This window comes from Heterodontus francisci, chromosome 5 (assembly GCF_036365525.1).
Source record: "Heterodontus francisci isolate sHetFra1 chromosome 5, sHetFra1.hap1, whole genome shotgun sequence".
Lineage (NCBI taxonomy): Eukaryota > Metazoa > Chordata > Chondrichthyes > Heterodontiformes > Heterodontidae > Heterodontus > Heterodontus francisci.
This window is the reverse complement of record NC_090375.1, coordinates 105,166,776-105,310,954: the sequence shown is the minus strand read 5'-3', so window position 1 is coordinate 105,310,954 and position 144,179 is coordinate 105,166,776. Positions and strand designations below refer to the sequence as shown.

The following is a 144,179-nucleotide window of genomic DNA, read 5'->3' as shown; positions in this document are numbered from 1 at the left end:
GGGAAGGGTGCAACTCTGCACAGATTTAGGGTATAGGCGGGGGAAGGGTGCAACTCTGCAAAGAATTAGGGTACAGGAGGGGAAGGGTGCAACTCTGCAAAGATGTAGGGTTTTGGAGGGGGAAGGGTCAACTCTGCAAAGATTTAGGGGACAGGAGGTGGAAGGGGGCAACTCTGCAACGATTTAGGGTACAGGAGGGGGAAGGGTGCAGCTCTGCAAAGATTTAGGTTACAGGAGGGGGAAGGGTGCAAATCTGCAAAGATGTCGAGTACAGGAGGGGGAAGGGTACAACTCTGCAAAGATTTAGGGTACAGGAGGGGGAAGGGTGCAACTCTGGAAAGATTTAGAGTATAGGAGGGGAAAATGGGCAACTCTGCAATGATTTAGTGTATCGGATGGGAAAGGGGGCAACTCTGCAATGATTTAGTGTATAGGGGGGGGAAGGAGGCAACTCTGTCAAGATTTAGGGTATAGGAGGGGGTAGGGGCAACTCTGCAAAGCTTTAGAGTATGGGAGGGGGAAGGGGCAACTCTGCAAAGGTTTAGAGTATAGGAGGGGGAAGGGGGCAACTATGCAAAGATTTAGGGAATGGGGGAAGGGGGCAACTCTGCAAAGAATTAGGATATAGGAGGGGGAAGGGGGCAACTCTGCAAAGATTTAGGGTGTGGGGGAAGGGGGCAACTGCAAAGATTTAGGGTATAGGAGGGGGAAGGGCCAACTCTGCAATGTTTTAAGGTATCGGAGGGGGAAGGGGGCAACTTTGCAAGGATTTAGGAAATAGGAGGGGGAAGGGGGCAAATTTGCAAGGATTTAGGGTATAGGAGGGGGAAGGGGGCAACTCTGCAAAGATTTAGGGTATAGGAGGGGGAAGGGGGCAATTCTGCAAAGATTTAGTGTGTCGGAGGTGGAAGGGGGCAACTCTGCAAAGATTTAGGGAAGAGTAGGGGGAACGGGGCAACTCTGCAAAGATTTATTGTACAGGAGGGGGAAGGGTACAACTCTGCAAAGACGTAGGGTCCAGGAGGTCCAAGGGTGCAACTCTGCAAAGATTTAGGGTATAGGAGGGGGATGGGTGCAACTCTGCAAAGATTTAAGGTATAGGAGGGGGAAGGGTGCACCTCTGGAAAGATTTAGGGTATGGGAGGGGGAAGGGTGCAACTCTGCAAAGATTTAGTGTATAGGAGGATGGAAGGGGGCAACTCTGCAAAGATTTAGGGTATGGGGGAAGGGGATAACTCGGCAAAGATTTAGTGTATAGGAGGGGGAAGGGGGCAACTCTGCAATGATTTAAGGTATAGGAGGGAGGAAGGGGGCAACTTTGCAAAGATTTAGGGAGTGGGGGATGGGGGAAACTCTGCAAAGATTTAGTGTACAGGAGGGGGAAGGGGGCAACTCTGCATTGATTTAGTGTATAGGAGGGGGGAAGGGGGCAACTCTGCAATGATTTAGGGTATAGGAGGGGGAAGGGGGCAACTCTGCAAAGATTTAGTGTACAGGAGGGGGAAGGGGGCAACTCTGCAATGATTTAGGGTAGAGGAGGGGGAAGGGGGCAACTCTGCAAAGATTTAGGGTATAGGACGGGGAAGGGGGCAATTCTGCAAAGATTTAGTGTGTCGGAGGTGGAAGGGGGCAACTCTGCAAAGATTTAGGGTATAGTAGGGGGAACGGGGCAACTCTGCAAAGATTTATTGTACAGGAGGGGGAAGGGTACAACTCTGCAAAGACGTAGGGTCCAGGAGGTCCAAGGGTGCAACTCTGCAAAGATTTAGGGTATAGGAGGGGGATGGGTGCAACTCTGCAAAGATTTAAGGTATAGGAGGGGGAAGGGTGCAACTCTGGAAAGATTTAGAGTATAGGAGGGGGAAGGGAGCAACTCTGCAATGATTTAGTGCACAGGAGGGGGCAACTCTGCAAGGATAGGTGCTTAGGAGGGGGGAAGGGGGCAACTCTGCAAAGATTTAGGGAATAGGAGGGGGAAGGGGGCAACTCTGCCATGATTTAGTGCATAGGAGGGAGTAGGGGGCAACTCTGCAAAGATTTAGGGTGTGGGGAAGGGGGAAACTCTGCAATGATTTAGTGTATAGGAGGGGGAAGGGGGCAACTCCAAAGATTTAGGGTACAGGAGGGGGAAGGGTGCAACTCTGCACAGATTTAGGGTATAGGAGGGGGAAGGGTGCAACTCTGCAAAGATTTAGGGTACAGGAGGGGAAGGGTGCAACTCTGCAAAGATGTAGGGTTTTGGAGGGGGAAGGGTCAACTCTGCAAAGATTTAGGGGACAGGAGGTGGAAGGGGGCAACTCTGCAACGATTTAGGGTACAGGAGGGCGAAGGGTGCAGTTCTGCAATGATTTAGGTTACAGGAGGGGGAAGGGTGCAAATCTGCAAAGATGTAGGGTACAGGAGGGGGAAGGGTACAACTCTGCAAAGATTTAGGGTACAGGAGGGGGAAGGGTGCAACTCTGGAAAGATTTAGAGTATCGGAGGGGAAAGGGGGCAACTCTGCAATGATTTAGTGTATCGGATGGGAAAGGGGGCAACTCTGCAATGATTTAGTGTATAGGAGGGGGGAAGGAGGCAACTCTGTCAAGATTTAGGGTATAGGAGGGGGTAGGGGCAACTCTGCAAAGCTTTAGAGTATGGGAGGGGGAAGGGGCAACACTGCAAAGGTTTAGAGTATAGGAGGGGGAAGGGGGCAACTATGCAAAGATTTAGGAAATAGGAGGGGGAAGGGGGCAACTCTGCAAAGATTTAGGGTGTGGGGGAAGGGGGCAACTGCAAAGATTTAGGGTATAGGAGGGGGAAGGGCCAACTCTGCAATGTTTTAAGGTATCGGAGGCGGAAGGGGGCAACTTTGCAAGGATTTAGGAAATAGGAGGGGGAAGGGGGCAAATTTGCAAGGATTTAGGGGATAGGAGGGGGAAGGGGGCAACTCTGCGAAGATTTAGGGTATAGGAGGGGGAAGGGGGCAATTCTGCAAAGATTTAGTGTGTAGGAGGTGGAAGGGGGCAACTCTGCAAAGATTTAGTGTATAGTAGGGGGAACGGGGCAACTCTGCAAAGATTTATTGTACAGGAGGGGGAAGGGTACAACTCTGCAAAGACGTAGGGTCCAGGAGGTCCAAGGGTGCAACTCTGCAAAGATTTAGGGTATAGGAGGGGGATGGGTGCACCTCTGCAAAGATTTAGGGTATAGGAGGGGGAAGGGTGCACCTCTGGAAAGATTTAGGGTATGGGAGGGGGAAGGGTGCAACTCTGCAAAGATTTAGTGTATAGGAGGAGGGAAGGGGGCAACTCTGCAAAGATTTAGGGTATGGGGGAAGGGGATAACTCGGCAAAGATTTAGTGTATAGGAGGGGGAAGGGGGCAACTGTGCAGTGATTTAAGGTATAGGAGGGAGGACGGGGGCAACTTTGCAAAGATTTAGGGAGTGGGGGAAGGGGGAAACTCTGCAAAGAATTAGTGTACAGGAGGGGGAAGGGGGCAACTCTGCATTGATTTAAGGTATAGGAGGGGGGAAGGGGGCAACTCTGCAATGATTTAGTGTATAGGAGGGGGAAGGGGGCAACTCTGCATTGATTTAAGGTATAGGAGGGGGGAAGGGGGCAACTCTGCAATGATTTAGGGTATAGGAGGGGGAAGGGGGCAACTCTGCAAAGATTTAGTGTACAGGAGGGGGAAGGGGGCAACTCTGCAATGATTTAGGGTATAGGAGGGGGAAGGGGGCAACTCTGGAAAGATTTAGAGTATAGGAGGAGGAAGGGGGCAACTCTGCAATGATTTAGTGCACAGGAGGGGGCAACTCTGCAAGGATTTAGTGCTTAGGAGGGAGGAAGGGGGCAACTCTGCAAAGATTTAGGGAATAGGAGGGGGAAGGGGGCAACTCTGCAATGATTTAGTGCATAGGAGGGAGTAGGGGGCAACTCTGCAAAGATTTAGGGTGTGGGGAAGGGGGAAACTCTGCAATGATTTAGTGTCTAGGAGGGGGAAGGGGGCAACTCCAAAGATTTAGGGTACAGGAGGGGGAAGGGTGCAGCTCTGCACAGATTTAGGGTATAGGAGGGGGAAGGGTGCAACTCTGCAAAGATTTAGGGTACAGGAGGGGAAGGGTGCAACTCTGCAAAGATGTAGGGTTTTGGAGGGGGAAGGGTCAACTCTGCAAAGATTTAGGGGACAGGAGGTGGAAGGGGGCAACTCTGCAACGATTTAGGGTACAGGAGGGGGAAGGGTGCAGCTCTGCAAAGATTTAGGTTACAGGAGGGGGAATGGTGCAAATCTGCAAAGATGTAGAGTACAGGAGGGGGAAGGGTACAACTCTGCAAAGATTTAGGGTACAGGAGGGGGAAGGGTGCAACTCTGGAAAGATTTAGAGTATAGGAGGGGAAAGGGGGCAACTCTGCAATGATTTAGTGTATCGGATGGGAAAGGGGGCAACTCTGCAATGATTTAGTGTATAGGAGGGGGGAAGGAGGCAACTCTGTCAAGATTTAGGGTATAGGAGGGGGTAGGGGCAACTCTGCAAAGCTTTAGAGTATGGGAGGGGGAAGGGGCAACTCTGCAAAGGTTTAGAGTATAGGAGGGGGAAGGGGGCAACTATGCAAAGATTTAGGGAATGGGGGAAGGGGGCAACTCTGCAAAGAATTAGGATATAGGAGGGGGAAGGGGGCAACTCTGCAAAGATTTAGGGTGTGGGGGAAGGGGGCAACTGCAAAGATTTAGGGTATAGGAGGGGGAAGGGCCAACTCTGCAATGTTTTAAGGTATCGGAGGGGGAAGGGGGCAACTTTGCAAGGATTTAGGAAATAGGAGGGGGAAGGGGGCAAATTTGCAAGGATTTAGGGTACAGGAGGGGGAAGGGGGCAATTCTGCAAAGATTTAGCGTGTAGGAGGGGGAAGGGGGCAACTCTGCAATGATTTAAGGTATAGGAGGGAGGAAGGGGGCAACTTTGCAAAGATTTAGGGAGTGGGGGAAGGGGGAAACTCTGCAAAGATTTAGTGTACAGGAGGGGGAAGGGGGCAACTCTGCATTGATTTAGTGTATAGGAGGGGGGAAGGGGGCAACTCTGCAATGATTTAGTGTATCGGATGGGAAAGGGGGCAACTCTGCAATGATTTAGTGTATAGGAGGGGGAAGGGGGCAACTATGCAAAGATTTAGAGTATCGGAGGTGGAAGGGGCAACTCTGCAAAGGTTTAGAGTATAGGAGGGGTAAGGGGGCAACTATGCAAAGATTTAGGGAATGGGGGAAGGGGGCAACTCTGCAAAGAATTAGGATATAGGAGGGGGAAGGGGGCAACTCTGCAAAGATTTAGGGTGTGGGGGAAGGGGGCAACTGCAAAGATTTAGGGTATAGGAGGGGGAAGGGCCAACTCTGCAATGTTTAAGGTATCGGAGGGGGAAGGGGGCAACTTTGCAAGGATTTAGGGTATAGGAGGGGGAAGGGGGCAACTCTGCAAAGATTTAGGGTATAGGAGGGAGAAGGGGGCAACTCTGCAAAGATTTACTGTATAGGAGGGGGAAAGGGGCAACTCCGCAATGATTTAGTGTAAAGGAGGGGAAAGGGGGCAACTTTGCAAGGATTTAGGGTATAGGAGGGGGAAGGGGGCAAATTTGCAAGGATTTAGGGTATAGGAGGGGGAAGGGGGCAACTCTGCATATATTTAGTGTATAGGAGGTGGAAGGGGGCAACTCTGCAAATATTTAGGGTACAGGAGGGGGAAGGGGGCAACTCTGCAAAGATTTAGTGTATAGGAGGTGGAAGGGGGCAACTCTGCAAAGATTTAGGGTATAGTAGGGGGAACGGGGCAACTCTGCAAAGATTTATTGGACAGGAGGGGGAAGGGTGCAACTCTGCGATGATTTAGGGTACAGGAGGAGGATGGGTGCAACTCTGCAAAGATTTAGTGTATAGGAGGGGGAAGGGGGCAACTCTGCAACGATCTACTGTATAGGAGGGGGAAGGGTGCAACTCTGCAAAGATTTAGAGTATAGGAGGGGGAAGGGGGCAATTCTGCAAAGATTTAGTGTGTAGGAGGTGGAAGGGGGCAACTCTGCAAAGATTTAGGGTATAGTAGGGGGAACGGGACAACTCTGCAAAGATTTATTGTACAGGAGGGGGAAGGGTACAACTCTGCAAAGACGTCGGGTCCAGGAGGGCCAAGGGTGCAACTCTGCAAAGATTTAGGGTATGGGAGGGGGAAGGGTGCAACTCTGCAAAGATTTAGTGTATAGGAGGGGGAAGGGGGCAACTCTGCAAAGATTTAGGGTATAGGAGGGGGAAGGGGGCAATTCTGCAAAGATTTAGGGTATAGGAGGGGGAAGGGGGCAACTCTGCAAAGATTTTGGGTATAGGAGGGGGAATGGGGCAACTCTGCAAAGATTTAGGGTATAGGAGGGGGTTGGGGGCAACTCTGCAAAGATTTGGGGTATAGGAGGGGGAAGGGTGCAACACTGCAAAGATTTAGGTTATCGGAGGGGGAAGGGTGCAATTCTGCAAAGACTTAGTGTACAGGAGGGGGAAGGGGGCAACTCTGCACAGATTTAGGGTATAGGAGGGGGAAGGGTGCAACTCTGCAATGATTTAGGGTACAGGAGGGGGATGGGTGCAACTCTGCAAAGATTTAGTGTACAGGAGGGGGAAGGGTGCAACTCTGCAACGATTTATTGTACAGGAGGGGGAAGGGTGCAACTCTGCAAAGACTTAGGGTTTTGGAGGGGCAATGGTGCAACTCTGCAAAGATTTATTGTACAGGAGGGGGATGGGTGCAACTCTGCAAAGATTTAGTGTATCGGAGGGGGAAGGGGGCAACTCTGCAACGATTTATTGTACAGGAGGGGGAAGGGTGCAACTCTGCAAAGACTTAGGGTCTAGGAGGGGCAATGGTGCAACTCTGCAAAGATTTATTGTACAGGAGAGGGAAGGGTGCAACTCTGCAACGATTTACTGTATAGGAGGGGGAAGGGTGCAACTCTGCAATGATTTAGGGTACAGGAGGGGGATGGGTGCAACTCTGCAAAGATTTAGTGTATAGGAGGGGGAAGGGGGCAACTCTGCAACGATTTACTGTATAGGAGGGGGAAGGGTGCAACTCTGCAAAGATTTAGGGTATAGGAGGGGGAAGGGGGCAACTCTGCAAAGATTTAGGGTATAGTAGGGGGAACGGGGCAACTCTGCAAAGATTTATTGTACAGGAGGGGGAAGGGTGCAACTCTGCAATGATTTAGGGGACAGGAGGGGGAAGGGTGCAGCTCTGCATTGATTTAGGGCATAGGAGGTGGAAGGGGGCAACTCTGCAATGATTTAGGGTATAGGAGGGCGAAGGGGGCAACTCTACAAAGATTTAGGGTGTAGCGGGGGAAGGGGGCAACTCTGCAAAGATTTATTGTATAGGAGGGGGAAGGGGGCAACTCTGCAAAGATTTAGTGTATAGGAGGGGGAAAGGGGCAACTCTGCAAAGATTTAGAGTATATGAGGGGGAAGTGGGCAACTCTGCAAAGATTTAGGGTGTAGGAGGGGGAAGGGGGCAACTCTGCAAAGATTTAGGGTATAGGAGGTGGAAGGGGGCAACTCTGCAAAGATTTAGGGTATAGGAGGGGGAAGGGGGCAACTCTGCAAAGATTTAGGGTATAGTAGGGGGAACGGGGCAACTCTGCAAAGATTTATTGGACAGGAGGGGGAAGGGTGCAACTCTGCGATGATTTAGGGTACAGGAGGGGGATGGGTGCAACTCTGCAAAGATTTAGTGTATAGGAGGGGGAAGGGGGCAACTCTGCAACGATCTACTGTATAGGAGGGGGAAGGGTGCAACTCTGCAAAGATTTAGAGTATAGGAGGGGGAAGGGGGCAATTCTGCAAAGATTTAGTGTGTAGGAGGTGGAAGGGGGCAACTCTGCAAAGATTTAGGGTATAGTAGGGGGAACGGGACAACTCTGCAAAGATTTATTGTACAGGAGGGGGAAGGGTACAACTCTGCAAAGACGTCGGGTCCAGGAGGGCCAAGGGTGCAACTCTGCAAAGATTTAGGGTATGGGAGGGGGAAGGGTGCAACTCTGCAAAGATTTAGTGTATAGGAGGGGGAAGGGGGCAACTCTGCAAAGATTTAGGGTATAGGAGGGGGAAGGGGGCAATTCTGCAAAGATTTAGGGTATAGGAGGGGGAAGGGGGCAACTCTGCAAAGATTTTGGGTATAGGAGGGGGAATGGGGCAACTCTGCAAAGATTTAGGGTATAGGAGGGGGTTGGGGGCAACTCTGCAAAGATTTGGGGTATAGGAGGGGGAAGGGTGCAACACTGCAAAGATTTAGGGTATCGGAGGGGGAAGGGTGCAATTCTGCAAAGACTTAGTGTACAGGAGGGGGAAGGGGGCAACTCTGCACAGATTTAGGGTATAGGAGGGGGAAGGGTGCAACTCTGCAATGATTTAGGGTACAGGAGGGGGATGGGTGCAACTCTGCAAAGATTTAGTGTACAGGAGGGGGAAGGGTGCAACTCTGCAACGATTTATTGTACAGGAGGGGGAAGGGTGCAACTCTGCAAAGACTTAGGGTTTTGGAGGGGCAATGGTGCAACTCTGCAAAGATTTATTGTACAGGAGGGGGATGGGTGCAACTCTGCAAAGATTTAGTGTATCGGAGGGGGAAGGGGGCAACTCTGCAACGATTTATTGTACAGGAGGGGGAAGGGTGCAACTCTGCAAAGACTTAGGGTCTAGGAGGGGCAATGGTGCAACTCTGCAAAGATTTATTGTACAGGAGAGGGAAGGGTGCAACTCTGCAACGATTTACTGTATAGGAGGGGGAAGGGTGCAACTCTGCAATGATTTAGGGTACAGGAGGGGGATGGGTGCAACTCTGCAAAGATTTAGTGTATAGGAGGGGGAAGGGGGCAACTCTGCAACGATTTACTGTATAGGAGGGGGAAGAGTGCAACTCTGCAAAGATTTAGGGTATAGGAGGGGGAAGGGGGCAACTCTGCAAAGATTTAGGGTATAGTAGGGGGAACGGGGCAACTCTGCAAAGATTTATTGTACAGGAGGGGGAAGGGTGCAACTCTGCAATGATTTAGGGGACAGGAGGGGGAAGGGTGCAGCTCTGCATTGATTTAGGGCATAGGAGGTGGAAGGGGGCAACTCTGCAATGATTTAGGGTATAGGAGGGCGAAGGGGGCAACTCTACAAAGATTTAGGGTGTAGCGGGGGAAGGGGGCAACTCTGCAAAGATTTATTGTATAGGAGGGGGAAGGGGGCAACTCTGCAAAGATTTAGTGTATAGGAGGGGGAAAGGGGCAACTCTGCAAAGATTTAGAGTATATGAGGGGGAAGTGGGCAACTCTGCAAAGATTTAGGGTGTAGGAGGGGGAAGGGGGCAACTCTGCAAAGATTTAGGGTATAGGAGGTGGAAGGGGGCAACTCTGCAAAGATTTAGGGTATAGGAGGGGGAAGGGGGCAACTCTGCAAAGATTTAGGGTATGGGAGGGGGAAGGGGGCAACTCTGCAAAGATTTAGGGTACAGGAGGGGAAGGGGGCAACTCTGCAAAGATTTAGGGTTTAGGAGGGGGAAGGGGGCAACTCTGCAAACATTTAGGGTATAGCAGGGGGAAGGGGGCAACTCTGCCAAGATTTAGTGTATAGGAGGGGAGAAAGGGGGCAACTCTGCAAAGATTTAGGGTGTAGGAGGGGGAAGGGGGTAACTCTGGAATGTTTTAGGGTATGGGAGTAAGGGGGCAACTCTGCAAAGATTTAGTGTATAGGAGGGGGGAAGGGGGCAACTCTGCAACGATTTACTGTATAGGAGGGGGAAGGGTGCAACTCTGCAAAGATTTAGGGTATCGGAGGGGGAAGGGGGCAACTCTGCAAAGATTTAGGGTATAGTAGGGGGAACGGGGCAACTCTGCAAAGATTTATTGAACAGGAGGGGGAAGGGTGCAACTCTGCAATGATTTAGGGGACAGGAGGGGGAAGGGGGCAACTCTACAAAGATTTAGGGTGTAGCGGGGGAAGGGGGCAACTCTGCAAAGATTTATTGTATAGGAGGGGGAAGGGGGCAACTCTGCAAAGATTTAGTGTATAGGAGGGGGAAAGGGGCAACTCTGCAAAGATTTAGAGTATATGAGGGGGAAGTGGGCAACTCTGCAAAGATTTAGGGTGTAGGAGGGGGAAGGGGGCAACTCTGCAAAGATTTAGGGTATGGGAGGGGGAAGGGGGCAACTCTGCAAAGATTTAGGGTATAGGAGGGGAAGGGGGCAACTCTGCAAAGATTTAGGGTTTAGGAGGGGGCAGGGGGCAACTCTGCAAAGATTTAGGGTATAGCAGGGGGAAGGGGGCAACTCTGCAAAGATTTAGGTTATAGGAGGGGGTACGGGGGCAACTCTGCCAAGATTTAGGGTATAGGAGGGGGAAGGGGGCAACTCTGCAAAGATTTAGGGTATAGGAGGGGAAGGGGGCAACTCTGCAAAGATTTAGGGTATAGGAGGGGGAAGGGGGCAACTCTGCAAAGATTTAGGGTATGGGAGGGGGAAGGGGGCAACTCTGCAAAGATTTAGGGTATAGGAGGGGAAGGGGGCAACTCTGCAAAGATTTAGGGTATAGGAGGGGGAAGGGGGCAACTCTGCAAAGATTTAGGGTATGGGAGGGGGAAGGGGGCAACTCTGCAAAGATTTAGGGTATAGGAGGGGGAAGGGGGCAACTCTGCAAAGATTTAGGGTATGGGAGGGGGAAGGGGGCAACTCTGCAAAGATTTAGGGTATAGGAGGGGAAGGGGGCAACTCTGCAAAGATTTAGGGTATAGGAGGGGGAAGGGGGCAACTCTGCAAAGATTTAGGGTATGGGAGGGGGAAGGGGGCAACTCTGCAAAGATTTAGGGTATAGGAGGGGAAGGGGGCAACTCTGCAAAGATTTAGGGTATAGGAGGGGGAAGGGGGCAACTCTGCAAAGATTTAGGGTATGGGAGGGGGAAGGGGGCAACTCTGCAAAGATTTAGGGTATAGGAGGGGAAGGGGGCAACTCTGCAAAGATTTAGGGTATAGGAGGGGGAAGGGAGCAACTCTGCAAAGATTTATGGTATAGGAGGGGGAAGGGGGCAACTCTGCAAAATGTAGTGTATCGGGGGGGAAGGGGGCTACTCTGCAAAGATCTCGTGTCTAGGAGTGGGACGGGGGCAACTCTGCAACGAATTCGGGTATAGGAGGTGGGAGGGGGCAACGCTGCAAAGATTTAGGGTATAGGAGGGGGAAGGGGGCATCTCTGCAAAGATTTAGGGTTTAGGAGGGGGAAGGGGGCAACTCTGCAAAGATTTAGGGTATAGGAGGGGGAAGGGAGCAACTCTGCAAAGATTTAGGGTATGGGAGGGGGAAGGGGGCAACTCTGCAAAGATCTCGTGTCTAGGAGTGGGACGGGGGCAACTCTGCAAAGAATTCGGGTATAGGAGGTGGAAGGGGGCAACGCTGCAAAGATTTAGGGTATAGGAGGGGGAAGGGGGCATCTCTGCAAAGATTTAGGGTTTAGGAGGGGGAAGGGGGCAACTCTGCAAAGATTTAGTGTATAGGAGGGGGAAGGGGGCAACTCTGCAATGATTTATTGTACAGGAGGGGGAAGGGTGCAACTCTGCAAAGACTTAGGGTCTAGGAGGGGCAATGGTGCAACTCTGCAAAGATTTATTGTACAGGAGAGGGAAGGGTGCAACTCTGCAATGATTTAGGGTACAGGAGGGGGATGGGTGCAACTCTGCAAAGATTTAGTGTATAGGAGGGGGAAGGGGGCAACTCTGCAACGATTTACTGTATAGGAGGGGGAAGGGTGCAACTCTGCAAAGATTTAGGGTATAGGAGGGGGAAGGGGGCAACTCTGCAAAGATTTAGGGTATAGTAGGGGGAACGGGGCAACTCTGCAAAGATTTATTGTACAGGAGAGGGAAGGGTGCAACTCTGCAATGATTTAGGGTACAGGAGGGGGATGGGTGCAACTCTGCAAAGATTTAGTGCATAGGAGGGGGAAGGGGGCAACTCTGCAACGATTTAGGTTATACGAGGGGGCAGGGGGCAACTCTGCAATGATTTAGGGTATAGGAGGGGGAAGGGGGCAACTCTGCAAAGATTTAGGGTACAGGAGGGGGAAGGGTGCAACTCTGCATTGATTTAGGGCATAGGAGGTGGAAGGGTGCAACTCTGCAAAGATTTAGGTTGTAGGAGGGGGCAGGGGGCAACTCTGCAATGATTTAGGGTATAGGAGGGCGAAGGGGGCAACTCGACAAAGATTTAGGGTGTAGTAGGGGGAAGGGGAAAACTCTGCAAAGATTTATGGTATAGGAGGGGGAAGGGGGCAACTCTGCAACAATTTAGTATATAGGAGGGGGAAGGGGGCAACTCTGCAAAGATTTATTGTATAGGAGGGGGAAGGGGGCAACTCTGCAAAGATTTAGTGTATAGGAGGGGGAAAGGGGCAACTCTGCAAAGATTTAGAGTATAGGAGGGGGAAGTGGGCAACTCTGCAAGGATTTAGGGTGTAGGAGGGGGAAGGGGGCAACTCTGCAAAGATTTAGGGTATAGGAGGTGGAAGGGGGCAACTCTGCAAAGATTTAGGGTATAGGAGGGGGAAGGGGGCAACTCTGCAAAGATTTAGGGTATGGGAGGGGGAAGGGGGCAACTCTGCAAAGATTTAGGGTATAGGAGGGGAAGGGGGCAACTCTGCAAAGATTTAGGGTTTAGGAGGGGGAAGGGGGCAACTCTGCAAAGATTTAGGGTATAGGAGGGGGTACGGGGGCAACTCTGCCAAGATTTAGTGTATAGGAGGGGAGAAAGGGGGCAACTCTGCAAAGATTTAGGGTGTAGGAGGGGGAAGGGGGTAACTCTGGAATTTTTTAGGGTATGGGAGTAAGGGGGCAACTCTGCAAAGATTTAGTGTATAGGAGGGGGGAAGGGGGCAACTCTGCAAAGATTTAGGATATAGGAGTGGGGACGGGGGCAACTCTGCAAACATTTAGTGCATCGGAGGGAGGAAGGGGGCAACTCTGCAAAGATTTAGGATATAGGAGTGGGGAAGGGGGCAACTCTGCAAAGATTTAGGGTATAGGAGGGGGGAAGGGGGCATCTCTGCAAAGATTTAGGGTATAGGAGGGGGAAGGGAGCAACTCTGCAAAGATTTATGGTATAGGAGGGGGAAGGGGGCAACTCTGCAAAATGTAGTGTATCGGGGGGGAAGGGGGCTACTCTGCAAAGATCTCGTGTCTAGGAGTGGGACGGGGGCAACTCTGCAAAGAATTCGGGTATAGGAGGGGGAAGGGGGCAACTCTGCAAAGATTTAGGGTATAGGAGGGGGAAGGGGGCATCTCTGCAAAGATTTAGGGTTTAGGAGGGGGAAGGGGGCAACTCTGCAAAGATTTAGTGTTTTGGAGGGGGGAAGTGGGCAACTCTGCAAAGATGTAGTGTTTTGGAGGGGGGAAGTGGGCAATGCTGCAATGTTTTACGCTATGATATTTTGACCTCATGGGGTAGATTCTGACTCTGTGATAGTGCAAAAATGGTGATAGTAAGTCATCAGCCTGTTTTACATCTCTCCTGATTTTTATATCCTTTGATGTAATTGAAGTTAATATGTACCCCAATCTAATTAATAATACACAATAGGCTTCCCTATAGGAATCCCACCCTTGTATTGTTTTGAAGGTAGAAGAGGAACGTCACGCTGGTCAGTTTGCAACACTGGGTGCTCTGCACCTGCCCATCAGTATCCTCACACCCAAAGTTACAGACTGAAATGCACATATCTCTGAGAATCAAAGCTTGTAGCAGCTGTGATTCACAAGGGAGGCTGTGACTGACTTGTGCCACGTGACACAAAATGACCTTTAGCCAAATTCCTCCAACCGCACTCTACTGACGCTGGCTTTGAAAGTCACAATGGCCCTTACATTTCATGACTCATAGATGTATCAAGCACATACTCGAGCAAACAAATTCCTCTTCTTCCACATGGACATCTGACAGGAGCATGAGAGCGCTGCATAATCTCACAAAAAGGCAGGACTCCCAGAGGTCCAAAGGTTACAGATTGCATCTATGTGGCTCTCTGTGCTCCACTGTATATGTCCCTATCTATATGAAACAGAAAAGATTCCACATTCAATGTTTCGTTCATTTGTAACCATTTTGTAAGCTTGTTGGTTTGTGCAAGTCAAATGTTTTATCCACAGCTGTTGCCACAAAAGCCTTTAATTTTAAGGCAGCCCAAACCTTCTCCAACAAAGAAAAATTTCAGGGTAGCTCCAGGGTGATTAAGATTATCCTCTAGATACATAGCTCATGGCACCTCTGAGGTCTCCCAGGTTATCAGCTGAGTACAAATGTGATGAAGCTCCTGCATCAACCAAGTAATCATAAAGCACATGGAGACCAGAGAGAGAGAGAGAGAGAAAACACAGCAGGAACAGAGCTTTAAAAAGCGTGCCAAAAGGAACAGACTCGGAGACCAGAGAGAGAGAGAGAGAAAACACAGCGGGAGCAAAGCCGGGGGAAAATCTAAAAGTGACATCAGAGTGCCGTCACAATCAACAGAGCGAGCAGGGAAACAGAGAGCCGCCAGGGTGAGTATACAGGTAAGCTGGGTTAGTAACGAAAGTAAAGAGAAAGGTAAGGTCTACAGTTGTTTTATATAGTAAGTAATGTTTGTTAGGGAATCAAGGTCCCTAGCATAAATAATCTCTCATTTCTGAATAATTTAAGAGAGTAAATTAAGAGTCAGTTATGGCAGGGTAGCTCGGCAGCGTGGAGTACTCCTGCTGTGCAATGTGGGAAGTCAGGGACATTTCTGGTGTCCGGGGCGAACACGTGTTCAGGAAATGTCTCCAGCTGCAGCTACTCGAAATCCATGTTTCGGATCTGGAGCAGCGGCTGGAGACACTGTGGAACATCCGCGAAGCTGAGATCATTGTGGATAGCACGTACAGGGAGGTGGTCACACCACAGGTAAAGACTGCTCAGGCAGAAAGGGAATGGGTGACCGCCAGGCAGAGTAGAAGAACTAGGCAGGTATTGCAGGAATCCCCTGGATCCATCTCCCTTTCGAACAGATTTTCCACTTTGGATACTGTTGGGGGAGATAGCTTCTCAGGGGAATGCAACAAGAGCCAAGGCTGTGGCACCACGGGTGGCTCGACTGCACAGGAGGGGAGGAAAAAGAGTGCTGAGTACAGTGAGAGCTATAGTGATAGGGATTCTATCATAAGGGGTACTGATAGGCATTTGTGTGGCCGCAAATGTGACTCCATGATGGTATGTTGCCACCCTGGTGCTGTGGGAAACGTAGCCCACTTAATAATAATTTACACCAAGTCAAACTCTGAAGAAGTAAGTTTATTTAACCTTCTTGCAAGATCGGGTGTCCTACAAGCAGGCACACCGATCAACATATTCAGTTCATGTTTATACAATACAAATCCATTTTTCCACGCCTTTAGTTTACATTATTGGTTATAACATATTATGACACTAACCTATCCTATAGTTGCTACAGTCTCCTCCTCTGTTTACTTCTCCCCCTACTCTAACTTTCTAGCCCCTAACTCTTGTTGTTTTACCTTATTTGGCTCTCCATTGTGTGTTTTAACTTGCAGCTGTCAGTCTTTATCTTAGTGGGGCAGTTTCTTATTCACTACATCCTTTGTTCTAACTCTTGCTGTTTCTCTTTTCTCTGCCTAAGCACAATTTTTAACTGCTGTACTGTCTCAAGGTCTTTACTTACATACCCTTATCAGTTCTCTTTTTCAGTGATTTCATTATGTTGTGTAGAAATGACTTCTCAGTAATTTTCCACAAGCTGTAGAAACAACATTTCAGTATTTTTTATTCTCACAATTCCCCCTTTTCTTTTACTTAATCCTTGTTGTTTTCTACATACTGAGGAGGGGTCTCATATGTCCTCTCAAATCCTCTGAGCATTATTTCAGCCGCCTTCTCAATGTCTGTACTCCTGTTGATACTACCCATTCTGTCATTTGGTTTCGGGCCTTGAATTCATCAGGTACCCCTCTTGGGACCCCTATGGAATCCAAGTACACCTGGTCGTCAAAAGAGTTCGCTATCACTTCCCTTTTACCCCTTTCCCTCGTTATTATCTTTTGTTTCTCAAATGCCAAGGTGAATGGTATTGCCAATTGAACAATTGCGCACGTCCCCTTCCACTGGGAGGGTAGGGTCTGTCTCAGGATTTTTCCTCCGCAATACCACCATAAATCCGCTCTGGGGACATTCAATGATGAGTAGTTCCCTCCCCTGACTCTTCCAGTTACGTCCTCAGTCTCTATGCATGACTTCAACTCTCCCATATTTCTGGTTAGCTCCGCACCGTGTCGACTTACGCATGATGTGTGATTCACACCGGTGGCTAAAAATGAAGGGGGAGTCCTTGAATCTTTTTTCTCTAGGGGAGGGAACATTAATGACAAGGATATGCAAGTTTTGAATACCCCAAGCCGTCTTATCCTGATATAGGGCTAACATGCATTCCATGCCCTTTCGGTCACGCTCCCACCCCAGCGGGAAAGGTACTACTTGAGCTATCGGTCTACCAGATGCACAAGCATAGCAATTGTTTTTGTTCAAACTTTTTACAGTATATTTTATCCATTCTACCCAGGCATTTGTGTCCCCGTAACCGGTTTCTATCTCAATTGTCTTTCTCAGGTCCTTTACCTCTATTATTTTTACTATGTTAGGATCGTTATGAGAGGTCCCTTTTAGTTTGTTAGATGGTTTACCAGTCTTATCTATTGTTACCTGAAAACAACATTTTAATTCACCTTTCTTTTTCCCTTCTCTAACTGTTACTCCAAACACCTTGTTGTCTAATTGGAAGTGGGTAATACAAAAACATCCAACCCATTTTATTTCCTGGCTACTTTTGAAAAGAAAGAGAGAAAGAGAGAAGGCACACAATATTACAGACAGTATTTCTGCGCTCGCGCCGCTATATAAAAAAAAGTTCGTTACTCAAAGTCTTTTTAGCTTTAGTTTCAATGGTTCTTCTGTTAATTCGGTTGTCCAAGTTCCTTCCTCGGCCGGGGGTTTGTACCGGCCCCTTGATTCTTGTGTAGTGGGTCCAACCTCTTTCTGCCGTTCTTATGGCTGTTTCAGTGGTTAGGAGAGTCTGGTATGGTCCTTCCCAGTTCAGTTGTAGTTTAGTCTCTTTCCACGATTTCACCAGAACCCAATCTCCTGGTTGGATCTTGTGCACTGCAAATTCGAGAGGTGGGGTCTGTGCTTACAGACCTTGCTTCCTGAGGAATGACAATGAGGAAGACAACGCCAGTATATAGTTCTTTAGGAATGAATCTTTAGTTTCTAAGGTTGGCATCTCGCCCCCTGGTTCCCATATAGGGTAATCCGAATAGCATTTCATAGGGGACAGTCCCACATCTTTTCTAGGGGCTGTCTGAATTCTGAGTATCGCTATAGGTAAACATTTTGTCCAGGGTAACCTTGTTTCAAGTACCAGTGCCATGCCTTTCTGCTCACTTCCACATTCCCCCCTTTTATCATTCTATGATAACCTTCTCTCTACTGATCAACTTATATATGATTATATATATATTCACTAGGATTATGTGGATCTATTTACTCAAATAACATTTAAACAGTATAATATAAAAGCAAATATAAAAAACTCAGCAACTGTTGAATCAGAAGGGTAGGCTGAGCCACCCTCTAACAAGGGGGCGTGTATTAGCCTGGTCGGTATGTTTTTCATTCTAACTTTCCCCTAGGATTCTCATGTCTGGGTGATAAGAAGAGTGCTGTTGAAGTACAATGTCTCTCTCTCTCTCTCTCTCGCTGTACCAGCTGCAAGGCCAAGTTGCCTCTGCAGCCCTGAAGTTATGAAGTCAGCTAGCTTGTTAGCAATACATGACTGATTAATTGTTTCATCTTAAATGTTCCCATGTAATTCTGTTCTTAAAAATTCTAAAATCTAAATTCTGTTCTCACAGTCCCCCCTTTGATTCTTCAAAACATTTTTTAAAATCAATCCCTTGATCCCACCTAGGTGCCTTTAATGGTCTCTATTTGTCTAGAAACAGCCTTCAACACCCAGAGGGGTCGCACTCAATACGTCGCCTGCTTGTGCCATAAGAGGGGCCTGCGGTAACTCTGTAAAGGCATACGTTTTGCAGGGGCTTCAACTACTTGTTTACAACATAAAAGGGTGGAACACTTGTACAATTACCATCTCATTTAAGCTTCACTGTTTTTCTCTGGCTTCATCTCTATTAACGAAAACTTTCTGCGCTTCTCTGAGCAGTTCGTCCAATTGTTTTTCACTCCATCCATCTATCTTTTGAATTTTCTTTTGGATGTCTGGCCATGATTTTGTTACAAAATAGACTCGAAGGAGTCCTTGGGCAACCGGGTCTTCTGGATCTAAACCTGAATATTTCCTCATTGTGTCCCGTAATCTCTGTAAGAAATTTGAGGGAGTCTCATCCTTTTCCTGTCTTACTTCGAAGGCCTTATTCAAAGCTTTATTTCCTATTGGTACCTCTCTCAAGGGCATCATTGTCTTAGGAGACTCTCTGTCTCTATCGTCGTCGTTATCGTCGGGTTTAGGGGTGGTCCTTCTTGCTGTCCTTAGATCATATTTGGGTCTTTTTCTCCTTGGTTTTTGACTCTAAATCCCAATACTCCAACATCCGTCCCAATGGACTTTCTGGAGGGATGTTGCCAGCAGACTTTCCTTGTCTCCCATCGTCTTCCTTTTTAGACGATTTATTTTCCATGGTAAACTGAAGGGTCTTGTACCCTACGGTATTCACCTCCTAGCTGAAGGGTCTTATACCTTACGGTATTCACCTCCTAGCTGAAGGGTCTTATACCCGACAGTATTCACCTCCTAACTGAAGGGTCTTGTACCCTACGGTATTCACCTCCTGGCTGAAGGGTCTTATACCTTACGGTATTCACCTCCTAACTGAAGGGTCTTATACCATACAGTACTCACCTCCTAGCTGAAGGGTCTTATACTGCAGGACTGTAAAATTCACTCCTCAAGGACTTTTAGTACTTAGAAGGTCTTATCCTACAGTTAACCATAAGTCACCAAGATAATACTTAAAAGTCGTTTTTCTTACCTTGGTCCGTGCACGGAGTTGCCTGACTTCACCTGTGTACCTGCCGCACTAAATACTCGTTCAGAGTGACTTCCCTAGGATCGTTTTCAGTCGATTACTCGGGTCCGCTACCAACGAGAGAAACGAGACCGTTTTTAAATTAACGGGACGCGTCTTCTCGTCTGTCGTCGGCCGCGGTCCCGGCAATGATGAAGAGATCCCGGACGAGCCCCCAATTCTGGGAAACGTAGCCCACTTAATAATAATTTACACCAAGTCAAACTCTGAAGAAGTAAGTTTATTTAACCTTCTTGCAAGATCGGGTGTCCTACAAGCAGGCACACCGATCAACATATTCAGTTCATGTTTATACAATACAAATCCATTTTTCCACGCCTTTAGTTTACATTATTGGTTATAACATATTATGACACTAACCTATCCTATAGTTGCTACAGTCTCCTCCTCTGTTTACTTCTCCCCCTACTCTAACTTTCTAGCCCCTAACTCTTGTTGTTTTACCTTATTTGGCTCTCCATTGTGTGTTTTAACTTGCAGCTGTCAGTCTTTATCTTAGTGGGGCAGTTTCTTATTCACTACATCCTTTGTTCTAACTCTTGCTGTTTCTCTTTTCTCTGCCTAAGCACAATTTTTAACTGCTGTACTGTCTCAAGGTCTTTACTTACATACCCTTATCAGTTCTCTTTTTCAGTGATTTCATTATGTTGTGTAGAAATGACTTCTCAGTAATTTTCCACAAGCTGTAGAAACAACATTTCAGTATTTCTTATTCTCACAGTGCTAAGGTCAAGGATGTCACGGAGCAGCTGCAGGATATTCTGAAGGGGGAGGGTGAATAGTCAGAAGTTGTGGTTCACATTGGTACCAACGACATAGGTAGAAAGAGGGATGAGGTCCTGCAACAAGAATTTAGAGAGCTAGGCAGCAGATTAAAAAGCAGGACCTCAAAGTTCTTAATCTTTGGATTATTCCCAGTGCCACGTGCTAGTAAGTATAGGGATAGGAGGATAGAGCAGATGAATGTGTGGCTGAAGAGATGGTGCAAGAGGGAGGGCTTTAGTTTCCTGGATCACTGGGTCAGTTTCTGGCGAAGGTGGGACCTCTACAAGTCAGACGGGTTGCACCTGAACTGAAACGGGACCAACATCCTTGCTGGGAGGTTTGCTAGTGCTGTTGGGGGGGGCGGCGGGGGGGTTGGGGTGGTTAAAATAATTTGGCAGAGGGATGGGATACAGAGTGGAGGTACAGTAGGGCGTGATGCACACCCAAATAAAGAAGGGGAACTAAGTCAGTCTGGAAGGCAGAGCAAATATAGACCTGTTAAGGCACAAGCGAATAATACAAGGCTAGATTGCATCTATTTTAACGCAAGAAGTCTTACAAATAAGGCAGATGAATTGAGGGCATTGATTAACACATGGGAATATGATATTGTTGCTATCACAGAGACATGGTTGAGGGTAGGGCAGGACTGACAGCTCAATATTCCAGGGAATAGAATCTTCAGGCGTGACGGGGTCGGGGGGGGGGGGGTGGGTGGTGGGTGCGGGTAGGGGGGGTGGTTTTAAAAAGAGGAGATGGCATTGCACTGTTGATCAAGGAGTCAATTACTGCAGTAAGGACAGATGATATCATAGAAGGTTCCTCAAATGATGCCATATGGGTAGAACTTAAAAACAAAAAGGGGGCAATCACGTGGCTGGGAGTGTACTACAGGCCTCCAAACAGTCAGGGAGAGATAGAAGAGCAGGTATGTAGGCAAATCTCAGAGAGGTGTAAAAATAATAGGGTAACAATAGTAGGAGATTTCAACTTCCCCAATATTAACTGGAATAGTCTTAGTGCAAAAGGCTTAAAGGGGCGGAATTCTTAAAGTGCGTCCAGGAGAGCTTTTTGAGCCAGCATGTAGAAAGTCCTACAAAAGAAAGGGTGGTACTGGACCTAATCTTAGGGAATGAAGCCAGACAAGTGGTAGAAGTGTCAGTGAGGGAGCATTTTGGGGATAGTGACCGTAACTCTGTAAGATTTAAGGTAGTTATGGAAAAGGACAAAGATGGACCGGAACTAAAGGTACTGAATTGGGGGAAGGCCGATTTCAATATGATAAAAGAGGATCTGGCCAAAGTGGATTGGGAGCAGCTACTTGTAGGAAAGTCTACATCAGACCAGTGGGAGTCATTCAAAGAGGAAATAGTGAGAGTTCAGGGCCAACATGTTCCTATAAAGGTGAAGGGTAGGACCAACAAGTCCAGGGAACCCTGGATGTCAAGGGATATCATTGGATAAGAAAAAAAAAAGGAGGCTAATGGCAAATTCAGAGGGCTGAAAACAGCAGAGGACCTAGAGGAGAATGGAAAGTGTAGGGGGGTCTTAAAAAAGTAAATAAGAGAACGACGAGGGGGCATGAAAAAACACTGGTGGGCAAGATAAAGGAAAATCCCAAGGTGTTTTATAAATATATTAAGGGCAAGAGGATAACCAGGGAAAGAGTAGGGCCCATTTGGGTCAAAAGTGGCAATGTGTGTGTGGAGCCGGAGGATGTAGGTAAGGTTTTAAATGATTACTTTTCATCTGTGTTCACTATGGAGAAAGACAATGTAGGTGTAGAGATCAGGGAGCGGGATTGTGATATATTTGCACAAATTAGCATTGAAAGGGAGGTGGTATTAGCGGTTTTAACGGGTTTAAAAGTGGATAAGGTCCCGCATGGGAGATTGGTCAAGAAGGTAAGAACCCATGGAATCCAGGGCAATTTGGTAAATTGGATCCAAAGTTGGTGCAGTGGCAGGAGGCAGAGGGTAATGGTCGAGAGTTGTTTTTGTGATTGGAAGCCTGTGACCAGTGGTGTACCGCAGGGATTGGTGCTGGGACCCTTGCTGTTTGTAGTGTATATTAATGATTTCGACGTGAATATAGGAGGTATGATCAGTAAGTTCGCAGATGACACTAAAATTGGTGATGTCGTAAAGAGTGAGGAGGAAAGCCTTAGATTACAGGATGATATAGATGGGCTGGTAAGATGGGCAGAGCATTGGCAAATGGAATTTAATCCTGAGAAGTGTGAGGTGATGCATTTTGAAAGGACTAACAAGGCAAGGGGATATAAAATAGATGGTAGGATCCTAGGAAGTACAGAGGGTCAGAGAGACCTTGGTGTACTTGTCCATAGATCACTGAAGGCAGCAGCATAGGTAGATAAGGTGGTTAGGAAGGCATATGGGATACTTGCCTTTATTAGCCGAGGTACAAAATATAAGAGCAGGGAGGTTATATGGAGCTGTATAAAACACTAGTTAGGCCACAGCTGGAGTACTGTGTACAGTTCTGGTCGCCACACTATAGGAAGGATGTGATTGCACTGGATAAGGTGCAGAGTAGATTCACCAGGATGTTGCCGGGGCTGGAACATTTCAGCTATGAAGAGAGACTGGATAGGCTAGGGTTGTTTTCCTTAGAGCAGAGAAGGCTGAGGGGAGACCTGATTGCGGTATACAAAATTATGAGAGGTGTAGGTAGGGGAAATCGGAAGAACTTTTTCCCGGGGCATAGAGTTAAGGTAAGGGGCAGGAGGTTTAGAGGGGATTTGAGGAAAAAAAATTTCACCCAGAGGGTGGTTGGAATCTGGAACACACTGCCTGAAGGAGTGGTAGAGGCAGGAATCCTCACAACATTTAAGAAGTACTTAGATGAGCACTTGAAACGCCATAGCATACAAGGCTACGGGCCAAGTGCTGGAAAATGGGATTAGAATAGATAGGTGCTTGATGGCTAGCATGGACATGATGGGCCGAAGGGCCTGTTTCTGTGCTGCAAACTCTATGACTCTATCATGCTCATGTTGAAACAGTGCTTCAGGGTGTGTGCTGCAATACCAGCTGCCTAAAGTTTCAAGGATTGTGGCAATGTGTTGCATGTTAAGCATTCTAGAATGGGGCATCATGATGGATTTCCTGGAGGAGGAAGACCACCCCACCCCCCAGACACAGCAAGGAGACCACCAGGAGGATAAAGAACAAAGAACAGGACAGCACAGGAACAGGCCATTCGGCCCTCCAAGCCTGCGCCGATCATGATGCCTGTCTAAACTAAAACCTTCTACACGTCTGGGATCCGTATCCCTCTATTCCCATCCTATTCATGTATTTGTCAAGATGCCTTTTCAACGTCGCTATCGTAAATGCTTCCACCACCTCCCCCGGCAGCAAGTTCCAGGCACTCACCACCCTCTGTGTAAAAGACTTGCCTCGCACATCCCCGCTAAACTTTGCCCCTCGCACCTTAAACCTATGTCCCCTAGTAATTGACTCTTCCACCCTGGGAAAAAGCTTCTGACTATCCACTCTATCCATGCCACTCATAACTTTGTAAACCTCTATCAGGTCGCCCCTTGACCTCTGTCGTTCCAGTGTAAACAATCCAAGTTTATCCAACCTCTCCTCATGGCTAATACCCTCCAGACCAGGCAACATCCTGGTAAACCGCTTCTGTACCCTCTCCAAAGCCTCCACATCCTTCTGGTAGTGTGGCGACCAGAATTGCACGCAATATTCCAAGTGTGACCTAACTAAGGTTCTGTACAGCTGCAGCATGACTTGCCAATTTTTATACTCTATGCCCCGACCAATGAAGGCAAGCATGCCAAATGCCTTCTTGACTACCTTATCCACCTGCGTTGCCACTTTCTGTGATCTGTGGACCTGTACGCCCAGATCTCTCTGCCTGTCAATACTCCTAAGGGTTCTGCCATTTACTGTATATTTCCCACCTGTATTCGACCTTCCAAAATGCATCAGCTCACATTTGTCCGGATTAAACTCCATCTGCCATTTCTCCGCCCAAGTCTCCAACTGATCTATATCCTGTTGTATCCTCTGACAATCCTCATCATTATCCGCAACTCCACCAACCTTTGTGTCGTCCGCAAACTTACTAATCAGACCAGCTACATTTTCCTCCAAATCATTTATATATACTACAAACAGCAAAGGTCCCAGCACTGATCCCTGCGGAACACCACTAGTCACAGCCCTCCATTCAGAAAAGCACCCTTCCACTGCTACCCTCTTTCTTCTATGACCGAGCCAGTTCTGTATCCATCTTGCCAGCTTACCTCTGATCCTGTGTGACTTCACCTTTTGTACCAGTCTGCCATGAGGGACCTTGTCAAAGTCTTTACGGAAGTCCATGTAGACAACATCCACTGCCCTTCCTTCATCAATCATCTTCGTCACTTCCTCAAAAAACTCAATCAAGTTAGTGGGACACGGTCTTCCCTTCACAAAACCATGCTGCCTCTCGCTAATAAGGTCATCTGTTTCCAAATGGGAGTAAATCCTGTCCCAAAGAATCCTCTCCAATAATTTCCCTACCACTGACGTAAGGCTCACCGGCCTAGAATTTCCTGGATTTTCCTTGCTACCCTTCTTAAACAAAGGAACAACACTGGCTATTCTCCAGTCCTCTGGGACCTCACCTGTAACCAATGAGGATACAAAGATTTCTGTCAAGGCCCCAGCAATTTCCTCCCTTGCCTCCCTCAGTATTCTGGGTAGATCCCATCAGGCCCTGGGGACTTATCTACTTAATGCTTTTCAAGACGCCCAACACCTCCTCCTTTTTGATAATGACATGACCCAGACTATCTACACTCCCTTCCCTAGACTCATCAACCACCAAGTCCTTCTCTTTGGTGAATACTGATGCAAAGTTCTCATTTAGTACCTCACCCATTTCCTCTGGCTCCACGCATAGATTCCCTCCTCTGTCCTTGAGTGGGCCAACCCTTTCCTTGGCTACCCTCTTGCTCTTTATATACGAATATAGGAGTTGGGAAAGTTAGAAGAGGCCGCAAAATAGAAACCGCACTTTGCTGTACAGCAGACCTTTTATCAACTTTGACACGAGCCCATTGCCTCATCAATAATCTACATCCTCTCACTGTTCATATCCTCTTCACAAGTATGCTTTCCCCTGCAGTGCCCTAAATCTTCCAGACAACCCAGATCTTCCAATTTGCCACACAGCTTCACTGCATCACATTTTAAATTAGTGAACATGACTCATGTGAGTGTCTGCTGTTTGCTTCCACTGTGCTTCACCTTGGTGGAAATGCGTGACCTATGTACCTTTAAAGCTAGTGGTTATGAGTGGTTCTGCCTCATTTTTTCAGTTGTGGGAGCCAGTAAAACCCTTGCACCATGTCGGGCTAATCAGTTCATTGGGCAGAATAAATTTGCTTATTTTTTTGGAAGGAGCTTTCATGTTGAGGCCTGTTAGACTGTGAATCCTTCCCATACTTCACATTCTTTACCAAGGGAACAGTATAAAGCACAAAAACAACAGCAACCTTCTGTTGTGTGATGCAAATTATAAACTGGCATGTTGCTTTTTTGGCCCCCACACATCCAGTTCCCACCATCAAAATTATTTAATGGAATATTTAACCTTATGCAAGAGAACTACTGATGCATCTTACCACTTAGTGATAGCGATTTAGCATGGAAACAGCACTCCTTAAACACAAAGGACCTAAACAACTTTAACATCTCAAAATAACAGCAACAGGCATGATGATGCAATCTGAACTGCAGTATTTAAAGGAAAACATACAGACAACTTGAAGCAGTTCAAGTTCCCCTACATAGACAAAAACTATTGTCCTGCCCTGCTTTAGTGACACATTCCTGGATGTTCTGTTGGGAACTGGAGGGAGATACTGTTCCCTAGCGACAAGAAGAAGAAGCTGCTGACACAAAGAAGGCATGGTTAGAAGTCAGCAGCAGGACCGTATTGCTACGCTCCTGGATCCAATGCAGGAAGCTCTTCAATGACCTAGGTCTTCTTACCCTCCTTGCAGGAGAGAGAGCACAAAACACCAAGGCAAAAAGATGGTAGAGACCCTCCAGCTATCTCACAACTTACACCCGCAGAGGAGAAAGCACTGGACATCAGTGGAGTCTCGAAATGCCTGGCCTATAGAGATTGGGAGATGGGGGGGATCTGCCAACTACTTGGTGACAAAATTAAATATCAGGTAGCTGGATGGCAAACAACACTAAGTCATGTTAATTTGATGTAAACAGCATATTGAGCACTTCACACATTCTTACCTTGATAGTACTCATTCATGTCTTCTATTTTCTATAGGGCTTTCACATGCCCATCAGGAGGTGGTCGAGCTCACCCACAATGATGACAACTCCTCGGAGGAGCTCACACATCAGCTCAGATACTCACACCTCAATTGGACTACTTAGAGAGATAGTTGTGTTTTCACATGGTGGCTCGCACTTCACAAGAAAGCAAGAGTAGATGGTGTGTAATCAGGGACAGCAGTGGAGAGTCGGCTTCAGAATGCTCAGGACTCTTCAGCTCTGCTTAGCTGGGCACAGATGCTGTACCTCGGGGACTCCTTGAGCAGCTGCAAGGACTCCATTCCATTCTCCTAATTTCTCCATCTCTGGCACATCTATTCTGATTATGTAACCTTCCATATCAGCGCTTCTGATGTGTCTTCCTTTTTTTCTCAACCAGGTCCATTCCATTTCCCACACTTATGCTCTCACCCCTTCCCCTCCATCCCAGAACCACAATAGGGCTCCCCTTGTCCTCACCTTCCACACCACCAGCCATTTCTGCCACCTCCAGCGTGATGCCACCACCAAACACATCATCCCCCCTCCTCTCCTTTCAGCATTCTGAAGGGACCATTCCTTCCATGACAGCCTATCCACTCCTCAATAAGCCCCAACACCACTCCCCCTTCCCACAACCCCTTTCCATGGAAGCGCAGGAGATGCAGCACCAGCACCTGCCATTTTACCTCCTCTCTCCTCACCATCCATGGACCCAAACACTCCTTCCAGGTGAAATATCAATTTATGTTTTTTTTAATTCATTCATGGGATTAAGGCATCACTGGCTATGCCAGCATTTATTGCCCATCCCTAATTACCCTTGAGAAGGTGGTGGTGAGCTTCTTAAACCGCTGCAGTCCATCTGGTATAGGTACACCCACAGTGCTGTTAGGAAGGGAGTTCCAGGATTTTGACCCAGTGACAGTGAAGGAACAGCGATATAGTTCCAAGTAAGATGGTGTGTGACTTGGAGGGGAACTTGCAGGTGGTGATGTTCCCATGCATCTGCTGCTCCTGTCCTTCGAGGTGGTAGAGGTCGCAGGTTTGGAAGGTGCTATCTAAGGAGCCTTGGTGCATTGCTGCAGTGCATCTTGTAGATGGTACACACAGCTGCCACTGTGCGTCGGTGGTGGAGGGAGTGAATGTTTGTGGATGGTGTGCCAGTCAAGTGAGTTCCTTTGTTCTGGATGGTGTCGAGCTTCTGGAATGTTGTTGGAGCTGCACCCATCCAGGCAAGTGGAGAGTATTCCATCACACTCCTGACTTGTGCCTTGTAGATGGTGAACAGGCTTTGGGGAGTCAGGAGGTGAGTTACTTGTCGCAGGATTCCTAGCCTCTGACCTGCTCTTGTAGCCACGGTATTTATATGGCTACACCAGTTCAGTTTCTGGTCAATGGTAGCCCCCCGGATGTTGATAGTGGGGGATTCAGTGATGGTAATGCCATTGAATGTCAAGGGAAGATGGTTAGATTCTCTCTTGTTGGAGATGGTCATTGCCTGGCACTTGTGTGGCGCGAATGTTACTTGCCACTTATCAGCCCAAGCCTGGATATTGTCCAGGTCTTGCTGCATTTCTACACGGACTACTTCAGTAGCTGAGGAGTCGCGAATAGTACTGAACATTGTGCAATCATCAGCGAATATCCCCACTTCTGACATTATGATTGAAGGAAGGTCATTGATGAAGCAGCTGAAGATGGTTGGGCCTAGGACATTACCCGGAGGAACTCCTGCAGTGATGTCCTGAAGCTCAGATGATTGACCTCCAACAACCACAACCATCTTCCTTTGCGCTAGGTATGACTCCAACCAGCATGTGTTTTCCCCCGATTCCCATTGACTCCAGTTTTGCGAGGGCTCCTTGATGCCATACTCGGTCAAATGTTACCTTGATGTCAACGGCAGTCACTCTCACCTCACCTCTGGACTTCAGCTCTTTTGTCCATGTTTGAACCAAGGCTGTAATGCGGTCAGGAGCTGAGCCCTGGCGGAACCCAAACTGAGCATTACTGAGCAGGTTATTGCTAAGCAAGTGCTGCTTGATGGCACTTTCCATCACTTTACTGATGATTGAGAGTAGACTGATGGGGCGGTAATTGGTCAGGTTGGACTTGTCCTGCTTTTTGTGTACAGGACATATCTGGGTAATTTTCCACATTGCCGGGCAGATGCCAGTGTTGTAGTTATATTGGAACAGCTTGGCTAGGGGCGCGGCAAGTTCTGGAGCACAGGTCTTCAGTACTATTTCCGGAATATTATCAGGACTCATAGACTTTGCAGTATCCCATGCCTTCTGTCATTTCTTGATATCACGCGGAGTGAATCGAATTGACTGAAGTCTGGCATCTGTAATGCTGGGGACTTCAGGAGGAGGCCAAGATGGATCATCAACTTGGCACTTCTGGCTGAAGATTGTTGCAAGCCACCTACTCGAATAGAGCATTGGATACTGTTACGACCAAGTGAGAAAGGGGTCTAGGGTTCCCTCTCAGCCTTTACCTGCCCTTACCGTAACAGGGTTTAATTTTAAACACACCATTTTTTTAGCTCTCCCTTAGTGAATCCTTGTTCACTAACTTCCAATTATAAGACAAAGAAACTAGTCAAACAGGTTTTTTTAGGTTTAAAGAAAAAAGGTTGAACTTTATTAAACTTAAACTCTAATTCGGTTAACACCTACGGATATGCAGCGCGCCCACGCTAGCATGCATATTTGATACACACATGCAGATAGAAACAGAAAAGAGCAGAATAAATAAAGTGGAAAAGTTTGAGGCAATACCTGAAGATCGTTTTGGTTACTGTTCTTCGAGCTCGTGGTAGAGTCTTTGATTGTAGGTAGGTCTTGCTTTTCATTGGGGTCCAGTATTCTTCTTAAACCTGGTTCGATGTAGGAGATTTTTCTCTCTTGAAGTTCATGTGTCCTCAGTGGGTCCAAAACCCAGGTTGCCAAGCAGGTTAGTCATGTGGATTCTCTTGTCTTAGCTGACCCTGGAATGTCTCTTCTTACAGACAATACCTGGTGCTCAAAATCCATTGTGGGTTAAATTGGAGCAGGGAATAGCCCCTTTGTCCCTCCAAGCACTGTCTGTTAGTATGCAAAAATGTTTTTCCAGCCAAGTGTCTGGTTATTTTTTAAATAAGTCTTTTCTTCATTCCAGTAACAGTTTAAAATCAATGTTCATATGACAAAATTAATATGTTTCATTCTTGCAAGGTGGCGGCCTGCATGACAATACACAAACTACAAGAGTACAAGTTCTGTGTTGAGTATCAGCCAGGCAAGCTTAACCCAACAGATTACCTTTCGCGCCATCCTTTGCCAACAATCAATCCTACTAGTTTCAGAGAACAGACTGCAAAACAACATCTCAAATATGTGAGTGTAAACATGGTGCCAAAGTCGATAAAATTAACTGACATCAAAGTGGCAACAACAGAAGATGAAGCATTGCAGCTATGTATGACAACCATGAAATCACAAAACTGGAATGATTCGTTTGAGAGAGCGTCTACAAACAAAATCACTCACATGCTACAAGGTCTTCACAATGTTCGAAATGAGCTCGCGGTTGTAACCACTTCTGATCTTGTGTTATGCGGAAACTGTATTGGCAATCCGCAGTCAATGAGAGAATGTGTTTTAGAAATAGCACATGAGGGTCACCAGGGAATTGTCAAAACCAAGCAGCTTCTTCAGGTAAAGGTATGGTTCCTGGGAATTTACCGCATGGTGGAGCATAAAATCAATCAGTGTTTGCCATGTCAAGCAACCAGAATGTCAAATCTTCATTATCTGCGCAACAGGTCTGAGCTACCTGGAGGCCCATGGACTGAAGTTAACTTAGACTTTACAGACTTACCCACTGACAACTACAGCAGATTACAAGTCATAGAAATAGTTAAATCTACCTCAGCGAAAGCAGTCATCCTAAAGCTTGACCAGATTTTCGCTTTGTTTGGTATCCCTCAAATGATGAGAAGCAACAATATATCCCCATTCAACAACGATGAGTTCAGAAAATTTGTGAACTGACTGAGTTTCACTCACTGGAAATTTACACCCTTTTGGCCAACAGCTAATGGCAAAGTTGAGAAATTCATGCATAACTTAAAAATGTGATCCGTGCAGCTACTGCTGAGAGCAAGTCGTAGAAGTAGGAGTTGTATTGTTTTCTTTGCAATTACAGATCGACTCTTCACTCGACTACTGGAAAGCCTCCAGCTACGTTGATCTTTGCGCATCCTATGCGTATGCACCTCCCTGAGCTACCCCGCAAAACTAATGATCCACTTGTACGTGAGTGTGATTCAGGACAGAAAGCAAATGCTGAGCAAAAAATGAAAATCAGATCTTCACTGCTAAAGACAGGAGACAAAGTGCTTGTAAAATGTGATGGTTATGTTGGAAAGCATACAACTCCCTATGACATCCAGCCATTTGCTGTGACCAACACAAAAGGATCACTGATCACTGCTAAGTGTAGTTCACAAATTATCACACAAAACGCGTCATTCTTCAAAGTGTTGCAAACCCATCTGCAAGCGTTGCATCTGACCCAGACATGAACACTTCAGATGACGCAGGAGTTAAAAAATTTTTAATTCGTTCGTGGGATGTGGGCATTGCTGGCTAGGACAGCATTTATTGCCCATCCCTATTGCCCTTGAGAAGGTGATGGTGAGCCGCCTTCTTTAACTGCTGCAGTCCTTGGGGTGTAGGTATAAGTCTGAAACTTATAGGGTATATCAACAAAACATGTGACTTCTAAACTGAAAGGCCAGTAATAATGTACAGTCACACTGTAGAACTCTGACCTCTTCCATAGCAGACTGCTGTGCTGTTAGGAAGGGAGTTCCAGGATTTTGAGCCAGCAACAGTGAAGGAACGGCGATATGGTTCCACATCGGGATGGTGTGTGGCTTGGAGGGGAACTTGCAGGTGATGGTGTTCCCATGCATCTGCTGCCCTTTTCCTTTTAGGTGGTAGAGGACATGGGTTTGGAAGGTGCTATTGAAGGAGCCTTGGTGAGTTGTTGCAAAGCATCTTGTAGATGGTACACACTACTGCCACTGTACGCTGGTGGTGGAGGGAGTGAATGTTGAAGATGGTAGATGGGGTGCCAATCAAGTGGGCTGCGTTACCCTGGATGGTGTCAAGCTTCTTGAGTGTTGTTGGAGCTACACCCATCCAGGCAAGTGGAGAGCATGCCATCACACTCCTGACTTGGACCTTGTAGATGCTGGACGGGCACTGAGGAGACAGGAGGTGTGTTAATCACTGCAGGAATCCCAGCCTCTGACCTGCTCTTGTAACCACAGCAGGAGTAGGCCACTCGACCCTTCGGGCCTGCTCCACTATTCAAAAAGTTCATGGCTGAACTGATTACTCCATATTTCCAGCTACCCCCGAAAACCTTCCACCCCCTTAACTTATCAAGAATCTATCTACCTCTGCCTTAAAAATATTCAAAGACTCTGCTTCCACCACCTTTTGAGGAAGAGAATTCCAAAGACTCACGACCCTCTGAGAGAAAAAATTTCTCCTCATCTCTGTTAGAAATGGGCGACCCCTTATTTTTAAACTGTGACCCCGAGTTCTAGATTCTCCCACAAGGGGAAACATCCTTTCCACACCCACCCTGTCAAGACCCATCAGGATCTTATATGTTTCAATCAACTCATCTCTTACTCTTCTAAATTCTGGCAGATACAAGCCTAGCCTGTCCAATCTCTCCTCGTAAGACAGCCCACCCATTCCAGGTATTAGTCTAGTAAACCTTCTCTGTACTGTCTCCAACACATTTACATCCTTCCTTAAATAAGGAGACCAATACTGTACACAGTACTCCAGATGAGATCTCACCAATGCCCTGTATAGCTGAAGCATAACTTCCCTACTTTTGTATTCAATTCCCTTCATGATAAACGATAACATTCTATTAGCTTTCCTAATTACGTGCTGTACCTGCATACTAGCCTTTTGCAATTCATGCACTAGGACACCAAATTCCTCTGCTTCTCAGAGCTCTGCAATCTCTCACCATTTAGATAATATGCTTCTTTTTTATTCTTCCTGCCAAAGTGGACAATTTCCCACTTTCTCACATACTCCATTTGCCAGGTTTTTTTGCCCACTCGCTTAACTTATCTATATCCCTTTGTAGCCTCCTTATGTCCTCTTCACAAGTTACTTTTCTACCTATCTTTGTGTCATCAGCAAATTTAGCAACCATACCTTCCGTCCTTTCATCTAAGTCATTTATATAAATTGTAAAAAGTTAAGGCCCCAGCACAGTTCCCTGTGGCACACCACTCGTTACATCTTGCCAACCAGAAAATGACCCACTTATGCCTATTGTCTGTTTCCTGTTAGCTAACCAATCTTCTATCCATGCCAATATGTTACCCTGACACCATGAGCTTTTATTTTCTGCAATAATCTTTGATGTGGCACCTTATCAAATGCCTTCTGGAAATCTAAGTACAATACATCCACTGGTTCCCTTTTATCCACAGCACATGTAACTGCCTCAAAGAACTCCAATAAATTGCTTAAACATGATTTCCCTTTCACAAAACCATGTTGACTCTGCCTGATTACCTTGAATTTTTCTATATGTAACTGGTCAATGGTGATCCCCAGAATGTTTATAGTGGAGAATTCAGTGATGGTAATGCCATTGAACGTCAAGGGGAGATAGTTAGATTCTCTCTTGTTTGAGATGGTCATTGGCTGGTACTTCTGTGGCACGAATGCTACTTGCAATAAGACAACACCTGGTGTCACACGTCAATATCCTACTCATGAGCAGAAACATCCACCATACTTAAGCAATTATGTTACAAAATGAAGTTATTCCAAGCAGGACGATGAAAGCAAACTGTTGAATGACACTTTAGCTTGTTCTGGAAGTTCAAATGTTGCATTGATTCAAAAAAAGAAGGGGAAGGATGCACTGTATTATGTAGTGTATTGTTCATTTGAGGCCACCATACTTGTTTGTTGGAGCATGGGTAGTGTGACAGTAGGGGGAGTCAAAAGTAAAGTTTCAGTTTACGGCAGCAATTCAGAAGGTGGTGCCATGTGTTTCTTCCAGAGATTTACAAACAAAGTTCTTACAGTGGTGACTTTGACAGCTACTGATAAAGGGCAGCTACCAGGTGCAGTTGGCAGCAAGTCTTGTTCCAACAGGCTGCAAATGTCTGTCCGCTTCTGATTTGACACCCTAAGCCTCCTGATGCACCTGCCAAGGAAACTTATCCTCTGTCTGTAGACCCTGTATTCCAGATATGGCCTCCTACAAGCTGCTCCCCTCTGCTGCTCCCCTCTCTCCTGCGGAACTACAAGTCTAAGATGCCCAGGGAATTATCGATCAGTCAACATAACATTGGTGGTCAGACCAATCATGGAATCCCTACTAAAAGAGAGAAGAACATCTAGAAAATAAAAATTTAATAATGAATAGTCAGCATGGATTTCAAAAGGGAAAATCCTGCTTGACCAACTTTATTGAATTTTTTGAGGAGGTAACAGAGTAGATCATGGAAATGCAATAGATGTAATTTATCTGGATTTTCAAAAGGCCTTCAATAAGGTGTCCCATAATAAACTAATGAGCAAGGTCAGGGAATGCAGAGTCAGGAGACAAATGGCAGAATGGATTGCTAGCTGATTTCAAGACAGAAAGCAGAGAGTGGGAGTAAAGGGTGGCAAAATATGGGAAATGGTGTTCCACAAAGATCAGTGCTGGGACCACTGATGTTCACAATTTACATTAACAATTTGGACTTTGGAATCAAAAGCACAATTTCTAAATTTGCAGATGATGCAAATTAGGGGAGTGCAGTAGGGGGACGGGGGGTGATAGTCAATACTGAGGAGGACTGCAACAAATTACAGGAGGACATTAATAAACTTGCAGAATGGAGAAATAATTGGCAAATGAAGTTCAACACAGATAATTGTGAGGTAGTACATTTTGGCAGGAAGAATAGGGAGGTCACATTACTTGGAAGATGTGAGTCTAGATAGGGTAGACGAACAAAGGGCGATCTCTAAGTACTAATACACCAATCACTAAAAGTTGCACAGGTTAGCAAGGCCATAAAAAAAAGCCAACCAAGCAGTAGCATTATTTCTAGAGGGATAGAATTGAAAAGTAGGGAAGTTATGCTAAACCTGCATTGAACCTTGGTTATATCACACTAAGAGTACTGTGTGCAGTTCTGGTCACCATATTACAGAAAAGATATAGAGGCACTGGAGAGGTTGCAGAGAAGATTTACAAGGATGATACCAGAAATGTATGGTTACACACATCAGGAAAGGATGAACAGGTTGGGTCTCATTTCACTTGAAAAAAGAAAACCAAGGAGTGACCTAATAGAGGTCTTTAAAATTATGAAAGGTTTTGACACAGTGGATACAGAGAGAATGTTTCCACTTGTGAAGAAGAGCAAAACTAGAGGCCATCAATATAAGGTAGTCACCAAGAAATCCAATAGGGAATTCTGAAGAAAATTCTTTACCCAAACAGTGGTGAGAATGTGGAGCTTGCTATTACAGGAAGTGGTTGAAGCAAATAGTGTAGATGCATTTAAGGGGAAGCTAGACACGCATATGATGGAGAAGGGAATAGAGAGTTACAATGATCAATTTCTATGAGGAAAGATGGGAGCAAGCTCGCATGGAGCACAAATGCCGACTTGGACTGGTTGGGATGAATAGCCTGTTCCTGTGCCATATAATCCAAGTAGTATTTTACACATAGCATAAATTAGATCTCCCAGTAGGCCGTTGCCACACTAACACTGGAAGTTTCCCATTCCCTGCTCAGAAGGAAGCCAATATATTGCTGGGAAAGATGAGATGTACCAGCTTGCAGATGGGCACAAGTGGGCCATGCTGGATGGGGTTAGGTGATGTTAAGGTGGGCAGGGGAGAATTGGAAGGGTGGTGGGGGGAGGTGGTGTTTGACCTGGGCAAGCCCTGCAATGGTGGGCAGGTGCCAGATCTTCCAGTGTCATTTGACAGGTGGGAACCTGAAATAGACTTGTTCATGTAGGTCTATCCCATGCAAATGAGGTGCCTGACCAATGACCGCATGATGTCTGTCAGGATCAGCACTGGAGGGCACCTGCAGGTGCAATCCTGGTGTAGCCGTCGAGATCACAGCCCAGGCCTCTGTCATGTGCACAGTCTGCTGACTCAGACTTCTGATGGTAAACATGCTCTTTAAAATGTCCCAATGTGCTTCACAGAAGCGTAATTGAACAGAAAATTGACACAGAGCCAAAAAAATGAGACATTAAGACAGGTGACCAAAAACTTAGTCAAAGAGGTTGTTTTAAGCAATGTCTTAAAAGAGGAAAGAGAGGTTGATATGTGGAGAGGTTTAGGGAGGGAATTCCAAAGGTTAGGACCTAAACAGCTGAAGGCACATCCACTAATGATGGGGCAATGGAAGTTAACAGAAAGTAAAATCGAGCAGGATGTAAGATGGATGAGCAATCCAATCCTGTCATTTTACTACTGACGTGGTTAGATTAAAATTACGCCCTAGTTGTAGGTATTGAACTGGCCAGCAATTATTAACATGCATGAGTAATTTTAAAGTGGAGGGAGAAAATGATCAAGGCAACAGCAGAAATGCACATAATTACTAACCAATAACCACACTTAGCATATGAAATTTGCCCTCATCATCTGGTGCAATTTTATTTACATAAGTATTTTTAATTTCTCCCTGCATTTCTTAAAGGGCACTCCTTTGACATAATTTAACTGCACTAGATAAGCAGAGTGCAACAAATCAGAACCAAAAAATGTTGGTTATATACTTTTGAGTATCGGTGTTATCATTCTTCAAACAAAATATTCAGCATTTCATGGACTCATCCTCCTCCCATCTAACTTAGCATTTATCACTCCTACAAGTGTAATTGATTTGATATGTGTTCCAGTTTATAAATATTCAAGTGTTATATAAGAAGCTAAGAGAAGAAAGGAACTAAAATCCATCTGCTCCTGAACTTGCAACTTGAAATAAGCATAGACACGATGTAACCTTGGCAGGCCGGGACTGAAACTGGGGTGGAATAGAGGTACACTGGGACCCTCTTTTCCCACCTGACAGAATTAGTACTGCATTTCAGGTCAGGTGCCTAATATGACTGCACACAAATAGATGGGTGTATTATTTAGTATGAGGCCATGTGATGAAGGAAATATGGCATTTCTATTCTAGCAAAGCTAGTTACAAAAGATGCCTCAATATTCCTTACAGTCAGCATTTTTAAGGGTATTGAGGAGCATTTAAAATTTAAGAGATTGGTTTCTCAACTGCAACTGATCATAGAGCGATGGATTGCTGTACAGAAACCAGACTATTTCTGTAACATAGGGCAGAATTTAATGGGCCCCTGGAGTACAAGTCAGGAAGCAGGGGGACCCATAGAATAGCGGCGGAAGACAAGGGGGACAGAGGGCCCGTTGCCTTCCCGTCGCACTGCAATTAAGTCGCTGGCGGGATAGGCTGAAGATAGCCTTCCTGCCCTGAGGCCAAATGAGGCCTTTAAATGGCCAATCACTAGCCACTTAAGTGCCCTCCCTGTCGCTGCTGGAATTAAACCAGCAGTGGGTGGGGGTCTCCGCCACACAGGGAGGTTACCTAGTAAAGCAAGGCGGCCTCCCTGCGGGCTTGGCTGGGGGTGGGGCCTCCTCTGTGGGCACAGATTGCCCATGGAGGGCCCCCAGCAGCAAAGGCCACCCTTCCATGAACACCACTCCCTCCCACCCCCGCTCTCAATGACCATTCCTCCCCTCCCACCCCCACTCGCGGGAGCCTGCCAGTCTGGCCCCGGCGACCCTGCCACACTCTCCTGCGGTCCAGCTCTCGAGCGATGGACCTGGTCCCAGGCCTGGTGTAGTTGATCACTTCCCATATCTTGGGAGCCTCCTCTCAGCAAGGGCAGACATTGACAATGAAACTCAGCATCTCCTCCAGTGTGCCAGTGCAGCCTTCAGTCATTTGAAGAAAAGAGTGTTTGATGGCAAAGACCTCAAACCTAGCACCAAGCTCATGGCCTACATGGCCACAGTGTTCACTGCCCTCCTGTATGCATAGGAAACATGGACACTGTACAGCAGACATCTCAAAGCCTTGGTGAGATATCACCAGCGATGCCTCTCCAAGATCCTACAAATTCAGTGGCAGGACAGGCGCTCCAATATCAGTGTCCTCTCTCAGACCAACATCCCCAGTATCGAGACACTGGCCCTGGCTAGTCAGTTACATTGGGTGGGCCATATCATCCGCATGCCTGACACAAGACTCCCAAAACAAGTTTTCTACTCCAAGCTCCGTCATGGCAAGAGACTACCAGGAGGGCAGAGGAAAGGCTACAAGGATGTCCTTAAAGCCTTCCTGAAAAAATGTGACATCTCCACTGATTTGTAGGAGTCCCTTGCCCGAGACCACCCAAAATGGGGAAGAAGCATCCACGACTGTGCCAGCCAGTTTGGACAACGTCGACATGCCCAGGCAGTGACCAAGTGCAAACAGCGGAAGGAGAGTTCAGAAACTCGAGCATCCCATTCACTCACCTCATCAAACACCAGCTGTCCCACCCGTGGCAGAGTGGACGGACCCAGTATTAGACTATTCAGTCACTTAAGGACCCACAACTCTGGAGTGGATGAAAGTCATCCTCGTTCCTGAGAGACTGCCTAAGAAGGAGAAGAAGAGTACCGGCAGTGGCTACCGCTTCAGGTGATGCTGCCGATACTACTGAGCTGTCGGCTCTCTGATTGGCCGGCAGCTTTGGGAGGTAGGATCACCCAGCACGGGCGATTTAGTGCCTGAGCATCGTTGAATTCTGCAGGGTGGGAGTTCCAAAGGGCCGAGGTGGGGTTCCGCTCACCTTTTCGGCCCAGCATCGGGACCCCCACTGGCTCGACTAAATTCAGCCCATATTTCCCACTATGTTATCATTATACCTGAAGAGAACACAGATGTTTACATCATTCTACACTGAAGTTAAGTAAGCTAGCTTTCTTAGCTATGGCAATTGTTATGAAGACACCCCCACCTGCCAGGAATGGGGCATATTAATTTTGTCAGATGAACATTAATTTTAAACTGTTGCTGGAGTGAAGAAATAACTTGTTTAAAGAGATCACCAGTCATTTGGCTGGAGGATATTTGCATACTAAGACACAGTGCTTGGAAAGACAAAGCAACTACTCCCTGGTCCAAGTAACCCAAATGGATTTTGATCACCAGACATTGGAGGTGTAAGAAAGCCTGCATTCCAGTGTCTGCTTAGATGGAGAATCCACAAACGCAGGAGTGGTTAAACCAGCTGGCCACACAACTAACCTGCTGGCCCAGGCTTTTTTTTGACCTACACACAGGACAGTTTGAAAACAGACTGCAGATTGCAACTGAACCTGGAATAAGAGAGCCTCTCTCCTGGCTGGCTCTCTTCAGCTTTCGCACAAACCTCCGGACCCACTGAAGTCACTTAAACCTCAATAGAGAAAAGACTCCTATATCAAAACAAGTTAAAGCGTGCACTGAGCCCCAACAAACAGCAAGACTTTACAGCTACCAAAGACTCCACATTTAACTCAAAGGACTGTAAATATACCCAACTATTGCCTCAAACTTTTCTCCCTTATTCTTTCTACTTTTCTGTCTCTATCTGCGTATGTGTTTATCACGTATGCATGCTAGCGTGGTCACGTCGCATATTCATGGTCGTTAACCGAATTAGAGTTTAAGATTAGTAAACTTCCACCTTTTTTAAATCTAAGAAAACCTGTCAGATTGATTTCTTTGCTTTACAATTGGAACAAGGATCCACTGAGGGGGAGCGAAAAACAGTGTTTTGAAAATTAAACCCTGTTATGGCTAAACCAGACAAAGGCTGCGAGGGAACCCCTAGACCCCTTTCTCACCTGGTCATAACACAATGCACAAATACCATGTGAATCTATTTATTGTCTTTGGTATATTTGAAATATATGCTGAAACTTTATATTACAATTTTTCAGATATTTCTGTGCATCTACTTGGTGTAATAAATACAGATATACTGAGCAGATTGAAGTCCACAAATGTGCACTGCCAGTTAAAGATTTATTTAGAAGACATGGCAAATATTTCAATTTTAATATTTATTAATTAGGAGGAGTTAAGTTAAATGTAAATGCAGAATTTGTAATACACACACATTGCTCATTTACAGGGAAGGTTATTTCTGAAAATGATTCAGAATATTGTTTGTTCAAAATAACAAATCACACATATCTTAGAGACATGGAGCAAATCTGTGCCATAAATTTTGCAATCGACAGCAAATTGATTTAGTCTATGCAAAATGAGCTCTAATGTGAAAAAGCTCAGCACTTTTAAAGCAAATTGCTACTACAGTTTGATGCATTATTGGCCCACTACAACAGGTAATTGTTTCTCTTCTCTCTATTTTTATTTTCCACTGAAAACAGCTTCATGCTTACAACGCTCAACCAGCAAAGGTGGGGGGAGGGAACATCCAAGCCACAAACTGTGCCATGTCCACCCCAATTACTATAATATATGGGAAACAGTTCCTATGTGAGATATATGCAATCAAATCATAACAGCATTATTTCTGAACACATTTATAACTTTACTACATATGGTGGAAATCATATGCCATAAATTGTTGAAGAATTTGTTGTGATTTAATTACACTTAGCTAGTCAGAGGGACAAAGATCAAAAGGCTGACAGTATTAGTGTATATCTAAGTTCACTTGTGCAACCTGAGGGGGAATATTTCCTTACAGTCAGTGATTTAAACTGTATGGGCCCTCAGTTTATTATCTAGTGACAGTCGGCAAACAATGGTTAAAACCATTTTTGACTGTTTTTGAGACAATTATAGTTAGGACTCTATTCCAAGGGTACAATTCAAACTTTTCTACTACAATCAATCATGCAACACTTAATGAGGTCACAAAGACCTTGAAGGGGGGAGAAGAACCTGAAAGATTGGAAAGAAGGCTCCCACTGAAGGCCTTGGCTGTAATCAAGACTTTTAGCAGTTAGGTCTCTGAAACCAACTGGAGGGAAAGGAGCCCACTGCAAGGCCCTCTTCCACCATTTGGTGAGTTCCAGGTCTTCACCACAAATTCCTGTGGCCTATCACAACTTGTGGAAGAGTCTGTCACTCTAGTATTGGCCTTTATAGCTACTCCAGGCGCTGCTCCACAAACCACTGACCACCTCCAGGCACTTACCCATTGACTCCCGAGACAAGGAGGCCAAAGAAGAAGAAGAATCACAACTTTCCATATGTCAACCCTAGGAGACACCAACAATTGAGCTGCAATGATGGAAAATCTATCAGAGACCCAGTGCTCCCTCACCATCACTCAGCCCATCAAGCCTGTTCCTCCATTTATATTGAGCATTGGTGAGACCACATCTGGAGTGCTGTGTACAGTATTGGTCAAGTTATTTAAGGAAGGATGTAAATGCAGATCTGATCTGATTGTAACCTCATCTCCACATTCCCACCTACCCCCAATAACCTTTCACCCCCTTGCTTATCAAGAATCTATCTACCTCTGCCTTAAAAAGATTCAAAGACTCTGCTCCCACTTCCTTTTGAGGAAGAGAGGTCCAAACACTCACGACCCTCTGAGAGGAAATATTTCTCCTCATCCCTGCCTTAAATGGACAATGTATTATTTTTAAATAGTGACTCCTAGTTCTAGATTCTCCCACAAGGGAAAACATCCTTTCCACATCCACCCTGTCAAGACCCCTCAGAATTTTATATGTTTCAATCAAGTCGCCTCTTACTCTTCTAAACTTCAGTGGATACAAGCCTAGCCTGTCCAACCTTTCCTTATACAACAACCCGCCCATTCCAGTTATTAGCTGAGTAAGCCTTCTCTGAACTGCTTCCAAAGCATTTACATCCTTCCTTAAATAAGGAGACCAAACAGGACACAGTACTCCAGATGAGATCTCACCAATGCCCTGTATAGCTGAAGCATAACCTCCCTACTTTTGCTCTCAATTCCTCTTGCAATAAACAATAACATTCTATTAGCTTTCCTAATTACTTGCTGAACCTGCATACTAACCTTTTGTGATTCATGCACTAGGATGCCCTGATCTCAGAGCTCTGCAAGCTCTCACCATCTAGATAATATGCTTCTTTTTTATTCTTCCTGCCAAAATGGACAATTTCACTTTTTCCCACATTATACTCCATTTGCCAGATCTTTGCCCACTCGCTTAACCTATCTATATCGCTTTGTAGCCTCCTTATGTCCTCTTCACGACTTACTTTCCTACCTATCTGTGTGTCGTCAGCAAATTTAGCAACCATACCTTCCATCCCTTCATCTAAGTCATTTATATAAATTGTAAAAAGTTGAGGCCCCAGCACAGTTCCCTGTGGCACACCACTCGTTACATCTTGCCAACCAGAAAATGACCCAATTATGCCTACTCTCTTTTTCCTGTTAGCTAGCCAATCTTCTATCTATGCTAATATGTTACTTCTTACACCATGAGCTTTTATTTTCTGCAATAACCTCTGATGTGGTACCTTATCAAATGCCTTCTGGAAATCTAGGTGCAGTACATCCACCAGTTTCCCTTCATCCACAGCACATGTTAATTTTTTCAAAGGACTTCAATAAATTGGTTAAACATGATTTCCCTTTCACAAAACCATGTTGGCTCTGCCTGATTACCTTGAATTTTTCTAAGTGCCCTGCTATAACGTCTTTAATAATAGCTTCTAACATTTTCCCTAAGACAGACGTTAAGCTATCTGGCCTGTAGTTTCCTGCTTTCTGTCTCCCTCCCTCTTTGAATAAAGAAATTACATTCCCTATTTTCCAATTTAATGGAACTTCCCCGAATCTAGGGAATTTTAGAAAATTAAAACCAACACATCAACTATCTCACTAGACACTTCTTTTAGGACCCGAGGATGAATTCCATCAGGACCCGGGGACTTGTCAGCCATATGGGTGGGGTGGAGGGGGTGGTGGGCGCAGTGTGCAAGGAAAGAGTGGCAGATAGCAGTCCAGGCCTGGGCAGAGAGAAGAAAATCTTGGTTGAGCAGCAAGGACTACAGTAGACTTTGCCACCTAAATTTTCTTACATCGTCTGCTGATTTCAGGCATGGTTGTGGAGGAGAACTATGGCTCTGAAATTACCTCATTGGATCCTAGCATTCAACCATGGCAATCACATCACCCAAGCACATTGTACCACACTCACTGACACATTTCCTTCTTTCTTGTAGGACAAGTTGGCATATAACTGCAGGCAGCAGCAAGTAACTGGTGGAGGACAGGTACAGATGCATGTCCTCACCTTGATAGAGGAGATGGTGCTCACCATCATTGCAGTGGCCATCACTGGGGTCATGGCCAGAGGCAGGCTGAAATGATTAAAGTTTCCTACCTAATCCTACTTCTCATATCCGATTGCCCCCTCATAGTCTCTGCTAATTCCCAAACTGCAGATGATGTAAATGCACCTCTTGTTTTCCCCTTCTTCCCTCACTGCAACCCTACCCTTTTCCTTGCTTCTTTTAGATACCCAAGAACTGTCAACTGGCCAGGCAGTGGTGCAGAAGTGTGAAGTGCAAGGGGAAGAAGAGACTGATGATAATGAAATATCCTCACTCTATCTCACACTCGCAGTCACCTACTCAGTAATTGTATAATAAAAGCAAAATACTGCGGATGCTGGAAATCTGAAATAAAAACAAGAAATGCTGGAACCACTCAGCAGGTCTGGCAGCATCTGTAAAAAGAGAAGCAGAGTTAACGTTTCGGGTCAGTGTTCCGAAGAAGGGTCACTGACCCGAAACGTTAACTCTGCTTCTCTTTTTACAGATGCTGCCAGACCTGCTGAGTGGTTCCAGCATTTCTTGTTTTTATTACTCAGTAATGGCACTGTGTGTACAATAGAGGGCAGCATAGAGGCAGGATATGCATATGATGAGTCACTGGACACAAGTAGCCTGCAGTCAGGCAGGTAGAAAGTATCATGCAGGTGCCAGGGTCCGCATAGGGCGAGGTTGCACACAAGTTCTGCTGCAGAGGACTCAGATGAGGACTTTGATGGGGTAGCATACAGAAAAAGACTGATGAGCATGCACAATGAAATGCTTGGTGTATTGACAGGCCTGCCAGAAAGTTTGCAGTCATCATCAAAGAGCACGGAGGAGTTCAGCACCACCTTGGCACAGGACTTGGCACAGAGATTGGAGCCATCATTTCCAGAATGGTGTGGTGGCCAATTCCATTAGAACACTTGTAGACCTAACATGATGTAGCATCTGATGGCCAGTGTCTCAGCTTCCATTACAGCGCAAGCAGAAGCCATCCACCATCTGAGCGCTGCAGTGCAAGCTCAGACTGAAGTCATGCAAGCACAGCTTGTTATCATATAGGCTCAGAATGCTAATATCATGGTTATGGGTACCAGGGCTCAGAGGCTTTCAGGGTCTCACAGCAGTCTAGCAATCTGCCCTCCAGCAGATTATAAGGATTGCTGAAGCGCTACCCTATGGGAGTTGCAGTGGCTCCATGGAGAACAAACCTGCTGACCATCCTCAGGATGATAGAATTTGACTGCCACGACACTAGTGCCTTTGCTGCTGCCTGTTTGCCAGCCAGAACAGACTACAACAGCCTATGCCCAGATGGTGCAGTCTGCAGCGAGGCTTTCGAGGTGCAAAGCTGGTCAAAGTCATCCTGCAAGGCCATCTGCAGTCTCCCCCAGTGAAAGCCATACGAACATATCAGTATACGAATTAAGACCAGGAGTAGGCCATTCGGCCCCTTTATGCCTGCTCTGATTGTGGCCTCAGCTCCACTTTCCCACCTACCCCCAGTACCCTTTGACTCCCTTGTTAGTCAAGAACTTATTTACCTCTGCCTTAAAAATATTCAATGACCCTGCCTCTATTGCTCTCTGGGGAAGAGTTCCAAAAACTCACAACCCTCTGAGAGAAAGAATTTCTCCTCATCTCCGTTTTAAATGGGCGACCCCTTATTTTTAAACTGTGTCCCCTAGTTCTAGTCTCTTCCACAAGGGGAAACATCCTTTCAGCATCCACCCTGTCAAGTCCCCTCAGGATCTTATATGTTTCAACAAGATCACCTCTCAGTCTTCTAAACTCCAATGGATATACACCCAACCTGTCCAACCTTTCCTCATAAGATAACCCGCCCCCCCCCCCCCCCATCCCAGGTATCAGTCAAGTGAACCTTCTCTGCACTGCCTCTAATGCATTTTTATCCTTTCTCAAATAAGGAGACCAAAACTGTACACAGTACTCCAGATGTGGTGTCACCAATATCCTATACAACTGTAGCAAAACATCCCTACATTGATATTCCATTCCTCTTGCAATAAACAACAACATTCCATTTGTCTTCCTAATTACTTACTGTATCTACATACCAATCTTTTGTGATTTATGTGCCAGGACACCCAGATCCCTCAGAACCTCAGAGTTCTGCAATCTCTCTCCGTTTAAATAATATGATGCTTTTTTATTCTTTCTGCCAAAGTGAATAATTTCACATTTTCCCACATTACACTCCATTGGCCAAATTTTTGCCCACTCACATAACCTATCTAAATCCCTTTGCAGACTCAAGCAACTATCCAAGTCCCTTTAAAATAACTGATTGGCCATGATAGATGGCAACCTTGCAGCATTGCATCCATTTGTTTCAACAGCAGTTAATGACAGAATGTTCCACATTTTAGACACCTGTGATGTAAAGATTTATTTTTCTAACCTCCCCTATAATTCTTTTTGTGATTATCTTAAATTTGTGACATTTTGCTGACCAACAGAAACAATCATCACTATTTATTTCATCATAACCATTCAAGCTCTTGAGGATCTCTATCAGGTCACCCTTGGTCATTCTAGGCTCTAGTGAAAAAAGTTCTAATTTCTCAAATCTGTCTTCATATCTGTAACTCCTCAGATCTGACAAAATGTTAATGGATCTATGATATAGCTTTTCCATTGTTATTATACCCTTCCTATATTTGGATGTCCAACTATGGTTTGCAACAATCCTAATGCTCAGCGATGTGAAACGTTGTCAATCTACCCCAATTTCTTTCCAGAACTGCCATTAGCCACACAGGGCAATTTAGAGGCTAGGACCACCATTCAATGACTTATTATCAGTAGGAGGGAGGGAAACACAATGCAGCTGCAGCATTTAAAATATTGCAGTCACTTAAAGTGCAACATAACTTTTCAGTAAGATAACAGAGGGAGCAGCAGCCACAGCAGTTGGAAGGGTACCCAGTTTTACACAAGGATTGGTTACTTGGTTTTATAATTTCCAACTGCCCAGCCATTGAACTTCAGTTTGCCACTATATCTCTGCAGCATAATATTTGCTTAACAACTCCCTCACCTCCAACTTCCCTCAGCAAAATCTTCACTCTCTCCCATCCTGTCATTCCCCTGGTACATCTTCTTTCTTAATTTGCTCAAGTCCAAGGCCGCAAACTTGAACATATCTGGCACGCAACTATCCAGCACAAAACCTGGGGTTAGACCATGAAAAGCTCTATCAGACCTCAAATTATCTTGCCAAAGCCATCCACTACTCTGGAATCATCCTAGAGATGATATAACACCAATCTCATTCTCTCCACAAGCAAATGACTATTTAAACCCCTTTCTCCAGCCATTCCACACTCACCAATAATGAGGTGTAAAGAACTCATCCATTTCCTCATCATTGTGACAAGACCATTCGTTCAGCTACTTCTACAGCTTCCTCTTTTCCCTTGCTCACCAAGCCAAACCTTCTCCTAGTCCCCATCTATACATTGTCTTGACCTCCCATCTCTTTCTAATTTCTCCACTTTCTCACCACCACCACCACCACCACATCCCCACCACCACATGCCATCTCCAAGTTCATCTCATCCATGAGACTTACCTCCTCAGTCCCATTCCCACTGAGCTCCTGAGCATCCAACTTCCCTGTCTGGCACCCAAACTAGCAGACATCATAAACAGTTTTCTCTCATCAGGCACTGTCCTCTTCCTTTTCAAAACTACCATCATCATCCCCTCCTCAAAAATGCATAATGCTCGATCCCTTTTCAAACTGCCTCCAACTTCCCACTTGTCTCCAAGGTCCCTGAACATGTTGCCACTCAAATTCATGTCCATTTTTCTCTTGCCACATTATTTGAATCTCTTCAGTCAGATTACTGCCCCTCTTACAGCACGAAAGCTGTCTTAACTAAAGTTATGAATGAAATTCTGTGACTGTGACCATGTTGCCTGACTTCTCCTCATCCTCTTCAACTTCTTTGCAGGCTTTGACATACTCAACCACAATATCCTCCCCTAGCTTTTTGTCCAGCATGGTAGGATCACTATTGTTTGGTATCTCTCTTACCTATCTGATCAAAGCCAAAACATCTCCACAAATGTCTACTAATGGCTTCTCTTTTCACTCGTACACCATCACCTTTGGAGTTCCCAGAAGATCTGCCCTTGGTTTTTTTCTTCTTCCTCACTTCCTCTTGGAAATATAAAACTATGTGGGTTGACTTTAATTTATATACTGATAACACGTGGCTCTACTTGTCCACCACCTAGTTCCACTCTCCACTACCTATGGAGGGAATTTCATGTTCTCCCCTCCCGGCAGGTTTGGAGGTGGGGAGAGCATAAAACCGGGTGGGATGGAGGCAGGGGTGTTCCTGTGAATGGCCTTCCAGCCCCGCTGCCAATTGAGGCCCTTAACTGGGCAATTAACCCCAATGAAGGGCCTCACCCGCTGCTGCCGCAATTAGCCATGTGGCAGACGGCCCTGTCGCCGCATGGGAAGCACGGCACGACAAATCGTGCGGGCTACTTCCCGGCTCTGGGAATGGGGGTGTAGGGGTGGTGTGCGGTGATCCTTCATTAAATGGCACTTAGTGCCTGAACGAGTGGCCCAGCGTCGGGAAGGGGGGGCCTGCTGAGAGCCGCCTCCCTGCCATTGCTAGCGACCACCCCCCTACATCACATCCCCACCCCATGAGACCTCTCCGCCCTGACCCACCTATGGCCTGGGTCTAGCACCATTCCTGGGCATCCTCTAGGTGCTCCTCCGGCAGCAGCTACCGCCTCCGTGGTGGCACTGCTCAGTGAAAGAGCTGCCGGTGTCTGATTAGTAGAAGCTTTCCAAGGGCGGGACTTCTGGCGAGGGGTCCTTGATCCTGTGGAAGGCCTGCCGCTGTGCATTTCAGTGCCTGATTGGCACTAGATTCGACGGCCCTTCTGGAGAAGAGGTGAGGGGGGGTTCTCGGCGTTGTTTTTTCTGGACATCGAGACCTCCATTGCCAACATAAAATCCAAGCCTATGTGTTATCAGACTGTTTGTCCTTCATCCAGTCTTGGGTGAGTCACTGTTTTCTCCAGCTGAACATTGGGAAGACCAATTCTGTTGTCTTTGTCCCCTACCATGAACTCAGCATCTTTGCCTCTGGCCCTGCCCCACACCCCAGCCATTGTCTCAAGCTGAGTCAGATTGCTCACAACTTTATTTGGTCTCAAGCTTAGTTTTTGGCCCCATATCCTCTTTGTGACAAAGGCCACCTGCTTCCACCTCCAGACCATCACCCCTGCTTGCTTCCACATCAGCTGATTGGCCACTAGAAGTCTCATCGGTGTCTTTGTTAACTCCCAGTGCAATTACACCAATACTGTCCCAGCCTGCTTCCCATCCAACACCCTCTATAATCATTCGCTGATTTAAAACTCAGTGGCCCTTGTCATATCCTGCATAAGTTCCTCTCACCCATCATATCTGTCCTCTCCACCTATCTCCAACTTGCCTTTCATTGGCTCACTGTACCTTAATGCCTCAAGTTAAAAATTAGCATTCTTGTGTTTAAACATCTCCATGAACTTGCCCCTCTTTATCTTTGCAACCTCTACTAGCGTAACAAACCCAACCTCAACTCCCAAACTCTCCATTCCAGCTTCTTACACACCATCCCTTCTTTTACTTCACCGCTGATGACCATACCTAGATCGTACTGTCTGGAATTCCCTCCCTTCCATACCTTACCCTATCCCTATCTCCTCCGCCCTCACCTCCTTTGAGACCCTTCTAAAAACTCACATCTTTGACCAAGCTTTAGATCACTATACTGTATTCCATTTAACACAGTGCCAATGGTGGATCTGTGGGTAGCATGTTTTCCTCTGAGTCAAAACAAAGAACAAAGAACAAAGAAAATTACAGCACAGGAACAGACCCTTCGGCCCTCCAAGTCTGCGCCGATCCAGATCCTCTATCTAAACCTGTCGCCTATTTTCTAAGGGCCTGAATCTCTTTGCTTCCTGCCCATTCATCTATCTGTCTAGATACATCTTAAAAGACGCGATCGTGCCCGCGTCTACCACCTCCGCTGGCAACGCGTTCCAGGCACCCACCACCCTCTGCGTAAAGAACTTTCCACGCATATCCCCCCTAAACTTTTCCCCTCTCACTTTGAACTCGTGACCCCGAGTAATTGAATCCCCCACTCTGGGAAAAAGCTTCTTGCTATCCACCCTGTCTATACCTCTCATGATTTTGTACACCTCAATCAGGTCCCCCCTCAACCTCCGTCTTTCTAATGAAAATAATCCTAATCTACTCAACCTCTCTTCATAGCTAGCACCCTCCATACCAGGCAACATCCTGGTGAACCTCCTCTGCACCCTCTCCAAAGCATCCACATCCTTTTGGTAATGTGGCGACCAGAACTGCACGCAGTATTCCAAATGTGACGAACCAAAGTCTTATACAACTGTAACATGACCTGCCAACTCTTGTACTCAATACCCCGTCCGATGAAGGAAAGTATGCCGTATGCCTTCTTGACCACTCTATTGACCTGCGTTGCCACCTTCAGGGAACAATGGACCTGAACACCCAAATCTCTCTGTACATCAATTTTCCCCAGGACTTTTTCATTTATTGTATAGTTCACTCTTGAATTGGATCTTCCAAAATGCATCACCTCGCATTTGCCTGGATTGAACTCCATCTGCCATTTCTCTGCCCAACTCTCCAATCTATCTATATTCTGCTGTATTCTCTGACAGTCCCCTTCACTATCTGCTACTCCACCAATCTTAGTGTCGTCTGCAAACTTGCTAATCAGACCACCTATACTTTCCTCCAAATCATTTATGTATATCACAAACAACAGTGGTCCCAGCACGGATCCCTGTGGAACACCACTGGTCACACGTCTCCATTTTGAGAAACTCCCTTCCACTGCTACTCTCTGTCTCCTGTTGCCCAGCCAGTTCTTTATCCATCTAGCTAGTACACCCTGGACCCCATGCGACTTCACTTTCTCCATCAACCTACCATGGGGAACCTTATCAAACCCTTACTGAATTCCATGTATATGACATCTACAGCCCTTCCCTCATCAATCAACTTTGTCACTTCCTCAAAGAATTCTATTAAGTTGGTAAGACATGACCTTCCCTGCACAAAACCATGTTGCCTATCACTGATAAGCCCATTTTCTTCCAAATGGGAATAGATCCTATCCCTCAGTATCTTCTCCAGCAGCTTTCCTACCACTGACGTCAGGCTCACCGGTCTATAATTTCCTGGATTATCCCTGCTACCCTTCTTAAACAAGGGGACAACATTAACATTTCTCCAGTCCTCCGGGACCTCACCCGTGTTTAAGGATGCTGCAAAGATATCTGTTAAGGCCCCAGTTATTTCCTCTCTCGCTTCCCACAGTAACCTGGGATAGATCCTATCCGGACCTGGGGACTTGTCCACCTTAATGCCTTTTAGAATACCCAACACTTCCTCCCTCCTTATGCCGACTGGACCTAGAGTAATCAAACATCTATCCCTAACCTCAACATCCGTCATGTCCCTCTCCTCGGTGAATACCGATGCAAAGTACTCGTTTAGAATCTCACCCATTTTCTCTGACTCCACGCATAACTTTCCTCCTTTGTCCTTGAGTGGGTCAATCCTTTCTCTAGTTACCGTCTTGCTCCTTATATATGAATAAAAGGCTTTGGGATTTTCCTTAACCCTGTTTGCTAAAGATATTTCATGACCCCTTTTAGCCCTCTTAATTCCTCGTTTCAGATTGGTCCTACATTCCCGATATTCTTCCAAAGCTTCGTCTTTTTTCAGCCGCCTGGACCTTATGTATGCTTCCTTTTTCCTCTTAGCTAGTTTCACAATTTCACCTGTCATCCATGGTTCCCTAATCTTGCCATTTCTATCCCTCATTTTCACAGGAACATGTCTCTCCTGCACGCTAATCAACCTCTCTTTAAAAGCCCCCCTCATATCAAATGTGGATTTATCTTCAAACAGCTGCTCCCAATCTACATTCCTCAGCTCCTGCCGAATTTTGGTATAGTTGGCCTTCCCCCAATTTAGCACTCTTCCTTTAGGACCACTCTCGTCTTTGTCCATGAGTATTCTAAAACTTACGGAATTGTGATCACTATTCCCAAAGTAGTCCCCTACTGAAACTTCAACCACCTGGCCGGGCTCATTCCCCAACACCAGGTCCAGTATGGCCCCTTCCCGAGTTGGACTATTTACATACTGCTCTAGAAAACCCTCCTGGATGCTCCTTACAAATTCTGCTCCATCTAGACCTCTAACACTAAGTGAATCCCAGTCAATGTTGGGAAAATTAAAATCTCCTATCACCACCACCCTGTTGCTCCTACATCTTTCCATAATCTGTTTACATATTTGTACCTCTATCTCACGCTCGCTGTTGGGAGGCCTGTAGTACAGCCCCAACATTGTTACCGCACCCTTCCTATTTCTGAGTTCTGCCCATATTGCCTCACTGCTCGAGTCCTCCATAGTGCCCTCCTTCAGCACAGCTGTGATATCCTCTTTGACCAGTAATGCAACTCCTCCACCCCTTTTACCTCCCTCTCTATCCCGCCTGAGGCATCGATATCCTGGGATATTTAGTTGCCAATCGTGCCTTTCCCTCAACCAAGTCTCAGTAATAGCAATAACATCATACTCCCAGGTACTAATCCAAGCCCTAAGTTCATCTGCCTTACCTACTACACTTCTTGCATTAAAACAAATGCACCTCAGACCACCAGTCCCTTTGCGTTCATCATCTGCTCCCTGCCTACTCTTCCCCTTAGTCACGCTGACTTCATTATCTAGTTCCTTACAGGCTTTAGTTACTACCTCCTTACTGTCCACTGACCTCCTCATTTGGTTCCCATCCCCCTGCCACATTAGTTTAAACCCCCCCAACAGCGTTAGCAAAAGCACCCCCAAGGACACTGGTTCCAGTCCGGCCCAGGTGTAGACCTTCCAATTTGTAATAGTCCCACCTCCCCCAGAACCGGTCCCAATGTCCCAAAAATCTGAACCCCTCCCTCCTGCACCATCTCTCAAGCCACGCATTCATCCTGACTATTCTTTCATTTCTACTCTGACTATCATGTGGCACTGGTAGCAATCCTGAGATTACGACCTCTGAGGTCCTACTTTTTAACTTGACTCCTAACTCCCTAAATTCTGCTTGTAGGACCTCATCCCGTTTTTTACCTATATCATTGGTGCCTATGTGCACAACGACAACTGGCTGTTCACCCTCCCCCTTCAGAATGTTCTGCAGCCGATCTGAGACATCCCTGACCCGTGCACCTGGGAGGCAACATACCATTCGGGAGTCTCGTTTTCGACCACAGAACCGCCTATCTACTTCCCTTACAATCGAATCCCCTATGACTATCGCCCTTCCACTCTTTTTCCCGCCCTTCTGAACTGCAGAGCCAGCCACGGTGCCATGAACCTGGCTACTGCTGCCTTCCCCTGGTGAGCCATCTCCCCCAACAGTATCCAAAACGGTATACCTGTTTTGGAGGGAGATGACCGCAGGGGACACCTGCGCTGCCTTCCTGCTCTTTCTCAAGTCCAGAGACTTGAATCCATAATCTCAGCTGATACTTCAGTGCAACCCTGAGGGAATGCTGCATTGGTGCTGTCTTTTGAATGAGATGTTAAACTGAGGTCCCGTCTGCCCAGGTTTAATACTTGTCCGGTATTCAGTTTGGTGCCAGCCATCGCTCAGTGGTAGCACCTTCACCTCTGAGGCAGAATGCTGTGGATTTAAGGCCCACTCCAGAGTTTGAGCCTGTAATCTAGGCTGACACACCAGTGCAGGGTTAGGGGTTAGGGTCAGAGATGTCATCTTTCAATTGAGATGTTCAACTAAGTCCCGGTCTTCCCTCTCAAGTGGATGTATAAGATCCCACAGCACGATTTCAAAGAAAAGCAGGGAAGTTTTCCCCAGTGTCCTGCCAATATTAATTCCTCAATCAACATTACAAAAAAAACAGCTTACCTAGTTACTATCTTATTGCTGTTTTTGCGACCTACTGTGTGCAAATTGCTGCAGCGGTTCCTATATTACAAAAGTGATTCCACTTCAAAAGTACATCATTGGCTGGAAGTCGTGAGGTTGTGAAATGTATATATAGATGCAAGCCTTACTTTCCTTCTTTGGCTTGCCAGCCATCATTTTCCCCTTCCACCATTGTGATGCATCTTGAGATGCTTTTCTAGTTTAAAGATATTATATAAATGCAAGTTGCTATTGGCTTGGAATATTGCCTTTACTTGTGTTAAATGCATTTGAATTGTTTATACAACCTTTCCCTGCTTTATATAGAATCATAGAAATTACAGCATGGAAGGAGGCCATTTGACCCATCATGTCTGTGCCAACCAACAAGTAGCCATCCAGTCTAATCCCACTTTCCAGATTTTGCTCCATAGCCTTGTAGGTTAGAGCACTTCAGGTGCATATTGTCACAAGAGTTCTGTTTTTTGAAAAGAAAACTAAGAGGTCTGTGTGCCTTTAAGACTGAGAAAAGAGACTTTCTGTGAACAGTGACTGCTGAGACTTGGTTTTTGAAGTGCAGGCTGTAAAACTTGTATCCAAGCAACCAGAAATATTTACAACTGTCTTGTGACTTTGTTGTTGTTGAAAGCTTTTAGTTTCAGTTCTGTAGTGTGAAAGAGACCAGGGAGCTGGGAGCAGCTAGCAGTGAACTGTAGCTGTGATTTGCTGATAGACCAGGAAAAAGACCTGCTCTCTCTGCAACAGAAGCTTTTAATCTCTTATAAACAAATACTACATTTACCTGCCTGAAGAGAGAGAAAAGACCCAGGAAAAGAGTTGTTACACTCTGTGGAGTGCACTGCTTTGGAGAAAGGAAGCCTTGTGTTTCGGGTGTGGCAGGTTGCTGTTGCTTCCAATCTCAAGAATCCTAGCCTCAAGAGTGAGTCCTGTTGCGTTTTGTGTTTTTGGAAGATCCTAAAATCTTAAGCAAGTTTCTACTGTGGACTGCTGCTTTAAAATTTAAGTAGACCTGTTACTATATCTCAAGTTGAAAGATCTATGTGATGCCTGCTGTAGACAAATTGTCTTGGATGCCTACCCATCACAGATTGTTTATCAAACTCGCCTAGAGAGACTTTGAGTGGCATCTGGCTATTCGACTCTGGGACACCTCACCGATCTGGAAATATTTTATCAGAAATTACAACCCAGTTATTTTATTATTCCTAAGAAACCATTGTAAAATCAATATATCCGGTTGTCCGGTTAACTGTTGGTTTTTGAATGTATGTGTATGCATGAGGGTTAGGAAGATTAAGGAGTTATAAAATCTTTTCATACATATAGGTTTATCTCATTGTCATTTTAAAACTTGGTTTATTAATAAATGGTTAATTTTGTTGTTGTTGAAAGAAACCTGGTTTGGCGTGCTTTATTCTGGGGATAAATAGAGTGTTTAATTTGGCTAATTTCCGGTAGGTGAGAAACTTTACTAATATGCTGTGACCTGTGGAGTAGTGGGACTGACTTAATAGTGCATTACTCCCGCCTTGGTCATAGCAATATCCAAGTACTTTCTGCCTCTACCACCCTTTCAGGCAGTGAGTTCCAGATCCTCACCACTCTCTGGGTGAAAACATTTCCCCTCGATTCCCCTCTAAACCTCCTACCTCTTGCCCTAAATCTAAGTGCCCTGGTGAGAGACCCCTCAACCAAGGAGAGTAGGGCCTTCTTATCCACTCCATCTAGACCCCTCATAATTTTATACACTTCAATTAGGTCTCCTCTCAGCCTCCTCTGTTCCAAAGAAAATAACCTTGGCCTATCCAATTTTTCCTCATATCTAAAATTCTCCAGACCAGCCAACATCCACATAAAACTCCTTAGTACCCTCTCTAGTGCAATCACATCCTTCCTATAGTGCGGTGACCAGAACTGCATGCAGTACTCCAGCTGTGGCTTAATCAGTTTCAGCTCTTCTCTTCTATGCCTCAAGTAATAAAGGCAAGTATACCATTTGCCTTCTTGACCACATTATTTGTCTGTCCAGCCACCTTTCGGCATCTGTGAACATGCACTCCAAGGTCCCTCTGTTCCTCTACACATCTCAGTATCACTCCATTTATTGTATATTCCCTTGCCTTGTTAGCCTTCCCAAATGTATTACCTCACACTTCTCCAGGTTGAATTCCATTTACAACTGTTCCGACTAATCTATTGATAACTTCCTTCAGTCTACAGCTTTCTTCTTCATTATCAACCACACGGCTAATGTTTGTATCGTCTCCAAACTTCTTAATCATACCCCCTACATTCATGTCCAAAACCGCGTTCAATTCTGGGTACTGCCTGTGCGGAGTTTGCAAGTTCTCCCTGTGACCGCATGGGTTTTCGCCGGGTGCTCTGGTTTCCTCCCACAGCCAAAGACTTGCAGGTTGATAGGTAAATTGGCCATTATAAATTGTATAGGTAGGTGGTAGGAGAATTGAGGGAAGGTGGGGATGTGGTAGGAATATGGGCTTAATGTAGGATTAGTATAAATGGGTGGTTGATAGTCGGCAAAGACTCGGTGGGCCGAAGGGCCTGTTTCAGTGCTGTATCTCTAAATAAAAATAAAATAAATAAATAAAAATCAAGGGACCTTGTACTGGAACCCCACTTGAAACAGCCTTCCAGTCACAAAAAACATCCATCGACCATTATCCTTTGCTTCCTGCCTCTGGGCCAATATTGGATCCAACTTTCCACTTTGCCTTGCATCCTATGGGCTTTTACTTTTGTGACCAGTCTGCCATGCTGGACCTTATCAAAAGCCTTGCTAAAATCCATATAGACTACATCAAATGTCAAGCTTTAATTTCTAGCATGATGCTGTGACTAAAGTTAAAAGCAAAGGCACTCATTCCATCATATATTTACTGTTACAAGTTTTGCAAACTTACACAAAATCATGTTTGGGTACATACATGTTCACTGAGAACTGAAAGGAAGCTGAGATGCTGTTCTAAAATGTGTCTAAAAATATCCATCCACTACCACCATTTCACAAGAGTGGGCACAGCACTAAAAGCAGCATTTAACTGAAAATTTACAAAGTGTAACAGACACACATACTGTATCTGAAGAGCCTGCTTGAGGCACTTATGTTTTTGTATTGTTACATAAACAGCTGCTACTTTATACATCACACTTTATTAGTAGGGTGTTCATTGAGCTGATTTGCAGCATATACTGCTGTAAAACGTTGTATTGAAAAAGATGTCTAATATTGTTATTTAAATCTGCTTTGGATGGATAAATTGAGCTGTTAGTGTAGTCTTTGGTTCATCTACCCAAAATATTTGCTCATCACTAACATGCAAACTATATTGTTTTAACAATAGCTTGGGCACCTTCTCTAATTGTTCTGCACAGGGTATCATTGTCTGTTGAGAAGATGTTTTATATTCTAATTCTATGTAATTTAAGAATATTTTCAGTGACCTTGAGTCAGAATGCGCTAGCAATCTTATATTAAAAGGAGAGCATAACACGACGTGTCAGTATGCGTCACTAACACACAGTGGTATACCTAGAATTTCCCACTAAGTATAAATGTCAGCAGTCAGGTTTTATTTTGGTTTAAAAACATTTGCTGTACTTTGATTTTAAAAAGTAACGACCTCCACAAATACAGTAATATTTCCAAAAAAGCGATTAGGTAAAGGAAAATTGCACTAACAGCAACAGTCAGTTGCTTTTTTATTGGAAACATGTTTAATTTTAACAACAATCAGCTACGTTTCAGCTTTTAAAATTAAAACCTAACTTCCAGAAGATTTAGAAAGCAACTTCATAAAAATGAAGGGTTCCATTTTTTGTGGTTAGACAAGTAAAATAAGAGGCAAATATTTCTAATCTATGAATCCTTAAACAGTAGTACAATTTTTAATTCCATGAAGGGGGGAGATAGAAATGAAACATGTGCTGATCTCAAATGCCACGTCTAGTGTTGTCAAAAAGCAGATTGTTATTACCTGCTTCCTCGCTTTTCTTTTCAACGGGGATTGCTGGACCATCAGCTCAATTACTCACCCGATTGCAGTGATTGATTTGCAACTTGTCGTTCCGCGCTCTGCCTTCTACAGCTCGAGGTAAGTGTTTTCATCATTGTTTGAGGCAGTATTTTTTTTTTAAACTTTTTCTCTTCTAGCTGTAGGAAAGTAGTTTTTAAAGCCGTTTTCCCTGTGGTCTTCAATCTTAGATTCTGTCTTTTCACCACAGCTGCCACTAAGTAATGAGTTCTTTATATTTTGTCTGATGCAACATAAATAAGATGTGTGGAGTGCAGTTGGTCGAAGATCTCAAAACAGGTTTATTAACAGCTAACTATTATATACAGTACAGAGCTAACTATTTACAGAATCATCCTCTAGGTGTTACAGTTACAGAGTGCCTCAGGCTTGTGGTCACATGACTGCATCCTTATTCTTGGCTCATTAGCACACTAAGATCTTAAAGGGACATCACTCTTAAAGGCAATCACACAACAAATACTTGCCTGATGCAGCACACAGCCTAAACTATTTTTATGCTTGGGCCTCATCTGCATGGCAGCAGTGTTCTGTCACAGTCATCTGAATGCTAACAGGCAGCTTGCCGTTCTGGGAGGAAGTGGGGAGGAAATGAGGAAATATGTTAAGAAGGATGGAGATTGTTTTATTAATTGCTGGCACAAAAAGAAAAGGACCCCAGTCTTTTTATATCTCTCACTGTGTTTACCAGCAAGAATGGGGTGGTACAGAGTCTATAATTACAACACTTACCTCCCACCCAAGGCAAAATGGCTGCCATTTTCAAGAAGACCTTGATATAGGCTGCTGTGTCACCAGCAAATTTAGCAACCATACATTCTGTCACTTCATCAAAGTCATTAGCATAGATTGTAAATGGATTAGGCCCCAGCACTGATTCCTGTGACACTCCACTAGTTACGGCATGCCAACCCAAAAATGATCCATTTATGCCTATTCTCTGTTTCCTGTTAGCTAACCAGTCCTCTATCCATGCTAATATGTTACCCCCTATACCATGGGCTCTTAGTTTGTTTAGTAACCTTTGATGTAGCACCTTGTCAAATGCCCTCTGGAAATCCAAGTACACCACATCCATAGGTACCCCTTTATCGGCGTTGCTTGTTACTTCCTCAAAGAATTCTAAAAGATGATTCACTACCACAGAATGCAGTTGAGGCCAAAACATTGTATGTTTTCAAGAAGGAGTTAGATATAGCTCTTGGGTCGAAAGGGATCAAAGGGCATGGGGAGAAAGCGGGAACAGGTTACTGAGTTGGATGATCAGCCATGATGATAATGAATGGCAGAGCAGGCTTGAAGGGCCGAATGGCCTATTCCTGCTCCTATTTTCTATGTTTCTATGTTTCAAACACGATTTCCCTTTCACAAAAATATGTTGACTCTCTGATTGCATTCAGATTTTCTAAATGACTGGCTATAACCTCCTTAATGCTAGATTCCAGCATTTTCCTATGACAGATATTATAGAGTCATACAGCACAGAAACAGGCCCTTCAGCCCATTGTGTCTGTGCCAGCCATCAAGCACCTAACTATTCTAGTCCCATTTTCCAGCACTTGGCCCATAGCCTTGTATGCTATGGCGTTTCAAGTGCTCATCTAAATACTTCTTAAATGTTGTGAGGGTTCCTGCCTCTCCAACACTTCAGGCAGTGTATTCCAGATTCCAACCACCCTCTGGGTGAAAAACTTTTTCCTCAAATCCCCTCTAAACCTCCTGCCCCTTACCTTAAATCTATGCCTCCTGGTTATTGACCCTTCCGCTAAGGGAAAAAGTCTCTTCCTATCTATCCTATCAATGCCCCTCATAATTTTGTAAAACTCAATCATGTCCCCCCTCAGCCTTCTCTGTTATCAGGAAAACAACCCTAGCCTTTTCAGTCTCTCTTCATAGCTGAAAGGTTCCAGCCCAGGCAACATCCTGATGAATCTCCTCTGCACCCTCTCCAGTGCAATCACATCCTTCCTATAGTGCGGTGACCAGGACTGTACACAGTACCCCAGCTGTGGCCCAGTGTTTTATACAGCTCCATCATAACCTCCCTGTTCTTATATTCTATGCCTTGGCTAATAAAGGCAAGTATCCCATATGCCTTCCTAGCCACCTTATCTACCTGTGCTGCTGCCTTCAGTGATCTATGAACAAGTACACCAAGGTCCCTCTGAGACTCTGTACTTCCTAGGGTCCTACCATCCATTATATATTCCCTTCCCTTGTTGGTCCTCCCAAAATGCATCACCTCACACTTCTCAGGATTAAATTCCATTTGCCACTGCTCCGCCCATCTTACCAGCCCATCTATATCGTCCTGTAATCTAAGGCTTTCCTCCTCAATATTTACGACACCACCAATTTTCATGTCATCTGCGAACTTACTTATCATACCTCCTATATTCATGTCTAAATCATTAATGTACACTACAAACAGCAAGGGTCCCAGCACTGATCCCTGCGGTACACCACTGGTCACGGGTTTCCACTCGCAAAAATAACCCTCGACCATCACCCTCTGCCTCCTGCCACTAAGCCAATTTTGGATCCAATTTGCCAAATTGCCCTGGATCCCATGGGCTCTTACCTTCTTAATCAATCTCCCATGCGGGATCTTATTAGAAGCCTTACTGACGTCCATGTAGACTACATCAACTGCTTTACCCTCATCTACACATCTAGTCACCTCCTCAAAAAATTCAATCAAGTTAGTTAGACACGATCTCCCCCTGACAAAGCCGTGCTGACCATCCCTGATTATTCCCTACCTCTCTAGGTGGAGATTAATCCTGTCCCTCAGAATTTTTTCCAATAGTTTTCCAACCACTGATGTTAGACTCACCGGCCTGTAATTACCTGGTTTATCCCTGCTACCCTTCTTGAATAATGGTACCACATTCGCTGTCCTCCAGTCCTCTGGCACCTCTCCCGTGGCCAGAGAGGATCTGAAAATTTCTGTCAGTGCCCCTGCTATCAGCTCCCTTGCCTCACACAACAGCCTGGGATACATCTCATCTGGGCCTGGGGATTTATCCACTTTTAAGCCCGCTAAAACATCTAATACTTCCTCCCTTTCAATGTTAATATGTTCAAGTATATCGCAATCCCCCTCCCTGATCTCTACACCTACATCGTTGTTCTCCACAGTGAAAACAGATGAAAAGTAATCATTTGAAACCTCACCTATGTCCTCCGGCTCCACACACAGATTGCCATTTTGGTCCCTAATGGGCCCTACTATTTCCCTGGTTATCCTCTTGCCCTTAATATACACATAAAACACCTTAGGGTTTTCCTTTATATTGACCGCCAATGTTTTTTCATGTCCCCTCTTCGCTCTCCTAATTACTTTTTTAAGTACCCCCCTACACTTTCTATACCCATCTAATGCCTCTGCTGTTTTCAGTGCTCTGAATCTGCCATAAGCCTCCTTTTTTTACCTGATCCAATACTCTATATCCCTTGACATCCAGGGTTCCCTGGACTTGTTGGTCCTATCCTTCACCTTAATGGGTACATGTTGGCTCTGATCTCTCACTATTTCTCTTTGAATGCCTCCCACTGGCCTGATGTAGTCTTTCCTGCAAGTAGCTGCTCCATGTCCACTTTGGCCAGATCCTGTTTTATCAAATTGAAATCGACCTTCCCCCAATTCAGTACCTTTATTTCTGGCCCATCTTTGTCCTTTTCCATAACTACCTTAAATCTTACAGAGTTACAGTCACTATCCTCGAAATGCTCTCCCACTGATACTTCTACCACTTGTCCAGCTTCATTTCCTAGGATTAGATCCAGTACTGCCCCTTCTCTTGTAGGACTTTCTACATACTGGCTCAAAAAGCTCCCCTGTATGCATTTTAAGAATTCCTCCCCCTTTAAGCCTTTCGCAGTAAGACTATCCCAGTTGAAATCCCCTACTATTATTACCCTATTATTTTTACACCGCTCTGAGATTTGTCTACATATCTGTTCCTCTATCTCTCCCTGACTGTTTGGAGGTCTGTAGTACACTCCCAGCCAAGTGATTGCCCCCCTTTTGTTTTTAAGTTCTATGCATATGATGCCATTTGAGGAACCTTCTATGATATCATCCCTCCTTACTGTAGTAATTGACTCCTTGATCAACAGTGCAATACCAGCTCCTCTTTTATCCCCTCCCCTATCACGCCTGAAGATTGTATACCCTGGAATATTGAGTTTCCAGTCCTGCCCCTCCCTCAGCCATGTCTCTGTGATAGCAATAATATCATAATCCCATGTGTTAATCAATGCCCTCAATCCATCTGCCTTATTAGTAAGACTCCTTACATTAAAGTATATGCAATCCAGCCTTGCATTTTTCACTTGTGCCTTAACAGGTCTATATTTGCTCTGCCTTCCAGACTGACTCAGTTTCTCTTCTATATTTGACTGTACCTCACCCCCTACTGTACCTCCACTCTGTATCCCATCCCCCTGCCAAATTAGTTTAACCTCCCCCCCAACAGCACTAGCAAACCTCCCAGCAAGGATGTTGGTCCCGTTCCAGTTCAAATGCAACCCGTCCAACTTGTACAGGTCCCACCTTTGCCAGAAACAGACCCAGTGATCCAGGAAACTAAAGCCCTCCCTCCTGCACCATCTCCTCAGCCATGCGTTCATCTGCTCTATCCTCCTATTCCTATACTCACTAGCAGGTGGCACCGGGAGTAATCCAGAGATTACAACCTTTGAGGTCCTGTTTTTTAATCTGCTACCTAGCTCCCTAAATTCTTAAGCTAACTGGCCTGTAGTTTCCTGCAATAAAAACAGAAAGTGCTGGAAATACTCAGCAGGTTTACCAGCATTTGTGCAGAGAGAAATAGAGTTAACATTTCAGGTCTGTGACCTTTCATTAGAACTGGCAAAGGTTAGAAATATATTAAGCTTTGAGCAAGTGAAAAGGGGGAGGGGAAAAGAAGAACAAAAAGGAAGGTGTGCAATAGGGCAGAGAGCAGGAGATTAAAGGAGAAAAATGTCACAGAACAGAGGCAACGGGAGTACTAATAGTTAAGTGTTAATGGCAGAATAATGAACAACACTGTCCAAAAGCAAAAACCTGAAAAACATGTTTAAAAAAAGCCCATGTTTAAAAAACAAAATTAAATTAAATTAGATTAAATTAAAGTAAAATTAAAATTAATTTTGCAAGGGGCGGCGGCGAGAAATGGCCTGCCTGCCCCAGGCCAATTAAGGCCCTTAAGTGGCCAATTAACTGCCACTTACGGGCCTCCTCCCACCGCCGCTGGTATTTTACCAGTGGCGACTGGGCATCTCAGGCCCTCCACGAGACCTGCTCAGTAAAATCTGGTGGCGTCCTTGCGGGCTGGGGTGGGGGCCCTTCTGATCAGGCACCCTGTGCCCCACGGAGGGACCCCACCATGGCCCAACAGCCCCCACTGAACTACATTCCCCCGCCCCTCCCAACCGACACCCCCCTCCCTTGCCTCGCTGGGCCCGGCCGATTGTCCCCAGTGAGGCCCCACAAACTTACCTTTTTTCTGGGGCCGGCGTCCTTCTTGCTCCTTTCCCTGGCTGCAGTCCGAGCAATGGCCACCACTCCCAGTGGCGGTGCTGAGACTGAAACCTGACAGCCTGCTGGTTGGCCGGCAGTTCTTAGAGGTGGGACTTCCTGCCTCATAGGGGCGCAAGTCCTGCCTTAGGCCAATTCAGAGTCTGGGCCATGTAAAATTACAGCGTGGTTCCCAGGCCCGGTGAAGGCGGGCTCGCCACTGACTTTTTGGCTGGTGGACAGGGCTTTCCACCCAATGTAAAATTCTGCCCCTAGACTTCCCAACCAGGAGAAACAGTTTCTCTCAATCTACCCTATCTATTCCCCATAATATCTTGAAAACTAGTCAAATCACCTTCTAAATTTCAGGGAATAGAGCCCTAGTCTGTGCCATCACACCTCAATTTAACCCTTGGAGTCTAGGTATCATTCTCATAAAACTACCCTGCACTCCCTCCATGGTTTCCTAAGGTGTGGTGCCTGGAACTGCTCACAGTCCTCCAGTTGTGAGCTAACCAGGGTTTTGTATAACTGAAGCATGACTTCTATCCCCCTGTATACTAGTCCTCTAGATATAAAGACCAGTATTCCATTAGCCTTCTTGATTATTTTCTCTATCTCCTCATGACATTTTAATAATCTATGTGCATGAACAAACAACACCCCTCCCCAACTGTCTTTGGACCTCCACTGTTTCTAGCTTTTCATTATTTACCCTGTTTTATCTTTCCTACGTCCAAAGTGGATGGCCTTGCATTTGCCTACATTGAGGTCTATTTGCCATAGTTTTGCCCATGCACTTAATCTGTCAATACCAATTTGTAATTTCATGCTTTCATCTACACTGCTTTACAATGCAAGTCTATTTTTCTGTCAGTGGCACCTGTCGTCAGAAAAGCTGTTTACATTACTGCCTGGAAAGCAAGGGACGCCATAATATCAACACAACAAAAACAACTAGCATTTATATAGCACCTTTACCATATTAAAATGTCCCAAAGCTTCACAGGAGCATCATTAAACAAAATTTGCCACCGAACCATCAAAGACAATATTGGGAAAGATAACCAAAAACTTGGTCAAAGGTAAATTTTAAGGACTGTCTTAAAGGAGGAAAGAGAGGTAGAGATGTGAAGAGATTTAAGGAAGGAATTCCAGAGCTTAGGGCCTTGGTAGCTGTAGGTAGAGTGCTCAAGAAGCTAGAACTGGAGGAAAGTAGGTATCTCAGAGTATTGTAGGACTGCAGGAGAGGGAAGAGGTCATGGAGGGATTTGAAAACAAGTATGAAAATTCTATAATTGCAGCATTGCTTAACAGGGAGCTAACATAGGTCAGCAAGCACAGGACTACTGGGTGAGCAGGACTCAGTGCAAGTCAGGACACAGGCAGCAAAGTCTTGGATGACTTCATGTTTAAAGAAAGTAGAACGTGAGAGGCCAGCCAAAAGTGCATTGGAATAGAATAATCAAGTCTCAAAGTAATAAAGGCAGGGATGAGGGTTTCAGCAGCAGATAAGCTGAGGCAGTAGCAGGGTCAGGTGGTATTATGGAGGTGAAAATAGGCAATCTTAGTGATGGCATGGATATGTAGTAAGAAGCTCATCTTGAGGTTATACATGACACCAAGTTAGCGAACAGTTTCGTCCAGCCTCAGGCAGTTGCCAGGGAGCGGGCTGAAGTCGGTGGTTATGGAACAGAATTTGCAGCAGGGCCAAAGGCAATATTGCAAAGGTTCAGCTTGTAAAACATAAGAAATAAATCCTGCTATTTGCTCCCACTACCAGGACCACACCGGACACCACCCAGCCCCCTCTCCACCCCACTCCTCTATTTGCACAAAGCAGTTCTTCAATCACTCATCCACTCATTGCACATCCAATGAATGGAAGCAGCATGTATTGACATCGTCATGAAACCAGTGAAAGTGCAAGCTGGCACTTGGGGCACAATAATGGGGAAGACGTGTAAGTGGTGCTGAACAATAAATTTTATACAGCATTATCAAAAAGGAAACTTAACAACATGACATTTTGTTAAAGACCCATGTCCATACCCTTGGCGGATAACCATTTCTTTAACAAGCTTCCCAATGTGCCTGCAGAGGTGGAGGCAGGCTACTTAGCTCCTGCTGATGATCTTTTTGGCCTTTGAGCTCAGGGTTTTGGAGCCCCTGACTGTCTCACCAAGACTGCTCCACCTGAACCTGTACAGAGCCAGACTCGGCCATCAGGAGACGAGGAAGCATGTCGAGTACTGATTGGTTGGAGTAGTGGCAACGAGTCAGATGTGGGAGCACATGGAGTGGAGTTCCCACTTCAATCTCCTCTTTTGCCATCATTCCTCTGCTGGGCCAGTGCGACATCACTCTTACCACTCTGCTGCAGATCAGCTTGGTGGAGATCAGTGGCATTTTGCAAGTCCATGGTTAAGGTATCTATTTAAGACAACAGACATCTCCTGCAGGACCCTGGTCACGGCCTGCATGGAATCATTTGAGAGCCATGCCTGAAGCTCCAAAGAGGCAGCCACTCTCTCCACAGCAGACAGTCTCACAATAATTCCCTGCAACACTATTTTTTTTTATTCGTTCATAGGATTTGGGCGTCACTGGCTAGGCCAGCATTTATTGCCCATCCCTAATTGTCTTCAAGAACTGCTGCAGTCCATGTGGGGTAGGTACACCAACAGTGTTGTTAGGAAGGGAGTTCCAGGACTTTGGTCCATCGACAGTGAAGGAACAGCGATATAGTTCCAAATCAGGATGGTGTATGGTTTGGAGGGGAACTTGCAGGTGGTGATGTTCCCATGTATCTGCTGCCCTTGTTCGTCTAGGTGGTAGAGGTCACAGGTTTGGAAGGTGCTGTCGAAGGAGCCTTGGTGCGCTGCTGCAGTGCATTTTGCAGATGGTACACACTGCTGCCACTGTGCATCGGTGGTGGAGGGAGTGAATGTTTGTGGATGGGGTAATAATCAAGTGGGCTGCTTTGTCCTGGATGGTGTCGAGCTTCTTGAGTGTTGTTGGAGCTGCACCCATGCAGGCAATCCACTAGTGACTGAGTAATCCTCCATCTATTCTACTTTTGCGGAATGTGTGCGTGGCGCATCTGTCAGTACATGACTAAGTTGCCGATGTATTTCTAGTATTCTCCTTCCCCATGACAACCCCCAGGATTCAGCATCTGAGCAGAGCTTGGAGGGGATTGTGTCCCCCAACATGGACTCTAAACAGCTGTCTCTGCCCCTAGTGGCTGCTCGTAATTATTTGTAAAAAAATGTTTTTAATTTTATTTTAGAGATGCAGCACTGAAACAGGCCCTTCGGCCCACCGAGTCTGTGCCGACCAACAACCACCCATTTATACTAAACCTACAGTAATCCCATATTCCCTACCACCTACCTACACTAGGGGCAATTTGCAATGGCCAATTTACCTATCAACCTGCACGTCTTTGGCTGTGGGAGGAAACCGGAGCACCCAACGAAAACCCACGTGGTTACAGGGTGAACTTGCAAATTCCACACAGGCAGTACCCAAAATCGAACCCGGGTCCCTAGAGCTGTGAGGCTGCAGTGCTAACCCAACTAACTCTCTGAATGGGCCCATCAAAAAGCAAGTATTTGTACTCGTGCGTGGCTGTAGGTGCAATCTTAGAATGAATGAGGTGCTCTGAGGAGTTGTCCTTATGGATGTCCTGAAAGAATTGCTGCACTGGTGAAGGTCCTTGAAGACAAAAGGATATTTAGCATGACAAAACCACAATCTTGACAATCACCATTCTCAATCTTCTCATAGTTCAGTCATTGATGAAATAAAGTCGGCAGGTATGTCAGAGGTGCTTGTAATTCTGTCACCAGCTATTTGCAAGTTCCTTGTCACTCCATTTCTGACTGAGAGTGGTGCAGATGTGCCACTGAACTCCTTCAGTACAGCACTGGAACGTCAGTGTAGAATTTAGGCTTGAATCTCTGGAGTTGAATTTGAACCCATAAACTTCTGATGCAGAAGCGAGACTGCTACCAACTGACCCCTGATAAAACATTAGGAGGGGAATTTTAAAACCCCTCAAGAGGGACAGAAGAAGAGAGGGGTGGGTTGAATCATAATATTTAAATAAGGCTGTGTACCTCAGCTTTTAGCAGATATGTAGATTTAATGGTTACGACCCAGGTTTCCCAGGGCTTGGAAAAACTGGCAATTAATGGAAGGTAAGAGCTCCCGGATCCAGCAGGTAAGTGCTTTTCAAGCACTGTTTGTGGGCCAGGAGGAAGGAGCAAGAGTCCTTCCCTCAAGCCCACCAAGAGAACAATCTGTCTTGCTCCCTGCAATCAACTGATAACCCCCTCCCAATATGATTCAATGTCTCCAGCCATACAATCTCCCCACCAATAACGCCACCCTCCCCAACACCAACTATCATTCACCCCATCCCTCCCTCCTTTCCAGTTCCCAGCTGCAGCTTTGTACAGCAGGTTTCCCACACTACAGCCAGTCAGTCTCTCAATCTGGAAGTTCATTATGCGGGAAACTGGACAAAGAAATTCAAATGAGGTCCTGCTCTCAACTTCAGTAGAACCTTTCCCATATTTCTGGTTTCCCAGCTGTGGCAATCATCCCCACTCCCTCCCTGTCTCCCTCTAAATATCAGGGCTTCAAGTTTCAAGATTTATAAAATCAGGCAAACTTACAAATATCTAGTTATTGAAATGTAATTATAACTAAAGTGCTCCCATTAAATCCCATCAAATAAAATAACTAGGGCTATCAAATCACAGACATAGTACATTTCTGATAGATCATTTAGTTTAAGTATTCTATTGTAACTCTGGCTTGAGACTATTACTCAGATTCACTTTTGTAGAAATATATCTATAGTTCCAATCAGTTCACATGAGATTGAAATAAGAATTTATAAGGTGTGGTGAATCATGTTTTCAGTATGGATCGCCTTGCTATATATTATCATCGAGTAATGAGCAGCTATCATGCATGGCATTTTTTGAAGTCTTCGTAAATTAAACATTGAAACCTTCAAACCAATATGGCACTCATAGACTAAACAATTCTGAATGTTCTAAAAGAACAAGTAGATTGTTATGGAAATTATAACAATCAAAGAGATATGTTCCAACAGGCTTCAAGAATAATTAATTCAATGTATGACATGCTGTATGGAAACCATCAGAACTCTTCTAGTTCATCTTATGCAATTTGTTTCTTTTTTGAGAATTGGGTCATGTCAGATCTAATTCCCCAATACTATATTATCAGACACAAAAATTCTGTTTAGCATCTAAGAAACATACATGTTCAGGTTTCAATTTCCACAAAAAAGCAGGTGTACTAAGATGGCCTTTTCCTTGAACACCCATAGTGTGGTTTGTGTGCAATCATTATATCCCTAATATATATTTTAACCTTGTCACTCAGCATTATTAAGTATCACTCCACATGGTGAAAGTGAACACTTAATAAATACAATTATGTTTTAGAAATATTCAGATTTTTGGTATTTTGCCAGCATCTTAAGGATATATGACAGCAGAGTGTAGAATATAAACCATTTCCTTGCCAGCCATGTAGTCAGGTGAAAATATTCAGATTCCTTCGTGTTTTGTCTCTTAAAATAAGTTTGATAATGATGAACATCAGTTAGAGATCCTGTAGCCAATAAATCTGATGAGGTCTGCTCCAGCCACAGAATTCTTTGTTTTTGGGTAAAGCAGCTTAGACAAATTCCATACATGTATTGTTAAGATTTTACTGTAAACCTCAAACTAGGTGAATTTCCAGAGAGGTTCTCTTGATCCTATGCTATAACATTTTCATAATTTTTCTGGGCTTTCATGGATCTTTTGCCAATATTATGGCAAGTAATTGGGATAATCGTCGTGGAAATTCAACCCTGAAAACTGGAACACAAGACACAAGAGTCTAAAATCTCCTTCTGTGGTTCAGCATTCAGTTTTCTTTATCCCACAGGACAGTGTTAAATATGCTATATGAATGCAAAGTGTTATTGATTCACAGTTTCAAGCTTGTCAGGCAATAAAATTTTATAATTTCTTCCAATATTGCCAGGTACCATCCTTACAATCAAGTACAAAGGAAGTTAACGATTGTATAAGATTAAAAGAAAAGGCCTATAAAGTTGCCAGAAATGGTAGTAAAACTGAGGATAGGGAGGATTTTAGAATACAACAAAGGAGGACAAAGAAACTAATAAAGGGAGAATAGAATACGAATGTAAACTAGCAAAAAATATAAAAACGGGCTGTAAAAGTATCTACAGGTATGCAAAAAGGAAACGTTTGGCTAAGACAAATGTGGGTCCATTACAGGCTGAGTCAGGAGAATTTATTTTGGGGAATAGAGAAATGGCAGAGAAGCTAAATGATTACTTTGTGTCTGTCTCCATGAAGGAAGATACAAGAAATCTCCCAGAATTCGAGTTCCATGGGATTAGGGGGAATGCGGAATTGAAGGAATTTAGTGTTAGTAAAAATGTTGTATTGGAGAAATTAATGAGGCTGAAAGTTGATAAGTGCCCAGGACCTGATACTCTACATCCCAGAGTGTTGAAAGAGGTAGCTATGGAGATAGTGAATGCATTGGTGATCATCTTCCAAAATTCTATAGATTCTGGAATCGTTCCTGCAAATTGGAAGGTCACAAATGTCACGATTTAAGAAGGGAGGGAGAGAGAAAACAGGGAATTACAGACCTGTCAGCCTTACATCAGTCATTGGGAAAATGCTAGAATCTATTCTAAAGGACGTGATAAATGGACACTTGGATAATAATGATCTGATTGGGCAGAGTCAACTTGGGTTTATGAATGGGAAATCATGTTTGACGAACCTGTTGGAGTTTTAGAGGATGTTACTAACAGAATTGATAAAGGGGAGTCGGTAAATGTGGTATACTTGGATTTTCAGAAGTCTTTTGATAAAGTCCCCCACAGGAGGTTAGTTAGCAAAATTAAAGCACATAGGATAGCAGGTAATATACTAGCATGGATTAAGGATTGGTTAAAACTTGACTTGACTTGATTGAAACATATAAGATCCTGAGGGGTCTTGACAGGGTGGATGTGGAAAGGATGTTTCCCCTTGTGGCAGAATCTAGAACTCGGGGTCACTGTTTAAAAATAAGGGGTCACCCATTTAAGACAGAGATGAGGAGAAATTTTTTCTCTGAGGGTCCTGAGTCTTTGGAATTCTCTTCCTCAAAAGGTGGTGGAAGCAGAGTCTTTGAATATTTTTAAGGCAGAGGTAGATAGATTCTTGATAAGCAACGGGGTGGAAGGTTATCAGGGGTAGGTGGAAATGTGGAGTAATGAGGTCAGCCACGACCATACTGAATGGCGGAGCAGGCTCAAGGTGTCGAGTGGCCTACTCCTGCTCCTAATTCATATGTTTGTACATATGTTCATATGTTAACAGGCAGAAAGCAGACAGTAGGAATAAACGGATCATTCTTGCATTCACAGGCTGTGACTAGTGGGGTACCGCAGGGATCATTGTTTGGGCCCCAGCTGTTCACAATATATATCAATGATTTGGACATGGGGACCAAATGTAGTATTTTCAAGTTCGCGGATGACAGAAAACTAGGTGGGAATGTGTGTTGTGAGGAAGATGCAAAGCGACTTCAAGGGGATTTGGACAGACATAGTGACCGGAATTTTACGCCACCCCAACAAGCAGGATGGTCTTTCCGACCCGCTCCTGCCTCCGCCCCACTTTACGTAGGGCTGCAAAAAACGGGCCGCCCACCCCAGGCCAATCAATGCCCTTAAGTTGCCAATTAATGGCCACTTAAGGGCCTTCGCCTGCCTCCACGCGGATTTTACACATGGCAAATGGGCGTCCTGGAGCCGGGAAAGGCCGCCCGGTAAAAGCTGGTGGCCTCTCAGCGCCCCAGGGTGCCAGATTGAGGGCCACCCCCTGTTCCCCAACCACCCCCAGGACCCAAGATGCCCCGCAAACGACCACCCTTGCCTCGCCGGGGGTAATTGGTCGTGCCCCGGCAAGGCAACCTACATTTACCTGGACTCCTGGCGCCATGTCCTCGGCTGGGCTGCAGTCCCAGAAGTGGCCACCGCTCCCGGTGGCGCTGCCGGAACTAAGAGCTGCCAGCCCATTGATGGGCTGGCAGCTCAATGAGGCGGGACTTCCTCCCTTAAGCGGGTGGAAGTCCCGCCTCGGATCTGTTAAAGCCTGGGGACCCGTAAAATGCGGGACGGATCCCCAGGGCAGGCAGAAGCGGGTTCGCCACCGACTTTTACGTGGATGGCCAGCTCCCGTCCGCCCAACGTAAAATCCAGCCCAGTGCGTGGGCAAGAACGTGGCAGATGAAATATAATGTGGAAAGATGTGTGGTTATCCACTTTGGTAGGAGGAATAGATGTGCAGAGTATTTCTCAAACAGTAAGAGATTAGAAAGTGTAGATGTACAAAGGGACCTGGGTGTCTTTGTCAATTAGTCACTGAAAGCTAACATTCAGGTGCAGCAAGCAATTAGGAAGGGTAATGGTATGTTAGCCTTTATCGCAAGAGGATCTGAGTACAGGAGTAATGAAGTCTTGCTTCAATTTTATAGAACCTTGGTTAGACCGCACTTGGAGACTGTGTGCAGTTTTGGGCTCCTTACCTTAGGAAGGATATTATTGCCATAGAGGGAGTGCAACGAAGATTCATCAGACTTGTTCCCGGGATGGAGGGACTGTCCTGTAAAGACAGATTGGGGAAACTGAGAGTGTATTCTCTAGAGTATCAAAGACTGCGAGGTGATGTCATTGAAACCTACAAAATACTTAAAGGGATAGACAGAGTAGATGCAGCAAAGATGTTTCCTCTGGTTGGGGAGTCTAGAACCAGGGGACACAATTTCAAAATAAGGGGGAAGCCACTTAGGACAGAGATGAGGAGAAACTTCTTTACTCAGAGGGTTGCGAATCTTTGGAATTCTGTACCCCAGAGGGCTGTGGAAGCTCAGTCATTATGTTTAAAGCAGAGATTGACAGATTTCTAAATATAAATGACATAAGGGAATTTGAGGATAGTGTGGGAAAAAGGCATTGAAGTGGATGATCAGCCATGATCATATTGAATGGTGACGCAGGCTCGATAGGCTGAATGGCCTACTCCTGCTCCTGTGTTCCTATAGCTCACCCAGATATACTGAAGGATCATTTCTGCAACACAAAGATCTGTTGGATTATTGTGAAGCTTTTTCTGTATTGCACATTCGCCCCCTACTGCCTCATCTCCATATATTTTTCTGGGTGAGAAATGCAGTTTTGCATTCTCGATAACCCAGTTCTCAAATTGTATAATGTTGGAATACCTTTTCAAATAAAGCACAGTAGCATTGACTTTCCAGTACAAACAGAAAATTACAGGCTGATGCACTCCCTAGTTGGGTTGCTCTTTGCTAAAGCAAGAGAACATTGAAACTGCCCCATCATGTCAGTGAGTTCCCAGTATGAAGTAAATCTGCCTCTGGGAATTTGTTGTTTCAAATATTGGGAAATATCATGCTACTTTGGGATTTAAGGGCTTGCAGCAGCAATTTTGCCAGCAAAATTCTCATATATTGAATGGCAGGTGCAGAAAAAAAATGCAGTAGCCTAATGCTTTTTATTGAAGTGCTGCTGGAGCAAGCACAACAGAGGAAGGTGGCAGTGTCTGATGCTCGAGGGCACTGATTGTACTGACAAGTAGCAAACTACTTGGGAGGAGATGATCATGCATGTAAAATCAGAACAAAACACTTAGAGGAACTGATAGCAAATGAGAAAGGAATTTAAAATGTCACCAGGTCAGCCAATGTGGGACTACTCACCATTAACTCTTACTAATCAGCTGTCCATAGTACGCATGGCATAAAGGCCCAATTCCTCAATCAGAATTGAAATGGCAGTCATCTATGTGCACATGCAGTGTGCCTGCCCTATCAGATTCTACAAAGTCAGGTTACAGTCAGAAACAGGGGAATTTATAATGGGGAACAAAGAAATGGCAGACCAATTAAATACACACTTTGGTTCTGTCTTCACAAAGGAGGACACAAATTACCTCCCAGAAATGTTGGGGAACATAGGGTCTAGTGAGAAGGAGGAACTGTATGAAATCAGTATTAGTAGGGAAATGGTGTTAGGGAAATTGATGGGATTGAAGGCGGATAAATCCCCAGGGCCTGATAATCTACATTCCAGAGTGCTTAAGGAAGTGGCCCTAGAAATAGTAGATGCATTGCTGGTCATTTTGCAAAATTATATAGACTCTCAAACAGTTCCAATGGATCTGGGGGTAGCGAATGTAACCCCACTATTTAAAAAAGGAGGTAGAGAGAAAACAGGGAATTATAGCCTGACATCAGTAGTGGGGAAAATGCTAGAGTCCATTATAAAACATGTAATAGCAGAGCACTTGGAAAACAATGACAGGATCGGACAAAGTCAACATGGATTTACAAAAGGGAAATCATGCTTGACAAATCTACTGGAATTTTTTGAGGATGGAACTAGCAGAATAGATAAGGGAGAACCACTGGATGTGGTGTATTTGGACTTTCAGAAGGTTTTCAATAAAGTCCCACATAAGAGATTAGCGTGCAAAATTAAAGTACATGGGACTGGGGGTAGAGAACTGAATGGCAGACAGGAAACAAAGAGTAGAAATAAACAGATCTTTTTCTGAGTGGCAGGCAGTAACTAGTAGGGTACCACAGGGATCAGTGCTAGGATCCCAGCTATTCACAATATATATTAATGATATAGATGAGGAAATTAAATGTAATATATCCAAGTTTGCAGACAACACAAAGCTGGCTGGGAGTGTGAGCTCTGAGGAGGGTGCAGAGAACCTCCAGTGTGGTTTGGACAGGTTGAGTTGGCAGATGCAGTATAATGTGGATAAAATGTGAGGTTATCCACTAAGGTGGCAATAACAGAAAGGCAGATTACTATCTGAATGGCGATAGATTGGGAAAGGGGGAGGTGCAGCGAGACCTGCGTGTCCTTGTGCACCATTTGCTGAAAGTAAGCATGTAGGTGCAGCAGGCAGTTAAGGAGGCAAATGGTATGTTGGCCTTCATAGCGAGAGGATTCGAGTACAGGAGCAATTATACAAGGCCTTGTTGAGACCACATCTGGAGTATTGTGTGCAGTTTTGCTCTCCTTATCTGAGAAAGGATGTTCTTGCTATGGAGGGAGTGCAGCGAAGGTTCACCAGACTGATTCCTGGGATGGCAGGACTGATGTATGAAGAGAGATTGGGTCGATTAGGCTTTTATTCGCTAGAGTTTAGAAGAATGAGAGGGGATCTCATAGAAACCTACAAAATTCTAACAGGACTGAACAGACTAGATGCAGGAAAGATGTTCCCGATGGCGGGGGAGTCCAGGACCAGGGGTCACAGTCTAAGGATAAGGGGTAAGCAACTTAGGACTGAGATGAGGAGAGATTTCTTCACCCAGAATGGTGAACCTGTGGAATTCTCTACCACAGAAAGCAGTTGAGGCCAAATCATTAAATATATTCAAGAAAGAGTTAGATATAGTTCTTAGGGCTAATGGGATCAAGGGATACGGGGAGAAAGCGGGAACAGGTTACTGAGTTTGGATGATCAGCCATGATCGTATTGAAGGGCGGAGTAGGCTCAAAGGGCTGCATGGCCTACTCCTGCTCCTATTTGCTATGTTTCTATGTTATTCACATAAGAACCTCCCTGCATTTTTATACTGTGCACTGGTGGCATTAGGGCTGCAGGGAATCTTAAAGAAAACAGCAGTTTGTGAAGAGAGCTTGTATCATTTGATGGAAGAGAAGGTCTTGAGGTAAGTAACAATTTTAGGGGCAGTGCAGATCCTCAAAATCAAACTGGTGTACTGGAGCATGGCAGAAGATGACCAATCGGCCAAATGATGCATCCTCTGTCCATTGCTCATAGGAAAAGTGACTGACTGAAGGAGAGTGCCAAGTGGGAAAAGGCAAATTTCTTCCCACTCAAGGTAAAGGGATGAATGGACTACGTATTCACCAAGCAGTCAGCCGATAGCACCTAGCCACATTGTTACGGACAGTAAGAAATGATAGGGGTGGTTTCCCTTTTCACCTCTCAACTAACTGAAAAATGCGTTTTTATTAGAATTGTGTTGTAACCCTTGTGCCTACAACCCTTGTGCGTTTTAATGGATAAGAAACAGACAAATGACAAGTTTTCTCAGGTTTAAAGAAAGATAAATGCTTATTAAACAAAAGATTGAAAATTCACAACTTCACCCCCACACACATGCACATACACTTGAAATGATAGAGATTAAAAGGTAGCATGCATTTAGGTTTGGTGTTTTTAAGAGATTGTTGTTCCAACCTTGTTATGTTCCAGGCAGGAAGATTTAAACAGTGCAGGCCTGTTCTTCGTTTTCTCCTGGTTCACTGGAGTCAAGCTTTGGAGAGTTTCAGGTGGATGGATGCTATGCAGCAGACCTCTGTGGTTAAATCTCAGCTACAGTCTGATGGCGAAGATCCTGTTTCAATCTCTCAGATGGGAAGTTTTCAAAGGTCACTTTTTGTGTGTCTGCCTCTAGGTAGTTTTTAAAGATGGTATTTGGCAGGGTCTTCTTCTTGGCTGGAATAGATCTCTCTCAGCCTACTGGCTGGTGCTTTCTGTCTCTGAATGTGAGGTTGGAGGCGGGGGTCCCATAGAATCACGACGGGGAGAGGGGTGTTGAGGGCCCGTCGCCGACCCATCGCCAATAAATGTTGCTGGGGGCAGGATAATCCGACAACAGCCTTTCCACCAAAAGGCCAATGAAGGCCCTTAAGTGGTCTATTAATGGCTACAAGGGCCTCTTCTCGACGCTGCTGAAATCTAACCAGCAGCAGGAGGTGCCTCCGCCACACGGGAAGCGGGGAGGGTGCCTTTTAAAATGAGGTGCCCTCCCTGTGGACTTGGTGGAGGTCCTTCCTCCATGGGCAATCTGTGGCCACAGAGGGCCTTGGCTTGGAAACAATGCACCTCCACTTGGACTTTACAACCAACACCCAACTCCCATCGCTGGGCCTTCCGGACTGGCCCCGTCAACCCTGTCTCACTTACCTGAGGTGTGGGGTTCCAGTGCTGGGCCTGGGTACAAGGCCTCTGCAATACCAGCAGTGGCCACTGCTCCTGGTGGCACTGCCGATACTGCTGAAATGCCAGGCCTGCGATTGGCCGGCAGCTCTTGGAGGCAGGATCCCCGTCTTTAAAGGGACAGGGATCCCGGAGCAGGACACTTAACCTTCAAAACGCCAGAAAATTGCAGAGGAGCATGAAAAGGCCAAGGCGGGGATCCCCTCCACCATTTGCCTGGCGCTGGGTGCCCCGCCTCCTCCACAAAATCCAGCCCCTGATGACTGGAGCCACCATGGGGTGTGCGGGAACTCTGCAGGTGTTTGCAGCAGAGCTCACAGTGGCACTCTTAATGCCAGTTATAGAATTTCTTGTAAATACTGAACTGCAGCTATAAAGGCCTTGCTAGTCAGAGCTCCACTGATCTAATCAGTATCATCTGTTGTATGATGCTTCAGGCTCAAAATAACATGTGCTCTATATCTGTATTATTTTGAAATGATTACAGAGAGAAATATAGCCTTAGATCTCAACTGACTTTTCAAAGATGATTGATCTCAAACATCAGAAGTTTCAAAAGATAGCAAAGGGCTTTTAAAGTGGAGAAGTGATGTATTTCTATTACTCATTAGAATATCCACATAAATCAATACATTGATGTGGGATAAAATACATTGGTAAATATTTTGAAAACTGTCACAAACAGGAAAAGTGTGACACAACATTGGTAGACGTTACCTTTCCAATTGAAGCAAATTGAAGCATAGAAACACTCAGGAAGGTATTGCACAAATTGATTGTGGCTAAAAAGTTCCTTTTGATGGCTGACCTTTCATTGGATGAGACTATGCAGATTGAACTCCATCAAGGAGGTTGGTAAATCATTGTGATGAAAATTAACTTATTAGAACTCCAGAAGACTGCAAGAAGGGCATTAACTATCTACATCAAATTACCAGGCAAAGAATTGAGGCTAATGATAGATGACTCACTTCAAAAGAACTAAATATGATGAGAGAGAGCAAAAACTGACCTGGTCAGAATTTCAAGTAAACCTATTCCTGCAGTTAACCCTATTATTGCATCTCATGGACTAAAGACCAAACCACTCTTCTGCTTCTACTGAGTCTAGTAAGTTTTAACTATTTGAAAGGTCTATTACTTCTCATATTTCAGTTTCAATGCAATAGTGTACAATGCAAGTATTTAAAACATATGTAAATATTCTTAATCAAAAATTTTAATAAAAGCAATGCAATTCTGTTTAAAAATTCTGCAAACTTATTTTGTTTCTTTCGTATTATTTTCATTTCTTTGTTTTGAATATTAATTCAGATTTCATATAGTCGATATGAAATTAATAATCTTGTATCACCTCACATAAATTGCAATAACTTTGTTCTTGGGCAAGGTATTGTCATCTTGGAGTTGGGGGAGGAAGTTTTTGAAATAGAGCATCTTCAATAAAGTCCCTGTGGGGAACTAATGCTTCTGCATATAACTGGGTAGCTGGGAGCAGTCTCTTTTATATAAGTATTTACTTCAGGACTTTCAAAGCAAGCTACAAATTATATGGAATCCACAGATCATGTTCCTTCAACTTCTCAGCACGAGTATCAGTGCATGCATATCCGAGGTTAGGTTTGTTTATTGTTCAATGAAATATGGTTTCAATCAGGTATTTTGCTCTTTTTCAGAGACCTTTCACAGACCATTAGTTCAGAAGTGAATCTAACTGCTACATATCATGGGGAAACATCAATGGCTGAAAAACTTGGACCAGTGAATTAACAGGATGTTGAGAGGATCGCTTTAAGTATGAAAAGAATCAACCTCAGAAGAGGGTATTCAATTAAGATCAATCTCCTGCAATGCCACTTTCAGCACCAGTCAGAAAAACTCACAGGTAATTTCTGAGTAAGGAAAAGACTCTTAGTCATTTAGTAGTGCAGAACTTGAGTATTGCTGAAAACAGAGACATGTTGTCGAAGCTTCTTCCTATCTATCCTATCAATGCCCCTCATAATTTTGTAAACCTCAATCAGGTCCCCCCTCAGCCTTCTCTGCTCTAAGGAAAACAACCCCTAGCCTATCCAGTATTTCTTCATAGCTGCAATGATCCAGCCCAGGCAACATCCTGGTGAATCTCCTCTGCACCCTCTCCAGTGCAATCACATCCTTCCTATAGTGTGGCATGCAGGACTGCACACAGTACTCCAGCTGTGGCCTAACTAGTGTTTTATACAGCTCCATCATAACCTCCCTGCTCTTATATTCTATGCCTTGGCTAATAAAGGAAAGTATTCCATATGTCTTCCTAACCACCTTATCTACCTGTGCTGCTGCCTTCAGTGATCTATGGACAAGTACACCAAGGTCCCTCTGACCCTCTGTACTTCCTAGGGTCCTACCATCCACTGTATATTCCCTTGCCTTGTTAGTCCTCCCAAAATGCATCACCTCACACTTCTCAGGATTAAATTCCATTTGCCACTGCTCCGCCCATCTTACCAGCCCATCTATATCATCCTGTATTCTAAGGCTTTCCTCCTCACTATTTACGACACCACCAATTTTCATGTCATCTGCGAACTTACTGATCATACCTCCTATATTCATGTCTAAATCATTAATGTACACTACAAACAGCAAGGGTCCCAGCACCGAACCCTGTGGTATACCACTGGTCACAGGCTTCCAATCACAAAAACAACCCTCGACCATCACCCTCTGCCTCCCGCCCCTAAGCCAATTTTGAATCCGATTTCCGATTTCCAAATTGCCCTGGAGCATCTCAGTCCTGAAAGGTTTACCCCGTATCCTTAGACTATGACTCCTGGTTCTGGACTCCCCCACCATCAGGTACATCCTTCCTGCATCTACCCTGTCAAGTCCTGTTAGAATTCTATAGGTTTCTATGAGATCCCCCCTCCCTCTTCTGAACTCCAGTGAATATAATCCTAACCCACTCAATCGCTCCCCAAATGTCAGACCTGCCATCCCAGGAATCAGTCTGGTAAACCTTCGCTGCACTCCCTCTATAGCAAGAACATCCTTCCTCAGATAAGGAGACCAAAACTGCACACAATATTCCAGGTGTGGCCTCACCAAGGCCCTGTATAATTGCAGCAAGACATCCCTGCTTCTGAGGCCTACCAATATTAGCTCTCAAGTAAGGTAAATTTGAGATGGGTTGCAATAGTGGTTGGTTGCAGCAGCCCAGATTATTTTTGCAGGGCTCAGAGGAGAATTCTTGATCCTCCAGGCCCAATGAAAATGATTCTAAACTTATCTCTGCCGAGCCTTTTCAGCTCCATTGCCTATGGAACTGGCCATAACTTGCACTGAGCAGGTCCTGACCATTTCCAACCTAAAATGAAAATAAAGTCCTATTTACATCATAGTTAAAGGGGTGGTAAGGCTACCACCTCAGTAATACCAAGATCAGCAAGTGAAAATTCACTCCAAAGAGTGGAAAAACATGCAACGGGGGTGTGTTATTTTGTGATGTGTATTCCCAGTGTGTGGAGGAAAATTCCTTCTTCTGAAGACTTGAACGCATGTGAGAGCAGCAGGGAGAAGAAAATCCCAAACAGTGTAGGTGCGAGAACACAGCCCTGTTTCAGGTGGCAGGTTGTTCAACCTTGCTCGTCTAAGAGCAAAGTCCAAAGTACGGAAAGTCCTCATCAGAGAACTTCTCTTTGCTGACAATGCTGCATTAACATCTCACACTGAAGAGTGTCTGCAGAATCTCATCAACAGGATTGCAGCTGCCTGCAACAAATTTGGCCTAACCATCAGCCTCAAGAAAGCGAACATCATGGGACAGGACGTCAGAAATGCTCCATCCATCAATATCGGCGACCATGCTCTGGAAGTGGTTCAAGAGTTCACCTACCTAGGCTCAACTATCACCAGTAACCTGTCTCTCGATGCAGAAATCAACAAGCGCATGGGAAAGGCTTCCACTGCTATGTCCAGACTGGCCAAGAGAGTGTGGGAAAATGGCGCACTGACATGGAACACAAAATCCCGCGTGTATCAAGCCTGTGTCCTCAGTACCTTGCTCTACGGCAGCAAGGCCTGGACAACATATGTCAGCCAAGAGCGACGTCTCAATTCATTCCATCTTCGCTGCCTCCGGAGAATCCTTGGCATCAGGTGGCAGGACCGTATCTCCAACACAGAAGTCCTCGAGGTGGCCAACATCCCCAGCTTATACACCCTACTGAGTCAACGGCGCTTGAGATGGCTTGGCCATGTGAGCCATATGGAAGATGACAGGATCCCCAAAGACACATTGTACAGCGAGCTCACCACTGGTATCAGACCCACCGGCCGTCCATGTCTCCGCTTTAAAGACATCTGCAAACACGACATGAAGTCCTGTGACATTGATCACAAGTCATGGGAGTCAGTTGCCAGCGATCGCCAGAGTTGGTGGGCAGCCATAAAGGCAGGGCTAAAGTGTGGCGAGTCGAAGAGACTTAGCAGTTGGCAGGAAAAAAGACAGAAGCGCAAGGGGAGAGCCAACTGCGAAACAGCCCTGACAACCAATTTTATCTGCAGCACCTGTGCAAGAGTCTGTCACTCTAGTATTGGCCTTTATAGCTACTCCAGGCACTGCTTCACAAACCACTGACTACCTGCAGGCGCTTACCCATTGTCTCTCGAGATAAGGAGGCCAAAGAAGAAGAAGATTCCCAGTGTATGCCAGGAATGGCACATATTCATCCATTGCTATTACACTTTGCACTGATCCAGTCTTTCATTGTTATTCAATAAAATCCAAATACAAATAGCTGAACTTTTATAGTGCAGACACATCTGTCCAGGCGCAATTCATAAGATCATAAGATCATAAGAACTAGGAGCAGGAGTAGGCCGTCCGGCCCCTCGAGCCTGCTCCGCCATTCAATAAGATCAATAAGATCATGGCTGATCTTTTCGTGGACTCAGATCCACTTACCTGCGCTCCCACAGTATCCCTTAGATTTTCCAGACCAATACTGACCACACCAATAATCTGTGTTAAAATTGAGAAAAATGCCTTATGAGAACATTGAGAGTAGACAGCTGAATCATCTTTTCCTTTCTGGTAGAGAAGTAAGCATCATGAGGGAAATCATTAGGAAGTGATAAGCAGGTATTTCTTGTGTTTTCTACCATCGGGTCTTAATAGGATTCTCCCAAAATACTTGTGAAGGACAGTTAAGACCTAGTTAAAGACAACTTTGCATGGAATATTTTAGAATCAGGCTTACAAAGGAAAGTTAGCTATATATTTATGCCTACAATTTTGCAATCAGAAGGATGAGCAGTCATAAAAGTTTGAACGAAGTACTGACAGAAAATAATGGTAGATTTAGGGGGATGAAGATTTACATGTCACTCACGTAACCCAACTCCCACTGCTGGCCCAGACCTGACCCAACTTTCACTGGTAAATCATGCACTCAAATGAATAGAAATTACACTTGACTTGTCAGTCAATGTAAGTATGGAGAAGGCTGCAAAAATTCTGAACTGAAAATGATTATAATTAATAATGTTGTAATGTATGAATGGAAGTTAAAAAGAAGTGATGCACTATGACATGCTATTATGTCTGATCCAGAATATTCAGTATGTCAATTTTTTGTCAGATTATACTCCTGTGAAGTGCCTTGGGGTGTTTTTTTATGTTAAAGGTGCTATATAAATGCAAGTTCTTGTTAAAATGAATTCTGAGTTTGCTATGAATTCTGAGTTTGTGCTATGCATTCGAAGGGTCTAGAGATGGGACCTTCCAAATCAAAACTTGAATATCTGATGAAACATATCAGCTTCCAAATTGGAATGAATCTGCACTAAACTACAGTACACCAACCAGTAGACTGCCAGAAATAATGAGTTCCGAAGAAGGGGTACTGTCCTGAAAAGTTAACTCTGTTTCTCTCTCCACAGATGCTGCCAGACCTGCTGAGTATTTCCAGCATTTCTTGTTTTTATTTCAGATTTCCAGCATCTGCAGTATTTTGCTTTTATTACAGTAGACTGCCATGCTTGACATACACCATCATTTATTGGTGTGTGTCAACGATTAGATTGCTCTCTTCCATTAAAATTTCTGGGATGTTTTTGCACTCCTTTTCCCCATTATTTCAACAGGGATGGAGACAAGCACCATAAGGGGTTTGACTTTCTCTCTTCCCACCACACAGCTCCTCTATATCAGCTAGACTTCAAATGCACAACCTACCTAAACACTACTGTAAATCTACTGATAGACTGCCACTGATCAGAATCATAACTTCCTCTCTATCATACTTGACCAGCCATAAAAGACCAAAATAGGGTAACCAAGATAATAATCATCAGGGAACAAAGAGCTTGTTAAGTAATCATAAAAAATGACTTTTTTGTCCCGCCCCACCCAAGAATATTATGTGTAAGAATGGAAAAAGGGAGAATTAAAAGTAGCATGCAATCTCAAGGTTACATTGTCATTTATCAACTGCCCCAGTTTCATTTTTGCAGTTATGATATAATCTTAGTGCTTTGATTGTGCTGTCAATCTTCTAACTCATATTTCTCCTACTTCTCGGCTCATTATTCAGTGTTTATAACAAATGGGATAAAGGGGCTAAATGCCAGCCTCAGCTTTCACGAGTGATAAATGAGTTGAGCTATAAGCATTAATAAACATTAGCACGCGTTGCAAAGTGCATAGAATCGAAGAATTGTGCGGTGCACCTTATTTGGGCGAAATAATCCTGGATATTGGAATTGTTCCTCACCTGCTAAGGTTTTATTTTCATTCATATAATAAAGTTACAAAACTAACACAACTTTCCTCAAAGGCCATATAGAGTTACCTTCTCCGTGTTAATACCCACCCCCTCACGACTCTGCTGTAATTTCTTTAATTTGCTGTTGGAAATCAGGTTGGATCCAGGCTGATAAAGCGGCTTGGACTGAGACAGACTAACAGCAGGGATTGGCTCGGGTCCAGATTTAGAGGAGTCGAGGGGGCCAAAACGATTAATCCTTTAGATTGGATATTTCATTAGACTTTCTAGGGCTTTGACGCCTCCCTTCTTCCCAAATGGCCAACTGCAAAATCTTTCTGTTCGAATAGATAAATATTTGGCAGTTTTGTTGGTTACGATGAAATTGCTTGAGAAGTGCGGAAACAGCGGTGTAAATTCTCCGATCAGTGCCGCTCCTAAGCAAACGCTTAATTCTCCCCCTGCGGGATCTTTCTGTGTGCTTACTGCTTTGACATAAAGGGATTTCATGGAGCGCATTGAGGATCTCCGAGATCAGCACTGCTGAGGAAATATTTGATTGGTCCGTACACATTCACTGACACTAACCAATATGAAGGCAATGAAAACTTGTGGGGTAAAATGTCATTCATTTCTATAAAGTAGGGGATATTAACCCTTTATTCTAGAAAGTCGAAAGCATTGCCCTGTTTGCCCAATCTCAAAGCAGTAGCTTTGGGCCCATCCCCGATACATCAGTGGAGGACACAATACCTGTTTTATCAAGTGTTTTTTTACTATACACTTAGCTCAATAAACTGAAGTCTGGCAATATGTGCAGTTCTAGCGCCAGACTGGCCCAATGACAAAATGATACCGCTTCCTTTGGATTTTAACCACAAAAACGCAGAATGTCAACAAAATTGCTGGACTGAAAACTCCTGGAACACTTGAGTTCACGTACTGGGGAGCTGGAGATGTTAGCGGTTACATGGTGTTAAATGGATAAGTACAATCCCTCAATCATGCTGACTGGTTCCTATATAACAATGGTCAGTTGGTATCATAAAACGTACTTTTGTAAATAAAGCTTTTGTCAGGACTGATTTTATTTGGCAATCATCTTCACAATTACTGTCGCTTGTTACCAGCACACAGGTAAACTCTGCAAAAGTGCAATTAAAATGACAAAGCGAATTTTGTTTTGGACTTTAGAATGGAGCCCACCTCCAATGAACTTCCATTTAGCAAAAATATATATTTCTGACTGAAGTGAAATCAGCTTATTCTAAAATGTGCCCATTTGCCTTTATTCTACAGATCTTCACGCTGAATGCGTAATATATCGGATGCAGCTTGCTACCTACATCCACCTTAGTGCAATCCTGCTTTAAGGAGTGTGATATTACCAAATGTGTCAGATCACTCAGTAGCAAAATAACTAATTGTATTTTACGTATACTTTTAACTTGTCCTTTGCTATTTTCTAAATCCACCTCAGGAATCCACGATCCCTTTCAGTCGCGTCTAGTTCTGACAATCATTAACCGCGATTGCGAACCCCTCGGAGACACTTTACAAGTGAACAGCTCTCACTTGTTGCTTTGCTTTGGTTGTCCATGTTGTTCTTAGAGTAGTGGTTGTGGGAGTTTTGTATTGGAATGTGAATGCTGCCCGCAGTCTCATCCGATACAGCTTGTGTGTATAAAAAATTACTGGGGCAATCGATCATCCCTCATTTACAAATCCACACTTTTTGTTTCTCTAACTAGATCCTGAAGTGTGTTTTCCCGTAGGCGGCAATGTGTCACACGCCGCGAAAGAAGTCCGGCCGTTCTGCGTCATGGGACATCCAGGTAACTGTTTTGCTTCTTGTTATCTTTTTCCATCGAGTTGCTTCCATCTCGAGCTCTGTAAATGTTAACAACCTGACAGCTTGGGTAAGGATTGATAGGTACCCACAGCGACCCGCCCTTACTTAAAGGCGTGGGACGAGACAGTTAGTTATCAGTAGACTGGCAAACTGTTTGCTATAACTGCCGGGCATTTGTCTGTTTCCCAGATCATCTCTGGAGATCGACGCATTCCTCTATAAATACCAGCTGAAGTCTGCAAGAGCCAGAAAAGCTTCGTCCAGCTTCAGACGAGTTTCATTGTCTGGAAGGCTACAACAAAGGTAAGGCAAGACAGTTTGTCTTTTGAGACGAAGCCTAATTCTTGTGTTCCTGGTATATTGTGAACAGGAACATTAAGTAGAACTTTCAGAATCCACTGAAACTGAAATTCGCTGTAACTGTATCGAGTGGGGGGGGGGGGGGGGGGCGGTTTCAACGAAAATAATCACGCAACTTTGATCTTTTAGCATGATCGATGTACTATGCTTGGAGTGAAAAGTAAGTTTATATATACACTGTTCCGGATAGTGATGGTGCTGATAAACAGTGAAATGAAAATACAATTTTCATCTTTACTAATTGCTTGCCTTGCACTGTAGTTACATTTGACAAACTGCATTGCTCCTGAATCGCCGTCTCGGTATCTTGTTCCACTAAAACGATACATAATTGGCAGACCCCGGAATATTGTTCTAAATCTCGACGCACTGCTATTTTTGGGGAAAACTGCTGGTCTAGCCGATGAACAGAACCTCTACCGATAAAGATGTTCCGTCCACAAAACGGCTATTTATGGTTTTGCTTCGAGAAAAGAACTGCAATATTTTATTCAAGCTAAACATCAACAGGGAATATCCCAAACTGGATGTCTTTTGTCATTAAATTTATTGATTGATATGGTGAAGAATGATGTGAAGTTCTTAGATATGTATGAACCAACACAGAATAAGGTTTAAATGAAGACATGCATTTTCCTTTGAGTATCTTGGCTAAGTATATTTTGTATTCTGCCCTGTATTTGCAGCTCATGGCGTTACTGTGGAAGTGTCATTGCCTGGTGGCGGTCTTATGTGCCTCCTTCATGGGGGTCGAGGCGGACTGTGATCAGGACTGCGCTTACTGTGCCTACCATCTGGCTGGCCATTTGACAGAGTTTAACCCGCTGGTGAGTTCCACTAAAACGATACATAATTGGCAGACCCCGGAATATTGTTCTAAATCTAGACGCACTGCTATTTTTGGGGAAAACTGCTGGTCTAGCCGATGAACAGAACCTCTACCGATAAAGATGTTCCGTCCACAAAACGGCTATTTATGGTAATAATTAGATAAAACACCTACCGTTACACACATACACATCTGCCGTGCTGGCAGCTTTAGGAAGCCCACGGTATGATACCATATTGCCAATGTGAAGTTTACATTCTCGACCAAAAGCCGGTTGAAGGAAGTCGCTTTGTAACCTTGGTCAAGTCCTTAACCAGACTATCCGTGATCCAAGTTTCAGCTGATTCCACATTAGACAGATGGTCCTATGGAAACGCCGGGTCTAATGTGATTGGGAGTTCTTAGAAATGAAATGACTTACTTTCATAATAACTTTTATCATTTGCTTTAACCAAAGCAGTGTGTTCAGCTGTGCTATCTAGCGATGAGAGCGAATCGTTGGGGCGAGTGGACGGTATTTGAGTAAAGTGAACGCGAAGAATACTGCGTTCGGGGGTGGGTGGGGGGGGTGGGGGGGGGGTGCGATAAATATTGGGATGGAGATTGAGAAAGAGACAGGAAAGAAATACAAAGGATACCACTGAAAGAAAGGACTGAGCGAGAAGGACAACATTGCATGGTTCTAAAATCAGCGTACCGATTGCTCGTCTTAGCTGTCCCTCCGCTGCTGTAACGACAAGGTTATTTGCAAACAGCCCGCCAGTTCCTATGCATTTCTAAATTCAAAGACAAAGAAAAAGTCTCCGAGAGCAATTGAGGCAAAACTGGGTCGTTCCTAAAGTTCCACTAGCGCCAACTATCGTGGGTTGTGACTAACTGCACAGAAACTATCCGGTAAATGTCACGTAGTTCAAAGCTCCGCAGAGGGGATTCCGGACAAAACTAAAATTCTCTCTCATATTAATCACCAATAGTCTCGTTCCCCAAGAATTAAAAAAAAACGATATTAAATAGATAACGCTGGGTAGTGGACCTGACAATTAGCCTATAATTGACTCAGGTAGAATTATATTTGTATTCCTGGACTTTCCCATGGAGACTAGGAAACAAATACAACAAATTCTTCGATAAATCCTTCTTATCCCTGTCCCAGTCTCTCAGTAATACCGGATTCAAACTCTGGGTGGGATTCCATTTTACTTCTCGCCACGAACTCTCAGTATTGACTCGCTTCAGTTTGGAGAAAAGCAGGAGCCTTTTTAAAAGACAATCTGGAATACAATGGGCATTTTTTTCTGTCTGATTGATGTAGCATGTTTTTAAATAAGATACTAGGAGTCTAAATTTAGTACCGCATCGTGAAAATCTTTAATAATATGACTTTTAAAAAAGCACTCATTCGGTCGTTTAGCCCCCAGTGTTAAGGGCACTGAGCTGAAATGCATTAGACGCAGTTTGCTCCTAGGACTCGACCCTCGTTCCTAGCTTGCCCTACTCGGACTGCCCGGTGCAGGCTAACCAAGGAGAATGAATCGCTGGACTCAGTGCCTTGTCCAAGAAAGCCCTCAACGAATGATTACTATGTGGAACCTTCTTTTTCTTCTTTGGCCTCCTTATCTCGAGAGACAATGGGTAAGCGCCTGGAGGTGGTCAGTGGTATGTGGAACCTTAAGTTGAGATAAACTAGCAATTAAATTAACACACACCTTGGAGAAAAGTTACAGGCTGTGGAGAATTTATGAAGCTAAATATGTCTATCTCGCCTCGAAAACAGAAAACCCTGGAAAAATGCAGCAGATCAATCAGCACATATGGAGGAAAGAGACCTGATGCAGTTCTGATGTAAGGCGACAAACAAAACGTTGAATTGCCTTCCCTCCACAGATGCTGACTGAGCAACTGAATGTTCCCAGCATTTTCTCTTTTCGTTTCAGATTTCCAGCATTTGCAAGTTTTAAAATAAGGCTTCCGTATTCCTTTACAACACAAAAATACTGAAATTAAAAGTTCGTGTTATAGTTACAAATAGGTATAAATGACCGAGACACGTGTTTATCATTAGTGAAGAGCAAAGCTGTAACACTTTTACTACAAAAACAAGACGGGTACGAAACATAAATGTTTCTAATAGGTAACAATTAATAGACATGAGGGGACGCACAGGTCCAAACGAAAGGGCTGGGATTATGTTTTAAAGCGTGGACTTTGCCCGCCTCGGCCTTGAACAGGGATCCCAATAACCAACACCCAATAATACACATGATTTTTTTTCCAAAATATACTTTATTCATAAAAATCTGTAAAAATTACATTGCCAAACAGTTTCAAACAGCACCAAAAAATACAAACATTGCAAGGGAGATCAGTTTCCTTCAATACTATCATGAGTTTCTTCACAACCCTTCCCTTTCACAATTGTCATGCCAATTACAGTTTTACATTTACAGCAATTGAGAATATTAACGATACAGTTCGAGGGGTTTCCCATGGATCCAGCCCCTCAGTTCAGCTTGGTGGGGGGACCTTACACTGTGGTCTTTCCCCATTGAGTCTTTGCTGCGGCTGCCCCACGCTTTAGTGCGTCCCTCAGCACGTAGTCCTGGACCTTGGAATGTGCCAGTCTGCAACATTCGATGGTGGACAACTCTTTGCGCTGGAAGACCAGCAAGTTTCGGGCAGACCAAAGGGCGTCTTTCACCGAATTGATAGTCCTCCAGCAGCAGTTGATGTTTGTCTCGGTGTGCGTCCCTGGGAACAGCCCGTAGAGCACAGACTCCTGTCTTACAGAGCTGCTTGGGATGAACCTCGACAAAAACCACTGCATCTCTTTCCACACCTGCTTTGCGAAGACACATTCCAGGAGGAGGTGGGCGACCGTCACTTCCCCACCACAGCCAACGCGGGGGCACTGTGCGGAGGGGGCGAGACTTCGGGTGTGCATGAAGGATCTGACGGGGAGGGCCCTTCTCACCACCAGCCAAGCTACGTCTTGGTGCTTGTTTGAAAGTTCTGGTGATGAGGCATTCCGCCAAATGACTTTGACGGTCTGCTCGGGGAACCATCCGACAGGATCCACCGTCTCCTTTTCCCGTAGTAATACACATGATATTCAACAGTGAAGACAATCGCGTTACATTGTTGTACATTCTTCCTCTGAGCAACAAGTGCTGGACACAGCATACTCACATTTTACTTGTATTGACTTGCGGAGGCCAGGCACACACTAGAAATGTTGATATTTTATCCATTTAGCTTTTTATTAAAAGAAAGGTTTGGAAAGAAGTGCGAAAACTGATTATTTATTAGGATCAATTATTCGAGTGAATAGAAGATCGGAGTGATGCTAAATCTTTCAACCAAATTCCAAGCTGCCTGGAATTTCTTTGAGCCATTGAATTGAAATGTGGGCAGGGGTAAAGATATGGGAATTGTAGTAATCTTCCGCTAACCATGCGTACTAGAGAGATAATATTGGATGGCAATCTGGCCGCAGTTATCAAAGATGAAATCATTACTTTGCTGGGCATCAACTCAAACAAATAGTAACCAGATGATTGTAGTGCTGATCTGGCATCCACTGACTTTGCGATGCATTTCTCAGATATGGAAATGTATCAGAAACCGTTGTCGCGATCGCTGCATAGTGGGAACTACATTCAATAGAATTCAATCATATACAAGTGTTATCAGTGTTAGAACATTTCAATAGCATGGGGAGAATGATATCTGGAAATCGAATTTTTCTGCATCGGAATTGTATTACTTCATTTGAAAACTGTTCTTTTAAGTTCCAAATACCTTGCATATATGTTGATATACTGAGAATTAAGAAGCTCCCGCCTCCCGCCCCCCTCCCTTCCCCGGGCACCTTCCATGGATAGGCGATAAATGCCAGCCTTGCCAGCGATGCCGGGGGGGGGGGGGGGGGGGGTGTTGTGGAGTGGCACTATCCCATCCCTCCCCAATAATGATAGCGATGTTCACGGGCAAATACAGTCTGGTGCCTATAACTCGACAATCAGATTCGATATAAATCCACAGGCAATATAAAATGGGGGATACATATGAGTAAACCAGCTTGGTATATAGTGTGCAATGTGTAGTAGGCGCAGGCAGAATCTTGAGTTTGTCTCGCGGATACAATGTATATATAATGCAGCTAACTCGGACGAAGATGACTAAAATAGTAACAGTTCTCTCAAGGTCGTTTCTGTTTCATTCTGTTTCATAAGTTTAAAAAGATCAAGGGGGGAAATTCCTATTAATCAAGGGTTGAAACAAACATATTGCAGGTCCTCAGTCTCTGCTGGTAAGACAACCTGTGTTCCAGGTTTACACGTATGCAATATCAGTGAGAAACTAGCTTTGCATGTCAAGGATTCGACTGCGCCGCTGTATGGACGAAACCCGAATTGAAGAGACAGAATTTATCCTGAGCATTGAAGAAAAGTCAATGGCTATTCGTGTTGCTGATAGCACGGCCGATTGTGCACAACAATCTTACAATTTCAGTTTTCTAGAAAAAAAAAGCCTAGTCCACAGTTCTTAATTGGGTTTTTAGTACCCGTGGTCAGCTGCTTGGTTTTAGATAATTGTATCTGCGTGGGGGGAGAACAGTCAGAAATCATATCCAGAAATTACGCGTTGTCGGAATATACAATTTCTTAAGCTAAAGGGAAATTGTTCACTTGCTTAAGAAAAAAATAACATTTAATTCATGACTGACAACACTTTTTTCCAAACTATAATAAAACTAAATATGTGCTAAGCCACTATCCTGCCTCATTTTACACAAAACCTTTACAGCCAGCAAAGTTTCATCCCATTAGTGCGGATTGAATTCGAACCTAGGGCATTTAACCCTACTCAATATATTCTCCCATTCTCTAAAAACAAAAAAAAAATGAGGCTGTTTAAAAACCTTTCGAAAATAACAGATATTTAATGTAATCCAAGACAACAATTACATGGAAGCGTTCAGACGGCATCAAATGAGAACAGTCATCTGAAACCCAAGGCAATAAATTTATGACGTTTCTTACGCATATCCATTTTTATCATATTTCCTGTAGTTAATATAAGCCAGTTTATTCAATTCAGTTTATAGACTTTTTATTGGGCACCCAGTGACATGTTCAACGTTGATAGGGTACAGTTGAACAATGTTGAGGTTGTTACTATGGGATTAATGACCCTGACCTAACCTATGGAATTTTAATCAGCCATAATTTGCAGTTAGATACCTGGAAAAGCAGGTTAGTATAGTCTTAGAAGGAAATAGATCTAGTTGGATTGAGTAATCAAAAACACTCCATGGTAGCAACAATGCCCTGCTTTCAAAGGTTCAGCTTATTGGCAAGATGCAGAACTGTTCCAGAGGAAAAATATTTTTTCAGCTTGCGTTGAATATAAAAGAGAAATGATCAGAGTATACAACCACTTTCAGAGGTTATGCACAATCCAAAGATACTCCAGTGCAACTCGGATGATTTTTTTTTTTGTTCCCGGGTGACACGGGCAAGAATTGCATTTATTACTTATCCCTCGTTGCCCTGAGAAGGTGGTGGTAGATCTGTTCATTGAACCACTGCTTGTAGTGCTGGTGCTGCCAAGATGTTGCTGCTTCTGGAGTTTGTGAAATTCCAGAAAATGTTTTATAAAGTTAGGTGCCTGCTGAATTTGGATAAACAAGTTGAATCATATCACAAAATGTTGCACCAAATTTGCTAAATGTATGTATTGCATGTAACTGAATTCTGCCACTTCACACACCACGACACATAGCAAGGCCAGGCAGATATAATGGATTTTACAACACTAAAATATAGGAACTTGTTTACCCATTGATGTCTCCTTGACTTGTTTGACTGTCATGCTGCTTTTCAGTATGAATTGCCCATTCTTTGATCCATAAATGTTATTTTATTTCAGAGTTGCACATTAGAATGCGAAGGTAAGCTGCCTTCACAAAAGGCATGGGGGATGTGTAAGGAGCTGGAGGAAGTCAAAAAACCCCATGATGACAGTCAAAGTTCTTCTGAGAATGGCAAAGAAAAGGAAGAGCAACGCCTGCTTTTGAGTAAAAAGTATGGCGGCTTCATGAAGCGTTACGGAGGCTTCATGAAAAAAGCAGACAGTGGTGACATGTATATTTCTGAGGTTGATGATGAAAATAAGGGAAGAGAGATATTGAGTAAGAGATATGGAGGGTTTATGAAGAAGGACATTGAGAGCCCTTCTTCAGTAGATTCTGCTGACATTCTGAGAGAGCTGCTGAACTTAAGTGAGCTCAATGAACGGAAGCATTACTTGGATCACAGCGACTCTGATAACCGTGGCGACATCATGAAGCGGTATGGAGGATTCATGAATGGATTCAAGAGAAGCCCCGAATTAGATTTGCCAGAATTGCAAAAGAGATATGGAGGCTTCATGAGAAGATTTGGAAAACCAGATTATCAGAAAAGGTATGGTGGATTTATGAAACGTTGGAATGATATTCTCGTTCCTTCTGATGAAGATGGAGAAATTTATTCCAAAGAAGTCCCTGAACTTGAAAAGAGATATGGTGGATTTATGAGAATTTAGACATGCAATCAGAAAGACTATCTCTGTTCTCTTATTTAAGTGTACTGTGTTGCTTAGAACGTACAGTTTTTTTATCACTTGTTAGGTTTAACAAGAACAGGCAACCTGCAACCTACATGTTACATGCAGATCTATGTTGCCTTTAGTCGAGATAAGATTGTCAAATTTAATTGTACGCCTTCTTTGTGCACTTTCTTCTCGAACTGTTAAATGTCCAATTTTCATTAAATGTAAAACAATGATCTCAACTGCCTAGTTGTACATATTCAAATAAATCTAACCGCAAAATAATATTTAAACTCTTTCGTGTTTTTTTACATTTGTTCTTTCATTCAAACTTATAAATATATTTTTAACAGTGAAATCTTACAATCAGTTCCTTTATTCAATTTTTTTCCACAATTGGGCATCTTTCATTAAAAAAAATGTTGTTTAGTGACATACTACCAATTGATGAATGGGTGCCAATATAAACCATGGTGGCCTATCAGTATATAATGCAATTAAACTTACTGTGTCAGTGTATGCAATTATGTATGAGTTGGGTTTTCTGGCCATGTGAGATTGTTCAGTTTCAGTGCAAAATGACTACAGCTCCCACCAACCTGTAAATCTGAAGCAAGGACCAGAATTGGCTTTGGAGTGAAATGAAGTGATATTTCCTCTAGAGATCATTGGGTTTGAGAATAGATGGAGTGTAAATCCAATGCAGGATCAAACCTCAAGACTTTGTAAACCTACCTAACTTTAATTTAAATGTATAAGCAAAAGGGATTCTCCCTCCCAGATCTCTAAACGATGAAATGTTGAACCGATGTCAGACAAGTCTGGGCATGTTTGTATGCTTCTAAACACAACAGTTAAAGTTCCTGCTTCTAAACAGAACAGTTAAAGTTCCTGCCAAGAAGGAGGTAAGCAATCTAAATAAGATTCTGGTTGGCTGTAATCAGAAAAGCAGCTAACCAAGTCAGATCAGTCTCAGCGTGCAAATATGCCCTAAAACAACCCAGTAACAATAATAATGAGATGTAATGCTTCAAAGCTATCACAACAGAAGCTGCAGTGATTCAAGTCACATACACAAGACAGTGAAAAAAGGGTATTTAATATATTGTCATTATTTTGCTTCTTGGTAACCTTACTTGGCAAATAATTTTAACTTTTGTAGCCATATAATTCAACATCAAATATTACATATGATCTCCAACATATGCAGGGGAGATTTTTAACAGCCGATATATTCATTTATCTCAATGCTGTTTATGGGACCTTATGCAAAAATTGGCTGCTGCCTTTCCTATATTCCAACAGTGACTACCTTTCAAAGGTATATCTAGATTGAAACATCCTGAGACTGTGAGGTTGCAATATTTAAGTTATTTCTTCTTTCTTTAACTGCCATGCTTCTGTTTCTTCCCTGAAAAAGAAGCAACCAGCAGATGAATATCTGTTGAGGATGCTGTACAACCATTTGTTCACTTGATGCAGTTTTCAGGCAGGCCTTCAAAGGGTGCCCAGCACTCTCACTTAAAACAGATGCAAGGCTGTTTACCTTGGGCGAGAGCAGGACTCAATTGCAATTGCCATGAGGAAATGGATGAGCATTGAAGTACATACTAGTCCCATTATTTCTGGGTGATCAGAGGCCTAATCAATGATCCTTAAAGGGAGAGTTCTGAAGAAGGGTCACTGACCTGAAACGTTAACTCTGCTTCTCTCTCCACAGATGCCGCCAGACCTGCTGAGTTTTTCCAGCATTTTCTGTTTTTATTTCAGATTTCCAGCAACCGCAGTATTTTGCTTTTATAATCCTTAAAGAGATCACTGGAGGCTACTCCAAAAAGCTAAGTCGTTCTTTTCACTGTGAACACATTCTCCACCCACCCCATCCCAGATCCGCTCTCTTCATCCCAACCGCTCTACCTGCAGGCCAGCTCTGTGCAGAAGCAGGACAATTTTCCAAGAACCAAATCGATAGGAATCAGAGGATGTTCCTTTGGACCAGAACATTTTAAGTGAGGCCCCAACAGAGAAATGGTTCAACCTCCCAACTCTCGGCGGGCACCAAGGTCCCTCTGCTGATATCACGCCCATTCTGAACCAACCCAAAATTCTCCCCCATAGGGGTAATTGTCACCTTCACTGCCCAGGTGATAATCTAGTGGGAGTAAGTAGCACGGAGTTCACTTTGACAGAGTACGGATCTACAGAGTACTTAACTCAGGAATTTGGTGCAGTGGAGGGTAGAGATGCAAGGAGCAGTCCAAAAGAGAGAGTGAGACCTGAGGGCTGAGGTCTAGAGGCATTATTTAGGTGAGCAGGTAGGTGATTTGGTTGGTGAGTTTTACATTTTTTCGCCTCTAAACTGGGGCAGTAGTTTAAATTAGGGCTGGGGCGATATAAGTATTAAATTTGTAGCTTAACTAGTTAAAGCACTTAATATAACTATAAATAATTATTGACTGACATTTCAAAACTTGAAACCCTTTGGTCCGTGGTCAGGGACAGGAGGGTGTGACCATGAGTAAGGCAGGTATTGGGATCCAGAATTTGCACTGAAGGAGCCTCAGCCCTCGCACTTGTCCAACAATTATGAGGTTCTTGCAATAAAAACAAGAAATACTGGAAATACTCAGCAGGTCTGGCAGGTCTGACCCAGTTCTGATGAAGGGTCACTGACCTGAAATGTTAACTCTGCTTCTCTCTCCACAGGTGCTGCCAGACCTGCTGAGTATTTCCAGCATTTCTTGTTTTTATTTCAGATTTCCAGCATCTGCAGTATTTTGCTTTTATATATATGAGGTTCTTGCAGCCTGTGTGGACAAGAGCAGAGATTGCAGGGAGGATGTGCAAATTGATCACAGCACTGTGGTGCAGGGGGCATTCAAGTTCGGGGAGTAAAAAGAAATGTAGCAGTAAGGGACAGTATAGTTAGAGGGATAGATACTGTTCTCTGCAGCCGAGAGCATGAGTCCCAAAGGCTGTGTTGCCAGCCTGGTACCAAGGTTAATGATATCTTCTTGGGGCCAGAGAGGAACTTGGAGTGGGAGGGGAAGGATCCAGTTGTTGTGGTCCACATAGACACCAATGACATAGGGAGGACTAAGTGAGTATGAGCAGCTAGAGGCTAAATTAAAAAGCAGAACCACAAAGGTAATAATCTCTGGATTACTACCTGAACCATGAGCAAATTGACATAAGATCAGAGAGTTGAATGTGGGCCTCAAAGATTGGTGTGGGAGAAACAGATTTCAATTCACTGGGGCACTGGCATCAGTGCTGGGGAAAGAGGGAGCTGTTCCATTGGGACAAGCTTCACTTGAACCAAGCTGGGACCATTATCTTGGCGAATTGAATAACTAAGGTTGCAGAGGGGGCTTTGAACTAAATATTGTGGGGAGGGTACAGGTGAGGGGAAATTTAGAAGGTTTAAGAGAAAGGACAAGGCAATATTGCAGGGTAATGATATGGGTAATGATTACCAGAGAGTGACAGGAAAGGACAGACTGTACAAACATAAGAGTGCACCAGAAAATAGGGTCAGAGTAGAGAAAAATGGTAAAAAAAAAGACAGAATTAAAGCCTCTGTATCTGAATGCAGGCAGCATTCATAACAAGATAGGTGAATTGATGGCACAAATAGAAATAAATGAGTATGATATGATAGCCATTACTGAGATTTGGTTGCAAGGTGATCAAGGCTGGGAACTGAATATTCAAGGGTATTTGACATTTCAAAAAGATAGGAAAAAGGAAAAGGAGGTGGGAGGTGTTAATAAAGGATGAGATCAGTACAGTAGTGAGAAATTATCTTGGTTCGGAAGATCAAGATGTAGAATCAATTTGGATGGAAATTTAAAAAAAGCAATGGAAAGAAGTCACTGGTGGGAGTAGTTTATAGGCCCCCTAATAGTAGCTACACTGTAGCACAGAGTACAAATCAAGAAATAATGGAGGCTTGTAAGAAAGGTACTGCAATAATCGCTGGTGATTTTAATCTTCATATAGATTGGACAAATCAATTTGGCAAAGATAGCCTTGAAGATACATCCATACAGCATATTCGGGACAGTTTCTTAGAACAATACATTGTGGAACCAACCAGGGAGCAGGCTAATTTAGACTTTGCAATGTGCAATAATACAGGATTAATTAATGGTCTCATAGTAATGGATCCTCTCAGGAAGAGTGATCATATCATGATAGAATTGCACATTCAGTTTGTAGGTGAGAAATTTGGGTCTGAAACTAGTGTCTTAAACTTAAATAAAGGCAAATACAAAGGTATAAAGACAGCTTTTTTCATTCTTTCATGGCATGTGGGTGTTGCTGGCAAGGCCAGCATTTGTTGCCCAGCCCTAATTAAGAAGCTAGCTAGGCCATTTCAGAGGACAGTTGAGAATCAGACCAGCTAAGGATGGCAGATTTCCTTCACTAAAGGACATTAGTGAACCACATGAGTTTTTATGATAATTGATGATAGTTTCATCGCACCATTACTGAGACTAACTTTCAATTCCAGATTTTTGTTATTAAGTAATTGAATTTATATTCCACCAGCTGCTGTGGTAGGATTTGAACCCTGTGTCCCCAGGGCATTAGCCTGTGCCTCTGGATTGCTAGTCCAGTGACATTACCACTATGCTACGATCTTACCTTAAAATAATAGTTTCATGATTATTAATGAGACTAGCATTCTATTCCAGATTTATTAATTAATTGAATATAATTCCCCCATCTGTCATGGTGGGAGTTGAACTCATGTCTTCAGTGCATTAGTCCAGGTCTCTGGATTACTATTCCTTAATATTACCACTATGTTACCATCCCGCAGAAAGCTAAAGTGGTCTGGGAAAATAGGTTAAGCGGTAAGAAAGTAGATAAGCGGTGGCAGACATTTAGGGAGATAGTTCATAACTCTCAAAAAATATATATTCTGCTGAGATAGAAAGACTCTAGGCGAAGGATGAATCATCCGTGGCTAACTAAGGAAGTTAAGGTTGGTATCAAATTGGAAGAAAAGGCATGCAATTCTGTGAAGATTAGTGGTAGGCCAGAAAATTGGGAAATTTAGAAACTAGCAAAGGATGTCTAAAAAAAAAGGAGGGACAAATTAGAATATGAGAGCAAACTAGCAAGAAGTAAAAACAGAGGGCTGAATTTTATGAGCCCCTCGACACCATGGGTCGTGGCGGGGGGGGGGGGGGGGGGGTGGGGGGCCCATAAAATTCGGTGAGGAGAGGCCCGCCTTGACCCCCAACATCAAGAATGGCCCTCCGCATATTACCGGCGGTGGGGGGACCTCGGTGCGGACCCCCAGCCGTTGGCAGCAGCTCCCCAATTAGAATATGTAAAACGCTATTTACCTCTCCAAATTATGCCTCCCACCACCTCTCGCTCCACACGTCAACAATTTAATTAGAACGGGCAGCCGTCACGTGCCGTCCCGTTCACAAGCAGAGAACCAGATGGGACACCAGAAGCAGGAATACTGGACAGTGAAGGTAAGTCCAGATATACAGGGGTCTCTGCTCTGCATTCTGGAAGGGAGGAGGGAGGGGGTCTGGGTTACTGGAGGGAAAGCTCTTCAGGTATGAAGGGAGATACTGTGTACCCTCCCTCCGTAAACAGTGTACGTTCTGTGTTTATTTATGTGTGTGAAGGAGCAATGGCACTGTGGTCACCCTGTGTGTGGTGTCATGCTAGGCCTCCACCTGCCAAGAATGAGGCACATTCATTTTGTCATGAACATTAATTTGTAAGCTGTTACTAGAGTGAGGGGAGGACTTGTTGAACAGCTCAGCCGTGGCTGGAAAAGTCATTTGCATATTAACAGAGAGTGTTTGGAAGGACAAAGCAGCCATTCCCTGACATTCAACCCACAATGGACTTTTGATCACCAGATGTTGAAGGTGGGGGAGCTCACATTCCAGGTTGACTGCTAAGATGGCCAAATATACAAATGGACATGGTCAAACCAGCTAGTCACATGACTAACCTGCTGGGCAACTTCAGTTTTTTGAATTTGTACAAACAGTTTGGGAGAAAGCTGTTTGCTCCTGGACTGAGAACATCTCTCTCCTGTCTGCTCCCATCTCTTTCCCACAAGCCTCTGAATCCACTGAAGACGCATGAACCCCAAGAGAGAAAAGTCTCCTACAGTGAACAAGGTTTAAGAAGAATACTGGGCCCCAACGAAAAGCAAGATCTACCTACAATTAAGGACTCTACAGTGAGCTTGAAGAACCATAACAAAAACTCTTCAGATATTGCCTCAAACTCTTCCACTTTATTTTTCTTCTGCTCTTTTCTGTCTCTATTTGAATGTGTGTATCGCATATGCATGCTAGCATGGGTGTGTCGTGCATCCATAGGCATTAACCGAATTAGAGTTCAAATTTAAGTTTAATAAATTTCAACTTTTCTTCTTTAAACCTGAGAAATCCTGTTTGTGCTGATTTCTTTGTCTTATAATTGGAAAGTGGTGAACAAGGATTCACCAAGAGGGAGCTAAAAACACAGTGTGATTAAAATTTAAAACCCTGTTACAGTAAGACCAGTGAAGGCTGAAAGGGAACCATAGACCTCTTTCTCACCTGGTCGTAACAGTGGGGATGGTGCCAGAAAGGGTAGGAGCATTAAGGTTATATGGACGGTGGGAGCAATCAATGCAGCTGGTAGGATCTTGATGTGGTCATGCTGTGCCACTCTGAGTATTAGTCAAGATGGGCAATGCCATGCCATGCCACATAGTTGATCCATGAAAGCAGCTGATTTACCCATCAAAACCAATCCTTGCCCTGTTAGGAACCTTTGAATAAATGAAGGATACAACTTTATTTATCACATAGAAATGGATATGGTTCATTCTACATTGTGTGAATAACTTCTCTTGAGGATCCGTATGCACCGGAGGCAAAATCAACAGGCAGGTGTGGTCCACATAGAGGCCCTCGGTGGTGAGCAACAGCCCCCAAAGGGAGCTTTCAGTTACAGTCGCTGTGAATCTACAGACCCCACATGACATGCAATTGGATGTCAGAGCACCAGTGTCAGAGGCGCTTCCGCATGCAGAGAGGGTGGTGACATGTCTCTGTGCCCTGCTCAACGATGACCTGCAGCCCATGGGCTTCGTTGGAAATCCTATACCTGCAGTCCTCATAGTGGCAGCAGTTCTTAAGCCTGACACCTATGCAGCTTTCCAGGGGCCCACCAGAGACCTTTGTGAGGTCACACAGTCAGCAGTGCACCACTGCATCAGGGAGGTCACCAATGCCCTGCAACGAAGGGCCAGTAAGTATGTCTGCTTCAGGACAGACTCTCACAGCCAGGCCCAGAGGGCCATCAGTTTCGGCACCATTGCCGGAGAACCAAAGATTTTAGGGTTCATAGACTGCCCCCATGTGGCCATAAGACCTCCCGCCAGGCTACCACCTGCAGACGTTATCATTAAAGGAAACCTCTCAATCTAGGTGCAGCTGGTATGTGATCACCAGAGATGCTTCATGCAAATCTGTGCCTGCTTCTCAGGCAGCTGCCATGACACCTGAGCCCTGTGCCAGTCCCAGCTGCCACCGCTGTTCACTGAACTAGCTCAGATGGAGGGGTAGCTTCTTGGAGACAAGGGCTATCCCTTGCAGACAGGGCTCCCAACACCAGTGAGAGACCCCACTACTGCTGCAGAGGAGAGATACAATGCCAGGGACTGAGCTACATCAGCCACCATTTTGCAGGCAATCGGCATGCTGAAAATGCACTTCCAATGCCTGGATAGATAGGGTGATGCCCTGTACTACAGGCAGAAAAGGCCAGCTCCTTTCTTTGCTGCTCGCTGTGCTTTGTACAACTATGCACCCAATAGGGGGCAGGCCTGGCATGTTGAGGAGAGACGGCAACAGGATTCCTTCTCGGACTATGAGGACGCTGAGGACCTACAACAGGACAGGCACACGGGAGGGCAGATGGCACCCAGGCTCTGCACGCAGGGCTAGCAGTGAGCTAGGGATGTACGGAAGTAGCTTGTCAGACAAAGGCTGTCTGCTCCATAGCAACCGACATGAGCTCTGCAAGCCACACCTCACACTCGCTCACCTGCTGTGCACCAGTCCACATCTGCAGCATCCCTGTGTAAACCATTAGAGGCATCAGCTGACTGAGTTAATGTCCATGTCACTGCATCTGTGGAGATGCTCATGAGTAATGGCGGCATGGCAATGATATTATTGCAAACGTTGGCTCTCCTGAAAGGCCAACGGTGCAAAGAAGTATGATATTGGCGTTACATGCTGGCACACATCACTCACACAGAGAAAAGGACACACATTTTGGTGAGGAACATTTAATGAAAGACGTATTTACATTGCTGTGACACCCGTGCATTTCCATTTGTGTTAGTGTGCTCTCTGTAAACGCTTGCAAGTGCCCCTTCTGCAACCTCTGCGTTAGCAGCCTGACTGGAGGAAGGCTGCTGATCTGATTGCCCTTTGGCTGTGGATGACTTTGGCGGTTGTACCCTGTGCGCACAAGGCCTAGAGGGGCCCCGGCTGGCTGGGGGAGTGCTCTTTCATCCTCTTCCGGCATTGGACTCTTTGATGCTGGTTGGCCCCATGGCTACTCACCTCCTCTGCCATCTCCAGCCAGGCTGCCTTGTTCAGGTGGAAGGGCCTCTTCTTACCATGGCTGGGGAAAAGGACCTCCCACCTTGCCCACACAACCTGGAGGAGAGTGAGCAGGGAATATTCAATGAACTGTGGGGCCACCCTAGAGCACCCCTCTGCCATCCTCGACTTTTGGTGCGGTCCTTTAAATGCAAAGGTGACCCCATTGTGTAACTGCTCTAACTTCTGGCTGCAAGCTTTGTTTTGCACATTTTTGAAAATCATTGCAGGACTAGTGAAGAATTCTGTGCTGTTGTCATGGTTTTTCATCTATAACACATCAACACAACATGTTCACGAACACTTTTCTTCTACAGCAGCTGATCATAATTATTGGTGTAATATTTCTAGTTGGCAATGCAGCAGATGAACATATTTTCCTGTTTTTTTCACAAAGATCGTTTAATTGCCATTACATGTATTTTCATATAACAATTAGCAGAGAAATGAATACAAATTCCAAATGTATATTAGTCTGTGTTCTTTCAGTCAGATGATTAGAAGCCCATAGTATGTAGATATTCTTCAGTTATGGTTTTATTTCTGTTGTGTAATTGCCTTTTATGGTACATTTAAATCTCACAACCTGGAATGTGTGAAATTAAGATTATTCACCTAGGTAAGGCAAGCCTACAAAAAGGAATGTTACACTTGAGTGGAAGAAGAGGATCGCAACTTCACAGGACACTGGGACACAGTGGGGTAACTATGTGGCAGCAAAGCAGAAAGTGCTGGGGAAACTCAGCAAGTCAGACAGCATCTCTGGAGAGAGAAGCAGAGTTAACTTTCTGGTTCAGGAAGCAGGTGCTGGGGCACTTGTCCCAGCGCCTGCTGCACAGCTGTCAAAAGGTCCTTCACTGAGCGGATTTCCTGCCTCTCCCCACGTAATATTGGCGGGGGATGTGGCGTTGCATCGCAGTGATGCTAATGAGCCCCCATGTGTAGCTGCCGCTCAGTCCGGGCACGCTGCTGAGTTCAAAGCATGCTGCCGGGTGCTAAAGTAAACATCGGTCCCTTAGAGGATGAGACTGGGGAATTAATAATGGGAAACAAGGAAATGGCAGAGACTTTGAACAAATGTTTTTCTTCTGTCTTCACAGTGGATGACACTAAAAGCATCCCAATAGTAGAAAATCAGGGAGCAAAAGGGAGGGAGGAACATTCATTATCTCTAGAGCAAAAGTACTAGGAAAACCGATAGGATTAAAGGCTGACAAGTCCCCTGGACCTGGTGACCTGCATCCTAGGGTCTTAAAAGAAATGGCTACAGATATAGTGGATGCATTGGTTGTAATCTTCCAAAATTCCCTAGATTTTGGAAAGGTCCAAGAAAATTGCAAATGTAATGCCCCGATTCAAGAAAGGAGGGAAACAGAAAGCAGGAATCTGGAGGCCTGTTAGCCAAACATCTGTCATTGGGAAAATGCTGGAATCCATCATTAAGGAAGTAGTAGCAGGACATTTAGAAAATCATAATACAATCAAGCAGAGTCATCATAGTTTTATGAAAGGGAAATCATATTTGACAAATTTATTAGAGTTCTCTGAGGATGTAACAAGCAGGGTGGATAAAGGGGAACCAGTAGATGTAGTATATTTGGATTTCTAAAAGGCATTCGATAAGGTGCCACATAAAAAATTACTATACAAGATAAGAGTTCATGGTATTGAGGGTAATATATTAGCATGGATAGAGGATTGGCTCACAGAGAGTTGGGAAAATGGGTCAGTTTCAGGTTGACATGCTGTAACTAAAGGGGTGCCACGGGGATCAGTGCTGGGGCCTCAATTATTTACAATCTATAATCATGGCTTGGATGAAGGGACAGAGTATACTATAGCCAAATTTGCTGACAGTACAAAAATAGATGGGAAAGCAAGTTGTGAGGAGGACACAATGAGTCCGTTAAGGGATATAGATAGATTAAGTGAGTGGGCAAAAATATGGCAGATGAAGTATAATGTGGGAAAATGTGAGGTTATCCAGTTTGGTAGAAAGAATAGAAAAGCAAAATAGTATTTAAATGGAGAGAGACTACAGAATGCTGTGATACAGAGGGATCAGGGTGTCCTTGTACATGAACCACAAAAAGTTAGTATGCAGGCACAGCAAGTAATTAGGAAGGCAAATGGAATGTTGGCCTTTATTGCAAGGGGGATAGAGTATAAAGACAGGGAAGTCTTGTTACAATTGTACAGGTTTGTGAGACCACACCTAGAGTACTGCATAGAGTTATGGTCTCCTTATTTAAGAAGGGATATACTTGCATTGAAGGCAGTTCAGAGAAGGTTCACCAGGTTGATTCCTGGGATGAAGGGGTTATCTTATGAGGAAAGGTTCACAGAGTCACAGAATTGTTAGAGCGCAGAAGGAGGCCATTCACCCCATCGTGTCCACACTGGCTCTCTCAAAGAGCAATTTCCTCAGTCCCATTCCCCTGCCTTCTCCCCATAACCCTGCACATTCTTCCTTTTCATATAACTGTCTAATTCCTTTTTGAATGCTTCAATTGAACCTGCCTCCACCACACTTTCAGGCAGTGCATTCCAGAATTAACAACTCGCTGCATGAAAAAGTTTTTCCTCATATCACTTTTGCTTCTCTTTCCAAATAGTTTAAATCTGTGCCCTCTCGTTCTTGATCCTTTCATGAGTGGGAATAGTTTCTCTCTATCTACTCTGTCCAGACCCCTCATGATTTTCGTATCCATGTTGCTACCATCCCTTTTATTCCAGGAGCTACAAGTTTGCTCACAAGTCTGTTGTGTGACACTGTATCAAATGCCTTTTGAAAGTCCATGTACATCATGTCAACAGCATTGCCCTCTCAACCTTCTCTGTTACCTCCTCAAAAAACTCCAGCAAGTTAGTTAAACATGATTTTCCCTTAAGAAATCCTGGCTGGCTTTCCTTAATTAACTCGCATTTGTCCATGTGACTATTGATTTTGTCCCGAATGATGTTTTCTAGAAGTTTTCCCACCACTGAAGTTAAACTGACTGGCCTGTAGTTGCTGGACTTATTTTAAACAAGGGTGTAACGTTTACAATTCTCCAGTCCTCTGGCACCACCCATGAGTCTAAGGAAGACTAAAAAACTATGGCCAGTGCCTCTGCGATTTCCACCTTCACTTCCCTCGGTATCCTTGGATGCATCTCATCCGGCCCTGGTGCTTTATCCACTTTAAGTTCAGACAACCTATCTAATATTTCCTCTTCATCAATTTTAAACCCCTCTTGTGTCTGACTTACCTCCTCTTTCAACATTGCATCTTCTTCCTTGGTAAAGGCAGATGCAAAGTATTCATTTAGTACCTCAGCTATGCCCTCTGCCTCCATGTGTAAATATCCTTTCTGGTCTCTAATCAGCCCCATTTCTTCTTTTACCACCATTTTACTATTTATATGCCTATAGAAAACATTTGGATTTCCTTTAATGCTAAGAAGTTTGGGGCTATACGCATTGGAGTTTAGAAGAATGAGAGATGATCTTATTGAAACATATAAGATTCTGAGGCGCTTGATGGGGTAGATGCTGAGAGGATGCTTCCCCTTGTGGGGGAATCTGGAATAAGGGGGCACAGTTTCAGAATTAGGAGACTCCCATTTAAGATAGAAATAAGGAGGAATTTCTTCTCTCAGAGGGTCATTATCTTTGGAATTCTCTTCCCCAGAGAGCAGTGGAGACTGTGTCATTAAATATATTCAAGGCTGAGTTAGACAGATTTTTGATCTACAAGGGAGTCGAGGGGTATGGGGAGCAGGGAGGAAAGTGCAGTTGAGGCCAGGATCAGATCAGCCATGATCTTATTGAATGGTGGAGCAGTCATGAGGGGCCAAAGAGCCTATTCCTGCTTCTATTTTCTATGTTCTTATGGATCTCACCCTGTTGTACAATTATCCTGAATTTTATTCCATTGAAGTAAACTTGGCAGGTTGTTGGCAGAGCCGAAGTCAGGGACCATCAATAGTGCACTGCTCATGCTTAACCAGCTAAAACTGTGGATCTTACTGGCACAGAGCACTGATAAACTTCAAACTACTTATCCAACCAGGACCACCCTATCCCCTAGAGCCTTGGAGCCAACTGAGAAAATTCCTAGTGTCCAGTGACACGTCTACTCTTCAAGTACCAGTAAAAGACAGGTTGACAGATTAATCATTATCACTGCCTTGGACTACTAGGGACATGCCTGGCTGAGGTATTGATTTACCGAGTTTGCAACAGAGAGTCAATTTGCTTCTGAACTTCCATTGCCAGATCTAAATAATTTGCAACTTCACCACCTGGGCAGTAAGCTGGCAGAGCAAGTTCCCACCCATCGTAAAACCTGGCTGATTTTCATTCCAATAATTTCAATGCAATGAAAATCAGGTGGGTCCTACAACTGGTGGGTGATCTGTTCTGCCAGGTTACTGCCCAGGTGGTAAAGCTAAAAATTATCCTTCTGATGCTATAGGGATTGTGAAAATATTGTTCAACCATCAAGGCGGTGTGCAGTAACAGGGGAGGCAGTGGTAAAAGATGGTGGTGAAATTTGAATTCAATTAATAAATCGCAAGCCATTCAGTTCAAAGGTAACTAGGGATGGGCAATAAATGCTGGCCTAGCCTGTGATGCCCACATCCCACAAATGAATTTTAAAAATCAGTTGTTCAGGAAAAGTAGAAATAATGAGAGGAGATGAGGGCGAGCTGTATATTTACTAGACAACCTGCATATCAACAAAATTGAAACAATGGTAGTACTTTTCATCTTCACTGTGTGGGCGGTAATCTGATGAGCAGGTTGCCCACCCTTTGTAGCATTCGATTTTCATACTATTGACTGCAACCCAGGCATCTCAATCCTACTCAATCCCAACTTGTATCATTCCAGGATACAAGTCTTCAGATTTTGGCTTGAGGACATCTGCTTTGAAACTGTCTCCATAATTTTGTCCCATACTACTTGGAATCATTCTGGTCTTCCTTCTTCGAACCTTTTCTAATGTATCCTTTTTTTTATTAGAAGTGACATTTGAATTTTTCCAAGTGTTTTTGACTTTGTGAATCTATATCTTTTGCATTTTTTTTGCTGGTGTTTTTCTGAAGTTCAGCATTCCTGTGGTTGTACATTTGCAACAGTAATATGGTATTGGGAATTCCATTGCCCTGCCAACGACCATCCTGGATTTAGAGAAGAAGTAGTAGTTCCTGTGAAGGGAGAAAAGGGAGTTTCATTTACAACTCTCACGTCTGGTGCCCATCCCTACAGATGGCCCAGGACTTACATGTATGACCCAGGCACACATGCTTGGGGACATCTGAAGAGACCTGCCTTCAGCCTCCAAATTTCAGCAGGGAGTTGTGCTGTCTACGAGAGCTGGCAACATTCAACAGAAGGACAATCCCTCCCATTGCAGGCAAATCCACCACAGCATTGAACTTTTATGTCACAAACTCACTTCAAACCACCACTGGTGACATTTCCTAGATCATTCAGACATCTGTACACCAATGTATCACACGGGTTAAAGCAGCTGTGTTTGTCAAGGACAACACATATGTCAGTTTCCCTGTCAGAAGGAAGAAACAAATTGAAAGCACTTTTGCCATGTGGCTTGGTTCCCACAAGTAAGGGCCTCATTGACAGAACACATGTAGCTATCAGTGTGCCAAACATTAACACCACAGCATATTTGAATTAGAAAGGATTCCTTTTGATCTCAGACTGCCACAACAGAACAATGCAGATGTCTGCAAGTTTTACTGGCAGCAGCAAAGATCTTGACAATCCATGGTGATGTCACCTATAGGAATACCAGCAGATAAAAGTCACAGCTTCCTGAGGTGGGATCTGCCAGGACTGTTCGCTAAATATAGTCATGGAATAGAACTGTAAACAAGTCTTATTCAGGGCATTGAGATTTGGAAGTCTGTGAACCAATAGTGCTCTGAGGATAAGACTACATAGGGCTCTGAACCAAGTGTACATGAAGTAAAACTCAAGTGATATGGGAATGGTAGCATAGTGGTTATGTCACTGGACTAGTAATCCAGAGGTCTGAACTAATGCTCCAGAGACACAAGTTCAAATCACACCACGACAGCTGGTGGAATTTAAATTCAATTCATAGATAAATCTGGAATAAAAAGCTAGTCTCAGGAACAGTGACTGTGAAATTACCGGATTGTCATAAAAATCCATCTGGTTCACTAATGCCCTTTAGGGAAGGAACTCTGCTGTCCTTGCCTCATCTGGGCCTACATGTGGCTTCAGACCCACAACAATGTGGTTGACTCTTAACTGTCCTCTGAACTGGCCCACCAAGCCATTCAGTTGCATCAAACTACTATAGAAAAGTCAACAAAGAATAAAACCATACGGACAACCCGGCATCGACCTAGGCACTGGAAATGACAAAGGCACCACATGCCCAATTGACCCTGTAAAGTCTTCCTCACTAACATCTGAGGACTTGTGCCAAAATTGGGAGAGCTGTCCCACAGACTAGTCAAGCAACAGCCTGACATAGTCATACTCACCAAATCATACCTTACAGGCAATGTCCCAGACTCATCCATCACCGCCCCTGGGTATGTCCTGTCCCATCGGCAAGACAGACCCTCCAGAGGTGGTAGCACAGTGGTATACAGTCAACATTGACTCCGGACCCCATGAAGTCTCATGGCATCAGATCAAATATGGCCAAGGAAACCTCCTGCTGATTAACACCTACCACCCTCCCTCGGCTGATGAATCAATACTCCTCCATATTGAAAACCACTTGGAAGAAGCACTGAGGGTAGGAAGGGCACAGAATGTACTCAGAAGTGGCTTGGTAGCACCACTACTGACCGAGCCAGCTGAGTCCTGAAGGATATATCTGCCAGACTGGGCCTACAGCTGGTAGTGAGAGAACCAACAAGAAGGAAAAACTTACTTGACCTTGCCCTCACCAATCCACCAGTCACAGATACATCTGTCTATGACAATATTGGTAGGAGTGACCACCACACAGTCCTTGCGGAGACGAAGTCCTATCTTCATACTGATGATGCTGTCCATCGTGTTGGGTGGCACTGCCAAATGGGACTCAGAACAGATCTAATAGCACAAAACTGGGCATCCATGTGGTGCTGTGGACCATCAGCAGCAGCAGAATTGTATTCAACCACAATCTGTAACCTCATGGCCTGGCATAATGTTATGGGACCTGACAACATCCTGGAAGACTTGTGCTCCAGAACTAGCCATGCCATTAGCCAAGCTGTTCCAGTACAGCTGGAACACTGGCATCTACCTGTCAATGTGGAAAATTGCACAGTTATATCCAGTCCACAAAAAGTAGGACAAATCCAATCTGGCCAATTACCACCCCATCAGTCTAATCTGAATCATCAGTAAAATGATGGAAGATGTCATTGACAGTGCTATCAAGCAGTACTCACACAGCAATACCCTGCTGACCAATGCTCAGTTTGGGTTCCACCAGGGCCACTCGGCTCCAGACCTCATTATGGCCTTAGTCCAAACATGGACCAAAGAGCTGAATTCCAGAGGTGAGGTGAGAGTGACTGCCCTTCACATCAAGGCAGCTTTTGACCCAGTGTTATCAAGGAGCCCCAGCAAAATTGAAGTCAATGGGAGTCGAGGGGAAAACTCTCCACTGGTTGGAGTCATATGTAGTACAAAGGAAGGTGGTTGTGGCTGTTGGAGGCCAATCAACCCAACTCCAGGACATTGCTGCAGGAGTTCCTCAGGGTAATGACCGAGGCCCAAACATCTTCAGTTGCTTCTTCAATGATAATCCCTCCATCATAAGGTCAGAATTGGGATGTTTGCTGATGATTGCACAGTGTTCAGTATCATTTTCAAATTCCTCAGATACAGGAGTAGTCCCTGCCTGCATGGAGCAAGACCTGGACAACATTCAGGCTTGGCCTGATAAATGGCAACTAACATTCACACCACACAAGTGCCAGGTAATGACCATCTCCAACAAGAGAGAATCTAACCATCTCCCCTTCACATTCAATGGCATTACCATTGCTGAATGCTCCAACATTAACATCCTGGGGGTTACAATTGACCATAAACTTAACTGGTCCAGCCATATAAATACTGTGGTTAAAAGAGCAGGTCAGAGGTTGGGAATCATGTGGTGAGTAACTCACCTCCTGACTCCCCAAAGCCTGTCCATTATCTACAAGACATAATTCAAGAGTGTGATAGAGTCTCCACTTGCCTGGATGGGTGCAACTCAAACAACATTCAAGAAGCTCAACTCCATCCAAGACAAAGCAGCCCGCTTGATCGGCAACGCACCCACCACCTTAAACATTCACTCCCTCAACCACTGGCTCACAGTGGCAGTAATGTGTACCATCTACAGGATGCACTGCAGCAACTTGCCAAGCCCTATTCAACAACACCTTCCAAACCTGCAACCTCTACTACCTACAAGGACAAGGGCAGCAGACACATTGGAAAACCATCTGCAACCTCCCCTCCAAGCCGCACACCATCCTGACTTGGAACTATATCTCCGTTCCTTCACTATCGCTGGGTCAAAATCCTGGAACTCTCTTCCTAACAGCACTGTGGGTGTATCTACACCAGATTGAAGTAGTTCAATAAGGCTGCTCACGGGCAATTAGGGAATGGGCAACAAAAGCTGCCATTGCCAGCGACATTCACATCCCATTTAATGAAGAGTTAAAAAAAAGCTGTGACCAATTAACAAAAGGAAATCAATTAGGCAGTAAAGGCACAGGGCAGAGAGATCTGTGTGAGACTATAATAAAAGCAAAATACTGCGGATGCTGGAAATCTGAAATAAAAACAAGAAATGCTGGAACCACTCAGCAGGTCTGGCAGCATCTGTGGAAAGAGAAGCAGAGTTAACGTTTCGGGTCAGTGACCCTTCTTCGGAACAAGAAGACTATATGTGTGAGACTATATCTTGCACTGATTCATTTTGAGACCAAAGACTGGAAATTACTATTGGTGATTGTCGCACTTACGAGAAGTGTGATGAAAAAATACAAGCTCAAATTGAAAAGTTATAAAAAATTGACTATTTTTTAAAACATGGACAATGCTGTAAAAAATGGCCACAAGTATATTTGAACATTGCCACACTGTTTAGAACAAAGGATGCCGAACTAGGTTGAAAGGTGTCAATTACACCAATCCTGACACATTCCTGGATTGAATGGGTTCTACTAAAACAAAGAAGGTACGAAGTGAAAACATCATAACCAGATTATCCCCATCCTGCGCCATTGTGTAATCATCATGGGGGAGTGACCAAGGCATCTGCTACCAGAAAATGATATGACAAACTTTTTTACCTTAAAAAGGCAGTCCTTGAAGAGAGAGAGAGAGACACCCAGAAAGAAGCATCACCAAGAAGCTTGTCCAGCTAAGAGCTGGGAGAACATCCAGCAAGCCAGAAGGGAGGCACCTTGCTGTAAATTCTACATTTTAACTTATGCAGCAGTGAAATTGGAATCCTCTGTCTTCAAACTGAACTTTCTACCAAGAAAGAAATCTACGAACACCTCAGGCCTGCAACCAACGAGAACTTGACTTCTGAGAGAATCCAACAGGTTTACCACAAATCCCAAAACTCTACTTCACTTAAAAACCACTGCCCCCTTTTTTCTCTCTATCTGTCTCTTTGTGCGTGCGTGTGTGTGTGTGTGTGTGTGTGTGTGTATGTATGTGTGTGCGCGTGCAAGCGAGTCAATGTGTGAGTGAGTGCAGTTGCAACAATTTCAGGATAAGGCATATTGCTCAATAATAATTAATCTTCTGTTTTAAACCTACAAGAAAGCTGTTGTTGTCTGTTCATTTGACAAAGGTGTTAAACCCTAATAATGCAAAACACTTGCTGGGGTCAGATGGGAGTCGAACTGTGGGAACCACCCACAGCCCTCATCATGTGGATGTAACTGTGACATTACAAAGAACAACAAAGAACAAAGGAACAGGCCATTCGGCCCTCCAAACCTGCGCCGATCTTGAGGCCTGCCTAAACTCAAACCTTCTGCACTTCTGGGGTCCGTATCCCGCTATTCGCATCCTATTCATGTATTTGTCAAGATGCCTCTTAAACGTCTCTATGGTACCTGCTTCCACCACCTCCGCCGGCAACATGTTCCAGGCACTCACCACCCTCTGTGTAAAGAACTTGCCTCGCACATCACCTCTAAACTTTGCCCCTCTCACCTTAAACCTATGTCCCCTAGTAACTGACTCTTCCACCCTGGGAAAAAGCTTCTGACTATCCACTCTGTCCATGCCGCTTATAACTTTGTAAACCTCTATCATGTCACCCCTCCATCTCCGTCGTTCCAGTGAAAACAATCCGAGTTTATCCAACCTCTCCTCATAGCTAATGCCCTCCAGACCAGGCAACATCCTGGTAAACCTCTTCTGTACCCTCCCCAAAGCCTCCACGCCCTTCTGGTAGTGTGGCCTATTCTAAGAATATTCTAAGTGTGGCCTAACTAAAGTTCTGTACAGCTGCAGCATGACTTGCCAATTTTTATACTCTATGCCCCGACCGATGAAGGCAAGCATGCCATATGCCTTCTTGACTACCTTATCCACCTGCGTTGCCACTTTCAGTGACCTGTGGACCTGTACGCCCAGATCTCTCTGCCTATCAATACTGCTAAGGGTTCTGCCATTTACTGTATACTTCCCACCTGCATTAGACCTTCCAAAATGCATTACCTCACATTTGTCCGGATTAAACTCCATCTGCCATTTCTCCGCCCAAGTCTCCAACCAATCTATATCCTGCTGTATCCTCTGACAATCCTCATCATTATCCGCAACTCCACCAACCTTTGTGTCGTCCGCAAACTTACTAATCAGACCAGCTACATTTTCCTCCAAATCATTTATATATACTACAAACAGCAAAGGTCCCAGCACTGATCCCTGCGGAACACCACTAGTCACATCCCTCCATTCAGAAAAGCACCCTTCCACTTCTACCCTCTGTCTTCTATGACCGAGCCAGTTCTGTATCCATCTTGCCAGCTCCCCTCTGATCCCATGTGACTTCACCTTTTGTATCAGTCTGCCATGAGGGACTTTGTCAAAGGCCAAAGACATTAGCGGGCTAACGTCTAACAAAGATGTTTCAATAGTATTTCAGAAAAATACCATATAAATCACAGCAGGCATTTGTACTTTTGGTGATCTTAGTGAGCTCATGATTAACAGAGTGTTTAAGCAGATGTTCATAAAAATATCAGACAAATATCAACAGTGCCTTTTCTAGACTTAAAAAGGTACGGGGGATTTGCGAGAAACAAAAGACAAAGAACAAATATGCTGACTTGTTCATGGTTCAATTATTAATAGATTACCTCAACTTAAATGAATAACTTTTACAGCGAGATATATTTTCTAATATACAGATTTTAAAAATTACATACATATAAAAAGTTTCATCCAAAATGCTGGAAATTGCACCAAATAAAGTGTCAAAATGCAAATTCAATGAGTGAAAATCTCCCAGACAACATTAGTTGGATGGAGGGAGGTTGGGGGAGAAATGGATGTTTTGTATACCCACTTCCAAAGTTGCCACTATACCTTTGATTAATAACCTATCACAAACTAACTTTGGCTCCTCATGAAAGGTTCCATAAGTTTTCACCTACAGTCCCCAACCCAATAACTTGATGCCAAAACATTCATATTTTTCATTCTTATCTGGCTTCCATGGTGTTACATTTCCATCATTCCAGCAATTTATGAAACATATATTCCACATAATATTCAACAATCTGTATCTACACTTGTGCAACTCATGACTGAATATAGATATCCATTGATCTTGACTTGAAAGCAGTTAACCAACACAGGATTAATTGCTTTGGCTGACATTTTGCTCCACGTATCCGATACTCTAATTCCTAGCACAAAGGCTGAGAAATTAGAGAGGAAGTAACACAAGGCAACAGTATCTCTTCTCCCAGTAGCCAGTTATAGAGCTACTCGGCTGGAAAATGTGTATGGCACTGGGAGACCAATCAAAGAAAAACTAATGAACCCCATATTACAGAAGTTATTAATTCTTTCCTCATCTTTGCTTTTTCTGAGACTGTATTGGGCTTCTGCTTATTGACCATCGATACCTGTATTAGTTTCAGAGTTACATTACCAGATTCTAATCGAATGCTGGAAAAAGCATAAGGAAAACACAAGAATTGTGATTTTCCTGGTTGTTTCCAAATTGCGTTAAACTTTATTAACCTTATGCACTTGTTAGAACTTCATTCTCGTCCTTACATGCATCAGAATTTTTCAATGTTGTGCACATTCACAGTCAAAATAAAATGAATAACATAAGCTTTGAATAGCAAGGGAAGATCAAAATGATTACAATGTAGCCTACTAACATGCAAGTTTATAATTACTAAATAAGTGTATTGTGATAGACTGGACCATTCACATAACAAGTCAAATATTTATTCAAACCCTAAAAAATGTATTCAACAGTCCTTGTTTAGCAAGAACCTACAAATTATTTTTAAGAAAGGCAAATCTATATACAGCAACAACAACTTATATTTATATAGCACCTTTAATGTAATAAAACATCCCAAGGCACTCTACAGGACCATTATAAAACAAAGTATGCCACTGAGCCACAAGACCAAAAGCTTGGTCAAAGAAGTAGGTTTCAAGGAGTGTCTTAAAAGAGGAAAGTGAGATGGAGAGCCGGACTGGTGAGGGGACGATCTTCCAGAGCTTGGGGGCCTTAGCAACTGAAGGCATGGCCACCAATGGTGGAGTGCAGATGTCTTGCAGGGTTGTGGGGCTGGAAGAGATTACAGAGATAGGGAGGGACGAGGCCATGAAGGGATTTTCAAACAAGCATAATAATTTTAAAATCAAGACATGGCTTGACTTGGGCCAATATAGCTTAGCAAGCACAGGCATGATAGAGGTACAGGACTTGGTGGGAGTCAAGACATGGGCAGCAGAGTTTTGGATGACCTTGAGTTTACAGAGAGCAGAATGTGTGAGACAAGCCATAAGTGCGTTTGAATCGTCAAGTCTAGAGGTAACGAAGGCATGAATGAGGGTTTCAGCAGGAGATGAGCTGAGACAGGGCAAAGTTGGGCAATATTACGGAAATGGAACTAGGCAGTCTTAGTGATGGCATGAATATGACACCAAGATTGCGAACAGACTGGCTTAATCTCAGACAGTTGCCAGGGAGAGAGATGGAGTCACTAGCTAGGGAACAGAGTTTGGAGCAGGATCCAAAAACAATGGCTTCAATCGCTCTAATATTTAGTTTAATAATTTCCGTTCATCCAGTACTGGATTTCGGATAACCAGTCGATAATTTAGCAACAGTGGAAGAGTCGAGAGAAATGGCGGTGAGGTAGAGTTGAGTGTCATCAGCAAACATGTGAAAACTAATGCTGTGCTTTTGGATGGTTTTGCCAAGGGGCTGCATGTAGACAAGAAGTAGGAGGGAGCCATGGATAGATCCTTGGAGGACACCAGAGGTAATGGTGCAGGAGCAGGAAGAGAAGGCATTGCAAGAAATTCTCTGGCTATGATTAGATAGATAAGAATGGAACCAGGTGAGAGCAGTCCTACCCAGCTGGACGACTGTGGAGAGGTGTTGGAGGAGGATGGCATGATCATTGTGTCAAAGGCTGCATGTTCCTGCTTCTAGCCTATTTTCAGAGAGGCAGCTTTGGGGGGGAGGGAGGGGGGGGGGTGGTGACAGCTACCTACCCGCCAGCAGCAGGTAGCCAATTAGGCTAATTAAAGTGCCAATTGAGGGTACTCCACACACCATCTGAATTTTCCAGATGGCGAATAGGCCACCAGATGTGGCTGGAGCTCATAGATGGAATGATGGCAGCCTCCTCATGACAGGCATTGGTGGGGGATGGGGGTTGCTGAGGTCCATCCTGCAAAGCAGCCAAAATAGATCTGTTGGGCTGCAAGAGCCACAGCTGCAGCCATTGACCATACTGTGGAGGTGATCCCCCTCCACAATGATGGTCTAGCAGCTCTGTGGCCACAGTATATCTTGTATCATTTACAAGTCTTCAGAGGGTGGCTCCATCTTGAGGCACCCTCACGGTCTCCCACCTACAGCGGCAGCGTCCATGTCCCCCTGTAGGGCTGCTGGTCACCCAGAGCCTCGGGCGCTTCGATTGGCCCTCTCAGGTGTGGAGGCTGCCCGACTTCCTTAATTGGCTGCCTCCTCAAAAATCTCATCCAGGGTTCCATCACGACCACCTCTGGTTTCCCAACCCAGAATTCAGCCCAGCACAGGATCGGGACACTGGAACTAAACTACAGCCCAATACTCCGCAATGAATTGTCGGACATAGAGACGACAAGGATACTATGTTCAGGTATTTGTAAGTAACCCTATTCCTATTTACTGCAATGGAAAGTTTACATTTGTTGTTCACAATAGATTTTTAGTAAATATTTTTTATTTGCTTTACAATAGAATGCGAAAAATTGCTTCGAAAATGCATCACGGTGTAACAGCACGTAATGGAGCAAACTTTCTGCATTAGCAATCTCAGAATATAACTTTGTTCAACCAGATAGATCAGGCAATCAGATACAGTGGTCAGTATATCTGATTTTCTTTTCCTTCCCTCCACAACTTGTTGGTCGTGCAGAAAATTAAGAGGGACACAAATTGAGCAAGCTAATTTCTGTAACAAAAACAAGAAATGCTGGAAATACTCAGCAGGTCTGGCAGCATCTGTGGAGAGAGAAGCAGAGTTAACGTTTCAGGTCAGTGACCCTTCTTCAGAACTGGCAAATATTAGAAATGTAAAAGGTTATAAGCAAGTAAAGCGGGGGTGGGGCAAGAGATAACAAAGGAGAAGGTGTCGATAGGACAAGGTCACAGAATAGCTGACCAGAAGGTCATGGAGCAAAGGCAAACAATATGTTAATGGTGTGTTGAAAGTCAAAGCATTAGTACAGATAGGGTGTTAACGGACTGAAAAGTGAACAGCCGCAAGTACAAACATGAAAAAAAACAGTGGGTAAGCAAACTGAACAAACTAAGATGAAATAAAATAAAATAAAATAAACACAAAAAAAATTTTTTTTAACTAAAAATAAAAAAATAGCTAAAAATAAAAGTTAAATAGGGGGCCCGTCATGCTCTGAAATTATTGAACTCAATGTTCAGTCCGGCAGTGTGTGTGACTAATCAGTAAATGAGGTGCTGTCCCTCGAGCTTGCGTTGATGTTCACTGGAACACTGCAGCAATCCCAGGACAGAGATGTGAGCATGAGAGCAGGCGGGAGTGTTGAAAGCTCGGGGTCCTGCTTGCAGACTGAGCGGAGGTGTTCCGCAAAGCGGTCACCCAGTCTGCGTTTGGTCTCCCCAATGTAGAGGAGACCGCATTGTGAGCAGCGAATACCGTATACTACATTGAAAGAAGTACAAGTAAATCGCTGCTTCACCTGAAAGGAGTGTTTGGAGCCTGGGATAGTGAGGAGAGAGGAGGTAAATGGGCAGGTATTACACCTCCTGCGATTGCAGGGGAAGGTGCCATGGGAAGGGGACGAGGTGGTGGGGGTAATGGAGGAGTGGACCAGGGTGCCACGGAGGGAACAATCTGTTCGGAATGTTGACAGGGGAAGAGAGGGGAAGATGCGTTTGGTAGTGGCATCATGCTGGAGTTGGCGGAAATGGCAGAGGATGATCCTTTGGATATGGAGGCAGATGGGGTGGAAAGTGAGGACAAGGGGAGCCCTGTTGCGGTTCTGGGAGGGAGGGGAAGGGGTGAGGGTTGAGGTGCGGGAAATGGGCCGGACACGGTTGAGGGCCCTGTCAACCACAGTGGGGGGGAATCCTCGGCTGAGGAAAAAGGAAGACATATCAGAAGCGCTGTCATGGAAGGTAGCATCAGAGCAGATGCGTCGGAGACGGAGAAACTGGGAGAATGGAATGGAGTCCTTACAGGAGGCAGGGTGTGAAGAAGTGTAGTCGAGGTAGCTGTGAGAGTCAGTGGGCTTATAATGGATATTAGTAGACAGCCTATCCCCAGAGATGGCGATAGAGAAGTCGAGGAAGGGAAGGGAAGTGTCGGAGATGGACCATGTAAAGGTGACAGAAGGGTGGAAATTAGAAGCAAAGTTGATAAAGTTAAGCTAATTTCTGTGCTTGATTGTCTAATCTTCCCTCCAATTGAATAAAGTTGTGCACCTGGAGTGCTAATTGACAGAATTATCCAAGGTCATCATAAACAAAGATCCATTGTTTTTCTGGCTTTTCTATTACTCCAAACAAAATATATTTGCCAAACACTTTTTCATGAAGATACTGTCCTGGTAAATACTTGCTGCTACCTTGTCATTCGAAGTAATTTCCAATCAGCCTTTGTGCTGGTTACTATACGTAAAAGGGTTTGAGGGAAGGACAGGAGAATGGAACAATGGATAACTCTTCCAGAGCAGTTGACACAGTTACAATGGGCAAATGGCCTCCTTCTGTGCTGCAAATATCTATGGTTCAAAACAATGTGCTTGCTGTAGAACTTCAAAGTTGTCGAGGAATTTGTGGTACTCATTATCATTTCTATTTCTTTGTCATTTTGTGTTCTCACGGTACTATTCATGGGCTTTAATGGAACAACTGCTATAAGGCTTTTGAAGAGGAGTTGTGTATGTTATATACATCATAATTTATTCATGCTGACATTGTGTTGTTAAATATCAATTAAAGTTCATATTGACACTTTATTTGGTACCCTATATTAATGAATACTCACTTTTTGAGATTCAATAGTCTGATATTTTTTGATTAGTCACTTTTCTAGCCAGGACAGTCAAAAGTGATAGAATAATCTGGAAAACATTAAACAGATGCTTTTAATTAATTATGTTTCTCATTAAAGCCCTGGTTAAAGTTTATCGGTTTTGCGACAATTCCTGAAATTGCTTGTTTCTTTGAATATTTACAATATGGTATTATTCTTGGACAGTATAATGATTTCTCTTAGCAACTGTTGTGGCTCAGTGGTAGTACCTCACCTCTGAGTCGGACGGTTATAGGTTCAAGTCCCACTTCAGAGATTTGAGCAGATATTTCAGGCTGTCACTTCAATGCAGTACGGAGGAAATGCTGCACTGTTGGAGGTCCTGTCTTCCAGATGAAACGCTAAATCAAGGCCCATCTACCCGCTCAGGTGGTAGTAAAAGATCCCATGGCACTATTTGAAGAGCAGGGAAGTTCTCCTGATATAATGGTCAATATTATCCTTCAACTAACATTACTAAAAACAGATTTTCTGGTCTTTATCAAATTGATGGCCTTGTTGCATGTGGAATTTGATTGCCATGTTTCCTACATTGCAACAGTGACTACATTTCAAAAATACTTCATTGGCTGTAAAGCACTTTGGTACGTCCTGAGGTCATGAAAGGTGCTATATAAATGCAAGCATTCCTTTCTTGTTCTATTCCAACATGCATCTGCATATTTAGCAAAAGGGCATCCTGCAATTACATTTTCAAGGGCTCTTTCACTCGATAATTAAAATATTTTTAGGAATAATCTCATATCTTACTAGATCTATTAGGTAAGATTTGATTTTGTATTAGGACTTAGGTGTAACATTTAACACCTTTCAGTTCATTTTCTAAAGTTAGGATTATTATTTTATCTAGCTCCAGTCCAACTTCCTTCAGCATTGTAGTGTATATAACATTTGGACCTGGTGAATTTCAGTCTATTAACTGTTTCTTTTTATTTCAACTCTCAAATATGTTTCCTTTTAATTATTGATCTTGAGTCATGGCTGTTCTATGTCATCCTCAGGCACTCCTTCTTTCCCACCTTTATCTTCCACTGTATTGAAAATAATGTACCAACTAATAAATTGAATTTCTTCAAAAGTAAATATAATGTCACATGTACAAGAAGTGTGACAATGAAAAATTGTGGACTAAAACTAACGAGTTATATAAATTGACTCTGTCTTTTAAAAAATGGACCTTCCTGTTAAAAAGTGAACAATGTGCTCCAAAATGGCCACCGAAGGTTAAAAGACTTGCCCTTTGTATATTCAAACTGTCTAACAGGGACACAGGATTACCTTCAAATCTAAGAGGTGTCAATTGTACCCATCCTACACCCACCCAGAAATATTCCCAAATTGAATGGTTTCTTCTGAAACAAAGAAGGTGTGCAATGGAAACATCATAACTGGATTATTCTCATCCTGGACCAATTTGTGATCACCATAGGGGAGAAGCAAAAACCTGAAAATGATATGACAAACCTTTTACCTTAAAATGAGAGAGAGGCTTCCAGAAAGAAGCATCCAACAAGCTTGTTTCCAGCTAAAGGGGCTGAGAAAATACAGCCAGCCAGAAGGGATGCACCCTGCTGTAAAATTCTACATCTATACTTAGACAACAGTGAATTAGAAGTGATCTACTGTCTTCAACTGAATTTTCAACCAACAGAGAAATCTACAAACAGCTCAGGCCTGCAACCGAGAACTTGACTTCCAAGAGAATTCAACAGGCTTATGTATGCAGGGGATGTGGAATAGAGTACACTTTCCGGTGTTAGTGACCTCGAAGTGACCACCGCCCTCCCCCCCCCCCCGAAACCTATCCCATACTTACCATTGCTTATCCTTTTTCCTCTCAATCTGTCTCTTGTGTGTGCATGTGTGCAAGCAAATGCATAAGTGGATGCCATTGCGACAATTTCGCGTTAAGGCAGATTGGTCAATTAGTAATTGATTTCCTGTTTTAAACCTACAAGAAAACCTATTGCTGTCTGTTTATCTGACAAAAAAAAAACACAAAGGGGTTAAACTCTAATAACAAAACACACTTGCTGCGATCAGGTGGAAATTGAACAGTGGGAACACCCAAACCCCTCACCACATGGCCATAACAATAACGTTAATGCCACAAAATGGTAGATTTTAGAAAAAGATTACTTTTAGATCAGGGTAGTACATTCATTGAGCAAGCCTTCTGCTAATTCTTAATTCAATCTGAATAGTGCTGCCTTTGAAAACTACATAAACAACTGATTTAAAAAGAAAATTGATATTCAAATATTCACAAAAGAGATCTTAGTTCAATGCAAGGTAACGAAAAATTGTAAAAGTTAAACATGCAATATGAGCCAGAAATGAATAAAGTTTAATGATTTTATTTTACATTTATGTTTCAAGCCCAGCTCAAACAGTACACTTTCATATTTTAAATGCTTTACAGATAAAACAATTCCTAAAACATAATAAAAAAACGCAAGCAGAAACAGTTCGGCATCACACTGTACACAAAAAGCAGTACTGCAGCAATAAGAAAGTTAACTACTGTCATGAACGCCCCCACCTGCCAAGAATGAGGCATATTAATTTTGTCATATGAACATTAATTTCAACCTGTTGCTGTAGTGAAGAAATTACTTGTTTACAAAGAGATCACCAGACACTTGGCTGGAGGGCATTTGCATACTAAGAGACAGTGCTTGGAGAGACAAAGGAATTGCTCACTGATTCAATTAACAGAGATTGGGCTGGGCAATGGTGATCCACATCTTGTCAGAGTAAGAGACAGCACTACATCCCTCCCCTACCGAGAGCTTTGGAATCCACAAACGCACGTGGGTAAGCCAGCTGGTCACATGCCTAACCGGCTGGTCCAGGCTTTTTGAACTCGACAAAGGACAGTTTGAATTCAGACTGCAGAGTGCAACTGAACCTGGAACAAGACAGACTCTCTCCTGATTGGCTCTCTCTCGCTTTCTCCGGACCCACTGAAGTCACTTAAACGTCAAGAGAGAAAAGACTCCTACATTGAAACAAGTTAAAGCATGCACTGGGTCCCAATGAAACGGCAAGACTTACTGGCAACCAAAGGTTCTACATCAAACTGAAAGGACCATAAACAATGACAATATGTTGCCTCAAACTTTTCCCCTTTATTCGTTCTACTGTTTCTGTCTCTACCGGCTTGTGTGTTTATTGCATATGCATGCATGCGTGGTCGCGTTGCGTACTTGTAGGCGTTAACCAAATTAGAGTTTAAGGTTAATAAACTTCCACCTTTCTTGTTTAAATCTAAGAAAACCTGTCTGATTTGATTTCTTTGCCTTGCAATTGGAAAGCAGTGAACAAGGATTCACTGTGGGGGACCTAAAAACATGGCGTTTTATAATTAAATCCTGTTCCGGTTAAACCAGACTAAGACTGAGAGGGAACCCCTAGTCCCCAGTCTCACCTGGTCGTAACACTACACATTTGTAAAAGCCGAAACGATTAAGCAAGTCAACAGCAGTATTAAAAGATCATATAAATAAAGACAAATTGTAGTGAGAATCTCAAGATCTGATCAGACCTGGAATTGGCATACAAGTTGAGAACAGCAATATATTTATGTTTAACTCCTACTTGTTCAGCATGCCTTGGCATATATTATCTCGTACAGTACTTTGAACTTTGGAATTTCGCAGATGGATCACAATGACCCTTTCTTATTCTCTGTATCCCTATACTCTTATACCTTGTTTTGTACCGACTAATTATATATGCAGTGGATGTTAAATAGAGAACATTTGCCTTTGTTAGTCACCTCAATTCCATGTTTAGAAAAGCTTCATGCAGCATCAAAACTGTTCACAAGAACACAGTTAAATAATTTTTAGAAATTGTTGTGCTGGTGTACTCAAGAATATTAACCGTGACTATTGCTCAATGTTGCCGCAGTTTGCCCAGTATTAACCTTTGCTCTTACCACAGTGATATCTTGTAGCAGAGGATTACATCACAGATTTAATAGTGGATAATCTGAAGAATTCCATAGGTACATAAAAGGGAAACATTTGAGTCCGTTACAGGCAGAGTCAGGAGAATTTATAATGGGGAATAGAGAAATGGCAGAGAAGCTAAATGATTACTTTGTGTCTGTCTTCACTGAGGAAAATACAAGACATTTCCCAGAATTAGAGATCCAAGGGATTAGGGGGAATGAGGAATTGAAGGAAATTAGTATTAGTAAGAAGGTTGTATTGGAGAAATTAATGGGGCTGAAGGTTGATAAGTCCCCAAGACCTGATATTCCACATCCCAGAGTGTTGAAAGAGGTAGTTATGGAGATAGTGGATGCATTGGTGATCATCTTCCAATATTCTATAGATTCTGGAGCGGTTCCTGCAGATTGGAAGGTCGCAAATGTCACCCCACTATTTAAGAAGAGAGGGAGAGAGAAAACAGGGAATTACAGACCTGTTAGCTTTACATCAGTCATTGGGAAAATGCTAGAACCTATTCTAAAGACTGTGATAAATGGACACTTGGATAATAATGATCTGATTGGGCATAGTCAACAAGGATTTATGAATGGGAACTCATGTTTGATGAACCTGTCGGAGTTTTTGAGGATGTTACTAACAGAATTGATAAAGGGGAATCAGTGGAATGGATTAAGGATTGGTTAACAGGCAGAAAGCAGAGAGTAGGAATAAATGGGTCATTCCCACGTTGGCAGGCTGTGACGAGTGAGGTACTGCAGAGATCAGTGCTTGGGCCCCAGCTGTTCACAATATATATCAATGATTTGGATGTGGGGACCAAATGTAGTATTTCCAAATTCACGGATGACACAGAACTAGGTGGGAATGTGTGTTGTGAGGAAGATGCAAAGTGGCTTTTAGGAAATTTGGACAGACTTAGTGAGTGGACAAGAATGTGGCAGATGAAATATAATGTGGAAAAATGTGAGGTTATTCACTTTGGAAGGAGGAGCAGATGTGCAGAGTATTTCTTAAATGGTAAGAGATTAGAAAGTGTAGATGTACAAAGGGGCCTGGGTATCCTTGTCAATAAGTTACTGAAAGCTAACATGCAGGTGCAACAAGCAATTAAGAAGGCTCAAATGGTATGTTAGCCTTTATTGCAAGAGGATTTGAGTACAGGAGTAGGGAAGTCTTGCTTCAATTGTATAAAACCTTGGTTATATCGCAGCTGGACTACTGTGTGCAGTTTTGGTCCCCTTACCTTAAGAAGGATATTATTGCCATCGAGGAAGTGTAACGAAGGTTCACCAGACTTGTTCCCGGGATGGCGGGACTGTCCTCTGAAGAGAGATTGGGGAACTGGGCCAGTATTCTCTAGAGTTTCGAAGAATGAGAGGTGATCTCATATAAACCAACAAAGTACTTAAAGGCAAACAAGAAATGCTGGAAATACTCAGCAGGTCTGGCAGCATCTGTGGAGAGAGAAGCAGAGTTAATGTTTCAGGTCAGTGACCCTTCATCAGAACTGGCAGATATTAGAAATGTAAAAAGTTTGCAAGTAAAGCTGGGGTGGGGCAAGAGATAACAAAAGAGGTGTTGATAGGACTAGGTCAGAGAGAATGACGCGTTGGGCAGCCCTTAACCCTTCAATGTCTCTGTTCTCTCCTGTAGGTCAAGATGAACAACGAGAATAAAGAGCTGGAAATACTGGGGGACAGCCGGCTACCTCTGAGGAGGAGGAGGGAGCCTCAGAAGCGCACCGTCACATCATTCCCCTGCACCCTCCACCACTGCAGATACTCTCACCTTTGTGGGTATCTGGTTGTAGTTAGATTTGGGCACACAACTTGGTGAGGACATTACAGGTGTGCCCAAGCAGCTGGAGGAGGCTGTGACAGCTGAGGCCACTGGTAGTCGTAGGACACTGGTAGGCCAGGCCCATGCTGAGGCCCAGGCAGATGACGTGCTTCTGGTGTCCTTGATAACACAGAAAATGCGTCACCTGTAGTGAGGGGTAAGGCAATATATGGCAGAGATGTCAGAGGCTTTGCGTATCCAAGCATGGATGATGGAGGAGTCCATCCAGGCCTTGAGTGCTACCATGTTCCTCACCAGTGTGCATTGGGCTTCCTCCATTGAAAGATTTGTGTCTTTCATGGAGAGCCAGATCCAGCAGACCAATCAGTGGCTGCCAGAGATGCGCATTAATCTGCACACCATCACTTTGTCCATGAGCTCAAGGCAGTAGTATCATAGAAAAGGGTGACAAGGCACCTGGAGTCTCCACCAAGTCCTTGTTCCTCTCAGGTCAGCAGGGAGATACAAGTGTGTCTTATAAGGGAGGAAGAGTGGCTGCCTGCCACATCTGGGGGCTCGTCTCAGGGTGCTCCTAGTGTGGGCAGTATCTCCAAAGCCCTTCTGGTAGTAACGTGAATGCTTCCATCATCACGATGACAGAGGGAGTCCCTGCAGCTGTGCAGGAGGCCCTCAGTATGCCAGGGCCCTCCAGGCCTCAGGCAGCCAGAGGATGGCGACCAAGGTCATTCCTAGTCTCAGGGTAGCAAGGTCAGCAGCCTGCCTCCACCTCAGCTGACAGCCCAGAGGGAGCATTAAGTAGAAGCACCCAGAAAAGGTTTGCCCAGAAGAGCACCTAGATGCATTGAGTTCACGGGTAAATGTTTAGTCAGCATGGAAAGGTTGCGTTTCATGTCATGCGGAATAAGGATGTACTATTCTGTCACAACATCTTCCTCCTTTCATTAATGGCCTTTGGGATGTCATTTAAACCCTGCCACTCTGAAGGGGCTGAAAACGAGGGAACAGTCCGCGAGCACTCAACACTTCAGCCTTGCCACTGTGTAATGTGCACGTGGGCACGGGGACATAGGGGTGAATTTAGTTCCCTCCCAGGCGCGGTGTCCGTGGTGGGGGAGGGCCTGAAGATCTCTCTGGAGGAGGCCTGCCCCTGACCCTGATGCTGTGAGGGCCTGGCCCGATCTTCACAGAATTGGAGAGGCCTCATGGTGGCCACCGTGCTGTTTGGCGATGGGCCCAGCGTTTACATATTTAAATAAATTTAAATACCTTGCATAATTGCAAGCCCGCCACTGCCTCAGGTCCTGGTGTGATCTTCATGCTGCTGGCTGTCACTCCCACGCCTTCCGATCCCTGTCCGGGGAATCGAGATGCCAGAACGGTTGGGATGGGGAAGAAGGCCATTTTTACTGTGCAGGCGGTTGGTGTGCGGGAGGGGGAGGGGTGCAGGAGCAGCAATAAAGGTCCCTCATTGGTGGAGGGGATGGTGGGAAGGGATGAAGTTGATAGCCTTTGCACTTTGAGGGGGGAAAGATCAGTTGGAAAACATAAGTATTTTCGGGTAGAGAGGGCAAGTATCTAATATTGTGGATATAGTTGGGGCGGGGTGGTGGGGAAGGTCTAAAAATACAGGTTTTAATTGTTCATAAAATGTTTAGTGATTTCTTTAAAAATCCTGGAAGGGCTCCAAGCCCTTTAAAAATGGCGTCAGCGCCTGTGCACAGGCAGTTGACGCCATTGACAGCGACGGATGGGCTGCCCCCTCCATGTGATCGGGGCGGCGGGCCGCCCCACTATTCAAATGAGCTGTGGCACTGAAGATTGCAGCGGCTCTCTGATATGCGGCCGGCGCGGGCTGGGTGCCGCTTCCTTTGCCCACCGCCGACCTCGGCAACAGTAGAACAAGATTCCAGCCAGAGAGTGCAAAATGAAGGAAAGCGACTACACAGCTGCATAAAGGTAAGGCTTTATTGTAGTAGCTACCAAAAGTAGTAAGGGTCATAAGAAACATGAATGTACAAAGGCATCTCGAGCCTCCCTTGCACCTATCTCATGGCACTTTTCCTGCTGTACCTGGGGGCCTTCATCTGGCACTGCCTGGGCAGTATCCTCTTCTGCATCCTCATCATCGGAGGAGGCATCGCACTCCATGTTATCCTCACTGGACAACACATTCCCCCCTCTGTAGTGCCAGGTTGTGCAGTGCACAGCAGACCATCACGATATGTGAGACCCTTACTGGGGCATACTGAAGGGCTCGACCAGATCAATACAGGGATCGGAATCTCATCTTCAGGAGATCAATGGCCTGCTCAATGGTTGATCAGTAGTCCCATGGCAGGAATTGTACCTTTCCTCTGCACCATGCATGGGTTCCTCACAGGCATCAGTAGCTATATACTCAGTGGGTACCTCTTGTCTCCGAGTAACCATACCTGAGGCTAGAAAAGCTCTAGTACCTGGAACTGTCAAAGTATGTAGGCTTCATGGCTGCTTCCAGGGAGCCGTGCACAGACCTGCATATTCCATTTGTGGTGGTCACATTGATTGACTGGAAGCCCTTTCTGCTAATAAAGGCTGCAGGCTGGTCTGTGGGAGCCTTGATGGTCACAAGTGTACAGTTGATCACACCCTGCACAGGGGCAATCCAGCAATAGCCTTATTGCCCTCTCAGCTCGACGTTTTGGATCAGTGCAATAGCGCACACAGTCACCTGCCCTCTTGAACAGGGCATTCGTGATCTCCTTGATGCACCGATGTGATGCACATTGTGAGATCTCATGCATATCTCCAGTGCATCCCTGGAAAGATCCAGAGACATAGAAGTTCAGTGCCACAGTGACTGTCAGCACCACTGGCATTGGGTGTCCACCAAGTCCCATGGGGCTCAGCTTGTCCTGCATTTTGGCATACAGATCAGTGACAGCCTCCCTGGAGAAGCAGAATCTGCATAGACACAGTCATCTGCTGGAAGTTAAGCCTCAGCTGGTAGACCCTTTCTGGAGGGTAGCTTCTTCTGTATGCAGGAAGCTGTTGGCGTGCCTCTCTGTGCCCTTCTCTGGTGATCCGACCCCAAGGCTGGCCTACCTGTTGGCCCCAAGGATGCTGATGTCCTGCTGCTTGTGCTTCGACCTCCCTTCCTTTTTGCTGCTCCTCCTCCTCCTCAACCAGGGCACCAAAGCCAGAGTGAATGAGGCCCATTACAGGTTGCCTCTCCCTGTGCGCAAGGTCTTCAGAGCCAACGACCACCAATATTTCCCCTCAGGTGTCACACAGAGGAGGTGGCACTTGCCCATTTGGACTCTGATGTGCCTCCCCTGCTTTGCTGGCACCTTTGCCCCCACTCCTCAGACCAATTCCCGGTCCCCTCCCTCCTCCTCTCTCCCTGGAAATCGACGTTGCTTCACCCTATGGATTGCAGCCAGAACTGACCTCCCACCTTCTTGCCAACTCCTTCAAGCAGGGGAGACTCCAAAGGCCCGTGGTTCCCAGGCACCATCAGCTAAATGCAAAATGGTGAATAAAATTGGTGTCAGTTGGGTTCTTAACTACCTTTCGACTGCGTGGATTGTGGTCTGCCTTCCATGTCGGCCACTGGCAGTAAAATACAGACAGGACATCACGATGTCGGACCTCTGGTCCAAAGTCTTCCATCCCAATTTTATGCCCCACCACCTCCATTCCCATCCCCAACATTCCCATAAAATTCAGCTTCATATCAGTAGATAGATATTATCCCCACCCCCACCTCACTTGCTTATAACCTGTGACATTTTTAATATTTGTCAGTTCCGAATAAGGGTTACTGACCCGAAACGTTAACTCTGCTTCTTTTTCCACAGATGCTGCCAGACCTGCTGAGTGGTTCCAGCATTTCTTGTTTTTATTTCAGATTTCGAGCATCTGCAGTATTTTGCTTTTATATTAGATGAGGAAGGCCATTATTAGCTGATATATCCAGAAAGATCTTACAGTTCCACCATTAGGGACTAAACCTATTTCTTAAATTATTCCAGGGATTTGTCTCCAGCAGTCTACTTGTAAATCCAACCCATTTGTTGATTTCTTTTCTTTCTTTCTTTTTCTTTCTTTTTGGGCCTCCTTATCTCGAGAGACAGTCTTAAATTAACCTTTTACTAGTTTTAACTTGGTGTTGCATTGACCTTGAGATGAGCTCCGACCACATTTTTGTGCAATCACTAAGGCCTACTTCAGCTTCCATAACATAACATTGACTCCATCCCTGCCTCAGCTCATCTGCTTCCAAAATCTTCATTAATGCCTTTGTTACCTCTAGACTTGACTATGCCAATACTCTCCTAACTGGCCTCTTATCGTCCACCCTCCATAAATTTGAGCTCATCCAAAACTTTGCTGCCCCTATCAAGACTCACACAAAATCTCATTCACCCATCACTCCTGTGCTGACTGACCTACATTGGCTCCCAGTCCAGCGATGCTTCAATTTTAAAATTCTTTTCCTTGTTTTCAATCCCTCCATGGCCTTGCCCCTCCCTAATGCTGTAACCTCCTTCAGCCCTACAACCTTCTGAGGTCTCTGTGCTTCTCCGTTTCTGACCCCATTTTAATCACACCATCACTGGTGGCTGCACTTTCAGCTGCCTTGGCTCTCAAGTCTAGAATTCACGCTTTGAATCTCACCACCTCCCTACCTCTCTCTCTTCCTTTAAGACGCTCCTTAAAACCTAGCTCTTTGTCCAAGTTTTTGGTCATCTTCCCTAATACCTCCTGATGTCAAATTTTGTTTGATAATGCTCCTTTGAAATGCCTTGGAACCTTTTACTATTGTTACAAATGCTAGGCTTTGTAGCAAGATTTTTTTTTAAACTGTGATTTTTAATGTAGTTTACGATGGAGTCAGATAAGTCAGGTGACCTCAACTCTGCTTAAATACAAGACAGGAATCTTGGTTACCAGGACAACAAAAAGCCCAGATCAACAACCTCTTTGAAAAGCAGAATCTGCAGGGGTATAACCCCTGAAGAACAATGGGTTTCACCCTCCCAGACTTGCAGATCCTTAATAAGGAGTCAGTGGTTCAGAAAATGTAAACACGAATGGCATTGCTAACACTTGGAAACAATGGAAATCCCTGCTGTAGACAGACTGTGGACTTTTATGGATAAATTGAACAGGTTTTCAGAAGGCAGGCAGGCTGTAAGGAAGACCAGAAGAAGACAGGTGGTGGCAGGCTCAGAGAGGAGCGAGAAAGGGAACACCTGCTCTTAGAAGACTGATACAGCAAAAGGCTGCAAAGTCTTGATCTTGTTTTGAAAGTTGAGGTTTGCAGAGAAGTAAAAGACCAACAAGATCACCAGAGATGGCTTTATCACAGAAGTCCAGGTTGAAAGTACTTGGAAGAAGTGAGCAAAGAGACATTGGCTTTGAGAAAGGTCTGGGAAATCCAACTCATTTCAACTAGGAGGAGCTTGGGACTTTTGGCTGCAAAGATTTCACCATCAAGGAGGACTGTGAAATGTATAAGTGTGGTGTGAGGTTGTCAAGTGTTTTAGTAAGTGAATAAAATACCTTTCTCTGTTGTTACAATCACCTTGGGTTCATAGTTTGTATTAATTTTTGAGAGGTAACTTTTAATTTGGAAATTGAATTGTTTTAATGCAAGAAAAATGAAAACACCTGGTTTGAAAAGCTGATGAACAAAGCTGGGGTGGCTACAAATCAAAGGTTAGCCCATGTTTATTTAGTAAGGTCATAATGGAAGTGTGGAGATTGTGTGTCTGCAGCTATCTCAGTCAAGAGTTTAAATGATTCATATGTTCTCCCAGAACAAACAGAAGATTTGGAGTTGGAAATAATTAACTTAAATTGCTATCTGGGACATTCTACATGTACCACTTTGTTATATAGGTGTTGCTCAGGACAAAAGGCTTTTGGGGTCAGGTGTTTTTTTTGGGTGCTTCCAGAGACAGTCAGTCAGTTGGCTTTGGGAGAAGCTATTTTGTTGGCTTTCAGCCAGGCAGGCAGTTTCCATTTGTAAAGGCCCATGCTCACGCTGGGAAATCCAGATTCGTGAGGTGTTGAAGGTGAACTGGAGGATTTAACTAGCTGAAGCTAGAGGGAGAATCCCTGGGAGGTGATCGCATAACTCAGTAGACAGCTGAGAAATTAAGGAAACCGAAGTGAATTCCAAAGAGCTGTGGTACACTTTGGATTGGTCCCAGCAGAAATGAACAAACCACCAAGATCCTGTAACTGTTAGGGGACTCAGGGTGGAAGTGAAAATCAAAAGAGGATGTTCTGTTCAGAATTTAAGTTTAAAATATAAGTGTTTCTGAATTGTAGTGTCAGGTTAAGAGCGCTTTGCTTTGTTTAACTCTTGTAAAGTTTTTGTTTTCGTGAAATTTAGTGGCGTTATTCTTTCAGTAATATCTGAGAAAGCAGACTTTCTTTTTTTAAAAGTTAATGGTCCCTAATGGGATCATAACAAATTGGGGGCTCTTGGTGGGATTTAGGATCCACAGACAGAGACGGGTATGCTGGGATTTGCTAAAGTTTAAGCGGGCAAAATTTCACCGTGACTTTTACTATACTTATTGAGAAACAGAATGGCTTTTGTCAATTGCTAAGACTTTTCCAGGACAGGAAGATTCATCCCTGAGTGTCTTGCATTGCTGATATCAGTGGGAGATTGGGAGGGTGCCACAATTTGGAAGAGCCCTCTGAAGACTTCTAAAACTGTTAGAAGTAAGTGTGGCCACTGATGCTCGGCCAGCATCGTGGAGGGGGAACCCCTCCACAGGATGCCCTACTGCCATGCTGTGGCCCAATAATTACTGTGGTTGTGAGTGGGAGGAATTTAAAGGAGGCATCGATGGTCCCCACTGCCCCTCCCTACCCCCTACCCCCACTGCTGCATGGGGGAGGCCACCTCTAGATAATGGTCCCAAATTAGCACTTAAGTAGTGTAATTGGCTGCTTGCCTCAATGAAGCAGACTGATGAGTTTCTTCCCTGTCTATCCCTGGGAAGATTCCCTGGAGGCGGGAATGTGTCAGGGAGACGTCCCAATGCAGCTTCTCCAATTTTCCTGGGCTCCCACCTCCAACCCTGTCTCCATGGAGCAGGGAAAATTCAGCCCAATATCCTAGAACCATATGGTTAGGCCATATTAGATATGATAATGAATAACGAGTCATATTTAGTTAACAGCATAAGATGCATGATATGATATGACCATAATATGAACCAGTTCAATGTCGTGCTCCAAAGGGTGAAACATGAAACGGCTACTAAGATTCTAGATTTAGGTAAGACTGACTTCAATGGATGAGACAGAAACTGTCCACAATAAACTGGGCAACTCGGTTAATGTGTAAAATGATAGAACATTAATGGGAGGTGTTCAAAAATAATTTATCATGATACTGAATCAGTTTATACCCCTAAGAGGCAAACATTCTACTTGTCAAAAAAAGGCCGCAGATGACTAAAGAGGTAAGCGACAATATAAAACTGAAAGAAAAAGCATAAAAGGATGCCAAAAATAGCTTCTCAAAATGCTGTTCAGACAATGAAGTACTTTTGAAGTGCAGCCACTGTTATAATGGAATAAATTGGCAGCCAATTTGCACACAGCATTGTGAAAATAATCAGACAATCTGGTTTTGTGATGTTGATTGTGGGACAAGTATTAGCTAGGACACCAGGGATAACTCTCCTGCTCTTCTTCGAAATAATTCCATGGGATCTTTTATGTCCACCTGAGAGGGCAGGCAGGGCCCTTAGTTTAATGTCTCATCCAAAAAATAGCACCTCCAATAGTTCTGGTTGCCACTTTTATCTTTACTTTGAGGTCATGATCTTTGAAGCTTAGGGTGCGATCTAACATTACTCTAAGGTATTCTGGTTTAAAGTTGTGTGCCTGTTAAGTTCTCCCTTTGCATCTCTATTCCTAAGATAAAAAGAACTGAAATGTGTCTTTTCAGGCTTGGCAGTAGATGATTAATCACATTGCAGTTGCTTAGCTTAGCTAGTGCATTGCCAAGGGAGTTCTCTACTATATCAAAGAATTGGTCCTGAGATGTTAAATTGTGAAAAGCTAGAAACAGTGGCGGTCCAGAAGCTTGGGGTCCAGGTACATAGACCATAAAAATGTAATGCACATGTACAGAAAATAATCAAAAAGGCTAATGGAATGTTGGCTTTATATCTAGAGGACTGAAGTACGAGTTTGTAGAAATCATGCTTAAGCTATACAAAGTGCTGGTTAGACCACAGCTGGAGTACTGCGAGCAGTTCTGGACACTACACATTAGGAAGGATATATTGGCTTTGGGGTCTGCAGTGTTGATTTACCAATATGATACCTGGACTCCAAGTGCTAAATTTCAAGGAGAGATTACACAAACTAGGGTTGTATCCCCTGAAATTGAGAAGGTTTGATTGAACTTTCAAGATATTGAGGGGAACAGATGGGATAGATAGAGCAATACTATTTCTGCTGGTTGTGAAGTCTAGGACTGGGGGGGGGGGCAAAGTTTAAAAATAAGAATCAAACTTTTTAGGAGTCGATATGGATGGAGCGGCTCAACACCTTAAAAATTTTCAGCTGATCAGAGAGAGCCAGAATGGATTTGTAAATGATAGGCCATGCCTCATGAACCTCATTGAATTTTTGAAGAGGTGACCAAAGTAGTGGATAGAGGAATGTCTGTGGATGTTAATTATATGGACTTCCTGAAGACATTTGATAAAGTCCCTCATAAGAGACTATTAGCTAAAGTTGGAGCTCATAAAATTAAGGGTAAATTATTGACCTGTTTAGGAGATCGGCTAAGCGGCAGAAGACAGGGATAGCGATATGGATAAGATAGTGATGATGGGCAGGTACTCTAATTAGCAGGAGATAACCAGTGGCATCCCACAGGGATCTGTGTTGGGCCCTCAACCATTTATTCATTGTATTTATTAGTGACTTGGATGAAGGGATAGAGAGCCACATATCCAAGTTTGCGGGTGACATAAAGAAAGATGGCATTGTAAACTGTGTAGCTGGAAGCATAAAAGTACAGAGATATTAATAGATTAAGAGAATGGGCAAAACTGTGGCAAATGGAGCTCAATGTAGCCATCCAATTTGGACCAAAAAATGATAGAACAGAGTACTTTCTAAATGGTGAAAAGCTAGAAGCAGTAAAGGGTCTAAGAGATTTAGCGGCCATTACTACTGTTCCGCTGTTACCTAAGCAGGTGTCAGAAATATGCTGCTCCTCCACAGGCTGCGCTTTAATAGTCCTTCCCATTGATTCCACACTGAAATTAATGTAATAGAGTGAAGTTGCGATACTAACACACTAGTTAGCCACTAAACATAACAGAAAAAGTTAAGAATGGTGCATCCAAGAGTAAGTGAAGTTTTAATGGCATGATGTGATATTTATTGCCAAACAACCTCTCTGACCCTGAAAATTCAATTTTACAAGTGTGGACTCTCACTCCTTCAGATTTTAGGATTGGAGATTTTTAAAAATTGCTTTGTCAGTCTCTTTTAGTGCTCTCTCTTAATCCCATCTTTGTTTTACAATACTCATTTTGTTTTTTGTACATGTTTTAAATCCGATTTATATTCTTTATGTCTCAGTGAGGATTCTTCAATCTGATTAATTGAAGAGCCTCACTGTTTCTTGCTGTGCTCACAGACATCACAGATTCCAAGTAGAGGGTGCTGGATCAAATGCCCATGCAAGCAAATCTCCACTCAAAAGCCTGTGAAAACATGGTTGGCAGCTATCAGTGTAGTGAACAGCGAGTGCTGTTCTTTCACTACTGACTACAAACTCTGGGCCATTGTTTTTAACAGTTCAGCATTCTATTTGCTTTGTTGATTGCTCATCTACAATGTTGAGTATCAAATGTATTTAAACCATAAGAGGGAGAAATTTGACTTTGATGATAGCAAATCATCAGCTCAATTTAGAGTCATAGAGTCGTACAGCATAGAAACAGGCCCTTTGGCCCACCACGTCCATACCGACCATAATGCCTATCTATACTAATCCCACCTGCCTGCATTAATTCCATATCCCTCTATGCCTTGCTCATTCAAGTACCTTTCCAGATGCCTCTTAAATGTCGCTACTGTTCCTGCCTCCACCACCTCCTCTGGCAGCTCATTCCAGATACCCACTATGCTTTGTGTGAAAAATTTACCCCTTTGATCCCCTTTAAACCTCCTCTCTCTCACCTTAAATCTACGCCCTCTAGTTTTAGTCACCCCTACCATGGGAAACAGACTCTGGCTATCTACCCTATCTATGCCTCTCATAATTTTATATACCTCTATCATGTCCCCTCTCAGCCTCCTTCGCTCCAGGGAAAACATACCCAGCCTATCCAATCTCTCTTTATAACTCAAGCCCTCCAAACCAGGCAACATCCTTGTGAAACTTTTCTGCACCCTCTCTAGCTTAATCACATCTTTCCTGTAGTGCGGCGACCAGAACTGCACACAGTACTCCAAATGCGGCCTAACCAACATCATGTACAACTGTAACATGACGTCCAAACTCTTGTACTCAATGCCTCAGCCAATGAAGGCAAGTATGCCATACGCCTTCTTCACCACCCTGTCTACCTGTGTTGCCACTTTCACCCCAAGGTTTCTCTGCTCAACAACACTCCCCAGGGCCCTGCCATTCACTATATATGTCCTGCCCTGGTTTAACTTCCCAAAATGCATCACTTCACACTTGTCTGCGTTAAATTCCATTTGCCAATCCCTTGCCCACTTTCCCAGTTGATCTATATCCTGTTGTAACCTTAGACAACCTTCTTCACTGTCCACTATACCACCAATTTTGGTGTCATCTGCAAACTTACTAATCATGCCCCTTACATTCACATCCAAGTCATTAATATATATGACAAACAACAGAGGGCCCAGCACTGATCCCTGTGGCACACCACTGGTCACCAGCCTCCAATCTGAAAAACAACCCTCCACTACCACCCTCTGCCTCCCATCACCAAGCCAATTTTGTATCCAATTTGTTAGCTCACCCTGGATCCCATGTGTTCGAGTCTCCTGGATCAGCCGACCATGCGGGACCTTGTCAAAGGCCTTGCTAAAGTCCATGTAGATGACGTCCATCGCCCTGCCCTCGTCAATCCTCTTGGTCACCTCCTTGAAAAACTCAATCAAATTTGTGAGACATGATTTCCCACGCACAAAGCTATGCTGACTATTCCTAAGCAGACCATGCCTTTCCAGACGCATATAAATCCTGTCTCTCAGAATCCTTTCCAATAACTTTTCCACCACTAATGTAAAGCTCACTGGCCTGTAGTTCCCTGGCTTATCCCTGCTGCCCTTAAATAAAGGCACATTAGCTATCCTCCAGTCTTCCAGTACCTCACCTCCGGTAACGATGATACATAAATGTCTGCCAGGGCCCCAGCAAACTCCTCCCTTGCTTCCCATAGCATCCATAGCATTTACTAAAATAAGCTGCTGATTCACTATCACCTTTTTTGTAGCTGCCGCTAAAGTTAAATTTCACCTCCAGATCTCCTTTCACATCACTGTTAGCTATTTTATTCCAAATTTGGATGTTACGACCAGGTGAGAAAGGTGTCTAGGAGTCTGTTACTATCTTCACCTGGTTTTATTGTAACAGGGTGTGATTTTAAACACACAGTGTTTTAAGCTCTCCCTTTGTGAATCCTTGTTCAAAACTTTCCAATTATAAGGCAAAGAAATGAGCATAAACTTTAAAGAAGAAAGGTGAAGTTTATTAAAACTTAAACTCTAATATGGTTCACATCTACGGATATATGACGCGCCCACACTAGCATGCACACGTGATATACACATGCAGATAGGGACAGAAAAGAGAAGAGGAAAAGATAAGTAGAACAGTTTGAGGCAATATCTTGTTACTGTTTCTCGAGCTCGCTGTAGTCTTTGATTGAAAATATGGTCTTGTGTTTTGTTGGGGCCCAGAATTCTTCTTAAACCTTATTCACGTAGGACTCTTTTCTCTCTTTGAGTTTATGTGTCTTTGCAAGGTTCAGTTCCATGGGAAAGAGATGGAGGCAGGCAGACAGGAGAGGAAATGTTCTCAGTCCATGAGCACATGGCTTTCTGAGTTTAAAATCTGTTTTTCCAGTTTAAAACACCCGTAGTTATCCAGCAGGTGGTCACGTGACCGACTGCTTTGACCAGTCTCTTCTGTGTATTGGGGCAGGGCCTGTTTCCCTTTGTTTCAACACTGTCTGGTACTCTGCAAATGTCCTTCCAGACAGGGGCTTGTAGTTTTAAGGTTTAATGTTCATGTGGCGAAATCATGCGTGCCTCAGCCTTGGCAGGTGGGGGGCGGGTTGCCTGACATAGATTACTTATAGTACCCCTAAATTTTATTTTCCATGATTGTGTCCACAGTCATATTTTGTTGCCACCTCAGGCGCAACTGTCCCCCTTAGTTTAATATTAGCTGTGAATTTGACCAGTTTTCATTCAGCTTATGATTCCAAGTTATTAATACAAATTAGGCTCCCAGTACTGGGTGTCCTACTAAGCATTCCAGTACCGACCATAACATAACTTATCTAAAAAAAAATTATTTCCTACCCTTTAGCAAATTTCTTATTAATCCCCACTGAATCGCAACTGCCTTTCATACAAAAGTTTTTGGAAGTCAAGGTACCCCACAGTCTGCCTAGGATGTCACTAGGATTGGTCATTAAGGTCTTCTGAATAGTTAATTCTCAAGTATACTGCTAATAATCAAATCCATTATCTTACCTACTATTGATACTGGAACAATTGGTACATAGTTGCCTCGGTCTCTTTTGCTACCTTTTTTGAACAGGCATCCTGGTAGCCAGTTTTCCATCTACCGAAAGCTGCCTGATTGAAGGAAGTAATTATTTGGTATATATGCTCACTTACAAATTTAGCTTCATTAGCATATTTTGCGGTGTTCCCATTTTTCTGACTGCTCTCACGTCGGAACAGTACTAAAATAATTTCTAGCTATTCTTTTTCTAGGTCTTTCCTTGCTCATCTGACCATCTTGTTATTATGTTTCTGCTTATTCATCCCAGTGAATTCTTCCAACATTTTTAATGTTATTCTGTATTACAGTCTCTTGAAGCTTACACATTATCAATGTGAGGCTGACTGGTCAATAGTTAACTGTTTATTCCTTTTGGACCTACTCGCATAAAGTCCCATTCACCGATCACCCTTGTGCTTGCTGACCTACATTGGCTCCCAGTCCAATGACGTGATTTAAAATTCTCATCCTTATTATTAAATCCTTCCATGGCCTTGTCCCTCCCTATTTCTGTAACCTTCTCCAGCCCTACAACCTCCCATCCACCACCCTCCTCCACGATCTCTGTGCTCCTCCGATTCTGGCCACTGTGCACCCCGATTTTAATCCATCCATTACTAATGACTATGCCTTAGCTCCTTGGTCGTAAATACTAGCATTTTCTCCCTAAACCTCTCCACCTCTCGACCTCGCTCTCCTTCTTTAAGATGCTTCTTAAAACTTACCTCTTTGATCAATCTTTTGGTTATCTGTCCTAATATCTCCTTATGAAGGTCGGTGTCAAATTTTGTTTGATTACACTCCTGTGAAGCACCTTGGGACATTTCACTATGTCAAAGGTGCTATGTAAGTTCAAGTTGTTACTATATCTGCAATCCTTGAGTCCTCTGGCACATATTATACATCTAAGGATATTTGAAGGAATGCTGTCAGAACCTGTACTAATTTCCCTTACCATTCTAAAATACATGCCATCGGGGACCATAATTTTCCACTGTGAGTTCCATCATTTTTCTTTAAATTTTACTTCTTCAGCTATAGTTATCCTAAGTACTTATCCCACCTTGTTCTCAGTGCCCTTTCATTCCCGCTACCAAACTCATGTGAAAATTAAATTGATGTACTCAGTTAATATTTCAGTCACTGGGAGGGATTTTAACTTGGAGCAAGTTACTGGCTGGAAACCAGTCTAGTGAATTAGTTTCCACCACCAGTGGCATTAGAGGTCCAGAACAGGCTGGAGGAGGATGCAGAGCAACTGCTGATGATTGAGCAGCCCTACAGCCTCACTGTCCAAAAACTCTCATTTGCATCTCTGATTACATCGCTGTCCTTGCGCAGCAAGCACTAAACAATAAGCAGTGCTCACAGGGGTTTAAGGCCACTAGAAAAAAATGGAAATTCTGGAATTCTCCCCCCATATCTTTAAATGCCTCTTAGAATCAGTGTTCCTTGTGTCACTGAATAAAAATCAGTAATGCAACAGCCCTTTAAGAGATTGCTACTAAAAACAACCTAAATAACTCCAAGCAAATTAAGAGAGGTGTAACATGAACTAGGTCCAAAATCAATTATTTCAATGCGGACCTGGCCAGCTCCCATCTTCCATCCTCCAGAAAATTGAGCTCATTCAAAACTGTGCTGTTCATATCCTAACCCACACTATGTCCTGTGTACTTATCATCCCTGTACTTGCTGACTTTCATTGGGTCCCAGTCCACCAACAATTATAAAGTTTTCATCCTTGTGTTTGAATCCCCCCATGGCTTGCCTCCTCCTATTTCTATAACCTTCATTAGCCCTATCCTCCAAGAACTCTGTATTCCATCAACTCTAGCCTCTTGTGCATCCCCTACTCCCTTTGCCCATCATCAGCAGCTGTGCATTCTAAGCCCTAAGTCTGGAATTCACTCCTTAACTTTTTTAAGAAAACATACTATGCCAAATGAGGATTTTTAATACATTGGTTGGAAACCTACATTAAACTTTTAAAAAGGAAAGCTGGGATCCTACAGTTAACTTTTAAAAAGCTGGCAGCCAAGATGGCCACCACAATTTGCATTGAAATAGCTTACACTTCAAAGGAGAGACAAATGTCTGAGCTAACCACCATTAGAACAATGCCTCATGAATTTGGAATCAGCTAATGGCTTCACTTCTAATGGCAAGACCTACAAAGCCATCTTGAAACAATGAGACCAGAGAGAGAGATGGAGAATTCCTGGACTTGAATCTAATTAAATTGCAAACGAGGATACTGAATAATTATGTGACCGCCTCCCCATCTGTGAAAAAGGTGGCAGCTTTTTGCGACAAAGGGTCAAGCTTCGTGTGCAGAAGATAGGGGGTGCTCTCTCATTCCCTCACTCTCTCTCCAAGTGATCTTGGGGCGTCGAAGCTTGCTTGCTGGTTGGAAAATATCCAAGGCAAAGACCCCTGGGAAGAAAGCCAGCTACATCACTGTCTCCAAGAAAAACTTGAACCAGGTCGGCCAGCTACAAAAATACTTCTACCAGCCAAAAACTTCAGAATCACAACTACAGCCGGAAGACAATTGACTTACCAGACTTCACAGACTATATATTATTTTCAATTGTTCTGGACTCTAATCCAACCCCAAACTTTACCTCATCACTCTGTAATCTATTTCTGCGTGTGTAATTCTCATGTGTGTGTAAGTGATAGTGCAGCGTAACTTATTATTTTATCCAGATTGGGTTTAAATTTTTAAGTACAATAAACATACCTCTTATATAAAAGCAAAATACTGCGGATGCTGGAAATCTGAAACAAAAACAAGAAATGCTGGAATCACTCAGCAGGTCTGGCAGCATCTGTGGAAAGAGAAGCAGAGTTAACGTTTCGGGTCAGTGACCCTTCTTCGGAACATACCTCTTTCTTGCTTAAACTCAAGAAGACCTGTACGATTGGTTCTTTTATGATCACAAAAAAGGTAAAAGATAAACACTCGCTGAAGTGGAAAGCACAGCCAATGTTTAAAAAGGAATACACCCTGTTACGGTCAAACAACCATGGCTCCACAAAGATCCCCATCCCCAATGATGGGGGAGACCAGCATATCAATGCAAAAGATAAGGCTGAAGCATTTGCAACAATCTTCAGCCAAAAGTGCCGAGTGGATGATCCATCTCTGTCTCCTCCTTAAGTCCCCAGCATCACAGATGCCAGTCTTCAGCCAATTCGATTCACTCCTCGTGATATCAAGAAATGACTGAAGTCACTGGATACTGCAAAGACTATGAGCCCTGACAACATTCCGGCAATAGTACTGAAGACTTGTACTCCAGAACTTACCACGCCCCGGGCCAAGCTGTTCCAGTACAGTTACAACACTGACATCTACTCGGCAATGTGGACAATTGCCCAGGTATGTCCTGTACACAAAAAGCAGGACGAGTCCAACCCGGCCAATTACCGCCCCATCAGTCTACTCTCAATCATCAGTAAGTGATGGAAGGTGTTGTCAGCAGTGCTATCAAGCTGCACTTACTCAGCAATAACCTGCTTGCTGACTCTCAGTTTGGGTTCTGCCAGGGCCACTCAGCTCCTGACCTCACTACAGCTTTAGTTCAAACATGGACAAAAGAGCTGAACTCAAGAGGTGAGGTGAGAGTGATTGCCCTTGACATCACGGCAGCATTTGACAGAGTATGGCATCAAGGAGTCCGAGCAAAATTGCAGTCACTGGGAATCAGGGGGAAAATTCTCTGCTGGTTGGAATCGTACCTAACACAAATGAAAATGATTGTGGTTGTTGGAGGTCAATCATCTCAGCTCCAGGACATCACTGCAGGAGTTCCTCAGGGTAGTGTCCTAGGCCCAACCATCTTCAGCTGCTTCATCAATGACCTTCCTTCAATCATAAGGTCAGAAGTGGGGATGTTCGCTGATGACAGCACCATTCACAATTCCTCAGATACTGAAGCGGTACATGTAGAAATGCAGCAAGTCCAGGACAATATCCAGGCTTGGGCTGATAAGTGGCAAGTAACATTCATGCCAAATAAGTGCCAGGCAATGACCATCTCCAACAAGAGAGAATATAATCATCTCCCCTTGACATTCATGGCATTACGATCACTCAATGCCCCACTATCAATATCCTGGGGATTACGATTGTTGAGAGTGAACTTCACATCAGTTTCGTGTATCTCAACATAAAGCTTATCTATTTTACCTAGCCAGCTTTGCAATACATGATTAACGTAGTTTAGGATGTTCTAGTGGGTTAACAGGTTAAAGAAATGTGATAATTGAATCAGGAGACAGTTGGTCACGCAAGAGGGAGTTGGGGTCGTTTTGGACAGAGGAGACAAGTTGAGACAAGTCATGTAAACAAGGGTATAAAGGTTGGACTCTCAGGACGATCGCGAGCGAGAACCCCAGGGACCAACACTCGAATGAAGAAGCCTGAGTCAGGGATTCAGTGACAGAACCGACTAGTCCGAGACTGATCACCTTGGCTAGACAAGGGTAATATGTATGCGAATTTTGAGGTTTGCATATTCTTTGCAACTGGTTTCTTATGTGACTTATCAATAAAATATATTGAACTCACTATTGGTGTTTGTAACATTTGCTGCTGTTATATTGTTGGCTCTTGATGCTGTCTGCCAGGAGTTGGACAACACCATTGACCAGAAACTGAACTGCAGTAGCCATATAAATACCATGGCTACAAGAGTAGGTCAGAGGCTAGGAATCCTGCAGCGCGTAACTCACCTCCTGACTCCCCAAATCCTGTCCACCACTTACAAGGCACAAGTCAGGAGAATGATGGAATACTTGCCTGGATGGGTGCAGCTCTGACAATGCTCTAGAATCTTGACACCATCCAGGGTTCCTGCCTCTACCACCCCTTCAGGTAGTGTGTTCCAGATTCCAACCACCCTCTGGGTGAAAAAACTTTTCCTCAAATCCCCTGCAAAATTCCTGCCTTGAATCTATGCCCCCTGGTTATTGATCCATCCGCTAAGGGAAAAGGTTCCTTCCTATCTTTCCTATCAACGCCCCTCATAATTTTGTATAGATCAATCAGGTCTCCCCTTAGCCTTCTCTGCTCTAAGGAAAACAACCCTAGCCTATCCAGTCTCTCTTCATAGCTGAAAAATTCTCCAGCCTAGGCAACATCCTGGTGAATCTCCTCTGCACCCTCTCCAGTGCAATCACATCCTTCCTATAGTGTGATGCCCAGAACTGTACACAGTACCCCAGCTGTGGCCTAACTAGTGTTTTATACAGCTCCATCATAACCACTCTGCTCTTATATTCTATGCCCTGGCTAACAAAGGCAAGTATCCCATATGCCTTTCTAACCACCTTATCTACCTGTGCTGCTGCCTTCAGTGATCCATGGACAAGTACACCAAGGTCCCTCTGATCCACTGTACTTCCTATGGTCCTACCATCCAGTGTATATTCCCTTGCCTTGTTAGTCCTCCCAAAATACATCACCTCACACTTCTCAGGATTAAATTCCATTTGCCACTGCTCCGCCCATTTTACCAGCCCATCTATATCGTCCTGTAATCTAAGGCTTTCCTCCTCACTATTTACGACACCACCAATTTTTGTGTCATCTGTGAACTTACTGATTATACCCCCTATATTCACGTCTAAATCATTAATGTACACTAAAAACAGCAAGGGTCCCAGCACCGATCCCTGTGGTACACCACTGGTCACAGGCTTCCAATCGCAAATACAACCCTCGACCATCACCCTCTGCCTCCTGTCACTACGCCAATTTTGGATCCAATTTGCCAAATTGCCCTGGATCCCATGGGACCTTACCTTCTTGACTAATCTCCCATGTGGGACCTTATCAAGAGCCTTACTGAATTCCATGTAGACTACATTAACTACCTTACCCTCATCTGCACATCTAGTCACTTCCTCGAAAAATTCAATCAAGTTTGTTAGACACGATCGCCCCCGACAAAGCCATCCTGACTATCCTCGATTAATCCCTGCCTCTCCAAGTGGAGATTAATCCTGTCCCTCAGAATTTTTTCCAATAGTTTCCCGACCACTGGCCTGTAATTAACTGGTTTATCCCTGCTACCCTTCTTGAATAATGGTACCACATTCGCTGTCCTCCAGTCCTCTGGCACCTCTCCTGTGGATAGAGAGGTTTTGAAAATTTGTGTTAGAGCCTCCTGCCTTGCCTCACATAACAACCAGGGATACATCTCATCTGAGCCTGGGGACTTATCCACGTTTAAGCCTGCTAAAACAGCTAATACATCCTCCCTTTCAATGCTAATTTGTTCAAGTATATCACAATCCTCCTCCCTGATCTCTACACCTACATCGTCCTTCTCCCTAGTGAACATAGATGAAAAGTAATCATTTAAAACTTCACCTATGTCCTCTGGCTCCATTCACCGATTGCCACTTTGGTCCCGAATGGGCCCTACTCTTTCCCTGGTTATCCTCTTGCTCTTAATATACTTATTAAATGCCTTGGGATTTTCCTTTATCTTGCCCGCCAGTGTTTTTTCATGTCCCCTCTTCGCTCTCCTAATTACTTTTTTTAAGTACCCCAATACACTTTCTATACTCCTCTAGGGCCTCCACTGTTTTCAGCGCTTTGAATATGCCATAAGCCTCCTTTTTTTTACCTTATCCAATCCTTTATATCCCTTGACATCCAGGGTTCCCTGGACTTGTTGGTCCTACCCTTCACCTTTACGGGAACATGTTGGCCCTGAACTCTCACTATTTCCTTTCTGAATGACTCCCACTGGTCTGATGTAGACTTTCCTACAAGTAGCTGCTCCCAGTCCACTTTGGCCAGATCCTGTTTTATCATCTTAAAATCGGCCTTCCCCCAATTCAGTACCTTTTTTATCGGCTCATCTTTGTCCTTTTCCATAACTACCTTAAATCTTACAGAGTTATGGTCACTATCCCCGAAATGCTCCCCACTGACACTTCTACCACTTGTCTGGCTTCATTCCCTAAGATGAGGTCCAGTACCGCCCCTTCTCTTGTCGGACTTTCTACTTGCTGGCTCAAAAAGCTCTCCTGTATGCACTTTAAGAATTCCGCCCCCTTTAAGCCTTTTGCACAAAGACTATCCCTGTTTACATTGGGGAAGCTGAAATCCCCTACTATTATTACCCTATTATTTTTACACCTCTCTGAGATTTGCCTACATATCTGCTCCTCTATCTCTCCCTGACTGTTTGGAGGCCTGTAGTACGCTCCCAGCCAAATCCCAGTGATTGATCCCTTTTTGTTTTTAAGTTCTACCCATATGGCCTCATTTAAGGAACCATCTAAGATATCATCCCTCCTTACTGCAGTAATTGACTCCTTGATCAACAGTGCAATGCCACCTCCTCTTTTACACTCTCCCCTGTCACACCTGAAGATTCAGTACCCTGGAATATTGAGCTGCCAGTCCTGCCTTTCCCTCAACCATGTCTCTGTGATAGCAATAATATTATATTCGCATGTGTTAATCAATGACCTCAATTAATCTGCCCTGCTAGTAAGACTTCTTGTGTTAAAATAGATGCAATCCAGCCTTGCATTGTTCGCTTGTGCCTTAACAGGTCTTTATTTGCTCTGCCTTCCAGACTACCTCAGTTTCTCTTCTATATTTGGCTGTGCATCACCCCTTATTGTACCTTCACTCCGTATCCCATCCCCCTGCCAAATTATTTTAAACCCACCCCCCAACAGCACTAGCAAACCTCCCAGCAAGGATGTTGGTCCAGTTCCAGTTCAGGTGCAACCCGTCCAACTTGTATAGGTCCCACCTTCGCCAGAAACAGACCCAATGATCTAGGAAACTAAAGCCCTCCCCTCTGCACCATCTCTTCAGCCATGCATTCATCTGCTCTATCCTCCTATTCCTATACTCACCAGCATGTGGCACTGGGAGTAATCCAGAGATTACAACCTTTGAGGTCCTCCTTTTTAATCTGCTACCTAGCTCCCTAAATTCTTGTTGCAGGGCCTCATTCCTCTTTCTACCAATGCCGTCGGTACCAATGTGTACCATGACCTCTGACTGTTCACCCTCCCCCTTCAGAATGTCATGCAGCTGCTCCGTGACATCCTTGACCCTAGCACCATGGAGGCAACATACCATCACGGAGCCACGTTTGCGGCCACAGAAACGCCTATCTGTACCCCTTACGATAGAATCCCCTGTCACTATAGCCCCGCCACTCTTCTTCCTCCCCTCCTGTGCAGCTGAGCCACCCATGGTGCCATGAACTTGGCTCTTGCTGCTTTCCCCTGAGCCATCTCCCCCAACAATATCCAAAGTGGTAT

At 44.3% G+C, this 144,179-nt stretch overlaps 1 protein-coding gene and 1 long non-coding RNA gene across 3 annotated transcripts; one reads left to right on the top strand and one right to left on the bottom strand.

Annotated features, from left to right (window-relative positions):
* The first annotated feature begins 83,746 nt into the window (after window positions 1-83,746).
* On the top strand, window positions 83,747-92,097 carry penkb (proenkephalin b). Of its 2 annotated transcripts, XM_068030875.1 has the most exons (4): window positions 83,747-84,004; window positions 84,211-84,324; window positions 85,068-85,208; window positions 91,142-92,097. In XM_068030875.1, the coding sequence occupies exons 3-4, from the start codon at window positions 85,071-85,073 to the stop codon at window positions 91,796-91,798; spliced, it is 795 nt and encodes a 264-aa protein (XP_067886976.1). In that variant the 5' UTR covers window positions 83,747-84,004; window positions 84,211-84,324; window positions 85,068-85,070; the 3' UTR covers window positions 91,799-92,097. The 2 variants fall into 2 exon arrangements, with proteins under 2 accessions (XP_067886976.1, XP_067886977.1); XM_068030876.1 differs by lacking the exon at window positions 83,747-84,004 and having other exon boundaries at window positions 84,137-84,324.
* A 12,812-nt stretch (window positions 92,098-104,909) lies between these two features.
* On the bottom strand, window positions 104,910-138,657 carry LOC137369988 (uncharacterized). Its single transcript, XR_010975058.1, has 4 exons — window positions 138,616-138,657; window positions 135,836-135,940; window positions 117,246-117,321; window positions 104,910-105,650 (listed from the first exon to the last, which is right to left on the bottom strand). It is a non-coding gene; the product is annotated as an uncharacterized lncRNA (long non-coding RNA).
* Window positions 138,658-144,179: the final 5,522 nt, after the last annotated feature.

Coding starts and splice junctions, on each gene's coding strand:
- penkb (XM_068030875.1), top strand. CDS start 85,071: ATGGCGTTACTGTGGAAGTGTCATTGCCTGGTGGCGGTCTTATGTGCC. Junction 85,209..91,141: donor TGACAGAGTTTAACCCGCTG/GTGAGTTCCACT, acceptor ATTTTATTTCAG/AGTTGCACATTAGAATGCGA.